This window comes from Eptesicus fuscus, chromosome 17, assembly GCF_027574615.1.
Source record: "Eptesicus fuscus isolate TK198812 chromosome 17, DD_ASM_mEF_20220401, whole genome shotgun sequence".
Lineage (NCBI taxonomy): Eukaryota > Metazoa > Chordata > Mammalia > Chiroptera > Vespertilionidae > Eptesicus > Eptesicus fuscus.
The window spans coordinates 39,231,125-39,355,905 of NC_072489.1; the positions used below are offsets into that span (position 1 = coordinate 39,231,125).

General features: G+C 41.0%; 1 protein-coding gene and 1 non-coding gene across 5 annotated transcripts; one reads left to right on the forward strand and one right to left on the reverse strand.

Annotated features, from left to right (window-relative positions):
* Window positions 1-16,133: 16,133 nt before the first annotated feature.
* Window positions 16,134-110,590, forward strand: ENTPD1 (ectonucleoside triphosphate diphosphohydrolase 1). 4 transcript variants are annotated; one of them, XM_054729383.1, is made up of 11 exons: window positions 16,496-16,643; window positions 53,622-53,737; window positions 71,896-72,023; window positions 85,134-85,251; window positions 86,874-87,024; window positions 89,195-89,354; window positions 90,034-90,273; window positions 91,620-91,883; window positions 103,246-103,362; window positions 107,208-107,345; window positions 109,976-110,590. In XM_054729383.1, exons 3-11 carry the CDS (start codon window positions 71,958-71,960, stop codon window positions 110,180-110,182), a joined length of 1,461 nt encoding a protein of 486 aa, XP_054585358.1. In that variant the 5' UTR covers window positions 16,496-16,643; window positions 53,622-53,737; window positions 71,896-71,957; the 3' UTR covers window positions 110,183-110,590. The 4 variants fall into 4 exon arrangements, with proteins under 4 accessions (XP_054585356.1, XP_054585358.1, XP_028004912.1 ...); XM_054729381.1 differs by lacking the exons at window positions 16,496-16,643; window positions 53,622-53,737 and adding an exon at window positions 16,134-16,187; XM_028149111.2 differs by lacking the exon at window positions 53,622-53,737 and having other exon boundaries at window positions 16,569-16,643.
* On the reverse strand, window positions 61,530-61,633 carry LOC114232558 (U6 spliceosomal RNA). The gene has a single exon (XR_003618631.1). It is a non-coding gene; the product is annotated as a U6 spliceosomal RNA (small nuclear RNA).
* Window positions 110,591-124,781: the final 14,191 nt, after the last annotated feature.

Here is a 124,781-nt window from a genome sequence, read left to right on the forward strand (position 1 = left end):
GTAGACTCGCTTTAAGGAAAAGGACAAAGCCTTTTCCTTCCTCACACTTATAAATCATCCTGCTCCCACCCACCGCAAACACTTGAGATAACAGAGTCAGCAGTAAGAATGTCTTTATGTCCTCTCATGAAGTGTCTTATTTTGTTTCCTTAATGACTCTGTCTTCACCTTGCTCTACCTTGTTGTTGTGTGGGTAAGAACTACACATGCTTGTTTTCCTAGTGATGGTACATTTAAAAACAAACAAATTCTTTTTGAAAACTTGGCCTGCCAAATGCGTGATTACACTGTTTGGGATCTTAAGGCAGTAACAGTGTGACAGCCATAAAGGAAATGTTGCCTTTGTTTCATAAATTTCTCTGGGTTAGTGATATCCTGATTCCTGATTTGTAACAAGGAAGAAATTCTGAAATTTCCATTTAGAAACAATAATTATAGTCCTGCCAGTGTGGCTCAGTTGGTTGGAATGTCGTCCTGTGTAACGAAGGGTCACGGGTTTGATTCCTGGTCAGGGCACATACCCAGGTTGCAGATTCGATCCTTGGTCAGGGTTTATACAGGAGGCAACCGATATTTCGCTCTCACATCCATGTTTCTCTCTCTTCCCCCCATCTCTCTCTCTCTCTCTCTCTCTCTCTCTCTCTCTCTCTCTCTCTCTCTCTCTCTCTCTTCCTTCCTGTCTCAAATCAATGAAAATATGCCCTTGGGTGAGGATTATAAAAAAGCAACAATAATTATAATTTTATTACTTCCTTGGATTTGGTGAATGTACATAAAGATGTCTGCCCAGTATTTCTTACTATAAACTAACGGTGCCTCCATCATTAAAATTCTACATTAAAGGGAAGTGAAAAGAGAATGAATTTAATCTTGGGCATAATTACTGGATCATCAGAAATGTTGAGGTACATGAAGATAAAAGAGGAAGTGGTTAAAGGAGTAAAAGCACACTGTCAAAAATAAATAACTAGTGAGGAATGAGTGAAGAAAACAAGATGGAGTCAGTACAGCCAAGTTGATTTAAAAGGGAGTCGGTATAGTCAAGCTGACAAAACTGGTTCAGACTAAATGGGCTGAAGCATGAGGAATAGATTTCATTTTACTTTAGCTAGAGGACTTAAACTTTTGAACTTTTCAGCTATGCAGTACCTGGAGATATATAAATCCTACAGATAACCTTCTGAAGAACTTAGGGAAGACTGTTCACATGTCTAGACAATCTGACATCCATTTTCCAGAACACGGGGCACCTGGAAGATCACTATCTCAGACCAGTCTAGAGGCTAAGAATGCAGGACTGAGTCTTCTCAAGAATGTGCTTTTCCTGTAAGAACTCTTAGCTTTTCTTTCCTTTTCAGAACACTCTGGGAATTGCCTAGTTGTGTTTCTGGTTTGCAAACCATAAGACCCCTGAATAAATCTTTGCCATTTATTTCTAGTCAAAGTCTCCTGACTCTTCGTGCTCAGTTGACACTAGAGAGAGAAAAAAAGACTATGACTATTTATTAGAAACTAATGTATAATTAATTGAATGTAGATCATTTGGGAGGAGGATTAGTGGTAAGAAAATGCCTGTATGTAAATACATGTTATTTCTTTATATTCTGTCTCATTTAATAAAAAAATTTGTGGTGAAAGATAACTATGTAAATGTTTTACTAATTGAGAAAAAACACAATGAAACAAAATAGTGCTATTTCCTTCCTTAATGTGGTTAACCATGGTATTGCTTCTCATCTGTCTGAAACAGGGAAGGTATACTACCCCTTCACATTGGTAATTATAAACACTTTTGTAATTACAGAGCATTTTTTCACAAAAGTTTTGTTAGGTCAACAGCACCTTGTCCTATCATAGGATGAAGAAACAGCATGAATTGCTAAGTGATTTACCCAAAGTGGCATCCTTCCTAGTTATTAGAGCCAGAACTAGAACTTAAGTCTCCTCTCACTTAGGTGGTGTTCGTTCTATTGCTGGACTCACAGAGTTTTCCAAGGTCTTTTCCAGTCACAAGTTTCTTTGGTTTTAGGGAACATATAAATGTATTGTAATACTTTTAGAATCAAACAGTGCTGCCTGAGATTTTAAACAAAGAAATTTAGAGACAGTGGAAGGCAGATGTACTGGGCACTCTGGTCCACAGATCCACGGTTTACCTCCTCCACCCTGCTCTGTGTCCTGGGAGGGAGCTCAGAGTGAACTGCATCAATGGGCTTCTGGTTTGGTTCAGCAGGAATTGGAGAGTGGGTGAAGAGAGAGGTTGGGTATTTAGTTCTCAGTTCCTTTCCGGATGGCAGTAGCTATACACCTTAACTGAAGGTGTAACAGCCTCTGTGGCCCCTGCCATATACCACCAGTGCTCACCACTCCTTATAAACACCTGCCACTCTCTGCATGAGGCCTTTTTCTGGTCATGAAAGTATGCCCAGCCCATGCCCAGGGCAGGCCAGAAATGCTGGACAGTTGATATCCCCAGGGTGCAGCCCTTAACCAGTAATACTGGGGAATTAGTGGATAAATAATCCCACTTCCTTTCCTCTAAGTTGGGACAACTCCAAACTTGACCATCTCCCAGAGGTCCCTATCAAGACTGAGCCCGATGGCACTCAGTGGAGATCTGTTGAGCAATGGCACCCTGCCCTGGCCTCCTTCCTGCCCCGTCTCATTTACCTACCCTCTTACAGGGCCTCCTGGGATTGCTTCCTAAATAAACTACTTGTGCTGAAATCTTAGTTTTAAGGTCTATTTCTGACCCCAACCCAATACAGAAGCCACAGTTCTTGTTAGGAGGCTGTCTCTGTGGGTTCCAGGAACCGCTTCCTTCCTCTCCTTGCCCCTTCGGGCCAGGCACCAGGCGTAGTCCTGGAAATCCATTGTTGCTAGTCCCAGAGTGATTCACCATCCCCTCTACGCACAGTTGCAAGGCAGGCTGGGCAGTGTACTCTATGCTGGGTGGCTAAACAATGGATATCTTTTGGCGAGGAAGAAAATGAGAACAAGAGGAGTGAACATCTAGCAGTCTCTGCCACAGAAGCACACTTCAAATTCTACGAATTTTTGGAGACATGTTGTGAGATAATCAAATGATTGAAAGCAACACTAATCAGGCCAGTGACAATGACAAGGCAATTGCCATCACCGGGTCAACGAAAGCATCAGGGCTATCTCCGGTCTGCTCTTCAGGACGGCTGCTGTTTGAGAAGAGCTGGTTCTGCCCTGGCTGTGCTCTCCTCGGAGGCAGAGCTCTTGCAGTTTCTCTGTAGTTAGCATGATGACATGCTAACCTCACACGTCTTAGTTACAGCAAAGCTGCTCCACACCCAGTATCTGATGTGCTTCATGTTACAGCTCAGGCATTGCTGTCACAATATTTATACCAATTTGTAGCAAAAATCAAATTTCTTTTTACATGTCAATAAAAATTTGGAAGGGCCGCTGGGAGCGATTTGATTCCATGAGTACAGTGGCTGAGAATCCCCATGTTGGGTATTTTAGAGGATGTAAAATGAGTAGTAAACAGTCCCTTCTTCCCAGAACTCCCAAGTCTCACGGTGATGGAGGGTGGGGTGAGGACTGAAGGGAAATTTGGGATGGGAAGGAATAACAACACCAGAGCGATTGGCTGGATACTTTTGTTAAGATGTTAATTATTATGAGTTCCCAATCCTACCCTGGCTTGTTGTTGAAATGATGGAAGGTTCCCTGGAGCAGTAGGGTGAATAGGGAAGGAATAAAAGGGGATGCTTTTGAGGGCCAGGGGAGAGCGTGGGAAATCTGGAGCACTGAGGAGGGGGTGGAAGGTGGTGAGCCACGGGCAGTGGGGACCCTCTCTTGCTCTGTGGTCCTGCCCTGGTTGGTAACATCTCAGAGAGGATGGCGGCATGGCGCCTCAGGGGGCTCCACTCCTGGCATCGTGCTTAGCTCCTCCCTACTGAACACCGGGACAGAAAGCCTGTCACGTTTCAAAGCTGGGCAGTGAAAATATCAGAAGGGATCAAGGTAGGTGAGAGCTTAGAAGTCCTTTCCCTATTTTATGACCTCGCACGTCTCCTGGATTCTGGTGTAAACCAGGGAGATGAGGGGACTCCAGTAATGACTGTGATGGACTTTCTTGCCAGCTCAGAGGAGCTGAGATGGAGTTAAGCTGATGTAAAGAATGGATCTGCTCTGTGCATCAGTAACAGAGAGAAAAAGAGAAATAGGACCCTACGGGAGGCTTCTATGGGAGGCTGTGATGAGGCACGGCGGTAATAAACCACGGCATATTACCTGCTGTTTGGGAGCCCCATAGTGTCTTTTTCACAAAGCCTTTCTACTAGGCAGAGGAAGGATCTAGAGGACAGTTAAACAGAGAAGGGGGGCATTATTTCCTCATCGGTTCTCTTCTAGCTTGCTCCTATTTCAGAACACAAAGTGCAGTGACAAGTAATTGTACACGTGGTGGATATTTACGTTAGTGGAGTGTTAGTGAAGTATTTTCAGATAACTCCTGTACCTTCCCCTGGGCGGATGGCACGCTCGTGCACATCCTGTCGTTCCATGTTGCGCATCCTCTGGGTCACGGACACAGAGCAAACCACGTGCAAGTCTGCGAGGCACAACAGCACGCGATGGCACACGGAGCCGATCCCTCTGCTCCCCGGCTCTCCCTCCCACAGACACATCTCCACCGGCGGCTCTCGCTGTTGTTCCGGAGGCTTCAGAGCACAGACCTCTGTGCAATTTCTGTTTTTCCTGGAAGAAATTATGGCGAACAGGCGAGGGGGTAGGCTTAGAGACATTTTCTACGTATAGTCTGTATATCCTTGATTCTAAAACACTTGGTAAAAACAGACTTGTAATGTTTTGAAATTCAGACTGTGCCTTGCAGTCAATGTCAAAAGAAATCTCTTTCCAAGCAGAACTGTAAGTGATGCTGTGTCTGTCATTGTGCGTGAGCATGCTTAGTGTTGCGTGGAAGATAATCTTTTTATCAGGTTGTCAACTCAGATGAGTTATTTGTAAAGGTTCTTAATGCAGATGAATTTTAATTTAATTTTAGACTCCTGGTTGGCTTTTAAAACCATTTAAATATTATAATTCAGCAAACCTAAACTTTTTTAAAAAATGAACGTTGCCTGTTATATGACAAGCGATTAATTTAAAAACAATAGGGTTTATCACATACTTTGAACTAGGTCAGAAAAACCTCAGAGTTGGGAGAGATTTGTGTGACTAATTCACGTTCTGAGAAAGAATTTTACTTGGGAATGATCCATCTATTGAGACATTCTAGCTAACTTTCCCCCCTATAGTTTTTATGACAATGTTTAATATTTAGTGGAAATAATATAAAAATGTATAGATAAAAATAAACAAAAATACCTTTGCCTCCCCTCATCCATTTCCACCCTCCATTCCTTGCGCATGTCCTTTTCCTGCACATGCGTGAGGTGCATAAGTAAGTTTTTGTTTAAAAATTGCCACGATCTATACTAATCCCAAGACCACTGGTAGCAGACTTGTCAGTGCTGCCCTCACAGGCCCCGAGACCTCTTCAGTCTCTCTGAGCACACCAGCTCCGGTGCAGGCCGCCCCACAGCCTTCCCTGTGTCTGTGAGTGAGCCCTCAGTTTGCTGGAACATGCTTTGCTTGTGCTCCAGAAGGCCTAGAGCAGTGGTTCTCAACCTTTCTAATGCCGCGACCCTTTAATACAGTTCCTCATGTTGTGGTGACCCCCAACCATAAAATTATTTTCGTTGCTACGTCATAACTGTAATTTTGCTACTGTTATGAATCGTAATGTAAATATCTGTGTTTTCCCATGGTCTTAGGCTCTACAGCAGTGGTTCTCAACCTCTGGGTCGCGACCACCAGCAGGGTCACCTAAGACTATTGGGAAACACAGATATTTACATTACGATTCATTAACAGTAGCAAAATTACAGTTATGAAGTAGCAACGAAAGTAATTTTATGGTTGGGGGGTCACCACAACATGAGGAACTGTATTAAAGGGTCTCGGCATTCGAAAGGTTGAGAACCACTGGCCTAGAGGCTCCTAAGCATTTATGCCCCACCCTCCAGCCCTGAGCCAGTGACTGATTAGGGCAAAGTATAAACTGTAGCTCTCTTACTCCCCAGATCAATATAATTTTGTTAACCATTCCAGGTATCTTCCTGACTTTGTTTTGTTTTTGACACTAAAAGCAATGCTATAATATCCAACTTTGTACAGACAGTCCCTGACTTACAATGGTGCAAAAGCGATACACACCTAGTAGAAATTATACTTCGAATTCTGAATTTTGATCTTTTTCCAGGCTGGCAATATGCAATAGGATACTCTCTCCGTGATGCTAGGCAGATGATTTTGCTACTGTCCGGAGGCTTGGGTACCATCATCTCCCTGCACCCAAACTGGATGTAGTGGTTAGTCAGCTGGGAACCAAGAAGTCCTGTGTGATTAGAATCCTGAAAGGCTAATTTGATCAAGGAAATGCATAACCACCTCAAACCAAGTCTTACCATAAGTAGGCTGGGCAGAACGATGACGATCTCTTGGCTATGTTGAATGGCTAGTTAGAAAGGTAAGATGTGAAAAATACCTGATTTACATTTAATTTTTCTTATGGATAGTTGAGAGGAATTAGTATAACGAATCAAGGTCAGCTATTTATTAAGCACTTATGCAAAATACTGGATTAGGTGCTCTGAAATATGGGAGGATGTAGGTGGGGAGAAGGGAAAAAGAATTTTAGTCAGACTCTAGAGTATGAAGTCAGACTCTAGATTGTATATATTAAACATTATGCATGAAAGGAAACAAGCCAGGCATGGCATTAAGCAAGGGCCACTTCACTCAGCACTTCAGAGAGGAGAGTTATGCTCTCAGAACTTGGAGGAGGGAGGATTAGCTGGAAGACTAAATATTTAAAGCTTGAACTAGACCTTGAAGGATGAGCTGGGAGAACCACCTAGGCTAAGTAATAATCTCAAAAGTCTGTAATACCTTAAACAAAACAAAAAAAGTCTGAGAATCACTCTTATCTTTTCCTGCTCTATTTCTTCAGGCTCTGCGGGCCTCAATGGAGGAAGGGTCTAATGTAAGGGAGAGCAGAGTGCCTGACCTTGGCATTGCCTCCAGGGTTGTGCACCCCTGCTGATCTCCACAGAGGCAGAGGCGTTAACAGTAACTCTCGAGCTTTTTGCTATAGACTGGCCTGGTATTGTGTGCTATTATTGTCTTAAAAACAGGCTGTGTGCCCTCATGTTGTTAAGGCCTTGAACATAAGATTCTGGAGGCCATGTGTTCTTTAAAAAATTTCCCCTGCCTCCTAGGACCAGCAATGTCTGGAGTTAGAAGACAGAAATTGACACCCTTTGGATGGTATTCTGGGCTTAGCAAGTACAGTCCTGGACACCGAGGGTCGGTTAAGTGTGGTAAACTTTTCTCAGCTCCAACTTTTCTCCTTCTCAGAGCTACTTCAAGTTCTCTGGCAATGTTCCCATGTTAGGGTGGCCCTCTGGAGAAGCGTAGGCATTTTCCTTCCTTTTATTATTTTTTTTCAAGTTCTGGAACCAGCAGTCACTAACTCCTTCCTGCCCAACCCTGGCCCCAGAGTTTCTGACTTCTCCCCAGAGACAGTTATTTGGAAACTTTTTGAGCCAGTGGAGAACCAACTTAGAGGTTTTCCCCCCCGGTTTAGACCAACGGGAATATTATGTGTCATGGACAGAAAGATTTGAATACCACCATTATCACGCTGGGTCTATATAACAAGGCTATTTCCCTGTCTTGGCACACAGCCCGAGTTAACTTTGCTTTGCTGGATGTAAATACAATGGATTCTGTTTAAACAAGAAATCATGTGTAACAAATGCTTTTGCAAAACCATGTCCATTTAGCAGTTACTTTAATAAAGATGTGCTTCAGCAAGGGCTTTTGGTACAACAGCTGCATTTAAACTCCTATACAATGTGTAACTTAACATTTAAAAATATAAACTTTTTATTTTAGAATAGATTTTAATTTACAGAACAGTTGTAAAGTAGTAAAGAAAGTTCCCATATGCTCCATACCCAATTACTCTTATTATTAGCAATTTAAATTACAGTGGTACATTTGTTATAATCTATGAATCAATATTGATACATTATTATTAACTAACACCCGCCCATACTTTATTCCAATTTCCCTAGTTTTTACCCAATGTCGCTTTTCTATTCCAGAATACCATCCAGGATTCCACATTACATTAAATCTTCATATCCTCTCTCTCTTTTGTAAAAAGCCTCATGTCCTCTTGGCTATGCCATTTTCTCAGAGTTTCCTTGGTTTTGATGACTTTGACAGTTTTGAGAAATACGGGTCAGGTATTTGTAGAATGACCCTCAGTTGGCATTTGTCTGATGTCTTTCTCATGATTATATTGGGGTTACAGGCATTTTTGGAGGAGGACTGCAGAGGTGAAGTGTTTCATTACATATACCGATGATATGTACTACAACATGACTTATCACTGTTAATGTTGATCTTGGTCACCTGGCTGAGATGGTGTTTGTCGGGTTTTGCCACTGTAAAATCACTCTTACTTTCATCCTTCCCATACTCCAGTCTTTGGAAGGTAGCCGATACATGCAGCCCACACTTAAGGAGAGTTAGGTTCCGCCTTCTAGAGGGCAGAGTATCTATGTAACATATTTGTAATTCTTTTTAAAAATATATATATTTTGTTGATTTTTTACAGAGAGGAAGGGAGAGGGATAGAGAGTTAGAAACATTGATGAGAGAGAAACATCGATCAGCTGCCTCCTGCACACCCAGCACTGGGGATGTGCCCGCAACCAAGATACATGCCCTTGACCGGAATCGAACCTGGGACCTTTCAGTCCTCAGGCTGAGGCTCTATCCACTGAGCCAAACCGGTTTCGGCCATATTTGTAATTCTTCTTAACAGGAGCTTTATTTATTCTCTCATTTATTTATATGTTCAACAATTTATATCAGCATATATTCATGTATATTTCTTTTATACTTTCGTTATAATTGAATATTATTTTGTCGTTCAAAGTGTTCTAGTTTTGGCTATTGGGAGTTCGTACAATTGGCTTCTTTGTCAACTTAATACACCTCATCGCTGTGGTGTTTTTTGATTACTTCCTCATTTTCTGGCACTACACGATGCTCCAGGCTCACCTTGCATATTTCCTGTCCCAATCCTAGAATCAGCCATTTCTCCAGGGAAATCTGGTTCCTTTTATTGGGGAGTGATTTTAGAACACAAAGTTCTGGTGGCTATGTATGCTCATTGCTGCTTGGGTTTCATTGTTTTTAAGGCGTAGAGCAAGGAAACAAATATACTAAACCTTGTATACACACAACTATAAATATTGCTATATTTATCCATCTGCATATTAAACTAGAGCTCATACTGATGCTTCCAGCTCTAATCCCTCACTACCTGGATCATTCTGGCCACCTCCCCTGACTTGTCTGAAACTTTTCACTCCAACAGTGAGAACCCTGACTCCTATGTCATCCATTTACTTAATTGTTAGATTCCAGCATGCATGCATAGTGCTCTCAGAATTACGAACCTTTATTCCCACGGGAAACAACTTTATCAAGTAAAGTAATGTGGTTTTTTTACAATTCCTTTTGCCTTTAGTCTTACAAACCTCGCCTTAGGTCATCACTTTCCCCCTACCAGCTTCAGTGCGGTTGTTTCATACATTTGTAACACAGTTGGATTCTTTTGTCATAATCTACATTCCATTCTGGGATCCCTTAACCCCCTGAATGGCTTTTTAAAAATTCTGTATACATTAAAGTTCATTCTTTGTCCTCTAGAGTTCTATAAATTTGACAAATGCTGTTATGCATTCACCATTACAGTATCATATTGAATAATGTCACCACCCTAAAAAACCCTCTGTGCTTCACCTATTCCACACTTCCCCCAACCCAGTGAATCTCTGACAACCACTGATGTGTTATTGTCTTTATTTAAATTGAAAAATATTTTAAGCCCTGGCCAGCATCTCAGTGGTTAGAGCATCAGCCCATGTACCAAAGGGTTGCGGGTTCTAGCCTTGGTTGAGGGCCCGTACCTGGGCTGCATGTTTGATCCCTGACCCCAGTTGGGGCACATGTGGGAGGCAATCAATCAATGGGTCTCTCACATCAATGTTTCTTTCCCCCCCCCTTCCCCCCCTTCCCTCCTCTCTTTCTTCCTCCCTTACACTTTTTCTGAAAAATCAATGGAAAAAATATCCTCAGGTAAAGATTAACATTAAAAAAAATTTTAAAAGTTTAGGAACTTTTATAAATTGATTGGACTTTTATAGATAGTGAGTAGTTTCTTTGGAAATGAACATCTTTGATCTTAAAGAAGTTACAGCTGTTATTAGTTATCATACCTGCAATTCATGGATTTGGGGCATGCCTCTTGAAGTAGCAATTACATTTTATCATTCTTAATGAAGTGACATTTCACTCATTATCTCTGCAGACTTTGAGGCCTTTAGAGGAATCAGAGCACTTGGGTGGAGTAGTAGGATGAAGAAGGTAAAGAGGATGCTTCAACAGAAAATGTAAGAGATTTCGTGCAGGGAAAGAGGCCGTAGTTGTAGCTCAAATAAGAGTGGTTATGTGTAAATTGTGAAATAGTGATGTAAACTAAAATAACGCCTACACAACACAGACTTCACTAAGTACTGGGATCAGGTTAGACATTTACCTGTAGTTTAGGGCCTTCATTTCAATCCTGCAAACTCGTTAAGTGTCTGCTCTTCTTGAAGTTGCTGTGTTATATGCTCTAGGCCTGCTTTCTTCTGGTGCCACTGCTTGGTCACACATTTCCCCTGTGGAAGAGGGGGCCATTCTGCAACATTCAATGCCCTGCCTTGGAGTTCAGGGCATTCCTCTCTGACTTCCAAGGCCACTGGCTTATCCTGGAAAGACAAAGACATGGGGGACCCCAGGTCATTCTTCACTCCCCATTCCCCTCTCAACATGGCTCCAGTTCCACTTTAAATTTAGGGAAGGGGTGGTGAGGTCCTTTGTGCTATGGTAGAGAAGGGACTTCCGCTCATTTCCCTCAGGTGCACTGGGTTACTTCTGAAAAATAAATATAAGATGCGGGGGGGGGGGGGGCGGGATAAGAGACACAAGAAGAGAAGACAATGTATTGTTTAATCTGAACACAGATCTAGCATATGTATGTGTGAAGAGGAAAGGAACTCACACCTGTTGAGTGCCAGCTATGTGCAAGGCTGTCTGTTGAAAGTGTGGACCCTGAGAAAGAAGATACCTATTAAGAAGGACTCCTGGTGGCTAACTGGGCTCAATTTAAAAAACAAAAGAGTTTAGCAGCCTTTTCTTCACAGGGCCCTCTTATGCAAACTGCAGCGCAGGCAGACGCCTGCCCAGAACAGCCTGCCTCTGCACTGAGCTGCCTCCCTGCTCTGTATTTCTATCATCTGATCCAGCCTCTATAAATGAGTTCCTGGAATCCTATTTCAACCAATAGGACTGAGACGTTCCCCATTAGAGCTGCACAGCTATATCCATCAGCTTTTTCACTGACCAATCAGAGTCGCTCCACTTGGACCAATCAGGATCAGGGGCTGGCACTTTTGTCTATATGTCAGCTCCCATGTGGCTTTGGGAGCACACTTTCCCTTTTCACTGAAAATCAAATTTTCCCAGGTGGAGCTGAACCGCCAGTTATCTCTTGTGAGCAGAGCAGTGCCAGTCTAGAGCCGACTGGCACAGAACAGACCAGAGCAGAGACTAGCAGTCATTGATTATCGCTTAGCTTCATTACTTGGTTAGGTGCTTGTACAATGGTGATACCCTAATGCTATTAATTTTATTCGTTCATTATTTGGAATATTTTAAGGAAACTTACCACCTTCATCAATGATTTGGTTGTCTTCTGGTACAGTTTGTGCGGCAAAGGCATGTTGGGTGTTGATATTTCCCCCTTTTATTTACTTGTTTTCAGAGTAATAAATTGGTTTCAAAGGTGAACAATGATTTATTTATAGCATTTTTATGAACACTTGGTATCAGCCTGTCTGATATGTTTCAATCCATTTCAGTTGTTATTTCTAATTGCTGCTCAACTTTTTGCTATTTTGGCTAGTTGTCTCTGAGTCCTTTGACACAACAACCCTGGGGGTTTTAGACAGTGTCCTTGCTTCTGGCAAGACAACACATTCTAGTCTCATCTTTCACACTTCCTGCGCCAGACTTGAAACCGGCCATTTTCCCAAAGAGTGTTGGTTTGTTTCAGTGGAAAATAGCATTGAGAGATCACAATCTTGAGCTGGGATAGAAGGTAAAGACAAGACCGATATAGGTAATGATAAAATGAGCCGTGTGGACATTAGGGAGAACAGCATTCCAGGCAGAAGGAACGGCGGGTACAAAGACTCTGAAGCTGGAACAGAGGGAGCAAGGAGAGGAGAGTAGTAGGAAAGAAAGTCCGAGAATGAAGGGGAACAGGGTAGTTGGAAGGACTGTAGTTTTGCTTGGAGCGAGATGGAAGCCATTGGAGGGTTTTGAGCAGAGAAATGAGATGATCTTTTGTTTTGTTTTAACTGAATCACTATGGGTTCCGGGTTGAGAACAGACTGAACAGGGCTATGAGCAGAGTCTGGAAGAAGGGTATCACAATAAACCAGATGAGAGATGGTGTGGCTTGGGAGCAATGGAGGAAATGAGAACAGGTCAGGTTCTGCATATATTTTGAAGACAGAAACCAAGGAATTTGCTAAAAAGAATTGTACTTGGATTGTGAGGATAGAGAATTCAAATGTGACTCTATGTTTTACGGTCTGAGGCATAAATGAAATTGTAACATATCATGGTAATATGACTGGCATCTCTTCTGTGTGTCGGTGCCATGTTTGTGGAGAGGGGGAGGAAGGACTGAAGAGGGGTCAGGCAGAGCTTCACAGAGGATTAGATAAACTGACTCATGAAGGATATGTAGGAGGATCAAAGGAACAAGAGGGGAAAGAGCATTCTGAACAGAAGAAAAACATGTATAAATGCAGAGTCATGAAAGGAGTATGGTTTGGGAATTATAATTTGTTTTTAGGCTGCAGGGACCTAAAGCAGGAAATGAGGCTAGAGAGGCAGAGAGAGACCTTACGTATTACATGATAAGAATCTGACTTTTATTTTATGGATGATAAGGAGACTAGAATTGTTTAAGCCTGGGAATGACATTATCAGGTATGCACTTTAGAAAGATCATCTAGGCAGCAGAGTCAGAAAGAATGAAGGTACAGAAAAAATAAAGGTTTAAACATTCTAAGAATTATCAAAGACCATTTCATCGTTAAAACAGGATGAATATCTTCACCCCTTTATCTCTGTGAGTGTAGTTTTTTTTATATTCTACTTCCTATTACAAATGATTATAATTTTTTGTTTAAATTTAGAGTTTGTCTTTTAAGATAAAAGTCTCGGGCCTTTAAAAAGATGCACAAAAACCCTATCACTTTTGTAATTATTCTTGGATAAATGAAAAGTAATATTACTTAACTATCATGTTTTCATGATGCTGAGGAGGGTGTGAAGACCAGACACTGTGATTAAATTGTAGCACAAAGCATGCTACTATAAGAGCATTAAATGTCAGAAGGGTCACATAAGATGAGTTGGGGGCTAAAACTATGCTTTCATTACTGTATATTCAACTCTGATGACTTCTTCCTTTTTAGTTAGTGCTAGTTATTATAATGAGATTTTATCTCCCCCGGCGGAACCAGAAGTTGAGCACTTTACTTGATAGTTTCTCTACGATGAAATTGAAAGAGATTGAGTCAATTGTCAAAGTAACCTTTACTCAATGATGCAATGTCCAAGTGGAAGATGAGAGCGTCTTGGAATTTTAATTTTGTTTGAAATAGAGAACTGTTGCCCCAGACTTGGTGTGCTCTGTCTTTCTTTCACCTACCCTCTCACTCACTCTGGATCTTCCCCTTGATCATTCTCTTCTCCTTTTAGCTTTGATGGTCTGTTCTCCATTCTGTAGTTCCCAAGATGTGGACTACTATGCTCTTTTTCAAGATTGTCTCCAAAACAATGATGCCAAGACAGTTATAAACCCACTAGAGGCCCAATGCATGAAGATTCGTGCAAGAATGGGCCTTCCTTCACCAGTTTGCCAGCACTGCCTTCGCTCTCACCAGAGCTGCCTTTCGCTCTGGCCTGGAGCCACCTTTCTGCCTTTCCATGCTGCCCAGAGGCCCAGGGCAGCTGGGGTGGTGCGGAATGCCTGCGCCATCGCCATGGCGACAACCAAGCATCCCACCCCACCCCCGGCCGCTCGGTGCCTGCTTATGCAAATTAACCCACCATCTTTGTTGGGTTAATTTGCATACTCACTCCTGATTGGCTGGTGGGCGTCATGAAGGTAAGGTCAATTCGCATCTTACTCTTTTATTAGTGTAGAATATAAAAATTGCTGGTTTTCCCATATACCCCATTATATTACTAAAAAACAATTTTACCACAATACAACAAATATGAAATGTTCTTTATTAGAGATGGAGTCTAATTGGCTTTGGAAGAGGCATTCCTTTTTTCCCCCCCAATTACTATAATTATTTGTTATTATGAATGCAAAATCCTGTAACTATGAACCATTTAGTAAGATAAAGAGTCTTGTTGTACAGGCCCAGATAAAGGCATCAAACATTTATTGAGCATATACAATAGGACAGGTGTGGTGCAAGGTAACAACAGAGATGCCTAAACTAAAAAATCAGCCCAGCCCTTATTAAAAAATTAAAGTGATTGAAAGTACAGTCATGCACCAAATAACAATGCTTTGGGTCAATAATAGACCACATATACTAGTACAAAGGTAAAAAAAATTCCTATCGCCTAGTGATGTCATAACCATGGAAACATCATAACACAATACATTACTTAAGTGTTTGTGGTGATACTTGTATAAACAAACCTACTGCACTGCCAAGTATACAAGCATAGCATGTGCAATTTTGTACAGTGCATAATACTTGATAATGACAATAAACTATGCTATTGATTTATGTGTTCACTATACTATACTTTTTGTTATTTTACAGTGTAGTCTTTCTACTTGAATAAAAAAAGTTTGCTGTAAACAGCAGCCTCATACATCTTGTGTTTACAGTGTCTCTTGATTGCATTATTTTCTCCTGTGCTTGATTTCATCTTTGTTGCTTAGTACAGTAACATGCTGTACAGGCTTGTGCCTAGCTAGAAGCAGCAGGCTATACCATATAGCCTAGGTGTGTAGTAGGCTACCCCATCTAGGCGTGTGTACCTGCACTCTACGTTTGCACAAGGACGAAATCGCCTAACCTTGCATTTCTCAGAACGTATCTCTATCATTAAGCGGTGGGTGACTGTATAGCTAAGAATATATGTTTTGTATAGAGTCAAATACAATCTTCAATAGTCACAAATTTACTGGTTTACGTAACGAAAACACCTTATGGTATCATTGGCTTCAGACGCTAGGGAAGTAATGTAGAAAAAGCATGAACTAGGAATCAGGAACCAGATCTACATTCCTGCTTCGCTGCTATTCATTCACCCATCAAATATTTAATGACAGCCTACTCTTTGGGAGAAACTGTATTAGATGCTGGGAGCACCTACCTGCTCGTTATCTTTGTGAACACGTGTGGCTTAATTTTCTTTCAAACCTAAAATGCTAAGGTTTCTGACAGCCTCTTGGAGGGAGAAGCTGCCCAGGCAACCTTGGGACTTGAGGACTTACCTTTCTCTTGGAGGATTAGCTCTTGTCTTGATTTCAAAATAACTTCGTACACACAGTTTTTAAACCGTTGGCCAGCCTCTTATCTGTATTTGGGTCATCTTGACAAAGCCCAAGTGTAGCAATTTCTGCCCAGAAGACGTTAAGAGGCGGAAGTCATGGTCTGGAGAAAAGGTGTACAACTTGCGTCAGTACAGCTAGAGAGCTGTTCCCAGCGAGCAGCCTCCCGTGCCCTCGCACGGGCCTTCCGTCCAATAACACTTCTCCTGCCACTGGCTGGCCCGACGCGTGCAGGATCCTTTGCGCTTCTGGTCTCATAAGCCTCGTAAAAGGATTGCTCATCGGGAACCGGGAGTGATCAGCTTCATGGGGCGGGAAGAACTGTCTTTGCAGCCCAGTTTTCCCAGTGGGTACCAAGGTAACAAGTTTCTTGTTATCTGGCTTCAAAATTGCAATAAGTAAATAGCATTTTTGCTTGCAGCCAAGGTACTTTCCCCCCCCCCCCCCCCCCAAGGGGGAGAGTGAGTTTCTGTAACAACGAGAGAGGAAAGAGCGGGAGAGAAGTATTTGAACACGAATACAGAAAGTTACAACCCTGGGAAGCCTTCTGGTAACTTTACGGAAATGAGCAGCTGGACTCCTCCGCCAAGGCCAATCTGTTGTTTCCAGTCAATGAAACAGAGTTAGAGGTTCCTTCCTAAACGGGCCGGCTAATTTAGCCCCTCCCACGAGCCCGAGGGTCTGTTATATCTCTGTTCCTTGAGAGTACCTCTCTCACTGAGACCGACCACAGCAAGCAGAGGCTGAAAAAAAAAAAAAAAAAAAGAGCAAAGAGGAAGAACACAAAAGCTGCCAGTTATGGAAGATGTAAAGGGTAAGAGCAAAATTGATTTGATCCGAATCCTTAAGGACAAAAAAAAAGGAGAAAACCAAACAAACCCAAAGCCCAGACCAAAAGCAAGTACTTGAAAGAGCAAGAGGCACAGAGCCCTAAATGAACTTTCCCACCCTCTCCTTCTGAGAGGAGGCAGAAAAAGAACTTGGGAAACTTTAAGAAGCAAGCCCGCTGTTTGTAGTCAAGGGTGGCTCTTGAGGCAGCTGAAGGAGCTCATGAATATTCATTACCATTTGTATTCAGATCTGTGTGTATTTTTTTTTTAAAGAGGTAAATGACTTCTTCCGTCCCCTTGCAGTTAAGAGGCAGCCGCCTCATTTATAGTCCAGAGTCATCTTGCTTCGGTCCGGACCTCGGCGTATTTGCTTGAAGATGCTGGGCTCAGGGTGCAGATTTGTTTTGTTCTCTAATTTCCTGCGTGCTTTCCTGTTGTGAAATTAGCAAAGGCTTCTCGGCAGGGAGTTAGAGAAGTTAATGTGGCTAGAAGCTGTCACAACAGGACCCCAGAGTAAGCCTCTTGCAAAAGACTGAAAGCTTCTTGGAAGGAGTGTGGGAGTGTGTGTGGGGGAGTGTGTGTGTGCATGGAGGGAGGCAGCGCAGAGACGGGATGGAGGGCTGAAGAAGAACAGTTTTATCTTAAAAAAGCAAGGCGTATTTAACGGACTATATTTAGATCTTGTCTAAAAACTAGAAGAGCAGCCGGCTTTGCACAAATGGTGTGCAGTCTCTTGTCTTTTACCTCTTTTGGGCATTTTCTGCCAGGACGGAAAGCTAGCTGCTTGCCAGTCCGTGGGAGCCAGGAGGAATCTCTACCGCCGTGTGGGTGTGTAGGGTTGCAAACCGTCTTCATTACCTCTAGTTTCTAATAACTCCACCCGTTTTTATCACATAGAATGCGGAGAAATGAAATGAGCAACAGATTTCTTAATAAGGGTAATAATGATAGCCGTTAACATTTACTAAGTCTGTGCTGGGAGCTGTGCTAAGCATGTTACATGTGTTACTTATTACATCAATTTATGGAATGAGCGCTACGTGACCATCCCCATTTTATGGATGATGGAGTTGAGGTAGTAGGAGAGGAGCTTGCCGTGGGATCGCACGGGAAGTGGTGAGTGTGGATGCCGGCAGCGGGACACAGCAGCCGCGGGCCTTTCTATTGCCTGTGCTGTTGCTCTACTCCCACCGCTCTAACTGCCCTAACACTTGATTCCAGGTTTGCAAACCCTTGAAGCTACTGGGGTAATGCTACTGATGAAATTGCAAGGCTGGGGAGGAATTTGTGCTTTCCTGTCAAGTTCACATTTTTTTTTTTTCTCACTCGGTACTCATGGCCCTTCTCTATGGTAGAGCCCAGCCATTGTCATACTGCCTTTCACAGAAGGGAGAGACTGAGGCCAGGACGGGTTAGGTGACAGGAATCATACAACTAGACTAGACCAGAAATCCCCCGCCTCTGGTTTCTAAGCTGCAGAGCAAGCCCAGTCACCGCTGAACTTCTCTCCCACCCCCAGCTGCTTTCGGTTCCCCCAAAGACCTTGCTTCGTTCCTCCCTCCCAGGCTGTGTTGCAAGGAGCTTAACTCTGCTTCTAAGGCCTATCTGCCTCTCTTCCCGTTTAGTGTGGAGCCATGCTGCCTGGGTTTGAACCCCAGCGCCATCATTTACTGACTGCGTGTCTCATCTATAAAATGAAGATAATATAATATCTACCTAGTAGAGTTGTTGTAAGGACTAAATGAGGGATTCAGACAAGGTTCTCAGAATAGGGCCTTATGCATATAGTACATGCTCAATAAATGTTAGCTGTCGCAATCCCTCCTTCAGGCCTCATCTTGGTTGTTAGACTCGGCTCTTTCTTGAACGTTTCTACACCACCTCACCACTTAATGCCTAAGGTGGCTTGTCATACTTGTCCACATTCCTGCCCTCTGAATTGCCTTCCCTGTCCCCCAACTATAATTTATTTATTTACCATTGGATCTTCAGTGTCTGGAGCAATGTTTAGCACACAATGGGCACTCAATAAATATTTATAAACGTAGTATTCTTTTAGTTGATGTTCATCCAAGAGTCAGGAGGCTGGTTTAAAAAGGAACCTTGGAGTTTGCTGTAGAGCTCCCGCTGGTACATATAGCTCTTGTGCAATCTGTAAAGACATTTCTGAATACACTGAAAAACAAAATGCATCCCTACCGGGTGGGTGATACTCCAAGCTGATACAGCCCCATGCCAGTGTGCCCAGTTTGGCCAGTCTAGCTCTGGCTGAACTGCAGCCCTCATTACCCCTCAGCCAGGGGACAAATGGAGATTTCAGATGCCTCATAGCACAACCTCGATCTCTCTGAACAGAACATCTGGTTCCAGAAATAATGTCTCCTCAGACCCATTTTATTATTTTTATTTTTTATTTTTCCCCAAGCCCCATTTTATAGCACAGTCTGAGACAATGGACTCCGGTATTAGAAGGAAACAAACACTATAAAGGTTGGGCACTGGGTAAAATCATGAAGTACATTACAATTGCTTCCAGCACCCTCGCTTTCCTCTCCCTGGCATACCTTCAAACCAATTTGACAAATATTATTGTGTCTACCATTTGTAAGTCCCTGTGCCAGATGTGTGGGATATAAACAGTTTGCTTACAATCTAGTGGGAAAGACAGACATATATACAACCAACTCTAATTAAATCCAGACTTTGTGAAGTGCTAGTAATAATGGCTGACATTGATTCAGTATTTACTATATGCCAGGCACTGTAATTATGTCATGCATTGTTTCATGTAACCTTCAGAACATACCTATGATTATAGGTTTCTGCATCTCACAGCTGTGGAGGGAAGTTATGTGGCCAAGGCCACACAGCTAATAATAGGCAGAGGGGGCATTCAGACCGATATAGTTAGGCTGCAAAGCCTGGGTTCCTAATGCATTAAGGTCTCCGACCTCCCTAAGCGCTGTGATACAAGTCTAAAGAAAATGCCACGAGAAGCACAATAGGGAGTGATGATTTCTGAGAAAACTTCTCAAAGGATGGGACACTTCAGTGGTTCTAGAAAGATGAGTAGAGTCTGGTGCTGACAGCAAGCCCTTCCTAGTCTAAGCAATGCTTACAGATCTTTTCTCTCTCCTTTCCTGAAACCACAGCCCAGATTTAAGAGTAAAAAGCTCTTTCACCTTTTCCAAGTTCTGAGCACGGAACCTATTTACATGTCCATCCTGGAGTTTTGAAGGCAGAAGTCCCAAGTGTAGTCCCGGCTATAAAGGGTTAGTGGGTTACCAGACATGTAATCCACTACTACCCTTTACAAAGCCATCAGCTGCTGCATATTAAATGATTTCCTTATGATTATCTTGCATGGTCATTAGACACATTTGATAAATAGATTTCACAAATGCCAGCGGTGGGTCTTGCTTTTACTTGGCTACACTGCATTTGAAGAGTATCTTCTCGGGAGCAAGGGCAAAATTGAGGGCAGGCCTAGTGGTGAGGAATCCTCAAGCCTCTTGACGGTTTGGTGGAAGTGCCGAAGACAGAGGCACTAGCTCCGTCTTGGTGAATGTGTGTGAATGCTCCGAGGCAGTGTTTCTCAAACTTTAACACGTATGTGTATCATTGGGGATCTTGTCAAAATGCAGATTCTGATCCAGTAGCTCTGGGGTGGGGCCGGAGATTCTGCATTTCTAACCAACTCAAGTGATGGTCATGCTGCCCTTCCATAGGCCACACTTTGACTAGCCATGTTATAGGGTCTTTGCCTGCCTTAACCTCAGGGCTTATTTTGGTACCAAATGACCAATCCCTCCCCTAGCCATCACTTGGAGTCTCTGATCTGCTATGTCCTTGCAGGGTAACGGGAAGCCTAATTCATTCGTTTGTTCATTTGATTGTTCAGTCAATATATGCCCAGAACGGGAAGTTGAGGCCCCCAATTTGCCATACAGGAAACAAGTCTGAATCTTTTTCGCACAAATTATTCCACAAAGAAGGCCCTGTGTTGGTTTCCCCAAACATCTCCCCTCTTTCTCCAAGGCTCTGGAGTTTCCTAAGTTGCTTTCATTCCCTCCTCGGACCTGAACAGCGCTGGAGCCCTTTGCTGGGTGCGTGGAGGGCCAGGGACCTGGGGCAGCAGGGACCCAGGGCTCTGAGACCGGGAGCAGCGTGCCTGGGCGTCGTCTCCACGCTGCACAAGTGACGTGGGGAATGTCCCAGGCACAAAGGCGGGGAGAGAGGACTGAATTTTTTTAGGTTTGGAAAATTGAAGGAATTATGAGGAAAAAATAAGTTGGAGAAAGGAAGACGGGAGAATTTGCCTAACATGTTTTCATCCTGCAGTTTTTGTGTCAGAATATAAAAATGACGTTGGAGACCCAGGAACAATGGCAGCACACACCCTACATAAAGAGGCATTTCCTTTTGATTCACAGGAAGAATGTAGACAATTCCTTCATGTCTCTGAGGGTGTTGTTTCCTTTTGATTCATAGGACTAATGTAGACAATTCCTTCATGTCTGTGAGGATGTACGTAATATGGCACATGTCCACTAAAGAAAATATGAAAATATAAATTAGGGGAGAGGAGAAAAAAATCACTCGTGATAATACTTTAGTGTATTTCCTTGCAAGTCCTTTTACTATGCTGGGTTTTTCTCGATTATAGCATTTACTTGACTAGGACCTTGAAAATTTATGAGGTGGCATTGTGATCATTAGGCTGCATATATGTACAATTTAAAAGCCTGGCTTTTAGTGTAGCAGTGAAAGTCAGGCTTTTTAAATTGTACATATATGCAGCAATCGTACAGCATAGTCTTTATTAGCATGATTTTTATAGCTACATCGTTCATTTAAATGTTCCCCTGTTGCCCTAGCCAGTTTGCTCAGTGGCTAGAGCTTTGGCCCGTGGATTGAAGAGTCCTGGGTTCGATTTTGATGAAGGGCACGTACCTCGGTTGCAGGCGCCAGCACAGCCCTAACCAGGGGCTGTGCTGGAGGCAACCAAGCAATGTGTCTCTGTCACATCGATGTTTCTCTTTGTCTCTCCCCGCTCCCTTCTATTCTCTCTGAGAAAAAAAAAAAATCAATGGAAAAATATCCTCTGGTGAGGATTAACAAAAATAATAAAAAGAAAATATTCCCCTGTTGTTGAACGTTTAGGTTGTTGCCATTCCAGTAAACATCTTTGCGCATGGCGTTGTTCCATATACAGGCTTGCATGCTGAGGATGGAGTCCCAAAAGTACAATTACTGGATTAAAATTTGTAAATGTTTTTTAAAGTTCTTGATTACTATTGCCAAGTTACTGTCCCTAAGAGTAGATCCTTCATGTTCCCACAAGCAAGACCTGTTTTGCTGAGCTTCTGACAGTTTTGGTGTTTTTGTTCTTGTTTTTAAAATAATCTTACCTACTTGGATGTTGTTTTAGTTTGTATTTCTTTAATTACCAGTAAATTTGACATTTTCCACATAATGTGCTGCTTCTTTTATATTATGTCAGTTTGCATCCCTTGCCTGTTTATTATTTATTTGGATTTTGTGTTTTTAAATTAATTTATGTGAGCTCTTCATAAAATAAAGATATTCAAGTTTTTCGGCCATAATTGCTTTTCTGAATCTTCTCTGAGTGTTTTTATACAGAGACATATAGCTAAGAATAGAGCCAATACATTTTTATATGTGGTGTGGTAGTTTTAAAAGTAGTTTAATATTGCATTAAAAAATATATATGTTTTTATTGATTTCAGAGAGGAAGGGAGAGGGAAAAAGAGATAGAAACATCAATGAAGAGAAAGAATCATGGATCAGCTGCCTCTTGCACGCCCCACACTGGGGACCTCCTGGTTCATAGGTCGACACTCAACCACTGAGCCACATCGGCCTGGCTAATAGTGCATTTTTATTGTCTCTTTAATCCAGGATAATACTTTATAAAGTTCCAAGTGATTGTTATTTTGCTTAAACCATTAATTTTAATTAATTTTATTTCATAATAGATAATATAGCTTTATAATTTCTGAGGCTTCTTTGTATCTAAGCATGTAGTGAATTTTTAGAAATCTATGAACACTTGTGAAAAAGATATATTCTGTTTTTAAGATACAAAATTAGATATTGGTAAATCTATTCAGTCATTTCGATTATGTGGCAGTCTCTCCTCAATCATAATTTTCTCCTATGTAAAATTATAGTATATATGCATTTACTTTTGTGTACTTTTATTGATACCTATGAGAATTTAAGTTTCAGGATAAAAGCAGATGTGAATTATTTTTATAATGGCTTATTGGAAAAGGGAGGGGTAATGAGATTGGGAGTATAAAAGGAATGTAAAGTAGATGCAGAGAAAGAGTTTTGGGAAAGATAAAAGATAGGAATTCGTGCGTGGGTATGGTCCCTAGTCCTGGTCTGTGATCAGGGACATATTCCCCGGCTGTCTGCAGCAGGCTCTGCCCGCCCCCCCCCACCCAGCCACCCACCTTCGGTTCCCTGTTCGCCATTGGGTGATTGGAGCCTGGCCTTGATGACTCGGAGAAGGGACTGAGAGGTTGGCTGTTCTGCCCACTCGCCGGCCCTGCCCCCCCCCTCCTCCATTGCCACCCACTCTGGTTCCATTCGCCATCCCGCAATCAGAGCCTGACAGCCCGGGGATGAAACCGAGAGGTGGTCAGTGTGCCTCATAGTGATTGGTTGAGCGGTCGTTCTGGCCGTTCCACTGTTAGGCTCAATTTGCATATTAGTCTTTTATTATATAGGATTCTAGATAGAATCCTTTATTAGATATATGATTTGCAAAAAATCTTATCCCATTTCATGGGTTTTATTTTCATTTTTTCAGGGGTGTTGTTTGCAGCACAACCATTTTAAATTTTGATGATGTCCAGTTTATCTATATTTTGCTTGGTTGATTGTGTTTTTGGTGTCCTATCTAAAAAATCCATTGCCCAATCCAAGTCATGAAGATTTCATTGGTGTTTTCTTCAAAGAATTGTGCAGTTTTAGCCATTATGTTTAGGTCTTTGATCTATTTTTGAGTAATTTTTGTGTATGGTATGAGGTAGGGGCCCAATTTTATGTGAATATCCAGTTGTCCCAGCACAATTTGTTGAAATGACTATTCTTTTCCCCAGTGAATTGTCTTGGCATGCTTGTTGAAAATCAATGGACTGTAAATGTGAGGGTCTATTTCTGGACTCTCAGTTCTCTTCCATAATCTGTCTGTCCTTGTGTCAGTTCCACACTACCTTGGTTACTATAGTTTTTGAAATCAAGAAATATGAGATTTCCAACTTTGTTTTCTTTTTTCAAGATTGTTTTGGCTATTATGGGTCCCTTGAATTCCATATGAATTTGAGGATCAGTTTGTCAATTTCTACCAACAAGTCAGGTGGGATTTTCATTTTATTTTTGATGTATCCTTTGTAAAACATTGGCTTTGAAAATCCAATTTGAGTCTATCTTCATGGAGGAATTTAGTTCACATTTACTTTACTCACCATTCTTCTTTTATTCTCCCTTTGTATATATATTTCTACAAAGCTGTGGATAACAGGCATCTTATTTTTATTCTTATCTATGGATAACTTAAATAGTAAAAGAAAAATATTCCTGAGCTTCAGTTTATCTTAATAGCAAAGTAAAGAACAATAGTTACTTTTGACGCTGTTATGAAAGGCAATAATTCAAGAGTTTTTGTTCCCTGTGTCTTCCTTTCTTATTTTATTTAATCTGATATTATACAATCCTATATTGAAAATTCTATTAGTCATTTATTTCACAGGGTTTCTACTTTTTATTTAGATATTAATAATCAAATTCAACACTCCATGAATATAATTCTTCAAAAAAGTTCTTTTCTCACTATGCCTTTCTTCATTCTTGAAGTCTTTTTAAAACATATATATTGTTAATTTGCTTACATATTTATTTTATCTCTTCTTTTATTTTTTTTTAATATATTTTATTGATTTTCCACAGAGAGGAAGAGAGAGGGATAGAGAGCCAGAAACCTCGATGAGAGATAAACATCGATCAGCTGCCTCCTGCACACCCCACACTGGGGCTGTGCCCGCAACCAAGGCACATGCCCCCGACCGGAATCGAACCTGGGACCCCTGAGTCCGCAGGCCGACGCTCTATCCACTGAGCCAAACCGGTTTTGGCAATTTTATCTCTTCTTTAAAAAAAGATTTTAAATTGATTTTTAGAGGAGTGAGAAAGGGAGAAGGAGAGAGAGAAACATCAATGGGCTGCCTCCTGCATGCCCCTTACCAGGGATCCAGCCCACAACCTGGGCTTGTGCCCTGACCAGGAATCAAACCTGAAACTTTTCAGTGCATGGGACGATGCCCAACCAACTGAGCCACACTGGCCAGGGCCATTCTTGAGGTCTTAATTTTGGTTTCTTTCATAGAGAGTGACAACTTATATAAATATAGATAAGAAATCTTATCTCCCTAAAGTAATTGGAGATAGTCCTCCATTGTCTTGAGAAACTTGATGCTAGAAAGAAGTTTGAGGACAATTAGCTTTCAACCTGAATGTCTTTTTCTGTTCTCTATTCCTGATGTTTATACTCTTCACAGTAGCATAGCTTAGCATAGACTTCTTTTCATAAATTTTGCCTCGAATATGGTAAACCTGCTTGATTTCTAAATTCAGGACTTTTTAGGAGCAAGAAAGATTTCTCTTGTCATAACTTTGATCAATGTTTCTGTTTTGTTTGTTTTTCCTTTTTAGGAACCAATTATTTGGATTTCTTATCTTTAAAATTCTTTCTTTTCTTTCTCTTCTCTTCTCCTTCTCTTCTCTTCTCTTCCTTCCTTCCTTCTCTTCTCTTCTCTTCTCTTCTCTTCTCTTCTCTTCTCTTCTCTTCTCTTTCCTCCTTCCTTCCTTTCCTTCATTTACTTTTCTTTGTATTCAGAGAATATTTTCCCAAGATTGTACTCTACATCACTGATTCAATTTTCCTTAATTATCTCCAATATAAACTTTCATTCAGTTACAATGTTTTTGGTTTCCATGAAATCTTTTTATCTTAGTTTGCTCTGTTCTCACAGCAACATCCTCTTGTGTCTAACTAAAAAATAAACAAAGAAAGATTTCCCATTCTTTCCTACATCATATCTATTTTGGAGGAAAGCTTTTCCTCTTGTTCTTTCTACTTTATTGCAAAATTTATGTAATCTAACCCCTTATCCTGGAAAAAAAAAGAAATTCCTTTTGTGTGTGTGCAAATGAATATATGAATTTTCATCTTATTCTAACAAGACTTAAGGAAGCATTTGGGGAAATTCATTACTATCCAGTATTAGAGAGGGTGGGAATGCATATTCTAACCTTGGCTCCCTCAGATTCTGTTTGCATCCTGGAAGAATGCAATCACCAAATGCTAGATTCCCCTTCTATGTGTGAGAAGATAGTTTTCTAGCCAAAAATGCTCATTCAGATCCAAGAAAGAAAACAAAAGTCCTGTCGCCATATAGCCATATTTCAATGCTTCAGAGGATAGAGAGGCTAGGACTGTCAGAATTCTGTCAATATTGTTGTGCAGAGACATAAAGACATTCAGAAAGGAACCTTCTCTGGGCCCATTTTCTTGCTTTTGCCCCTTTCCCACTGAAAGCCAACCTCTGTTGAACTGGGAAGTGAACTCTTGTTTCATTTAGTGTCTTGCCCAAGTAATGCCTTTTGTTGGAGATCACTTGTCAAAGTCTCTTTATACTTATGGTGGACACATGGCTGTCAGTTTACAAAGACAACAACCAATACCCAAACAAACAAAACAAGCCCAGGGTTTCCCAAAGAGTTCCCATCCTGCTCTGCTGCTCTTCTCTCATAGAGCATTTTTTTTGTTCCCAAGCTGATGGGTGCTGGGAGGGCCAACTAAGTCCTCTACTTACTTGGCCCTGGTCATGCCACTGTGTCTCAGAAGAGGTGATACTGGCCATTAATACCATTTTTTAATTCTAATGCCTGGGCATTTTATTTGGAGGGAAAAAAACCATTTCTTTTAAGATACAGATGTAAATTTTCACAAGAATGTGGGAGGGTTTGGCAAAGTATTTTCTTTTATGTTATCATTATACTCAGTGGTCATAAGATTTGGCTTTATGAGTCTGGTATTAGTCTAGGACAGTGATGGCGAACCTATGACACGCGTGTCAGCACTGACACGCGTAGCCATTTCTGATGACACGCGGCTGCATGCCGAGGATGAAACATTTGCTGCTCCTGAGGATGAAACATTTGCCACTAGAGTCTTGGAGTTAGTTTTTTCCTCAAAGTGACATACTACCCGAGTTATGCTCAGTTTTTTGGCGAAGTTTGACACACCAAGCTCAAAAGGTTGCCCATCACTGGTCTAGGGAATGAACCAAGAAGTTAATGAGCAATGGGGGCGGGGGGAGACAAGTATTGGGCTCCTGAAATGGTCCAGTAGGTTAGAGATGATGGGGACCTGCACCTAAGGCATTAAATGGGAGGGACTAGATTTAGACAATATTCCCGAGGTAGAGTGTTAGGTGGTATGTTGGGAGGGAAAGAGAGAAAGATGTCAAGACATTTTCAAGTTCAGATTTGGATGACTGGGTCAATAAATGTTTATATATAAGGCTGGGAATCGGGGAGGGGTGTCGATTTGGCAGGGGAAGAGAGATATAAGTTCATCCTAGCACATGCTCAATCTGAATATTTAAAAGAAGACATCAAGGAAGAGATATTCTGTTGGTTGCTAGAAATTTGGGTCTAGAGCTTGGAGAGGTCTGGTGGAAATTGAGAGATAATGGGAGCTGGAGTTGGAGCATGGAGTCAGTGGTTAAAAGTATGGGCATGGATAAGTCACCCTGGGAAGTATAGAAAATGAAAACAAAGAGGATGAAGAATGAGACCTAAGGAAATACCAATATTAATAAAAGGATGGGAAGAGAAAGAACTTAAGAGATTCAGAAAGAATGCTAGAAAGGCAGTTTCTCGAGAAAGCCAAGGAGAGAGTCTGAACCTTGTAGCCAAAGGAAAGGGTGTTTTGAGAAAAGTATCAAGAAGAAGTTCCAGAGTTGCAGAATAGGCAAGAAAGAAAATGAGAATTTTCTCCTCCTCTTCGAGCATACTTCCTCCTGCCGTCTACCCCTACCCCACAGTGTAATTAATGTATTTGGGAATTGAGATGCATTTTATAATGTTTCCTACCCACAGTTTCTTTATCCCTCCACTCTCCAAAGAACTCCCCAAAACTCTAATGGTACATTTTAAAATGAGATGAATATGGTGATTGTGTTTGAAAATTTGGAGCTTATAGTGTCCTTGGTGAAAACAGATTTATTTAACCATATTAAGAGGTTAAAGAGCAGAACCTAAGAAAGTAGGAGCAGTGAGCTGGTGGAGGGAAGGAGAGAGCTGACTTGTGGGATGAGTCAGATCAAGGGAAGAATGTTAAGGCTAGAGTGAACTTACTTATGTTTGATAGATAAGAGCCAGCAAAAAGGAGATGTACTCATCATTCAACAAATATTTGTTTAGCAAAGAGTATGTGTCAAGCCCTTTTCTAGGCACTGAGGATACAGCAGGAAACAAAACAAAATCCGTAACCTCATAGGGCTTATATTCTGGGTGGAGGGGATACAGACAATAAGCAAAAAAAAAAAAAAGTAAAATGTATGGTATATTATGTGATGATAAGTACTAAGGAGAAAATTAAAGCAGGGAAGGGGGAGTAAGAAATGTTGGGAGATTACAATTTTAGAAAGTATGTTAAAATAGAAGGTGATTTAAAAAAAATATTTGTATTGATTTCAGAGAGGAAGGGAGAGGGAGAGATAGATAGAAACATCAGTGATGAGAGAGAATCATTGATTAGCTGTCTCCAGCACGTCCCCTACTGCAGATCAAGCCCGCAACCTGGGCATGTGCCCTTGACAGGAATCAACCTAGGATCCTTCAGTCCGAAGGCTGACACTCTATTCACTGAGCCAAACCAGCTAGGGCTAGAAGGTGATTTTGAAGAAAGACCTCGAAGAGGTGAAGATGTGTCTGTCTCCAGGAAGTACATTTCAAGCAAGCAAGTCAAAAGTTCTGAAGAGAAATTAGATGTTTAAGAAACAGCAAGGAAGCCATGTTGCTGGGTTGGAGAGAGCAAGGAGGCGAGAGCTGAGAGGTGGGTTTGGTCTAAACAGATCTGGTGCCTTGCAGACCACTGCTTAGCCTTTGCATTTCTAGATGGTGGAATAGGAAACCACTGTGAGTTTTGAGAACAGGAGTGACTTGATCAATTTGCATTTCAATAGGATCATGCTGGCTGCTATATAAAGGATAAACTGAAAGGGGGCAAGGGCAGAAGGGGAGAGACCAGTTGGGAGAGAACTTCAGTTATGCAGGTGAGACACGTTTCTAGTTCTAGGTGGTAGCAGTAGAAGCAGTGAGAAGTGATTGGATTTTGGATCTATTCTGAAGACAGAGCCGATGGTATTTTCTGATGGAATCTGGCTGGGACACAAAGGAAAAGGAAACTAACTGCAAAGTTTTGGGCCTTACAAGAAACTGGAACAGTAGAGTTGCATTGAGCTGAGATGGAAAGACTGTAAGAGGAACAGGTTTGAATGGGAAGATTAGGATCTCAGTTGGGATGTTTTAAGTTTGAGATGTCTAGTTGATAAGAAATGCCTATTTGACATGGAGATTTTGAATTGAGCAAATGAATATATAAGTCTGGAGTTAAATTTGGGTCCTCAGGTGGTGCTTAAACTCAGTGAGACTGGATTTCAATATAATGAAACTGGATGAGATCACCAAGGGAATGAGTGTACATAGAAAAGAAGTTTCAAGTCCTGAGCCTTGAAGTCTGGGGACAAGAGGAGAAACCATCCAAGATGACAGAGAGAGGGGGGTGGGGAGTTGGGCTGGTGGGGTGGAGAGTAGAGGGGGGGTAAACCAGGAGAGCATGGTGTAAACTGGGAACCAACTAAAGAGAATTTCATGAAGAGGATGTGGTCAGCTGAGTCTAATGCTGCTCATGGGTCAAATCAGGTGAAACTGCGAACTGACCAGCGAATTTAGCAGTGGAGGTTGATGGTGATCTTGATAGGCGCACTTTTGGTGGCATGCTGGGAGCAAAATTCTCACTGGAGTTAATCCTATTGCTTTCTCCCCCCACCCCCCACCCGCCCCTTCTCCGTCCCCCTCCTGTCTCCCGGAACCAAGGAGAAATAAGTGACATCTGAAGAACATGATTTAGTGTGCGGGTGGCATGGTTCCTCAAAGGAAATTCAGAGTTGTGGTACCAGAAGGGGAAATGGATTCTTGGCAGACAATACAGCAATGTTCACTTCAGCTAGAAATAGCCTATTTCTGTCCTGTGTATCCTTTTTACAGCCTCTACCATAAGCTATCTGTGAAATGTCTTAGGAATGGAAACTTTTATGGGAAGGTGTGTAGCCTGCTGCTGAAAGACCATCTACATTGCAAACATTTTCTGCGAAAGAAAAGCAGAGGCTCTAGGGCCAGGAAGTGCATCTTTCACAAATGTGTCTTTCCCAGTGAGCTCGATCCAGGACTTAAGAGTGTGAAGACAGCCCAAATTCCAGGCGCCAACCTACTGTTGCATTCCCCAGACTTGCCTTATGGCTTCAGAGGGTATATCTGTTTGCAAAACCCAATGATTTGGAAGACTTTACCCTTTAAGGGAATCTAGAGTCCAGCAGGAGTAGGAAATCACTATTTAAATGTGGTCCAGGTATCTCTGCATTTGGCATTTCAAAAAGAATGTTAATGCTGGAAGAAACTTGAGCTTCTCAAACCGCTTCACTAAAATAAAATTAATTATGATTGCTATCTTTTAAAATCACATAAATAATACAATTTTATTATAGAAAATTTGGAGTATATAAAGAGCAATTAAGAAAATAAAACTTCTCTGTAAGTTCACTATTCATAACCCTTTGTCATGGAACTTCCCAGTCATTCCCTTATCCTCCTCTCTCCTACTTTTTATTGTTTATTATTATTTGTTTTCTAAAAATTTTGGGCCACGTTATGCATACTGATTGTAATCTTCTATTTTACTTTATAATTTGTCATGACAAGCGGATGGCTTTTACCACATAAATTTTAATTGCTGCGGGTAGTATTGTATCATTTGAACATATACCAATATTTAACTATTTCCTTTTGTAGAACATATAGGAAATTTCTAAATATTTTTCTGTTATAAATAATTGCTTGTGGATTGATCTCAGTGCATGTCTTTGAAGATTTCTTTAGGACAAGTTCCTAAAAGTAGAATTTCCAAATTGCTTTCCAAATTACAGTAGCATGTGAGTGACAGAAACACTGAAGTCTCGAGTTGGGAAGGAGTGTGCCCAACTTGCCCAGCTGGTTGGTGGCTGAGTGAGTTTTGGAGGACAACTCCTCTGCCTTTTAAAAGACCCTTTTTCTTGATAACGTGCTTCCTGTTACATTTAACTCTCCTGCTATTGATGTCTTGTAGGACTCCTTGGACCTTGATGACATATAATTTTTCCTGCAAACTCTGTAGCTCCCACTCATGCTGGGCTAGTTCTCCAATTCATCCGTGGGCATAATCTGAACAATTAGAGATAGACTTTTTTTTTTCATGAGAGGAGATGGTGTTCCTTAGATACTTTTCCCCTTTTGGGCTATAAATGTTGCCAGTGTTAGTCAAGCGCATTGGACATAGCCTCACACACCTGAAGCATTTCTGAGGTTTCCTTAACCTCTTTTTAACCTTTCTGGTTATATATTTTCGCTCCAAAAACCCTACCTCACAATAGGACTTCTCTATAGGAAGGCCATCTCTCAGTGGACTCGAGTGATTGAATCCCCATCATACCCTAGCTGTAGTTCACGTTGATTCACCCCAACCCATCCAACCAGGCTGTGTGAGGTGGTGGGGAATGAAGGAACTTTTCTCTACCCTTCTAGTTGGTCTTATAACTAAATCAACATTAGACAGATTAACAAGAGAAAATAATCAAATTAAATTACATACAAACATATGGGAACCCCACATACATGAGAGAATCAGAGACCTCACATACATGAGAGGTGCAGAGACAGAAAGTTAAAATGAGGTATATATGGCATTCTGAGCTAAGGATGAGATAAGGCATGTCAGGCTTCAAAGAGGAGGAAGATCATTTTCAGGATAAGAAGAGCAGATATTCAGTAATTATATGTCTGCCTTGCACTATAGGTAGGTCACAAAAAGTTACTTCTGGTAATAACTCTTATTATGGGAAAGGCCCCTAATTTAAATTCTTTAAAAAAATACACTTCATTGATTTTTTACAGAGAGGAAGGGAGAGGGATAGAGAGTTAGAAACATCGATGAGAAAGAAACATCGATCAGCTGCCACTGGGGATGTGCCCGCAACCAAGGTACATGCCCTTGACTGGAATTGAACCTGGGACCCTTCAGTCCACAGGCTGACGCTCTCTATCCACTGAGCCAAACCGGTTAGGGCCCTAATTTAAATTCTTTCAGGGAGAGGTAAAAATTTCCCATGAGCCTGTAGGGAAATTGCCTTCAGCTCAAAATAATCCACATGCCAAAACGGCAATCTTACCCAGCTGGTGTTGTGCAGTGGTTGAGCATTGACCTGTGAAACAGGAGGTCACAGTTCGATTTCTGATCAGGGCATATGCCCAGGATGTGAGCTTGATCCCCATTGGGGAGTGTGCAGGAGGCAGTTGGTCAATAATTCTCTCTTATCATTGATGTTTCTATCTCCCTCTTTCTTCCTCTCTGAAATCAATAAATATATATTTAAAAACAAACAAACAAAAAATCCCGGCACAATCTTAAGGAGGCCTGCTCTGAGCTCCTTCAGCAGAAGCACAGCAGGGCCGTCCTGTTAGAGCAGGTTGTCCTGATAGCTCTTCCATACGGGAAACTTTTAAAAGGCAATAGCATTTGGCCAATTCTTAACCTATAACTTCCCCAATTTTTCAAATATATTTCTTAGTCTTAACCATTTGAAATGGACAGTTTTGTAGGTCAAAAACTGTCAAGTATTGGCAATATCTTAAGATTCATCCTAATATGTAAAATGATCCCTGATGTCAAGAATATGCTATAGAAAATATCCCACTTTATCTTCAAGATAAATTTTGGAAGGCCTGCCATGATTCCCAAGCACCCAATCAGGGCTATATTTCTCACATAACAAAAAGCAAAGTTGTTTTTTAATCTTCAACTGAGGATACTTTTTCCATTGCTTTGTAGAGAGAGTGGAAGAGAGGGAGTGAAGTTGAGAGAGGGAGGGAGAGAGAAACATAGATGTGAAAGAGTCACATTGATTGGTTGCCTCTCGCATACACCCAGACCCAGCTGGGGATCGAATCTGCAACCCAGGTACGTGCCCCTTGACTGAGAATAGACCCTATGACTCTTCAGTGGGCAGGTCGACACTGTAACTACTGAGCCACCCAAGCCAGGGCAAATGTCAAAATTTTTTTATTTAAAAATGTCCTTTGTTGTTGAAAAGATGGAGGAAATTAATATTCCCAAATTATTGGTGAGAGTGCAATAAGTAAACTTTCCTAGAGGGAAATTTGACTTATTATTATTAAAAAAAAGTCCACATTCTGACCCAGCACATCTTTGAGAACCTAGGTGAAGCAGCCTGGATGCATGTATAGATGTACCCACAGGATATTTATTAGAGCATTGTTTATAATAGTGAACAACTGGAAATAACCTAAAGCAATATATATCCATACATGAAACAATGATTAAGTGATGTAAAAGAGTTTCCAATAATAAGAGAAATAATCATTGTTAAGAGAAAAACAAATTATGAAGTTAAACAACCAAGACACATTTTATTAAAAAAAAAGTTAATAAATGTAGATATTAAAAATGCACAGGAGGAAGACTAGCAAGATATACAGTGAAATACTAAAAATACTTTATGGGTAATTAAATGAGAGTACATTTTATTTTTCCTCTTTTATGCTTCATTGTATTTTCCAAATTTTTAATAGTGAGCATATAATAGTTTTGCAATCATAAAAACACAATTAGTTTTATTTAGAAAACTTTGTCATGGAAATATTTTTTAAAATATATTTTTTTATTGATTTTAGAGAGAAAGAGGAAGAGAGAGGGAGAGAGAGAAACATCAATGTGAGAGAAAAACATTGAGTGGTTGCCTCTTGTACGTAACCTGAATGCTCTCTCCCTCCCATATGCTCTGGGAATTGAACTGGTGACTTTTGAATACATGAGAAGACCTCATCAACCAGGGCTGTCATGGAAATATTTTAATGTTAAATGGAAAAAACCTCCTTTCAACAATACTAATTGACTAGTAAAAATTAAGCATGTTTAGAATAAATATGTGAAACACAGTAAATTACCTGTTAGCTTTATTTTAAATTTTCAAATAAAATTTGGGTGTTAATTCTCACAAGTCTAGAAATATAAGACATCTCCTTGCTTTCTGAGAGCCAATGCTGTAACAGAATATCTGAAAATGAGATATGAATAGCCTAGAAAAAAATTAATTCCTCACAAAAGGAAATTTGAAATAACAGAAGTCAGTAAAAATAAGAATGAAACTGGAATGAGGAAATTATCTTGGATTAAAAAAAGAATGTGTTTACAACCCTGAAAACCATTAAACTCTTGGAATATCAACTTATTAAGATTGGCAGCGATTTTCCTCTGTCTGCCTTGTAAATGAAGTTTTCCAGCAATGACAACAGCTCCATTAGGGGACATGAAATCAAACAACAGTCTCAAAGCAGAAGAGACCTTGATAATTACTTAGTTCAGTGGCTCCTGGATTTTTTAAATTGATATACTGGCAGAATTTTTTTAAAAAAAGATATCAATATTAATTTTTACCAAAGTGATACATGCATATACAGGGTGGGGCAAAAGTAGGTTTATAGTTGTGAGTAAGCGAGTTTATTCTTATATTATTTATTAATTATTGTCTTATTTTCCATACAAGCAACTGTAAACCTAATTTTGCCCTGCCCTGTAATTAAAAGTCAAGTTTAATAAGTCATAATAAAGAAACTGCCTTCACCTGTCCCATTACTTTCTACCTTATGTCTACCCTTAAGTCCTATTCTCTGGAATAGCCACTTTTATTCTTTTTAGGATTTCTTCTGGTATTTGTGCTTACACTGCTAATTCAGATGTTACTTGTTGCTTTCATGTTGTGGTAGCTGAGTACTTTGCTTTCTGACATTATTTCCGCAGGGGTTGCCCTCTCCACACCATCTCTATATAGTGATATCACAATTTTCAGTTAAATCAATATCTAGTTTTTATCTTACTAGTATCATGTCTAGGTCAGTATTATTTGTACCTTAGATTTCCTTTCCTGTATGACTTTTTATTTTTACTTGCATTATTAATAAGGCCTCATTTCTTCATCTGCTTAGTTTTCCATGTTTCTATTAGTAATTCTTTTTATAAATACTTCAATATAATTTCTTGCATAGTCAGCAATCTTTTCTTTATTATCCTTCTTCTTTTCTATTATTTTTTTGTTTGTTAATCCTCACCTGAGGATATTTTTTCCATTGACTTTTAGAGAGAGTGGAAGGGACGGAGGGAGGGGAAAGGGATGAGAGGCAGAGAGGGAAAGAGAGAGGGGGGAAAGAGAGAGAAAGAGCGAAACATTGATGTGAGAGAGACACATTGATTGGCTGCCTCCCACACAAACTGCCGCCAGGGCTGGATATCTAACCTGCAACCCAGATATGTACCCTTGTCCGGAAATTGAACCCACAACCCTTTAGTGTGCTGACCAACACCCTAACCATTGAGCAACACCGGGCAGTGTTTACCTTATTTTTTAAAACCTCCTTTCTAAAACTGTTGTCCTGTTCTGGCTGCTTTTCTGGTTTGTTGCATAGTTGTCTTCCTGAGTTTCCTTTTATCTTTCTTGTATGCTGATTCTCAGTTTGTATAACATCTCTTCCTCTTTCTAGGTTCACTACCTCATTTGGGTGGAACACATCCTGTAGTAACTTCCTGAGAAAAGGTGTACTAGAGTAAAAATGAAGAGGCCTTTATGTCTTTTTTTTTTTTTTTTGAGGCCTTTATGTCTTTTAGAATTTTAAAGTCCAATGTTATTCCTACTTTAATTACTTTTTTTTTCCATCTGTTTCTCCCACCGTAAATGTTTCTAGGAAGCATTTAGGATTTTTTTCTTTATCCATTATGCACTAAAAATTAATGTACTTTGGTGTGTGTTTATTTTCATCTGTTGTGTTGAGTATTCAGTTCCTTCCATCTGGCAACCTAGATCTTACATTTCTGAGAAATTTTCTCATATGGTTTCTTTGATAATTTCCTCTCCCCGTCTTCTCTGTCTTCTCTTTCTGGAAGGCCTATTAGTCAGATGTTGTCCCTCTTGTATTAAAATTCTAATTAAAAATCGTTTTCTCTCCATAGTCTTGGACAGTTGGCTCTACCTTCTAGGAGCCAACTTTTTCAACTCATTTGTTAAAATTTATTTCACATATTATAATTTAAATATCTAAACACTTGTTTCTATTTTCTGATGGTTTCTTTAAACAAAACTGTAGACTCTCTTGGTCTCATAGATGCAATATTTTCTCATCTTTCTGAGAATAGTAATGGAAGTCTCCTCTGTTTCATTGTTGTTGCTGTTGTTTTCATGTGAAAGACTTTTTCACATATTATGATCTTCACACAAGTCAGTATTATTATTTTCCTCATTTTATAGTTAATGGGTTTTATCATGTTTTATTTTTCTTACCATGAATGCCTGAAAATGTATCATGTACCAGCCAAATCCACAGTCCAGCTTCTTGACCAAGTTGGATTCTCTGTTGAGCCCTTACAGTCTCTTGCCCTCCTATACTTTACCTCCCCTAACTCTCAGAGACCAATGTCTTACTACATTAGACAGTTCTGTTAAAAAGACCTAATCTTTTTAATGTTTAATTGAGTTATATCTCTTTCCGTACATCTTCCCTCTGCCATTAGCACAACTAGTTCTGCCCTCTGGGCCATAGAGATGGACCAAATCTAAATCCCCTTCATAAGCTAGTCCCACAGATGCTCAAAAAGATATTGTCATGACTCTTCCATATTTGCCATTCCCCAGCCTAAAGAGGCCTAGGCTCTCCTGCAGCAGTTCATGCTTTTGTCAGGCTCTACTTACTTAACATTTTGGAATGCTTAGACTCAATTCCTGGCTGTCAAGGTTTCACTTTAAGTGTGGTGTCTATAACTTAATACAGAGACCAGATGTACTCTGAAGACTGAGCCTGAATGGAATGCTGTCATTTTATTAATGTGTCCTGTGATTAGTTTAGTTTTAACCCGGGAAGTTTCATGAGCTCTAACATCTTTCCTAATAGGTGGTAGTTTTACTAAGTTTCTCACACAATTTCGATTTCCAGGACTGGGGGCTACTTACTTCTACTTATTTCCGTTTTAATTAGGGTTACGGGTATGTTGTCTTTGTTGGTTACTACTTTTACTTAAAAAAATACTTTTATTGATTTCAGAGAGAGGAAGGGAGAGAGAGAGAGAGATAGAAACATTAATGATGAGAGAGAATCATTGATCAACTGCCTCCTGCACGTTCCCACTGGGGCTTGAGCCTGCAACCTGGGAATGTGCCTTGGACCTGGAATCTGACCCTGACCTCCTGGTTCATAGGTTGACAGTCAACCACTAAGCAACACTGGCTGGCTGCTTTTACTTTTAATCTCCTTTTCAAGTCCAATTACAATTGTATTAACCCCAGACACAGGCATGATATTGAAAAATGGAATAATCTTGTTAATATAATGTGCATAAAAAAACATATATGAATATTTAAAAAGAAAAACAGAATGTAAACAGGAGTTTTCCAGGCACCACATTAAGTACTTTGTATACATTACCTCATTTAACCTTTACAACAATCTTATGAGCTGGGAAATACTGATAGTCCCATTAGAGGTGAGGAAGTGCGGCCAAGGCCATATAATCGGAGGGCCAAAGGTTGATGGCAGACCTAGAAATGCCAGACTCAAGGCTTATAGAAATGAAGCTCATACATTACATTCTGTGCTAATTGTAGCTGATAGTGTTGATTGTAATTATCTTATACAGCTGACCCTTGAGCAATACAGGGGGTAGGGGCACTGATTGCCCACGAAGTAAAAAATCCACGTATAACTTTTGACTCCTTCAGAACTTAACTAGTTCCTTGATATCTGCAAGGGATTGGTTCCAGGACCGCTCCCCGCCCCTCCCCCCGTGGATATGAAAATCCAATGATGCTCAAGTCCCTTATATGAAATGGCATAGAACAATGTATACATATGATCTACTATATGTGCTGCATCTTTCTCTTTTCTTTAACAGAGCAAAGCAGACATAAAAACTTTCACTTGCTAGGTCAAGGTGATAACATTGACATTCTGAGTAAGTCTTATTCATATTTACATATCCAGTACCAAGCACACTCCAGGCAATCTGTGATCCATATCAGTACAGGTATGAATATATAATGAGTACATAATGAATGAATGAAATTATAAGACAGCAATGACTTTTAAAGTTTTTGTCTGTTAGGGCCTACACTAAATCCTCAATAGACTGCTTTGTTTTCTGAGCTCATATGTCTGCTCTTTGTAATTTTTTCCTTCCCCACTGTCAGTGTTCTAAATGGAACATCTGTAGACATGAGATGTGCCTGAAGCTCTCTGCAGATGGGAGAGAGTAAAAGGAAGTTGTCCTGGGTAGATAATTGCGGCCAAAGGAGAGGAATAAACTTGTATTTGATCTAGGCCATGGCTGTATTCAAGGGCTTTGATCTAAGGTGTGTGTCCAGCTGCAGGGGCATCTGGGGAGTATATTCTTGGTCTCTGACCAAATTATTGGACAGGGAGGTTTGTCTGAATGAGCACCAGGAAGATACCGGAAACAGACCAGATCCTATGTGAAAGGAGTGGACTCAAACCAGTAGAGGGAGTCAGCCCCCTACCAATTTGCTCAACATTTTTCATCAGGCTCTAGTACTAGGGTGGAAATGAATAGAGGACCAGGACCTGGGTAGCCAGACAGACTGTTACACATTCTGGGATGGATTTAGCTAAGGAGGTTTGCCCAGATTCTCCCAAAGGGTGGGTTAAATTCCTTCCAGGACCAGCCAGAGTGGCTCAGTTGGTTAAACATCATCCCATGAATGGAAGGGTTACAGGTTCCATTCCTGGTCAGGGCACATGCCTGGGTTTCAGGCTATATTCCCAGTAGGGGGTGTAAAGGAGGCAGCTGATCAATGTTTCACTCTCACATTGATGTTTCCCTCTCTCACACTCTTCCTTTCTCTCTCTCTCTCTAAAATGAAAATAAATCTTAAAAAAAAATTCCTTCTAGAACACTTGCCCCCCACATGGGAGCAATCCCGGGTTTTCTGATGCTCTCCTACCAGGATGAAGAGATTCTAATATACCCCAGAAATTAAGTGACGTTGTTACTCCAGAGACAAATATATATGTCCTCACCAGGGCAGGGCAAAGCTGGACAGGGGCTAAAAGAGAAGGACAAATTTGCTGATGGAAGTTCTGTGAGTAGGAGCTTCCTTCTCTTCTTTAGACCTTCCGCCCTCCAGTTTGTTATTGTCTCTCTCAAAATACACTGCTCTGAACTGAAGATAATACTGTAGAGGTAGTGCTATGAAGGCACTGATGTGCAGGGATCCGTAAAGGACTTATATTGTGCCAGGCCCTGTGCTGAGTGCTAGGCACAATATACCGTATTTTCCGGCGTATAAGACGACTTTTTAACCCAGGAAAATCTTCTATACGCCTAGTCGTCTTATACGCCGGAAAATATGGTAAGTCCTAAAACAACCCTTTGCCCCCATCAAGATACAGAGCATTTTCATTACCCCAAAAAGGTACTTCATGATTCAGTACATAATTATTTTTTGGTTAATTTATTGAATGAAAAACTGAAAATCATCTGATGTGTGGTACATTTTCCTTCTGCATTTCATTGGAAGTGAGGTTTTGACAAATTGGGTGGGTCTGTCCAGAATGGGGAAAGATCCAGAGAACATGTCAAATAAGAAACATGTGTCAAAGGAGGTAGTGACATGAATTGTGACTGGTACTAATATGATACTTGCAAGAAAAAATGCGAAACTTGCTCCTAATCAATCAGGAAGTTTAGCCAAAGAATTTGAAAGCCTGTCCAATATTGGAGGAGGGGTTATTATAGGGCCATTTGAGGAAGTACAGTCATGAGCAGGAAAGATATGAAGGAGGAAGAGAGAGAATATTCTGTTTTCTTTGTTGCCTTAGTGACTCTATCTTGCATTAATTCATCTTAGTTCTTCCTGTGGCTTTTTTTGTTGTTGCCAGTCTTGCCATTATATTTATTTTTTCTTTATTGATTAAGGTATTACATATATGTCCTTATCCTCCCATTGTTCCCACCCCCCACCCCCCATGCCCTCACCTCCTGGCCATTATATTTTTTAAGATTTTTATTGATTGATTCCAGAGAGAGAGGGGGGGATGGGGGGGGGGGGGGAGAAACATCAATTTGTTGCTCTACTTATTTATGCATTCATTGGTTGATTCTTGTATGTGCCCTGATTAGGGATAGAACCTGAAACCTTGGCGTATTGGATGATACTCTAACCAACTGAGCTACCCGACCTGGCCAGTCTTGCCATTATTTTATCTGTTTCTGAATTGATTCTCTAAAAGCTCTAAGGCTTCCTTTTAAACTCCGGGTCCTCTGTGTCACAAATCCTATTGGTTTCAGGATTCTTGGATGATAGTGGGGATGGTAAGGTGGAGACACAGAGAACATCTAAGATAAAAAGACTCAGAGCTGGAAGTGGAAGCCTTGGTTGAATTGTACACTCAGCCACATACAGGTTGGGCAAGTTCCCTTGCTCTTTAAGCTTAGCTTTCACATACCTGCAAAATGGGATTGTGTATATGTGTGCATGTGTATAAATGTATCCTTATGGTCCTAGGGAGTTTCTCTAAGAATAAAAAAAGAGAGTGGACATAAATGTGCTTGCAAACTACTTTGGAAACTATCAAAATGTAAAGTTTTATGAGCATCACTACTGTTATTGTAACTCTGCCATTTGCTAGCCCCTGTTTAGTTTGGAAGCTCCATAATTCACATTGATTTGTGTAGTGGGGTCAGTACAGTGTTGGAGCCTTAAATGGAGATTTATCCAGGATTTCTGAAAGGTCGTCCAACCCAGAGTCACATGAGAACAGAAAGCAAATCTTGTTTGTTAATTGGTTTCAAGTACTGTCAGCTTCAAACGGAGGTCTCTCGGGGTCCTTGGCTGGCACATCAAGGGGGCATTTCAAAGGAAAAAGTCTAATCTTGACTAGACCTCAGAGCAAATTTTACTCTTCTCTTTGCTACCCTCTTTCTTAAAAAAGAAAACAAATTCTACTGTTAGAGTGCATGTGAGCCTAAGTGTATCAGCTTGTTTCAATCCGTTTTCCCAAAGCCTTCCTTTGCTTGTTCCATTTTAAAGATATAGTAATCTAACACCACGATTTTTATATTATTTTTTATTTTAGGACTTTCACAGTATTCCTAGAATTTTTTTTCAAGTAGCGTTTCACTTTCTCTATTTCACAAGTATGCATAAAAAAATCCATTTATATTCTTCTTGGAATTTTGATGGTAGCAAAAATATCTGAGCTTACTTTTAGGGTAAGTCACATGGCAGAAAGAATAACAAATATTTGTGGTTGCCTTGGGAACTTAGCTTCTAGATATTACTGATTGTGGAAATGAAGAAAAAATTTGGAGAGAAACAATTTGGTGACTCAGTAATAGAACAGTAGGAGTCCTGCAAAGAAGGGTGGAGAGAGGTAGAAGATCTATGTAAACTACAAGTTCCTAATAAAATGTTTTCTTTTTGTTTTTTATTTCTGTATCCTGTCCTTCTGAGGGAGGAATATGGTGAGATGCTTTATATAACCATGCGATTTTCTTGTCCAGCTTCTTCTGTTGTTGTAGTAAAGATCAGGGTAGCAATTTGACCATTTGCTAGATTAGCCATAAGATAAAAGGTATCAAAGGGAGGAGGCACTGAAGACAGGAAATCCAGCTTTTTGTATTCCTGGATCTTTCTTGGGATAGCCCATCCTGTGTGACATCTAAAAATAAAGCACCAGCTCTCAAGAATACAAGTTCCTTAGAAAACACAGACTTTATGGGAGCACTAAAAATGTCTGTGGCTTGTTGCTAGCATTTTGGCAGACTCTCACCAGCAGCTCTTTGCTCTGGTCAGCCTCACAGAAGTGTGGCCTCCTATGAGCTCTGATGTTTTATGTAGAGACTGTTGTTAACTGCAGGGTTTAGAAGCCTGGAGGAGATTCTAGCTTTGTTCCCCAGCCACCCTAAGTCCTTGGTGGACCTGGAAAGTGGAAGTTCTGGAGGTCAATACTTGTATGGCCTTCTGAGTTGCACACTGCATCTGACATGCTGTTACCCCAGGAAAAATAGATGTACACCCTTGAACACTCAGGGCCTGCTGGAAAGCACCCCTAGTTCTCTGTGTTCCTTCCAGGGCTGGCAGACAATGAAGAAGGAGGGGAGAGAGTTACTTGTTGGAGGAGGAAGTAAAGCTGGAGGCTGGGGTTGGGAGTAGGATTCAAGCATCAGGATTTGTAAGGCTTCAAGGTTCTTGCCACTCCATTCCGTGAGGCCAAGATCGTGATGGGGTGTGTTGCAGGGAGTTTAAGCCTAAGGGAGTGTATATGTGTGAGGCACAGAGGACAAGGACTGGGGTTGGCTACCTGAGATGATCAGGGTTAACAGGCCCACATGGAAAAGGCAGGAAACACAGGTAACAGGCTCTACTGCTGCATATCAGCTGGAGAGGGAGCTCCTTTGATGAGGGCATGGTGTCAGGTCAATGCCTGGACAGCCACTGTGGAAGTCACCTGTCTGATCACTGTTCCATTGTAAAAACTCAGCTCTTCTCTGACTTTGTACTCTGCAACTCCTGCTCCAGTGGCAGGACAATTCCCCTCTGCCATTCAAGAGGGCCTCTTGACTTCCTCCCAAAAGAGGTAGAGCAAAGTGTTTAAGCGTTTGGATGAACCAACCTTCCAATCTGGTTCTGCCTCTTACTAGTTGTACAACCTCAGGCAGGTAACTTCTCTGAGTGTCAGTTTTCCTACCTCTATAATGGGATTAATATTAGTACTTAGTTTTCAGCTTTGTTGTTGTGAGGATTAAATGAGATAAAGCAGGTCCAGCCCAAGCTTTGGTTCAAGCAGCAGTTGCTGGAACAGTCTATTGTGGCCAAGATCATAAGGTTACAGGACAGGAAGGTCAGCCACAAAACCCAACCGAGCAACTTATGAGGCAGAAACCACCTACAGCAACTTTTCTCAGAAGATGGCTATGTAAACTGGCCACACTTGGCTGAAGGAAGTGGGCAGGGGACTAGGTTGGGGGTGGAAGAGATAGAAGAGAGAAGAGTTAAATGGGTGTCATTTAATTAAGAGTATAGAATTCCCAGGTTCAGACAGGTTTGCGTTCAAATCCCACTCTGCATTTTCTGTTTGACCATGAGCACATTAGTCAACTTTTTGACCCATGGTTTCTTCAAGTGCAGATGGATTAATGATGTCTACAGTGTTGTGAGGGTTTCATGAATAATTCAACAGAGGATGAGGAGGAGGAGGATTTGTGAGGATAACAGGAGTTTTTCTTCTCTGGGGTCCTGCAATGCTGCTCTTTTCATCTGAGGAGGCAGGAAGGAGATAGGGAGGGTAGTTGGTAAACTGGGTGCTGGTGAAGTACATGTGTTGTCTAAGGCCTCATTTCTGAGCGTCTCTTCTGCCTCCTGACTCTATGTCCTCCTGCCCTGTTGCCCTAAAGCCCTTTGCATCCCAAGCATCCCAAGGAGTGGTTTGCCCCTTCCCTTCCTATACTGCCCCCAAACTCCTCTGTTTAGCTTTGTCACAGCCAGGCTTTGGGAAACAGTCCATGTCAACAATTCACTCTAAGGTGTGAAGGACCACACAGCTCCTTTTCACTTTTAAGGCCACCAGCGGTATTTCTTCTTTAACTCCCTCAAATTGGAAATCAGTAGAGTGAGAAGCAATGGAGGATAGAAGGTACTTTGAGCCCAAGGATTTCTATATTGCCTTGAAAGGATCATGCAAGGCAAGCCTGAGGAAGGGGCAGGACCAGCAGGGGAGGGAGAAGGTGTGGGTTTCCCCTGTTTCCTGACTGCATTCCACTTCTTTGCCTGAGAAAGTGAACCCTGGTGCTAGAATTTGAGGCTGATGTTGCTCTCCAAGGAAGAGGGCAACTCAGGACCAGTACCCATCAAGCCAGGCTTAGTCCTAGATTCTGGCTCCCCAGTACCCACTGTCAGCAGCAAAAGCTGGCAAATGCCAAAGTGACAGGAATCTTCTCATCCACCCTAGAATTTCCTTTTAAAAAAAAAAACATATTTTTTTTTATTGATTTCAGAGAGGAAGGAAGAGGGAGAGATAGAAACATCAATGATGAGAGAGAACCACTGATCAGCTGCCTCCTGCATGGCCCCTGCTGGGGATTAATGTGTTAAGCCCACAATCTGGGCATTTGCCCTGACTGGGAATTGAACTGTGACCTCTTGGTTGATAAGTGGACACTTAACCACTGAACCATGCTGGCTGGGCCACTCTAGACTTTCTTATGAGGAAAAAAGGAATCCTGGAAATTTGGGAAATTTAACACTTTTCAAGACCATTTACAGATATAAAAAGCTTCTGGTTACTTGGTTATTGCACATTTACATATTTGGTTTTATATATTGGTTACAAATGAAGTCATGGCCTTGTGAACTATAATCATTTGTATCATAAGCATCATAATCAAATGAATTTATAGTTCACATGGCAGCTTCTGATATATTATTCAATTAAATTTAATCCTCTTAACAACCCTGTCAAGTAGGTATTACCATTAATCCTCATTTTACAGTTGAGGAAACAAAGGCTGAGACTATGACTTACTCAAGATCCCAGATCTAGTAACCTCTAGCTTTTTTTTTCATTTATTTCACATCCCATGTGAAGTATAACAAACTATTATTAATTTCCAGGAAAAGAACTGAGAGAGAAAAAAGGAGAATACATATGTGATTCATTGATACAACCTTTGGGGAAATTTTATCAGTTTAGTATTTTAAGCTTTATTTGGACTATCTGCATTTTTTTTTTTCAAATCAAAGTTGAACGTATCAAAATTGATATGCTACTTCTACTCTACATACTAAACTGGAGGCTCCACATGTCACAAAAGGCTTAGAATGATGGGCCTCCAAACTGATCAAGGGCAATGAAGTCATTCTTATTCAAAGACATGGATGTTTTAGGACAGGGAGGGAATGTTAAAGATATTGCTTGTCTGTATAAATATACAGAAACCTAAGATTGGCAGCTCCATGCAGGGCTTTGGGTAATAATACAAAGAAGGGAGAGTGAAAAGGACATTGTTGTATGAGTATAGGATAAACTACCCCACTGTTTCTATTACAAATTACAAAGCAAGGACAGAAGCCAAATAGACTATCAATGGAATACTGCAACTAATGGAGGGTTTTGCACACTGGATTTGCAAATTATATTAGTATTTTTAAGAAATTCTACCACCTTGTTCTTGGTGAACTTGCTTAACCTATCTCATGTGCATTTTCCTTATCTGTAAAACAGGGATTAAAACAGTACTTAACTTACAGGACCTTTAAGAATATTAAATGCAAAGAAGGCCTCAATAGATGTTGGCAATACTTTCCTCCATTATCCCCTACCCCAGCCCCATTCAGTTATGAGATTCTGAAATACTGTTCTTTAGATATATAATGGAAACCTAATTTTCCAAAAATAGAGCATGTACAAAATTTCTGATTTTCCTTGAAGATACTTTTCTTTTTTAAATCCTCACCTAAGGATATGTTTATTTTAAAATTGGTATTAGAGAGAGAAGGGAGAGAGAGAGAGAGAAACACCAATGTGAGAGAGAAACATCAATCAGCTGCCTCCTGTACATGCCCGACTGGGGATGGAACTTGCAACCTTTTAGTGTACAGGACGACACTCCAACTGAGCCACCTGACCAGGCCCTTGCAGATAGTTTACACAAATTAGACAAAGATATTAGTACCCTTCTTCCTTGATTTAATTCTGATTCAAAAGAAAGTTGTGGTTAAGAAGGTAGTTCATTTAGGCATTAATAGTCCTGAAGGAGGAAAATGTAAGGAAACCAGACATATGGCCTCATTTTCTAAGCAGGCAGATTAAAAAAAAAAAAACCAGAAAGATGATAGGTGAGATCTCATATTCAGATTTGCTAAAGAATATGGCTCAAAAAGATAAGAGCCTGAAAATGAAATATCAACGAAATGAGAAATATGATTATGTAATCATAAGTATCTTAATTGGTAAGAAAAGTGAAAGGCATTTAAAACAATTATTTGATCAGAGGGACTTTGATAAGAAGCTCAGAAATCATGGTTAAGTTTAATTTTCTTTCATATACAGTATTTCTTTATTTTCTAAAAATTTCTATGATGACCATGTCTTTTATGAAATAAAAAGCTTTCCCTAAGGATTTGTATAATAGAGAAAAAAGATGGCAAGTAACTGAGAAGAATGTTTAGACACTTGGAGATGAAGCATGCAGGAAAAAATGCTAAAGATAACAAAAAATGTTATTTTAGTGACGGTTCAGTGCTAAAACATGAACAGGAAGAGGGAGACACAATGTAATGGATTATGCAAAGAAACTGGAACCTCTGAACTTCTATTTGCTTCATTCTAGAAAAATGTAGCTCGATCAATTCAAAGTAAAATATGCATCAGTAAGAGGTCGTTGAAACAGGTGGGAAGTTATTGAGAGACCCTAACTTTTCTAAATGACTTTAAAGAACTTTACAAAGATGATGTTCTGTAAACTCTCAGAGTTATTCACCTAAATCATAAAATATGGAAAGGACAGATTCAGGAAACTCCACATGAAGTTGGTTCTCGGCAAAATCTTGAAGTAAGCATGGAAAATTGTTAGCATCACTTGAAACTGGCTTGGATTTGCTAAATCAGGGCATATCAAGTTATCCCAATTTAAAAGATGTGTAGGAGGGTGCTAGAGTTAATAAATTATGCCAGTTTCTCAAAGTGCATTTTATTTTATAGCAAGAGGTTCTCAAATTTTTTTTAGTTACAGAAAATTTCAAAGAAAAAGAATAGTATAATACACTTTTATATACCCACTACCCATCTTCAGTAATTAGCAATATCCTGAGATTTTTGTTTCCTCTATTACTTTCCCCTCCACCAAGTGTTTTTGTTGTTGGTATTGGAATATTTTAAAGCAAACCACAGATATTTTATCATCTTACTTATAAGTACTTCAACATGGGAAAATGTATTACAAAGTCTTTCATGATATGCTTAAAGATGACTTGGAGAAATATGGACGGGATAAGAATCAATCAAGAGAATTGGTATTGTCATGAATCATGGCTATATCATGTTGACAAATGGTTTGAAATTCACCTTGAAGACAGGTTTTTAGGGGAAGATACCATAAGGTTCTGTCCTTTTCCCAGTCTTATAAGGCACATTTTATCAGTGATTTGGATGAAGACATACAAAGCATGTTTAGCAAATCTGCCAACCATATATAGTTTTTTAGTGAGCATACAATGTATTACATAAAAGAATCAAGTATCATCAAGCTGGAAAGATGGGCTGGGGCCATGAGGTTGACATTTAAATGATACACACAGGGTGAGAATACTGATTTGGAGGTAGTTCATGTGAAAAATATCTCTAGATCTTACCTGACCACAAAATCTCAATATGAGTACCTAAAATAACTAGATATATTAGGTGGTGCCAATTAAAGTTAAGTTTCCAGATCAAGGATGTAATAACTGCACTATGTCTGTATTATCCTTAGTTTAGAGCAGTGTGTTTGAGAGGGATATTAACAAACAGGGCGTGAAGTAGAGGGTAATTAGGGAGATGAGATCTGGCAATCTTGTTATGTAAAGAATGGTAATGGAGCTGGGTTACTTAGCCTCAAGACAAGGAAACTTGAGGATGGGATTTATATACTGGCTATCTTTGAGAATTTGAAAACAAAATTTTTATTGAAGAAGTAAATATACTGTTTTGCTTCATAGCTTAGAGCTGGGATCAATGAGTGGAAGTTGGAATGAAATAAAATCTTGGGCCAAGATAAGAGCTTCTTAGCAATTACAGATGTTTGGCAATGGCCCCTACTACATGGGACATGCTCTTTTGTCCCCATTAGAACAGTTTACTGCAGAAGTTAAATACCTAAGAATTTTGTAGAACTGGATTGGCAACTTAGAAGTTCGAAAGTTTGGCTATACATTAGAATCATCTGACTGCTTTAAAAATGACCAGTGCCTGGGCCCTGTCCCCAGAGATTTTAATGCAATTGCTCTGGATAGGGCTGGAAAAAGTCTCAAGTGACTGTCCTGTGCAGTCAGGACTAGGAACCTTGGAGTGTGTGAATCTAAGAATCCTTTCAACTTTGAGATTTTTTTTTTCATCTGAAAAAGCTATATCCAGACTGGATCTTGGTTCAGCAACCTTAGTACGTGAGTTCTGGTGAGGAAAGAGCCAAGACTAAAACGTTAGAAAGTCACAGAGGTAGAAGTAAGCAGTAGAAGAAATGGGCCCAGGAAACAAGTTACAGAGGCAAAAGAAGGGGCCCTTGGAGCTTAGGAGAGAGGAAGGTAAAGGTACCGCGCCAGGGGTGGGGAGAGGGGGTTGGGGAGAAAGTGAGGTCAGGAGCGAGAGCACCCAGGGTCCTTGTCCCAAGGGCTTTTAAGAGTGAAGATGTTAGGGGAAGTCCCAGGGGAGGATCTCAATAGAAGGTTCATCAGATTTCCAGGTATGTCCTTTCAGGGTCCTTCTCTGCCGATTGGTTGGCACCAGATCAGTGGGTCATCAATGTATCTAATCCTGGCATTACCTGCCGGGTTTTGCTGCTTTTCTGGGCCTGGAACTGAAATACAACTGAGGCCTAGATGTTAACTCTAGGAAGGGGTCAAGGGGTCTAAACTGCAAGACCAGTGATATGCTAGAGGAGGAAAGGTCACCCTGGGGGGAGGTCCTTGTTTTCCCAGGTTTGCCCGTTGCTAGGCACCCATAGCTTTCTGCCCTGCCTGGTGACCTGTCTCTGGCCTATCTCTTTGCTCTGCTCATGTCTGTCTATCTGCCTACCACACCAGGAGAGAGTGCAACTTGGAGGAGAGGCTGCCTGTATACCTGGTAGTTGCAAAGAAGGTAGCAATGAAGTTGAGTGGGAATGGTACAGGAGAGAGGGTAATTGGAGAAGATGGGGATCTGAAGAAAATGCTAAAAGCAGGATGGTCCTGGACAAACTGGGAGTGTTGGTCACCCTAAGAGTGCCCCACAAGCTCCTAAAAGGCAGCACAGGAAACCTTTGTTATCGAAGTTGCTCCCCTTGGAGAGTGAGGATGTGTTGTGTATGTATTTGAATGCATCACATTGGCATAGTGAGCAACTGCAAAGGTTAAATTCTCTTCACTTTCTGTTTATTCCAGGGATAGTGGCTTGCTTGCCTGCCTGGCAACTTGCCAGGGTGCTGGCGTTGGGCTCAGTAGCTTCCTTTGGGGTGACTTGGAATTCCTTATCCTACCCTTTCCTCCCAATCCTGCTGAAACCTCCAAAGTGATTTTGAAGCTTGTTTCTTTGAAGAACTTAGAAATTCCATGGCTGCTATTTCAGTCTTCCTCCCACCCTTGTGTTCAACAATCCTGAAGGTGAATTCACAAAGCTGGCTGACTTCAGGGTCCTGAACAAAGGCGGCTGAGGGAATTGCCCATTAGGAACTGATGGGAGGTGTGCTGGCCCCACATACCTTCATAATCTCTTTCTCATAAAAAGAGAGTTATGGGTGGGATATGTTGACTTGTTTACAAAAATTGCACATAGAAAATCCCTCTGAAATCCTGTGAGAAAGGCTGATGGTCGTGCTTTAAATGTAAAGAATAAACTGGGAAGTCTTCACCCATTGTACCCCTAAAAGGCCTCACAACTGCTCTTCTCTATTTTTAAAAAAATTATCAGTCATTAACTAGTGTGTAGATAGTGAATTATGAGTTAAAACAGTGGTTTTCAAAGTGTCTGTGGACCAGCAGCAGCAGCATTGCCTGGCAACTTGGGTAGAAATGCAAATTCTCTGGCCTCACCCCAGACAGACTGAATCAGAAACTCTAGGTTGGGGCCCAGCAGTTTCTATTTTTACAAGCCTTCCAGGTGATTCTGAGCAAGTTTATGGTTGAAAACTGTATTACAGAAACTACATTTTTAGAAGGTTCTCTGAACAAGAAAACTACTAACCAAAGAAATTTCCATCTTAACCACTAAGCCAGAATGGGGAGTAGGGTTGACCTTTGCTTAGTAAAATAGGTCCAGTTATAGGAGAGAAAATCTATAATAGAGAAGAGTAAAGTCAAATAGAATCCAAATGAGCAGTCAGTGGTCAATCTAATTAACTCATGTCATTATAAAATTAGAAAGGCACTATGATTACTAACACATAACTACATAAAAAGAAATTGCATGATAAGAACTGAATTTCTTAATATGCTGTATTTTGTTCCACCTTGGAGATGTGGCTTGTGAAAACATTATGTCTAGTGGATTCTGGCAAAGTCCTTAATTGAAGCTCTATGTGGACAGAAAAATAGAAAAACTTGCTGAATTTTAAGAAGATGATTTGGTTGTTATTTTATTTTCTTAGAATAACAGATGCTAGAAATGTGAAAAAGTTATGATTTTAATCATAGCAAATTGACCATAACAATAACAACAACAATAGTCGTAACTACAGTTACCATTTATTGAGTGACTACTGATAAGAGACATGGTCCTTCCCGCTGAACCAGTGGTTCTCAACCTTGGCTGCACATTAGATGCACCAGGAAACCATTAAAAAATAGCAAGGAGGAGGCTCCACCTCAGTGATTCAGATTTAATTAGTCTGGGGTGGGACTCTGGAATTGGTATTTTCCACGAAGTTCTCCAGTGAATCTATGTGCAGCCAGAATTGAGAATGACTGGTGTGGTGGCACACTTAAACATGTAGATAATTAATTATAATGACCTTAGTGGTATGAAGAATGAGTGATATAAAGAATGAGTTTAGAGTGATAGGAGGAGTAATATGAAGTATGAATTTAGAGTGATATGAGGAATGCAGCTAGTATGGGATTCATGGGACGGGGTCTCTCAGGCATCCTTGAGGAAGTGACATTTTAGCTGAAATCTGAAGGCTGAGTAGAAAATAGCTAAGCAAAGGGAGTTGGAGAAGAATATTCCAGGGAGAGTGAAAAACTGCTCTAGGACCCTTTGGCAGGGGAGAAAGGGTGAAGGGGGATTGAAAAGAGGCTCCCGTACAATTTTATTCTCTTGGAGTTATATGGTAAAGAATCACAGATACCAAAAAAGTGAAAAAAGTTGTGAAATGTGAAAAGAGTGAGGGAATGGTGAATAAGAGGCTAGAAACCCAGGAGGGACAGAACATGTAGAGCCTGTGGTTTACACGAAGAACTTTGGTCTTTATTCTAAAGTAACAGGGGGCTATGAAGTATTTTAAGAAACTAGTGGGTGATGTGATCATGTAGACACTTTAAAAAGATCGCTCTGGCTGCATTGTGGAAAGCAAATTGTCAAGAGGCAAGAATGGATGCAAGGAGACCAGTTAGGGCCATGCTGTGGGAGGTGGTGGTGGTTGGACTAAGAAGGGGGCGGTGTGCTGGGGGAGGGGTGGGCATCAGAATCTTTGGGAGATAGACTCAGGACTGGATGCAAGGTCTCAGTAACATTTGCTGACTGAGTGGGTTGCCTGGATGTGAAGGGCCAGGGTGAGGAGGGAATGGAGGAAGATGACATTGTTTTTGGTGTTACAACCAGATGACTAGTAGAGATGTTCATTGAGCTCTAGATACTGAGATATGGAAAGCTATAGGAGGAACAGGTGTGGGGAGGAGGGGGAAAGCATGAATTCTATTTGGGCAGAATAGGTTTGAGGTGCCTATGAATTATCCAAGCTAAAAGGTTAAGGGGGCAACTGAAAGGTCAAGAACACATAAGTCTGTACTAAATATAAATTAGAGTATTTTCCACATAAGGACAGTAGTCACTGAGGCTATGGGGCTGGTTGGGATCTCTCTAATCACTCCTTTCATACAGAGCTCACTATGTCCTCACATCAGTTTCCCAAAGTAAGTGATGGAATTTGTCTAGAAAATGAAGATTTAGAAAGGTTAAGTAACTTGCCCAAGTCACACAGCTAGTAAAAGGCAGAGTTGCAATGCCATCCTATTAGGTCATTATAGTCATAAATAAGGAGATGCATTATTACCCAATGTATTGCCTCTATTTAATCAGAGTGACTTATTTTTTGAAACAATTGCAGAGTTAACCATGGTTGCTTAGAAAGAACTAAATGTGTGGTTCCTTCTATTGTAAAATATAATTTGAGTCTATTATTTTTCGTAATCAGTGAGAAAATATTCCATGGAGTTTATGACTAAGCTCTGGGATCCAGGTTTGGGATTTACTGCCCAAACATCTGTCCTCTTTGCTTCCTACAACACATGCAAACTGAAGTTGAGGTTGCCTGGCAGCTCACTAAAAATAGAACCATGGAGTTGAGAAGTTAAAACACATTTGTAACAATCAAATAAATCCACCCCCTTTTTCTTGATGGAAACCATTGTGTATAAAAATTCAAATCAATCTTATCCATTCATTTATTCAACTGACATATGGAATACTGACATAGGACAGACCCTTTGATGGTTTCTGGAGATCTAAAAGGTACACTCTGTTCTCAAGGCGTTCTGCTCTAAGAGACTGACACTGGTGAAAGGCTATTGTAGTATTGTGGGAGGGGTGCTGAGACAGATGCATAGATTATTTAATTCATCATTAGAAGAGGGGCAAGAGACTTTCAGGAAGACTTCCTGGAAGTGGTGACACATAAATTGATGACTCTCAGCCTCAATTTCCTCAAGTTGGAGTTAGCTAGATAAAGAATAGAGAAGAGTGTTTTAAGCAGAAGAAACAAGAACATTGTACAAGGCATAAGGATGTGAAAAAGAAGGACCAATTTAGAGAGTAATACCTTGAACTTACCTGAATTGTGTGGGGACATAGCCTTAAAATTGTTGTTGAAGAGTTTGACTTTTATTTTGAGACACATGGAATCAACTGAAGAAGTTGACACTGGTAGGTTGCATAATCAGGTCTTCGTTGTTATATTGGTCATGTTAGCTTCAGAATTGAGGATGGATTGGAAGGGGGCAGGCCTCTACAGAAGTTGTTGTAGGAGTCCAGCCAAGAAATAAAGAGTGAACAAATGGATTTGAGAGATACTTAGTGGGTAGAATCAACAAACTTGGAGTTTGTTTGGAGGAAGAGGAGTTTAGGGAAATGGGGGCATGGTAGTGACCTTCACTGAGAAGATTATGCAGAAAAACTGGAGAAAGAACATTAAGTTTTAGACATGCTGAGTTTGGCTGTAGACACAAAAAACAGATGTCCAGGGGGTGACTTGAATTATAGTCAAGAGGAAGTCTTAGACTGGAGGTACACATCAGGGGGTCATTGCTATAGCAGATTAGGGAATCGTCCTCATAAGGATTAGGGAGTCATTACCATTCAGTTGGGTGTACATATATGAAGTGAGATGAGCCAAGTTTCCAAGATGAAGCTCTGTGGTACATCCCTATTTACAGGGTATGAGGAGACAGAGGAGTCAGCAAAGCAGAGGTCAGAGAAGTAGGAGGACTACTAGAAGAGCCCAGTGTCATGGGAGCCAGGGAAGGAGAGAGTTTTTATGTTTTTATTATTTTGGTTAATTTCACCTGAGGATTTTTTTTCCCATTGCTTTTCAGAGCGAGTGGAAGGAAGAAAGGGAGGGAGAGAGAGAGAGTTAATGAAAGAGAGAAACATCAATGTGAGGGAGACTCATCCACTGGTTGTCTCCTGCATGTGCCCGACTGCAACCCAGGTACGTGCCCCTGACCAGGAATCGAACCTGGGACCCTTCAGTGTGCAGGCCGACACTCTAACCACTGCGCAACACTGGCAGGGGCAGGAGAGAGTTTTTATAGTAAGAAGTTAACAGTGTCAAATTCTATAGGAAGTGTAAATACTGAAAAGTGTCCATTGGATATTTGTGTAAGTGGCGTAGTGAAATGGTGGGGCAGAAGCCAGGTGTGGTGGACCAAAGAGTGAGTGGGCTGTGGGGAGGTGGAGTTTAGGGATGCACGGAGTGTAAGGGGAAAAAAAACAAGTTAAAGGAAATCAAATCATAAGAACTTATACAGCTCACTGGGGATGCTGAGGGAGAGAGCCGAAGGTAAGAAAAGTGGAATAAACATATCAGCACCATATAAAGCTCTAAGAAGAGAGGAAGTAGCCTTTTTCCCTGCTCTGACCTGAGAGAATAGGTGGTGGGTAGGCCCAATAGTATCTTTGTAATTCAAGTTACCTTGCCATGTCCCTAAAGATGGGTCTACCAATGTGTCATTCTCCTAGGTCAGTGGTCGGCAAACTCATTAGTCAACAGAGCCAAATATCAACAGTACAATGATTGAAATTTCTTTTGAGAGCCAAATTTTTTAAACTTAAACTTCTTCTAACGCCACTTCTTCAAAATAGACTCGCCCAGGCCGTGGTATTTTGTGGAGGAGCCACACTCAAGGGGCCAAAGAGCCGCCCGCATGTGGCTCGCGAGCCGCAGTTTGCTGACCTGGTCCTGGGTCAATTGTAGGCAATTGAAGACTTTCCCAGAAGATGGAGTAAAATTTTCCTCTTCAAATCATGTGCTCCCCAGAGTCTTAGGGTTTGCAGGAATTTCTAGGAAGAATTTTAAATATTTTAGCCATCATTTCCAAGTACCATAATATATGCTTCCTTTCGTTGGGTATCCTGGGCGTTTGCTGAGGTGAATAAATACACTTTTCCTTCCATTAAGAACATTATTGTAATTTCAAAGATGAAAAAGCATATGGAATCACTCTTATCTGCTTTGGTCCTCCAAGTCAGCTTTTTTGTCTCGCTGTACCTCGCCTACCTTAGTGAATCTGAGCCAATGAGAAAGCAGGCCACCTGCCTGTGAACAACAAGTGCACAGACTGTGCTGTACATGTGGCTCCTGTGGTCTCTGCATTGCATCTGTATTTTATAAGCAGCCTGTGTCTTACAGGGAAAGAATCTATTTTACCTTGTGGAATAAAAAGAATGAGAATCTTGTGAAACCAAACATGCAAAGATGGGTACAGAAGGCACAATCCCCACTTGCTGTTTAACAATGATCAGCTCATTTTTTTTACTCTAGAAAAATCATGGCAAGATAGGTTGGCGAACAATAAGTAATAGTGGGGGCAGTTAGTCTGATTATTTTAGGAGGGTCATCTTTCATCACTATGGAGAAAGAACTTGCTGGTTAAGGATATACTTGAGTCATGGGCACCAGACCTTGCTGGAAACACACCACATTGACCAATTCTAGTTGCCTTTTCACTCCATGCAGACGACCCCATTCACCATATGTACACATTGTTTCCTCATTCAGGATACAAAATTGAGGACACCATTTTCTTTCTTTCTTTCTTCTTTCTTTCTTTCTTTCTTTCTTTCTTTCTTTCTTTCTTTCTTTCTTTCTTTCTTTCTTTCTTTTTTTAATAAATCTTTATTGTTCAGATTATTACAATTACTTCTCCTTTTTTCCCCCCATATCTCCCCACCACCCGGTTTCCACCCCCCTCTGCTCTTACTCCCCCCCCCCGCCCGTTGTCCTTATCCATAGGTGTATGATTTTTGTCCAGTCTCTTCCCGTACCCCCCACACAGACACCCCTTTCCCCCTGAGAATTATCAATCCACTCCCATTCTATGCCTCTGATTCTATTATGTTCACCAGTTTCTTCTGTTCCTCAGATTTTTAATTCACTTGATTTTTAGATTCACTTGTTGATAGATATGTATTTGTTGTTCATAATTTTTATCTTTTTTTTCTTCTTTTTCCTCTTTTTAAAGAATACCTTTCAGCATTTCATATAATACTGGTTTGGTGGTGATGAACTCCTTTAGCTTTTTCTTATCTGTGAAGCTCTTTATCTGACCTTCAATTCTGAATGATAACTTTGCTGGGTAGAGTAGTCTTGGTTGTAGGTTCTTGCTATTCATCACTTTGAATATTTCTTGCCATTCCCGTCTGGCCTGCATAGTTTCTGTTGAGAAATCAGCTGACAGTCGTATGAGTGCTCCCTTGTAGGTAACTAACTGTTTTTCTCTTGCTGCTTGTAAGATTCTCTCTTTGTCTTTTGCCCTTGGCATTTTAATTATGATGTGTCTTGGTGTGGTCCTCTTTGGATTCCTCTTGTTTGGGGTTCTGTGCGCTTCCTGAACTTGTAAGTCCATTTCTTTCACCTGGGGGAAGTTTTCTGTCATTATTTCTTCAAATAGGTTTTCAGTATCTTGCTCTCTCTCTTCTTCTGGCACCCCAAAAATTCGGATATTGGTACGCTTAAAGCCATCCCAGAGGCTCCTTATGCTATCCTCACATTTTGGATTCTTCTTTCTTTCCACCTCTCTGGTTGGGTGTTTTTTTCTTCCTCATATTCCATATCTTTGGTTTGACTCTTCGGGTACAGTGGTCTACAGTTGGGTGTCTGTATATTCTTTATTTCAGACAGTGTATGCATAATTTCTGACTGGTCCTTTTCCATCTTTTTGATATTCTCATTAAGGTCCTTGAAGGTCTCTTCAAGTTTCTCAGTGGTTTTTAAAAGATTCTTGAGTAACCTTATAAATGTGGTTCTGAACACTGTGTTGTCCATTAGTTTGCTTTCCTCCATCTCTCCTACTCGTGACATACTTCGGTGTCTCCGCATTTTGGCTGCCTCTCTGTGTTGATAGAGTGGCTTTGTGTGGATAGTGACCTATAGGGGCTGGTTGCTCAGCTTCCTCAATCACTCTAGGTGGTCGCTCTTGGTACACCCCTTTGTGGGCTGAGTGGAAAGTCTTGGTGTAGTTAAAAGCCTTGATTGCTGTTGGTACACTGGGAGGAATTGACCTCCAGGCCAATTGGCTGTGAGGACCTGCTGTGTCTATAACGGAAGAATTGCTGTGCTTGAGACACAGTAGGGCTTTGCTCACTGAGTCTGCCTCTTGAATGTGTCCCTTATGAGAGTGGTTGAAATCTGGTGTCACCCACACCGACCTCTAGATACCCTAGCGTCTGGATCTCCAATGGGGTGCAGGTCTGAGGCCTCCCAGCAGGAGCTACAGCAAGTGCTACAGTTTTCTCCTCTTTGCTTGGGCAGTTTTGGAGCAGTCTGACTGGAGCTGCAGTTAATTTGGTTGAGCTGCCACAGAACAGGCCATTTATACGTAAAAGCCGCTGTGTGGAGCCTGGGCGGGTTTGTAGAATGTGCGGGGTGGGGTCTCAGAGCGGGGCGGGATCTCAGGGCGTCACTAGGCTGGGGCGTGGCCAACGGCCATGGCTGCCTTCAGCCGTCTCTGCGTTTTCGCGTTTCCAAGTCCCCGTGACCCGTGCTCCAGCGCAGCAAACCCTGATTGCTGGGCGCACCTCTGCAGAAAAGTCACTCTCACACTCCGACTGATGGCCGAGAGTCCAGCTTCTCCCCGTAGGCGTCTGGGTCCCCCACATGTCCCCAGAAACTGGAGTTCAGAGTGATCGGGAGTTTGTCTCCCTTCGGTTTGAAGAAAAGCCGTGCGCCCAGTTGCCCGCCGCCAGCCTGCTTCGCGCGCGCCTCTGTACCTCAGCTCTCCAGTGTTTGCACTCCCTTCTCTTCTTAGTTGTAAATCTACCACTCAGCCATCTTTCCCGTGGTTCTGGGTGGTAGATGTTTTGTTTTTTCGTTGTATTTTTGAAATTGTGCGAGGTGGCAGTTTAGTTGTTTAACTTTGCCGCCATCTTGGTTCCTCAGGACACCATTTTCTTAGTTGTATTCTGGATTTGAGGAAATATTCAGGTCAAAAGATTGAACATACTTTAAAGTGTGGGCAATTTTGGTAGGAGCTGCTTTCATCTGTCATGTGTTGGTCTTACTAGTTTTGCTCAAGGAGGACACTCCTTTCTCCAAGGTCCAGGGTTCTTTCTCTAACCCCTCCTGCCTTCCACCTTACTAAATGAGTTCAGAAAATATGCTTTAAAAAAACTAGGGGACTCTTGGATTGCCCCTTCCAAATATCAGTTCTATCTGTCACACCATTGATAGGAACTAGGTATTAATCAATTTAAGATGGAGTTTTCACATTAGTATCTAAAGTGCTAACTTGATTATATTTTATCCAGAGAGTGTTCCCTCTTGTCCTATCTAATAAAAGAGAAACATGCAAATTGAGCGTACCTCTGCTATGCCCACAAGCCACGCCCACCAGCCAATCAGGAGCGAGTATGCAAATTAACCCAACAAATATGGCAGCAGCCACAGAGCTGGAGCAAGCAGGAGGCTTGGGTTACCCCCAGCGATGGAGGAAGTCAAGCTTCCTGCCTGCTCTGGCTGGCCCTGGCCTCCGCTCAAGGCTACAAAGATTCAATTATAGAAGATAAATAGATCCCAGATACCAGGGCCTCCGTTTGGGTCACCGGGGGGGAATGGCCAGCCTGCAAACCACCACAGGCCCCTCGCCCAGGCCACCCCACGCTCCAAGGGAACCCCCACCCTGATGCAGGACACCCTTCAGGGCAAACCAGCCAGCCCCCACCTGTGCACCAGGCCGCTATCCTATCTAATAAAAGAGTAATATGCAAATTAACCATCACTCCAACACACAAGATGGCTGCCCCCATGTGGTCAAAGATGGCTGCCCTCATGTGGACACAAGATGGCCACCACAAGATGGCCAACAGGGGAGGGCAGTTGTGGGTGATCAGGCCAGCAGGGGAGGGCAGTTTTGAGGGACCAGGCCTGCAAGGGAGGGCAGTTGGGGGCGATCAAGCCTGCAAGGGAGGGCAGTTAGGGGTGACCAGGCCGGCAGAGGAGGGAAGTTGGGGGTGACCAGGTCTGCAGGGAAGGGCAGTTAGGGGCAATCAGGTTGGCAGGGGAGCAGTTAGGCATCAATCAGGCTGGCAGGGGAGTGGTTAGGGGCACTCAGGAGGGCAGGCAGGCGAGCAGTTGGGAGCCAGCAGTCCTGGATTGTGAGAGGGATGTTTGACTGCCCATTTAGGCCCGATCCCAGTAGGATCACATCCCTTGAGGGGCCCCAGATTGGAGAGGGTGCAGGCTGGGTTGAGGGACACCCCCTCACCCCATGCATGAATTTCGTGCACTGGGCCTCTAGTATTGATATATAACAGCAGAGGTGCCTAAGAGGAGGTGCCAAAACTCCCTCAAGATAGAGCTTTAAATCTCCTCAAAGCCTGACCAAGTGAGACCTGATCATTCTACCTCAAAGTATACAAAAGAGATGACATTGATCTGGAAAGAATGAATGAATGGGGACCCAGAGATGGCTGCCTGGACTAATCAGGTTGCTGAGTGACTAGTAGGGTAATAAAGTGGGCAGAAAATCGGCAAAGTCAACATCAAAACACCAACGCACAAACTTCCCATTCACCCAATGCCCATCTTCCAGGCTCCTACCATCTTTGGCATTTACTCCAAACTTGAAACCTTTTTCAACTCAAAGTCTTTGGATTATCAGGAATTTCTTTAAGAATTTCAAATTGCTTAGAGAATTAAGGAAGGAAGGAAGATAGGGGAGGGCCAGAAGAAGAAGAGAGAATGGAGGGGAAAGGAGGAGTGAGGAAGTAAGAAAGGGCGTGTGGTAACATATATTAAGAATTGTTCAGTGCGGAAGGGAATTAACATACAGGCTTGGGACTGCTATCCTTGGGGGACCTGCTTGCTGGGTTGGCCCATGGCTAGTGTTGGGAGCTGGGATATCAGAAGGGTTCTGACCATTCTGGAGAACTGAAGAGGTTGGCTTGCTGTGCCTGGACTATTTGTGCTGGGCACCTACTTTCCTCTTGGGAGTTTGGAATATTGATGTATGCTGGATGGAAGTGCCTATGTGACTGGCTCCCAAAGAAAGCCCTGGCAACTGGGTCTCTGTGTGCTTCCCTAATAGACCACATTTCAAATGTGTTATCACAATTTATTGCTGGGGGAATTAAGTGTGTCCTATATTCTCTACTGGGGGGGGCGGGGGAGACCATTGGAAGCTTGCATCTATCTGGTTTTCCCCAGACTCTGTCCTATACATTTTTTTCCTCTTTGCTGATTTCACTTAATATTCTTTCACTATAATGAATCTTAGCCACAAGTATGACCACATGCTGAGTCCTGTGAGTCCTCCTAGTGAATCTATAACCTTCCAGACATGTCTATGCCTTTACCCAATGAGAACACACTGCACAAATTATTCTGTATATTGTTCTTAACAAAATGTTTGAAGACAGTTTGTATCAGCATTAATGGATCTTAATCTTTTCCTTGCCTGCATAGTATTATGTATAGCTGTACTAGAATTTATACAGTCAAACCTCAATTAATGGACCATTAGTAATTTTTAGTCTTGCTATTATAAATAGTCCTACCAACATGTAAGATGTGCCTGTTTCCCCACATCCTTGTTGATATATACAATTTCTTTATTGAATTTTCAGTATACAGTTATATGAATTTTAATAAATGTATATAGTCATTTAACCACCACTGCAATCAAGAGTATTCTATCATCTCAAAAAGTTCCCTTGGACCTTTGTAGTTGATTCTCTGTCTCTGCACCTTTGCACACTGTTTTAATTTTTTGTCCTTAGTTTTGCCTTTTCCAGGATATCATATAAATGCAGTCATGCAGTACATAGTATTGTGAGTCTGATTTCTTTAACTTAGCATAATGCTTTTTAGATTCATCCATGTTGTTGCATTTATTAGTAGTTTATGCCCTTTTCATTGTTGGGTAGGATTCCATTGTATGGCTCTGTTACAATTTCAGTACATTGACTAGTTGATGGGCATTTGGGTTGAGTTTTCTGGTGGTGAATAAAGTCATTAGAAATATTTAGATACAGGTTTTTGTATAGACATATGTCCTTACTCTTCTTGGGTAAATACCTAAAAGTGGGATTGCCATGTCATAGAGTAAGTATATGTTTAACTTTATAAGAAACTGCCAAACTCTTTTAAAAGTGTCTGTGCCATTTTGCATTCTTAGCAGCAAGTTACAAGAGTTCCAGTTGCTCTGAATACTTGTCAACATGTGGTAGTGTCATTATTTTTATTTTTGCCATTTTCAATAAGTGTATAACATTATTATATATTTATCAAACTTTTAAAATTTGCTATTCTGTTAAATGATAAAGGTATCTCGTTATTTTTTCATTTACATTTCTTTAAGGGTGATTAGAATATATTTACTATATTGAAAATACATATTTATTTTTTTGAATTGTCTTTGCCCATTTTTCTATTTAGATGGGTTGATCATTTTCTTAATGATTTTAAATGACTGTATACATTAAGAAAACCAATTATTTCATGGTGTTATGAACATTTTCACATTATGTCATTTTTTACTTTGTTTATGGCATATTTTGTTGCAGAAATATTTTTTTCCATTTTTTTATTAAGGTATTACATATGTACATATCTTCCCATTGCTCCCCCACCCCACTCCCATACATGCCCTCACCCCCCAGTGTCTTGCGTCCATTGGTTACGCTTATATGTATGCATACAAGTCCTTAGGTTGATCTCTTATCTCCCCCACCTCTCCCTAACCTTCCCGCTGTAATTTGACAGTCTGTTTGATGCTTTACTGCCTCTGTATCTGTAATGCTTCACGAATTTGCATGTCATCCTTGTGCAGGGATGCTATTCTTCTCTGTATCGTTCCAATTTTAGTATATGTGCTGCCGAAGTGAGCACTGCAGAAATATTTTTATGTTGCTTCTGACTTTTGTACCTCATGGGTAGAAATGAGAGAATTTATTAATGTAAGAAGGTATAGAACACAGGGGACTGTAAGTCTAGGCCACCTGGGTGGGTTAGTTCACCCCACCCCCACCATGACCCCCACACTAGTGATGTATGGCCAGTACAGATTTTCTCAGTCTTTTTCATTGGTTACAACCAAGGATTGCTGAGAAATGCAGCTGCTTTGAGAAAGTGTAGAGTCCCCAGGGCATAATTCTTCAGTTTCAGATGTGGAAGAGGATTCATTTAGTGGAAGCAATGTGCTTACTGCAGAGACCATCAATACATGAGATTGTTGTGCTTGTTGGCTGGGACCCAGGGAATTCCTGTCTGCAGTCTCAGTGATATCACTTAGAGGGAAACAGCCTTCCTCCTATATTTGAATATGGGATTCCCCAATGTCCACAAAGACCTATTGTGCTCCATGCAATCTATGGGCAAAAGAATTTAGGAGAGGCCAGAGGGGTGTGGGTGAGGAGGTAGACAGTATGGTAGGAGGAAGTGAGGAGGCTAGCGGGGGAAGGGGACTCTTTTGCTTCCTTATTTCCCCGCATACAGAGCCCATGTTGGCATTTGATTTTTGCAGTCATTAACATTTTTAGAGTCAGGCACACCAAGTGCAAAGTCACTTACTTACTGCTAATCTGAGAAGAGCACAACCCACAGCAAGGAGAACTGTGGCGTGGGGAGCATGGGGCGGCAGAATCCGATTGGCAGGAAGAGCTTTTCCTCCACCTCCTAATTCAGGTCTCCACTGCCAGTGTGTCACTACATGGCTCTTCCCAACCAAAGCTGAACCTCTGAGGCATCCACCCAGGATCAGTCAGGCTTGTTTAAGATAAATATACCCGCTTTCTTGGGAACTGAGAATAGCCAGCTAATTAACATTCTAAAGAGTAGAACTAAGAGATCATAAATAAACAACTTCCTCTGAAGTCTGTGGTTCAAAATATTCAGTGGAGGAGGACATGAGTTATTTACTCAATTACCTGTCTCTCTACCTCTCTTTTCATTCCCCTCAATACACATCTTTCTTCTGCTCTTATTCTCTGACTGTCTTTCCTGCCTGTCCATCTTGTTTTCCCTGTCTCCTTTGCCTTTTGCCACTTTAACCAACTGGTCATCATCAAATGAAGTACATTTTTAGCAATTGTGTATTTATTGACAGTGTACTAACTTTCTTGATTTGAACAAGGCAGGAAAAAATCCAACCAAATTAAACTTTTATCTTCAAACTTGACTCTCAATTTGTTAATTGGGAAAAAATGGGGTGGGGAGAGTGTGAGTGAAGCAGACTAAGATCTTTCCATTTCCATTTGGGTGAGTTCTTTTGCATTGGGTCAACTGAGACACATTCCTGAACCTCATTCCTGATCCTCATTCCTGACCCTCAATTGAGTCTCCCTACCCCAACTCTACTGCAAGGAATGAACCCGAGTTATTTCTACATGTCTCCAATGCAGGACTTTGAACCAGTGGAATGGAGTGGAGAGACTAGGACCAAATCCTTATACTCCCCTTTGCAAGAGTTATGACTGAGCAAGTCAACCTCCCCCTGAGAACCACAATCTCAGCATCTGGCATTTAGCTGTAAGCTTCTTACTATCAGAGACCAAAGACTCTTTAATTAATTAATTAGTTAATTAATTAATTAATTTAGGAGGTTTAGAGGTGGTGTATTTTAAAAGGTACAACATTATCTGGTGTCATCAGTAACAACAGTCCATATAGCCCCTCCAGTCCAGTCATTCAAGTCAGTCCCTTTTCATTTCTGGATGATAAGATTGGCTCCCACATACAGCACTGGTACTAAATACCAGACACTGTACTAAGCTCCAGTCATATGGAATAGGGTAGGGCAGTGGTGAAAAGCCTAGCCTCTGGGCCAGGATGCCTGTGTATAATTCTTGATCCCAACATTTACATAATTGTAATGTTGGACAAGTTACTTAACTTTTCTGTGACTCAGTTTCCTCATTTGTAAAGTGACAATAATGATGATGACAACAGTAACTATAATTATGACCTTATTTAGAAGCAATGTGTTTGCAGATATAATTAAGGATCTTAAGATGAGATCATTCTGGATTTAAGGTGGCCCCTAAATCCACTAAATGACTGATGTCCTGCTAAGTCAAAGGGGAGGGTAAAGGCCATATATAAACAGAGGCAGAGTTTGAAGTGTTGTAACCACAAGTCAAAAAACCCCAGGAGCCAGCAGAAGCTGGAACAGGCAAGAAAGAATTCTTCTCCAGAACTTTTGGCCCTGTTGACACCTTGATTCTGGACCTGTGGCCTCCACATAGTGAGAGAATAAATTTCTGTTATTTTAAGTCACTAAGTTTGTGGTAATTTGTTGTGATAGTCCTAGGAAACTGATATGAATGATGTAACACATTTACTTCATAGGAGTGTAGTGAGGGTTAAATCAGTTGCTATATTTCAAGTGTTAAGAGCAGAATCTGGAATACAGTGAAGGCTCTAAGTGTAGGCTGTTAAGTATTGTTAGCTCATTGAATCTTACCTAGCAACAGGTACTACTGTAGGTACTATACTGACTCCCATTTTTCACAGGAGAAAATGGAGGCTTAGAGAGACTGAATGAAGGTGAGCTGGTCTGGATTTTGCTTTCACTTGAGCCACCTCTCAAAAGTCTGTGGAGTTTGGCTTTCTGCTAAGGGATCCTGGTGACTATTGGCTTGGCAATCCCTCATGATGATGCTCTCTCAGCCAACATTCTTTAGTCCTGAGCTACAAAGACCAGAAGGAATAGAGAAGACCTCTCATGTGATGGTGTTTACTCCTCTTTGATGAGTCTTCCCAGCCCTGATCTTGGCACAAACTTCACTCCTACAGAGCCAGGCCCTCTTCTGGCTGTGTGGTTGTCCCAGGACCTGACCTCATTGGGGTAGCCTCAGTACTTCCTCACAAGAGGTGTGCTGTCTAAAAGGCCACACCCTCCCTCTTCAAGGACTTCAAAGGCCCCCATGGTAGTGCTGAGTGTAGAATATACAAATGACTAGAAATAAGATCACGTTAGGTAAGGGAAAGCCCTCACCGGAACCTACAAGGCCCTACAAAGCAAGGCAACCTGTTAATACCCCCTCCCCTCCGACCATATCTTATTATTCTTCCTTTTATCACTCTCTCAGCCATATTGGCCTCCTGGTCAGGCACTGTCCCATCTCAGGGCCTTTGCACATGCATTTTTGGTTGTCTTAAATACCTTTAGTTGCCTAGAGGTATGCATACATTCTCCTTATACTCAATACTCAATATCACCATTTCAGAGGGGCCTTTTCTAATCACCCTAACCTTCCTCTTTACTCTTCTTTTTCTTTCCTTCCTTAACAGTTATAATTATGTAACACTATAGATCCGATGCAAGAAAATTCATGCAAGAGTAGGCCTTCCTTCCCCCGGGCTGCCGGCACCGGCTTTCCTCCGGCACCGGCTTTCCTCCGGCACTTGGGACCGGGGCTTATCCCCTCTGGCCTCCTACAGGCACCCAGGACCCTGGCCAGCTTCCCCCGGGCCGGCCGCAGGCACCCAGGACCCTGGCTGGCTTATTCTGGGCCGGCCGCAGTCCCGGGTGCCAGGCCCTGGCTTTGTCAGGAAGGACATCCAGAAAATGTCTGGTTTAATTAGCATATTGCCCTTTTATTATTATTATTATTATTATGAATACTATAAATTTTATTTCTTTATCTTGTTCATTGTCTTTTCCTCCAAACTAGAATATACTACCATGAGGATAGGGTCATTTGTTTTGTTCACTGCTGTAGCTCATAGTCAAGGGCAGGTCTAGTGCATAGTATTAAACATTCAATAAAAAATTGTTGAATGACTAGTTTAAAGAATGAGTGAAGCACAGCCCCCCCCAACAACAGTACTCCCAAACTGAAATGGGTCAGTCCATTAAATATTTAGAGGAAGCACATGAAGAGAGGCCTGTCAGAACAACCGAGCTCTGAAGCATATGGAGGGAAACACAGCCTCCTACTGAGCTTGAATTTGAAGAAGACAAGGAAAAAGACTTGGTAGAGAAAGAGGGGAATTGAATTCCAAGGGAAGGAAATCTCACAAATTTCTCAAGAAAAGTCAGAATCCAAAATTCATTTATTTATTCAACTGGGAATACAGCAATAAATAAGCCAGAAAAAAAAAGTCCCTGCACTCAGAGAACTTACATTCTAGTGGTCATAATGTTAAGCATTATGATCTTGGGCACAAAAATCTGTTTATTGGAATGCTGAGATGGGAAGAGCTTAAATTTCACAAGGGCTGAAAGGTCCAGGTAGACCAGTGTGGCTTTCACCTGGCAGTAGGAATCTACCGTAGATTCTTGATCAGGAAGTACTCTGACAATGTCAGTTACAGGAAGGATGGATTTTGAAATGCAAGGTAATTATAAAGGGTGGGAGATACCAGAAAGGGCTGTTGTAGAAGAGATGGGGTGACTGGAACAGGGAGGTAGATAGCACCTAAAAGAGGGTGGGTCTAAGGCAGCTAGAATGAAGCACCTGAGAAAGGACCTTAAAGCCTGAGTGTGAGAACAATTTGCCACCGAGAAGAGCTCTCTGATGGAGAGGAAGGGAGATGGCAAGGATGGTAAGGAAACTGACTCTGGGAATTGAGGGAATGACAAGGCCAGATTAGGACCAGTTCTCTGAGGTTCAGTGTCTGTTCCATCCCTGGGCTGTGTAAACACAGGAAGGACCACTGCACCACACTGTTTATTTGCCAGTGCTTGTCCATATTTGCTGTTTCGTTCTCTATACAACAAGCCAAACTTAGTCCGGATGTGACCTGTTAGAAATTGGAAACTATTTCAATTGAGTGAGTCACATTAGATCTGCTGAGCAAAATTTTGTTTTAACCTGAAACCTACATCTGCTAACACTTCAAATATTTTCATTAATCGAGTAAAATTGTAAGATATTACATCTTTGATATCATGAAATTAGTATTTCTCTGAACAGCCAAATTTTGATTAAGGACAAAATTAAATAATTCTGAGCTTCACTTTTTTTGTTGTTGTTAATCCTCACCTGAGGATATTTTTTCCATTGATTTTTTTTTTTTTTTTTTTTTAGAAGGAGTGGAAGGGAGGGGTGAGGGGGAGAGAGAAACATCAATGTGAAAGAGACACATTCATTGGGTACATGCCTCAGGGTTGGGGATCGAATTTGCAACGGAGGTACATGCCCTGGACTGGGAATCGAACCTGAGACCCTTTGGTGCTCGGCCAACTCTCTAACCATTGAAAATGCCGGCCAGGGCCAAGCTTTATTTTAATAGGATGTCATGATGACTGTTTCTGTAAGAATCAATAACTTTTGTGTGTGTGTGCCTCTGACATAACTAATTAGCTTGAAATCAGTCTGTCTCTTCTTAAAAAACTTGGGTTTCCTTCCATTTTGTTTCTCTGTTAAATGAAGAGGAAATTTCTACCAGCTCTCTCACCTTAAACAGAAAAGCCTTCTCACTAATCACATGAAAGGGAGGGAAGTGATAGTCTTAAGTTCTCCAGTATAATGATACAATTCAAAGAAAACACAACACTTTGCCATTAGATATTTTTGGTAAAAATGGTTCTTGAAATTGTTGCCCATTGTACTAGTATGATAGAAAACACATTTCTGGGATCATGGCAAAGGAAGGGATTTTCAGGGGAAGACAGTCATTGTGAATTTTCCGTAACAGAACGTGACTGTAGCGGTCATGGGCATCTGAAAAGAGCTCTGAGGGTCTAAGAAGAGGGGACAGTCACCTACGTGGTTCCATTTTCATGAGCACATCCTGGATGAGTCCACCTGGACCCCCATGTCTAGGACCACTTCCTAAGAATAGTTTGGCTTCCTGCTTGTGATAAGGGTCTTTGAAAACTACCTGCCGTAGGCCATAGAAAACAGTATTTTAATTACTCTTCTCTGGGTAATTATCTAGTCAGTTATAAGAAAAACAAACTTAGCCATTACTTTTTTGTTGTTAAAACTTTTGAAAATTGTGTATGGAAAATTCTAAATTTCTCTCTGATCAAAGTTCTTTTTCTTATCATTTCTTTAATAAGAAGAATATGATGAAAGACTTAAATATATTCTAACAATTTGGATATCATTGCAAAAGCTGGGCAAATTTGGAAAACTACACTTTCAACTGCTCAGGGATAAATAATGAGTTAGTAAGTATGCTCAGGAGGAAAAGGAAGAAACCATTCGTCACACCTGGCTGCTTCCCTCAGGACATTTACAGTTGCTACTCTATCTTCCTGAAAGTTCTTACTGCTCATAGCTTGTGTTGAGTCATCATCCAGGTCTCAGAGCAAATGTCACCTTCTCAGAGAGGCATTCCTGAACCTCATTCCTGATCCTCATTCCTGACCCTCAAATTGAGTCTCCCCACCCCAACCCTACTGCAAGTCACTGTATAACATTTGTTGGTTTTAATTTCTTCTAAGCACTTACCAAGATCTGAAGTCACTTATTTATATATTACTATCCTGGTTTATCTATCTCCCCAACTAGATTGTGAACTCCAAAGAGTTGTGATCTTCTTGGCCTTTTTTCACTGGATTCTAAGACTAGTGTCCTGATAGATGTGGAAGGAAAATGAGATAGCACAATTGTCAGACTTATGAAAACAAAAGAACTATATAGGTAGACCATTTTGAACAGCTTGAGGGAGAGTAAAGCCTTCAAAATTCCACTACAGTAGAAACACTGTTGCAATGTGCTGCCATTAGGTATTAGATATGTAATTGTTCATCCATAGCAATGAGCTGTGTTTGTCAATACCACAACTTTGGGAATCCTGAGGTAGGCAGTACATAAGGGGCTCTTTTCCAGATTCCAGAGCACTGGCATCAAACAGGACATTTCGGTCACACCAGTTGTATCAGGATGTTTTGGCTTCAAGATATTAAAATCCTGATTCTGCCTGGCCACAGTGGCTCAGTGGTTGAATGTCGGCCTATGAACCAGGAGGTCACCGTTCGATTCCCCATCAGGGTACCTGCCCGGGTTGCAGGCTCGATCCCCAGTAGGGGGCATACAGGAGGCAGCCGATCAATGATTCTCTCTCATCATTGATGTTTCTATCTCTCTCTCCTCCTTTTCTCTCTGAAATCAATAAAAATCTCTATATATATAAAAGGCTAAGCGACCCTCCGACTGGCTAACTGGCCAGTAGCTATGGCACGCACTGACCACCAGGGGAAGACGCTCAACACAGGAGCTGCTAAGCTGCAGTGACTTGGCAGCGTGGTTTCTTGGGTGATGCACCGCAAAACCAGAGAGGAGAACCACCCTCTCACAATCCGGGACCCCTCGGGGGGATGTCGGAGAGCCGGTTTCTACCTGATCCCCGCAGGCCAGGCCGAGGGACCCCACCTGCCAGAGGGACCCTGTTCACTCTGCAGATGCCCTTCAAGTGGCAGTGCATAGCCCCGGGTGCGGCTGGCCGGGGAGGGACGGTGGAAGGTTGGTGCCAGGGTATGTCTGGCATGTCTTACCCAGTGCCGCCCTGCCATCCACCTTCTATTTAATTTCCTTTTAATGTGCACGAATCTGTGCACCGGGGCACTATTATTTAAACAAACAAACAAACAAATAAATATCCTGATTCTAACTGAGTCCAAGCATGAGTTTTATGGAAGGACTGGATCAAGGTTGGTTGTTTTAGCAGCTCAATATGCCATCAAGGATGCAGTCTCTCCATCTCTGTTCTGCCATCATTCAATGTCATCCCATCCAGGCAGGACAATGTTTGAGAATGAAGAGAGAATGCTTCCTTTCTTTTCCTAGACTTGCCCCAGATGACTTCCTCTAGGGTCTCATGGGCCATTTTGGGGTTATATATCCATTGTTGAAATAGTCACTGGTGAGGGAATGAGATTATGAAGAACAGTCAGGGTTGTTCCTGAACTGGGGGTTGTCTCCCTTTCTTTCTTTAAAAAAAAAAAATCTTCATTTTATTCATCTATAATCTAGTTAGCATTATTGTTTTTCTTTTCTTTTTTATTTATATTTTATTTTTAAAAATACTTTTTATTGATTTCAGAGGAGAGGGGAGAGAGAGATAGAAACATCAATGATGAGAGAAAATAGTTGATCAGCTGCCTCCTGAATGCCCCCTACGGGGAATGGAGCCCGCAACCTGGGCATGTGCCCTTGACCAGAATCGAACCCGGGACCCTTCAGTCCTCAGGCCTATGCTCTATCCATGAGCCAAACTGGCTAGGGCTGTATCCCTTTCCCATGATGTGTGGGCGTTACTTGAAATAGCAAGCATCTGCACAATATTGAGGTTCTTTAGGGAGTGGAGAAGGTGAGAAGTGCTGTATAATTCATCTATTGTTCCTTTGTTTGGAAGCAGTAGAAAATGGTGTTAGTAAAACTTTCCCCCTAAATTTTATACTGTTTTATCTGATGAGTAAGAGCTGCTTCAAGATTCTAGAGGTTTACCTTGTGCACTATTTGGTGGGATTGCAAATTGGTGTGGCCACTCTGGAAAATAGTATGGAGGTTCCTCAAACAATTGAAAATAAAACTACCTTATGACCCAGAAATTCCACTTCTGCGTTATTTGAAGAAATCCAAAACATTAATTTGAGAAGATATGTGCACTCCCATGTTCACTGTAGCATTAGTTAAATAGCCAAGATATGGAAGCAACCTAAGTGCCCATCAATAAATGATTAGATAAAGAAGAGATGGTACAAAACAACAATGGCCATAAAATGAATGAAATTTTACCATTTGCCACAACATGGATGGATCTAAAGGATATTATGCTAAGTGAATAAGTCAGACAGAGACAGACAAATACCGTATGATTTCACTTATATGAGAAATCTAAAGAACAAAATAAATGAACAAACAAAAACAGAAAGAGACTCATAGATACAAAGAACAAACTGACAGGTGCCAGATGGGAGAGGATTGAGGGGCTGGGTGAAAAAGGTGAAGGAATTAAGAAGTACAAATAGGTACTTAGTTATAAAATAGTCATGGGATGAAAGGACAGTATAGGGAATATAGTCAATAATATTGTAATGACTATGTATGGTGCCAGATGGGTTCTTGAAACACTGGGGGAATCACTTTGTAAATTATATAGATGTCTGACCACTATCTGTACACTTGAAACTAATGTAAAATAGTATTTAATGTCAACTGTAATTAAAAATAAATATCCTAGAAGTTGATGCAGACTGGAGACCCATACAATTACAATCCTTTGGATTAAGTCCAAGCTTCTGCTCAAGAGCTTGAGGAGGAACACCAGATTTAGTGTACCCATGCTGCTGATCAAGAGGGGAAGTGGAGGAGGCTTGGGGTCCGTTTTTAGCTGTTTTAATCCCATGGCCTGTCCTTAGAGAAGTGCAGTCTATTCTGGAGAACCCATCTCATTTCCACTTGGGTCTTTATTACTTGATCCTAGCCTTCTTCCTCAAAGCCAAAGAAAAAAATTTGGAGATAGTTTGGGGATTTGAGGGAGTGAGTTGTCAGAGTGGAGGGAATGGGGCAACCATTCCATTTCCTGTTCACCTGAGCTATATGCTGTTTATTCTGATCAAAGTAACTTTTGCCTTTTATATAATTCTCCTGGAGTTTTTTCAGGCCTCTCAACAAGGTGAGACTAAGAGCAGAATAGATAATAAGATAATGTGAATGATGAAATAATCAAAACCCCACAGCCTCTACACTATCACCAGTTAATACATAAATATGGTTGAAATGCAAGGGGTGTGTCAAGCCAGGAAATATCATGGAGTGTGAGACTTTGATGATGCATTCTGAATACTTTTTTACATCTTAAACACTTGGTGGTAGATTTTAAAAGTGAGGAGGGCTATCCTTGCTTTTTGTTATTTGTTACTTGTACCTTGATAGACTTACATTATCTACTAAACAAACTGCCAACTTGGGATTCTTCCCTCTCCTCATTCCATATCTTATTAGAGACCTAACTGCCCTTTTTCCTTATGACACCCACTAACTTAGTCTTGGCCCTCATCACATTACAAAAAAAGCCTTTTGTTCTTGAATTATTACCCAAATACTTTACAAGTGCCTCATAAATAAAGATCCTTTTATCTATCTTTGATGTCTCAGGATAGCTAGCACTAGACCATACAGAAAGGGGAGAAAAATCGATGTATGTTTTTGTTGATTTCTTTTTGATACTTTCTGTTCTGCTTTTGGTTTTAGATTCTAGACTGAAGAGATTTTGTACCAGAAATATAGTTATCATCCTTGGCTTCTCCTGTCTCATGGCTGTGATTGCTTTGATCGCTGTGGGGCTGACCCAGAACCAATCATTGCCACAAAATGTTAAGGTAACTCAAATCTGTGTGTGTGTGTGTGTGTGTGTGTGTGTGTGTGTGTTTATGAGGGGGCCTGGGCAGAGTGAAAAAGGAGGTCATAACAAATGAGAACATACAGGAGTTGAAGTTCTGGCAGCCCCAGGAGTAAGTTACTATCTGTTAGATTAGGGAAGTAAAATGGAAATGGATGCTCATTCTGGAAGAGAGAATGACTCAAAACAATTAACCATGGGAAGATAACTGTCTTTATGATTGTTCAGCAAATTAAATAATAGAAACAAAGGCTTTATCACCACATCCACATCTGTGTTATACTGTGCTGATATTCTACTATCTAGTGCTATGTCTACTTCTTACTCATTGTTTCATTGTGGATGTGTCACAACACTGTACTCGTTCTTCTTACTCCATTATCATTTCTGTCACCAAAATAATTGGAAAGCTCTGTATGAAACACTTTGGAAGTCAAAGATTGTCGGGAACACTTGGTCTTCATCTTCAAAATATCAAAGAACACAGCAAAATCAGTTTTAAAAACCCCAGAGAAACAAGTATCAGTTAGAGTAATTGTAAATGAATTCTTGGATAGATAGATTTCTTGTGAAAATGTATCCACATTTGAAGAGCTAGTTAATATCATTAAAAATAATTAGGGTCATTAACCCTGCTGTAATTTATTTCTCCTTCCTTTCAAACTCATCAAAGTAAAATTTCAAAGACATGACTATCTCACAAGTAACTTGTAATATGGCCAATATTTTATTTAATCCATTAATTAGAAAGCATGTGGTAAATTTAAATTTATGTTGTAAATACACCATTTTAATCTTTCATTGAAATTACAGTAAATAATCGACAAGGATATACCCAGACTATCCCGATATGCTAATGAGCACATATGTGCATGTGGGTGGTAACATATTCAGAAGTTAACTTAATCATAGAGGCCCTGGACTACATGTGCAGAAGTATGTTTTCTTGTATTTGAAGATATTAAATTGTGAGCCTGGCATGTGGATGCATATGCCAGGCTGCTGAAACTTTTGCCACACACCCAAATCACTTGCTGTACAGCAGAGGCCTGCATGTTAAATTGGCATCTGTTTGCCATACAAATTCAACTCAACTGGGACTGTGCACAGCAGCTCCTTTGTCAGCACGGAAAGCTGATACTATCTTATTGGCAATGATCTCTTGCCTTTTAATGTTGTGTGATGTCGGTTCTTTTGGCAAAACTTCACTCACAGTTGAAGCCTCATGACATCTCAGTTCTGTTATTTGTTTACCAGTTCCAAAAGTACATGATTGCCTGCTTGGTTTGACCTTTTTACATATTCTTTATTGCATCATTGGAGAGGGGGACCGCCAAGGAGGCAAAGTCCATGACAGACTTGAGCTCTGTGTTCCTAATGAATACTTGTCTTGGATGACCTTCTCTCCTTCTCAGTGGTCATCTTAAAGTCTGTTGTGATTCATGTTGTTGTGTTGGCCTGACAAAATGGAATAAGGTCTTTGGCATTCTTTAAATAAAAGGTGTAAGTATTGGACAAGCTGACACTGGCATCTGAAGTGGATCTTTATAGCAATATCACTGGTTTATTTTGCTCAAAGATCATTTTATATATGCAAACTAGCCATTTGTTGAGGTTATACAGTAATTCTAATAAGGTTCCTGGCATATATTGAGGGCAAATATATTTTAGGAACTTGTCTTTGGTGATCACTTTAAGTTATGTATGCTGTTGAATTTAATAGTCATAAGCCACATGCAGCTCTTTCAATCCAAGTTAATGAAAATCAAACCAAATAAAAAATTTTGTTCTTCATTTGCATTAGCCACATTTCTAGTGCTCAACAGCCTCATGTGGCTGGTGGCTAATGAATGGACAACTCAGACACAGAACATTTCCATTACTGCAGAAAGTTCCATTGGACATTGCTGCTTTAGAACACACTCTCTGATAGTATCTCTGAAATCACTCAAAGCTAAGTTTGATGAAGAAGGTGAATGATAAAACATGTTTAAAATCTGAAATTAGGAATAATTAATGAGACTTTTTCTGTGTTGTTTGTAAATTAATACCAAATATCATGAGCTACTAAATTGTTTTGAGTAGTTTTTTTTATAAATATATTTCCTTCCAAAAATGATGAATTAAAAATAACACATTTAGATATTCATATCTGGTACATTTAAAAACACATCATCTCTTTATGACCATACCTCATTTAGCATCTCTTTATTCATAAATTTATATATCAATAATCATTATTTATTTATTTCATTTTATTTTTTTAAAATATATTTTATTGATTTTTTACAGAGAGGAAGGGAGAGGGATAGAGAGTTAGAAACATTGATCAGCTGCCTCTTACACCCCCCCCCCCCCACTGGGGATGTGCCCACAACCAAGGTACATGCCCTTGACTGGAATCGAACCTGGGACCCTTCAGTCCACAGGTCGATGCTCTATCTACTGAGCAATACCAGCCAGGGCAATAATCATTATTTAAATATTTAAATATCTATGTCAGGCACTGGGCTACAGAATTGGGAAGCCAATATAGCTATGACTGAGTTTATCATCTGGGGAAGGAAACACATTCAATAGATGACACAAGTTATTAGTTACTATTGTGATGAGTGCCACCAAATGAAAGTTTTGGGGACCAGGGAAGTCTTCCTTGAAAAAAAAAATGACATTAACAATAATATCTGAAGTACGATTAGAATTAGCTGGGAAAGAAATGGGTAAAGAGCATTCTAGGCAGAAGGAAAGCAAGTGCAAGAATCCCACAGCAGGAAATAGCTGGATATATTCGGGAAGTTGGTTGGAGAGCAAGGAGGGTCATGTATTAGATAAAGATGGTGAGGGAGGTGGTGGTGGCAGAGCCTTGCAAGTCAGGTTAAGGTTTTTAGTTTTAATACTAAGCCAATGGGAAGTCAGTAACCTGTTCAGATTTGTGTTTTGAAAAGACCACTCTGGCTGCAGTGAATTAGGGGGAGGAGGGATAAGAGCAGATGCAGGAGATTAGGGAAAAGGCTATTATAGTAGTTTGGGAAAAGGCGAAGGTTTTGAGTTACATTTTTGAAGAAATGTTTTTGAGGTATTGAATATGCAAGTAGAAATGTCAAAGAAGCAGTTGAATATTCAGCTCTGGATCTTAGAGAAGAGACCCGCCTGTTCAATAGAAATATTATAAGCCACATTTTAATTTTTCTAGGAGCCACATTTTTAAAAAGTAGAGGAGGTGAAACTTTAGTACTGTGATAACTGGAACAGTGAGCTGAGGTTTTTTCCCCAGGGTTGTGTCTCAGAACGCCAAGTGTGGAAAATTTATTACAAGCAGATTCAGACTCCCCGAAAGGGGAGGGCCCAGTAACGGGCTGCCTGTTAAGCCTGGTAGTCCAGGGGTGTATGTTTGCCACCTGCCTGCTCTATGTCTACCCGTGGCGTCACGGGCCTGACTCCCTCATTGTTCTTGCCCAGCACGGACCTGAACGTCCCCTGTTTCTAAGCATCAGTTCATCTTATTGCAAACCCTACCTAATTTCACATGCCTCCTGCTTTGAATCCAAAAACATTTTGTTATTCCTGCTTGGTGGGTTTCTGTGATTAGGCTGCTCAAACTGTGTGTCTGCCCCTGCCTATGCTCCACCTGCCTTTGTTTTCCACTGGACCCCTGCCTTGCCTGCGTGTCAAGCTAATTCCTTTCAACTGTATTTTATGTAACTCCATATATCCAAAATACAGGGGTGGGAAAAGTAGGTAAGAACTGTGCCGAAGTGTGCTTGAGAATAGCAAGTAGATTAGAGCAATGTGTAAATAATGAAGGCTGGCAATTTGAGCACTTAAACGAGATTGTACCTAAGCGCACTCTGCCGTTGTGAAATTCTTTTGAGTTAATAAAACTATTGTAACAATCATAGCCTGCATGTCTTTTTCCATACGAACAACTGTAAACCTACTTTTGCCCACCCTGGTATTATTTCAACATTTCATCCCAGTAGAGAATTAATGAGATATTTTACACTCTTTTTTTCCATACTCTCTTAAATTCCACTGTGATTTTTCACTTAGAGCACATCTCACTTCAGACGAGTCACACTTCAGGTGCTCAACAGCCACATGTGGCAAGTGGCTACCTTATTGGACAGCACAGGTCTAGACAAAAGCTATGTCTCTGAGATCATTGATGTATTGAAGCCTTAGAAATGGATGAGATCATAGGAAGTGGGTAAAAAGGGAGAAAAAGAAGAGGGCAAGGACCTAGTCCTGAGGAATTCTCTCATTTAGAGGTTGAATAGTAAAGGAATACCTCCTAAACCACAGTGATAACATTGCTTTATGTAGCGCTTTGCAGTTTGTGAATCATTTCCACACTCTGTTCAATTTCTTCTTCCGAGAAGCGCTGTGAAGAATGAAATATTATCCTCATTTTATATATATGAAATAAATAAAAATAAATAAAAAATATTTTTTTTAAAATAAAGAAATAAAAAAGGAAAGAAAAACAATAATGCTAAATAGATTAAAGATTATCCTCATTATATATATCCTCTTGCCTAACCTAGTTTTGGTTCAGCCTTGCTGGGCAGGTGTAGTCTCATGCCTGGGCTACTTCTGGCAAAACACAAGAACTCTTTAATGTAGTGATGTGTTTAAATGTCCAACTACTAAGCATACTGAGGACAAGGACTGTGTTTCATTTGTCTTTGCATATATTTTATTATTCATTTCATTCATTCATTCATTCATTCAGTCAACAAATAGTCATTGACTATCTACTCTATCTTAGGCCCTGGGATTTGGCAGTGAGCAAGACTGGCAAAGCCCTACCCTCATGGAACTTACAGTCTGATGGAAGAGATAATCATTAACCAAATAATCACAAAATAAATGTTAAATTGCAACCAGTACAGCATCTGACTTGGGTGGTTGCCTCATAAAAGTTTGCTGGCTCTGTGAATAGAGTGAACAGGTAAACCTGCTCCCTGCTTGGATGGGAAGAATCTGTGAAGGGCCAATCTGGTAGCAGGGTTTGTCAGTGTGGGAGGGAGGCCCCTGCCTCGGATCCCCTAAAGATCCTAGTTCCCCATTCTCACCCCCAGAGCCTCCTTAGTTCCGACCTCCAGGTTGCAGGGTCTGGGAACTGACACTTTTAACAGGCATCTTGGGGCATTCTCATGCCATTCAAGTCTGGGAACCACTATCCTGTAGCTAGCAGTGACCACTTTAAAAAACATAGGCCTTAAAGAAGAATCATTATCTGTACCAAAGTGTCCCCTGAGGGAGTGCTTTTGTCCTGGTGAACCTGGGTAGGGAGGCAGCTTTGAGGTCTGCTTGGCTCACCACTTCCTTAAGTGCCTGCTCATCACTGAACCCTGGCAGTTAGCGAGTGCCAGGCATTCCTTTTAGCACTAATAGTCCGTACTCTGGCAACACAGAGCCCCACAGGGTTCTCTCAAGGGCATCAGGCTGACCCAATACCAAACCACAGGCCTTCACTAAAAGCTGCTCACTTCTCTGGAATGCTGGCTCAGGGAACAGAGGGCTTTGATCTCAGTCCCAGATCTGCTGCTTTCTAGCTATGAGACTTTGGGCAAGTACATTCCTCTCGCTATACCTCAGTTTCCTGTGTATAAAACAGAGACAGCACCCACTTTGAGAAGGGCTGTGAGGAATGGTACCAGTGACTCACTTATCAGAGTGCCCAGCACTTCAGAAGCCTTTAGTGGAGAGCAGCTATAACACTGCTCGGAGGGAGATGAGTTCTAGGCAAGGCCCTTAACTCTGAGTATGTTATGGTCACTGAGCCAGCCTCTCCAGAATGATCAACTGCTGCTACCGTGTAGGGGCCTGACCCCACGCATCCATCTCTCTCTTTTTTTTTAAACAAGGAATTAAAGTACTGTTCTTTTTGTTGTTGTTGTTAATGCTCACCCAAGGATATTTTTCCATTGAGAGTAGAAGGGGAGGAAGGAAGGAAGGAAGGAAGGAAGGAAGGAAGGAAGGGAGGAAGGGAGGAGAGGAAGGGAGGGAGGGAGGGAGGGAGGGAGGAGAGAGGAGGAGGAGAGAGGAGGAGGGAGAGAGAGAGAGAGAGAGAGAGAGAGAGAGAGAGAGAGAGAGAGAGAGAGACATCAATGTGAGAGACATTGCAACTGAGTGCCCTTGACCGGATTTGAACCCATGAACCTTCAATCTGAGGGCCAATGCTCTATCCACTGAGCCAAACCAGCTAGGGCTAAAGTACTATTCTTAATGAACATTTGTGATTTTTATCTTTTTTGGAAATTTTGGAAGGATTTGCTCTAATTTTCAATCTCAAATACTCTTGAAGAATATCTATATTATTTTTGCTCCCCTGGATTTAAAAAAAATTGATTTTTTTACAGAGAGGAAGGGAGAGGGAGAGTTAGAAACATCGATGAGAGAGAAACATCAACCAGCTGCCTCCTGCACACTCCCTACTAGGTATGTGCTCGCAACCAAGGTGCATGCCTTTGACCAGAATCGAACCTGGGACCATTGAGTCCGCAGGCCAACACTCTATCCACTGAGCCAAACTGGTTAGGGCAACTCCCCTGGATTTTAATGTCTCATTTGAAAAACAACACTTGGAGATGGGTGGTGGTTTTCCAACAATATGAATGTACTTAATACCACAGAAGTACATATTTGTACACTTAACATGGTAAATTTTATGGTCTGTATATTTTACTACAATTTAAAAACATTTAAAAAGCCCTGGGTGAGTGGCTCAATTGATTGGAGCATCATTCTGTGTACACTTAACATGGTAAATTTTATGGTCTGTGTATTTTATTACAATTAAAAAATAATTAAAAAGCCCTGGCTGGGTGGTTCAATTGATTGGAGTATCATTCCGTACTCCAAAAGGTTGTGGGTTGGATTCCCAGTCCGAGCACTGTCTATGTTGTGGAGGCAATCGATCTATGTTTCTCTCATCAATGTTTCTCTCTCTCTCCCCCTCTCTCTCATATATAGAAAACATATTCTCGAGTGAAGATAAAAAAATAAAAATAAAGAAAACTAAAAACAATAAAATTGTGATTTGTATAGAAGATCTAGTAGTTCCAGTTAAAGAAAAAAGAAAGGAAGGAAATGGTTTGCAATTGTTTATAGGCCCTGCCAACATTGCTGTAGCTAATGGAGACCTGCTTTGTTTATAGAGTACTAGAGTCACATTCAAAAGGATAAGCTGTTTATTCAAAAAGACTCACTGAGACAGACTGATGAGGTTTCCGAAATAACTGTTATAGCTACAGAAACTTTTCAGAAGAACCAATTATGTCTGAAGGGACCAAGACAAGTTATCACATTGTTGTCTGTGTTACCTGGCTTATGTTTTTCTTTTCTTTTTTTAGTCCTCACCAGAGGATATCTTTAAATGACGAGAGAGAGAGAGAGAGAGAGAGAGAGAGAGAGAGAGAAAGAGAGAGAGAGAGAGAGAGCGCGAGAGCGCAACATCTAGATGAAAGAGAAACATGGACTGGTTGCTTCTCTTATGCACCCCAATTGGGGATCGAACCCTCAACCTAAGTACATACCCTGACCGAGAATTGAGTCCAAAACCTTTCTGATGAATGGGTCATTGCTTCAACCAACTGTGCCATCTGGCAGGGGTTGGCTTATGGGTTTTTTTGTGAGAGTGGTGATGGTGGTGATGGTGAAACTCAACCCTAATGGCACTATTTTTTGTTAGACTGTGAATTAACTTCTTTTAGGACTGAAGAAGTTTAGGAGCCATATAGTTATAACCCCTCTCAATCATTCATTTAATTCAACAATTGTTTATTGAATTCCTTCTTTGTGCCCAACATATAGTAGAATATACTATGGTAGATGCTGTATATGCCATGGTAAGTAAAACAGACCTGCCTTAATGTAGCTTTCAGTCTGGCAGGGAAGACAACATGAATCTAATAGCCACATAAATATGTGAGTACACATTGTGGTAAGTTCTGTCTTTAGAGGAAAACTACAGGCACTCTGAGACATGGACAAGGAGGGTAGAATCTAATCTGAGAGGGTCTGGCTTTCTGGGCGAAGGCTCTGGAAGAGAAGCCACATGGCCCATGTGGAACTGAGAGCAGGCCAGTGATAGGAAGGGTGTTTTGTGAATGAGCAGACTCAGAGGAGAGGGTTAGCTATTCCACTTCTGAAAAGCCAGGAATAGAAGTAGGTCCTCTGATGCTTCAGTTTTCTCTTTTTTTTCTTCCCACATCTAGGGCAGTGGTCGGCAAACTCATTAGTCAACAGAGCCAAATATCAACAGTACAACGATTGAAATTTCTTTTGAGAGCCAAATTTTTTAACTTAAAACTATATAGGTAGGTACATTGTTATTAACTTAATTAGGGTACTCCTAAGCTGGCCTTTGCTAAAATCTCAAGGGGCCAAAGAGCCGCATGTGGCTCGCGAGCCGCAGTCTGCCGACCACTGATCTAGGGAGACGTACCCAGAAGCCTGTGCCTATGACATTTGCACAGGTAGGGTTATTTCCATCCTGAGGAGGGGTCTGCCCCACCGCCACTTGGCCTCCAGTCTCTGTGAGCTCAGGGTCTGCTGCCACCCACCTCTCCAGGTCTTCCCCAAGACCCTCCATTGGTATCTCCATGAACCAAACAAGGCCATTTAGACTCCCCCCACGCGCCCCCGCCAGACCACTGCTTCTATTCACTCAGCAGGGCTTGTGAAGATCAGTGATGATGGCTAAAATTACGTGCCTGATCAAAACCTAGTTTAGGATAAAGTCATCTGCATAGTAAGACTGCAACACTAAAAAAATCACCATGCATTTTCAAAAGCCTGGAAGGAAATAAATAAAAATAACAATGATGTCTAGTTGATGGAACCTTAAATGTCTTTTTCCTTTTCACTTCATTTTCTAGATGCTATTTGATATACTTTTGTATCTTAAAATAGAAATGATATTGAAGTAATAATATTAAGGAAATGTCAGATCTCTTCCTTACTACTTAAAGTGTTGATTTTTCTTTAATTGAAGGAAATATGAGCTATAAAGAAACCCTGGGCAAGGCACAGCATTTCTCAAAGCATTTCTGTAGGGGAGAGATTATATTGGAGACAGAATTCTGTGTCACTGAGTCTGGGCGATGATGGGTAAACAAGGTTAAGCAGGTTTCTCCATTGTCAGACTTCTTTGAAGTATCACTACCTCTCCACTTCGTGAGCCCAGGAAGGGGAGAGAGCAGGCAGCATTTCCTAAATTTCTGGGGAGGTTATTTGTCCAGATCCTTGCAGGCTCAGTGTTCCCTGGGATATGTACTGGAAAATGCTGTAGTGGTGAAAGGACAAAATATGGTGGCTACCTGGGTCTGTGAAGGCATTAATGATCAGTATCTGTTAGGCAAGTCCTTGAATAGCTCTGGACAGTTTCTCGTCTATAAAATAAGATTAGGTGGAATGAACATATAGCTCTTAAATGGGCCAAGTGTGAAAAATGAGTGGCTATGCTGATAGTTTTGTAACAATGAGAGGCAAACTTCTGAAATGTTTAAACTGAGAACTGTCAATCAAGCTTTATCAACCCCACAAGCAGCAAACAATGTCAGTTTTTCATTCTGCAAACCATTTTGGAAAACAAAAATATTTGGCACAGTTCAGCAGGTTAGCATTCCAGTCTGTTGTAGACGCAAGGTAAAATGTCCTTAATTCCTGCGTTGAAAAGTATGCTCTACCCTCTTCTCAAACACTTGCCCAACGAAAAGGAGTAAAAGCTTTCATTTCTCAACCACTGTGTAAGGCCTTGGAGAAACAACCCGATAGAAGCAGTCTGGTTCCTTTGTTCTACTGTAAGAGTGACTTTCATGCCAACAAAGTCAGACAGAATGTCCTGATTCCAGATAAAGGCTGCTTGCTGCTGCTGCCTCGCTAACTTTTATCATATGCTGTTGTGGTCGGAACATTTTCTGGCAGGAAGAACTCAGGGACCCTGTTGCGGAATAACATAATTTTGTCCTGAGTAACCCCTGGTCCTCTTTCTCCACCCCAGGAGGTTTCTCATGGATCTGAAGGCCCCGGGCAGCTCTGTCAGACCCCTCTCAGCCCACAAAGGCCAATTCTTGGTTTCCTCTCACTGCAAGCCTACCTGCAGAGAAGCCTATCCAGCTTGCTTCCTTGCCATGCCCCAAGCAAGTACTACACAGGCCCTTTCTTTATAAGGGCATAATGCTAATTACCACAAGGAATAAGGCAGAGAGCACTATGGAGGTCATGGTGGTCAAGGATCCTCACACTCATAGAGATAATACCCCTGGGTCTGGGGTTAAATAGAGTACAACTTGACACCTCAATAGACTCTACTATTAGCTATTCCCAATGGTCTAGGGAGGTCTCTTGAGTCCTCATTATTGTCTTTTTTCCCTGTAAGTTCTTAGGTTCTTAGCATGTGAGATATTTATATATATGTGTGTGTGTGTGTGTGTGTGTGTGTATAATATACTAGAGGCCCGGTGTATGAAATTCGTGCACTGGGCGGGGGAGGGGGGGCATCCCTCAGCCCAGCCTGCACCCTCTCCAATCTGGGACCCCTCGGGGGATGTTGACTGCTGGTTTAGGCCCGATCCCGCAAACCGGCAGTCAAACATCCCTCTCAAAATCCAGGACTGCTGGCTCCTAACCACTTGCCTGCCTGGCTGCCTGGTTGCCCCTAACTTCTCCCCTGCCGGCCTGATTGACACCTAACTGCTCCCCTGCTGGCCCGATCACCCCCAACTGCCCTCCCCTGCCAGTCTGATCACCCCAACTGCCCTCCCCTGCAGGCCTGGTCCCCCCAACTGCCCTCCCCTGTAGGCCTGTCCCTCCCAACTGCCCTCCCCTGCAGGCCTAGTCACCCTCAACTGCCCTCACCTGCCAGCCATCTTGTGACAATGTGGGGTGGCCATCTTGTGGTGGCCATCTTGTGATGTGAGGGTGTGAGGGTCAATTTGCATATTACCTATTATATAGGATATACATATATAAACTACTGAATTAAGCTTCCTTTTTTTTTTTTGTCACCTGGATACCTCAGAGATTTGGGGTTAATTGGCAAGCACAAGGAAATATGCACTTATATAGAACAAAAATTGCCAACCTTAATATTTAAAGAACTTCCTATGAAAGCCATTTATATATTTATAACCTTGAAAGAATGACATCAAGCACATGGAATTTGAAAGAGAAAGGGAAATTGAGATACTACAAGGTAGTTTGCAACTGTCATAATCCCATTCTCAGCATCACTTTTACTTAGGACTCCACAGAATTAATGTTACCAGAAGAAAAGGGACCAGAGAGGGTTTGCTTCGGGCCGGCCAGTAGTGTGTGGATTCTTGACTTCATGCAGGAAAGATTTCACAACACAAGTCCAGGTGAATTTTAGAGGACGTTTAGTAAAGTTGGGGACTGTGAGACAAGGAAAGGCTTAGGAGAGAAGAAGCAATAGGGGAGCCTAGGCGGGGCTGCTTTGGCTCCTAAAAAGAATATGGGAAAGAAGTGAGCCAAGGCGGGGCTGCTGTCAGCTCACTGGAGAGTCAGAGAAAAGGGGGCCTTGTAGACAGTTAGGGAGTTAGCCCCGGGTGAGCTGCCGATGCCCCATTGTTCCCCTGGTTGTAAGTTTTGTGGGAACGCTTAGAGTTTAGGAGATGCAAGCTTTCTTCCCCTTGAGAGGGAGGAAAGGCGTGGGTATATTCCTGGGAGGGGACACTGAGTGGGACCACCACACTTGGAGGTCCACCACTTAAAGGAGCAGCGTGTGATGAGAGTAGTTGGCTCACACTTCAGAAATATGTCCTGTTTCCCTCCCCATTTATTTTCCTCTCCAGTATAGAGATAAGTGAAAAGTACACGTGCCCCTCACAAGCCTATAGCAGACATTATTATTTAGTGATGGCATTTTTTTCCCCCTGACTAAACCCAGGGATGTAACCAAAGGTGAATATTAATTGATCAAAATGGGCATTCTTCAGTCTCCTCCTGGGTAAACACCTCAGAGAAATGAGAGCTCATGTCCACAAAATGAAATGTACAAGAATGTTCCTGGCAGCTTTATTCTAAAGAGTCCCAACCTGGAAACAACCCAAATGTCCATGAACAGTAGAGTGCGGAAAAATACAGTATATAAAATACTCTGCAGAAATGAAAAGGGACAAACTACTGTACAGTTTGAATGCATCTTAGAGAGACAGTGTAGCGTGAACAGTGAGACAGAAAGGAGGCACACTATGTCCTCCATTTACTGCAGCTCAGAAAACAGGCAGAACTCATCCATGGTGACAGAAGTCAAGACAGTGGTCACCCATGGGGGAAACTGACTGAGAGGGGCACCTCGGTGCTGATTTACATAGATGTGCACATACAAACATTCATTGGGATGCTCAGCTAAGATTTGCATACTTTGCTATAAAAGTTCTCTTTCATAAAAGTTCTTAAAAGGGGGCACCAATCTGAAAACTACTGTCTAGCCCTTATTCCTATATTTCTCTGAAAAAGGAGCATAAGTTTTTTACTGTGATTCCAATCCAATTCCAATTTCTGGATATATTTGTAATAAAAAGTAAGCAAATGTAGTATTTTCCATGTCTCTCTTCCAAAGCCCAGACCATGTACCAAACCAATTAAATTCCATATTTGGGCAGTGGAATGCAGGCAGCAGTAGTCTTTGAAGCTCTCTAGGTGATTCTAATAATTTTGCTATGCATACAAGTTTGAGAACTATTAAACCAATGGCTTTCTATTTCCTGCATACTGTCTCACCACTTCAGCATATGGTTCGGAATCTTGGCTGTTCATGAGAACCGCCCCAGAAGCTTCTAAACAATACTGATGCTCAGGCCCCGCCCTGGGTAAGGCCTGGGCATTCTAATGTGCAGCCAGTCGTGACGGCCACTGTGCTGGAGTGATTGGAGTTCTGGTAGATCTTGTGACCAGGACAATTCAAGCAACACCCCCCACTCCGTGTTCCTCTTGAATTAAAATACTTTCTCCTCATGTTTTTGAAAATTCCTGTCTTTGTCTTTTTTTTTCTGTTGCAAGCTGAATGTGGAGAAGAACAATGTAATGCTGATAAGTTCTTGGTTTGTTTTGCCCTCAGTATGGGATTGTGCTGGATGCAGGCTCTTCTCATACGACTTTGTACATCTATATGTGGCCGGCAGAAAAGGAGAATGACACAGGGGTGGTGACTCAGATAGGAGAGTGCATGGTACAAGGTAAGATGAAGAAAAAGGGGAGGGGGGACTGTGGGACACAAGATGCATGTGGCAAGTGGAACACTTGAAGAAAAGCAAGTCCAGTGAAGAGTACAGCGGAGCTACTGCTGTTATTCCATTGTCATTAACATAATACAGAAATCAGTCCTTAATGACTGAGCCCTTGATGCATAAACAGACTTAATAAATAACTGAGTAAAGACAAGTACCACATGATCTCACTCATATGTGGAATAAAATAAACTGATGAACAAAATAGATCCAGAGACATAGAAGCATAGAACTGCGGATCTCAGAGGGAAGGGGGAGGGAAGGTGAGTGGGTGGGAAGAGATCAACTAAAGAACTTTGTATGCATATATGCATAAACTGTAGATACAGACAGTAGGGTGGTGAAGGCCTGGGCAGAGCTGGGGGGTAGGGGCGGCTAGAAGGGTTCAATGGAGAAGGGGCGGGGGGGAAGACACATGTAATACTTTCAACAAAAAAGATTTAATTAAAAAAAAAAAACTGCGCAATAGTCCCTTCCATCAATAAGACACTTCTGTGTGCCACGCACCAATATAAGTACTAAAAGTATTATTTCATCTTCATGATCTCCCTGTGAGGCATGTATTTTTATTCCCATTTTTTTAAACAAGGGCACTGAGGTTGCACAATACTGTGCCACGTGTTTAAGGTTGCTTGAGCTAGTAAGTAATGGAACTGGGATTCAAATGGAGATTCTACCAACTTCAAACCCATGTTTTAACCAGTGGTTCTCAAATTTGAACCACCTGTAGGGTTTGTTAAAGCACAGAAGCTGGGTCCTACCCATTCTTGAAGGCCAGATTTTTTGAATTAAAACAATAGATGATAATTTAGAGCTGATTTTCTGATGATGGCTAAGTAACCAGTCTTTTTATAAACCTGCGAATTAGATGTGGATAACATATCTGGATACTTATCTTTAAACCAAATCCTGTAATCATTATAAAGCACTGACAGTATGGATGTTATCTTAAAGTGAACTGAAATTGCTCACTTCAAAAAGCTTACGGAATCTTGGCTCTCATCCTCTCCATAGCAACAATTAGTTTTGCTCTACAACTGAAAAAACAGTATTTCTAGGGAGGCATGGAATCAGAGTGGAAAAATCACTAAGGAAACATGGATGCTATTCCTGTTTATTCTAATTAGATTCTGTAGCTAATTAGTAGCAGTTCCTATCTTTTCAGTGAAAGCCAATGTGCCTGGTGCTTATTTTAATTTTTGTTTTAAATGTCATCATTATCCCTTTAGATCTTATAGAATTAGTGTTGTTAATTACAATTTTGTGGAAGAAACTTGAAAAAATGGCTACATAAAGCTGTCTGTAAGATTCCCATTAAAATCTGAACCTGTTAGAAAGGTTATGTAATTGAATGTGAAAGTTGCGCCATCCAGTGGCAAAATTATTGAACAGCAGACAGACCCAGCCCGAGGTTGGTTCAGTGAGTTACCCTCTAAGTAGAGCAATATTACATCAAGAAATTGTCTTATTGAATTTAATCAGAAAACACCAGTATTTTGCTCTAATACTGTCAAGGTATGTTCTATACTTTAAAAAAATATATTGTCATCTACTTCTACATCTTTTCCTAGGTCCTGGAATCTCAAAATTTGCTCATAAAATACATGAGTTAAACTCTTATCTGTCTGACTGCATGCAAAAAGCCAAGGAATTAATTCCACTCGCCCAGCACAGACAGACACCTGTTTACCTGGGAGCTACGGCAGGCATGAGGTTGCTCAGGTATGGCAATACGTAGGGACCAAGAGCAGCTGGGAGTTAGGTTTGGCAGTGCAAGGAGCCTCTGAAGTTATGGGAGAGTGCCACACTTCCCTAATGTCCAAAATTCTAAATATTCTGAATCTCGGTGAGTGGGTAAAACTCCCAAACTCTTAGTATGTGTAACTTTGGGAGTTTAAGTACATTTTTAAAAAAATCCCTCTTGCCCTTCTCCCCCCAGGAAATTCAAGGGGATAAAGGCACAGAGAGAAAGATTGAACCTATATACTCTGGGATTTGGGGCTACAGATTTAGCCATTCAATCTCTGGGAGGGAGAAGACCAAGAGAGTTGCAGGTGTCCCAAGACACAAATAATCACAACTAGCACATCTTGATGGTAATCACTCAGTATTGGTGTGCATTATTTGTTCGTTTATTCATTAATGCAGCATATATTGACTGCCTACTATGTCCCAGGATATGGAGGTAGGGGTCTTCCGCCCTCAAGGAGATCAGAGTTTCAATACAGGGTGATCAGTTTTTTAACAGAAGGCACCTCAAAGCTGCTACAGGAGCACACTTTACCCTGCCCAGAATGGGAGTGGGGCAGGAGGATTTATCAGAGGAGGGGACATGTGAGCTGAATCTTGAAGGATGAGTTGGAGGGTGGGGTAACGGCACCACAGGCAGAGCAGACATCATGTATTCCATGACCTATGCTCATTTGGCACCTATTATGTGTCAGGCACTGTTCTGGGGATTCAGTGAAGAGGACAGAGTCCCTGCCTTCCTAGAGCTTGTATACTAATAGATGTGCAAAGGCAGGCATATATGAGAGACCAGGACATGTTCAAAAGACTATAAATAGATGGAAAATACGGTGCAGACAGTAAAATAGTAGTAATAGTAATGACAATATTAGCAGCTTGTGTTTGTTGTGCCCATGTTCTTATTACTGTGCTTTAATGATAATAACTCCATGAAGTAAGAGGTATTACTAACTACTAGAGGCCTGGCGCACGACATTTGTGCACTGGGGGCAGGTCCCTCAGCCTGGCCTGCGCCCTCTCGCAGTCTGGAACCCCTTCGGGGATGTCCGACTGCCACAGAGGCGGGAGAGGCTTCCACCTCCAAGGCAGCGCTAAGGAGCAGAGAGCCTGGCTTCTGGCTGAGTGGTGCTCCCCCTGTGGGAGTGCACTGACCACCAGGGGGAAGCTCCTGCGTTGAATGTGCGTGTCATAGCCATCCATCATTTCGTCGTTAACCAGATAAGGAAGCTGTGACTTACAAATGTTAAGTAAGTTACCCAGAGTCATACCTGGTAAATGGTAGTCAGGATTCTGAGTGGGATTCTGAGAAGGTAGGGTCCAGATCACATAGTGCCTTGTAAGGCAGACTAGGGAGTTTGGAGTTTATTTGAGAGATAATGGGAAGCCATTAAGTGATGTTCCAAAACTGGCGCCACTGGCAGAGAAGGTGGGCTGGAGGGAAGAAAACTAGGGATAAGGGAGCCAGTTAGTAGAGTATGGAAGTCACACAGGTGAGAGATGACAGGAGTCTAATGCCAGCTGGAAGGCAGCATCCTCTGACCCAGAGGCTCTCAATGTTGAGTAGTCTACATCTGGAAGATTCCTCCTTTAGGTCTCAAGGTCTCAAACAGACCCAAGAACTGAGACACAATATGAGGAAGATTCTCCCCCTTCCCTCCAGTCTGGCACCAATGGGGGTTGGGTGTCTGTCCCAGGACATTTGCCACCTGGTGTCTACTACAGTCCTAATTAAGAACCTCAAGCAGGACCTGGTATGTGACCAGCTAGGAGCTACCAGCGATGGCTAACATGGCACACTTTAGCTCTATGAGTGGTGATCAAACAATACCCAGCTACCACCACCACAATAATTAAAATTACTTTGATAAGTTTTTGGAGCCAGGAAACAACAAAAGTGGTATTTTAAGAAGACGAACCTATGCAGTGATTGGAAGGATTTGGATTTGGAGAGAGGGGCTAAAAGATAGTTCTGCTTCCCCCAAAGGAGGCCCCTCAGGCAGCCATGTGTTGGTATTTCCATCTCTCTGTTTATTCCAGTAAGTGATCCTTCACTTCCTGGGAGAACTGACTAGAAGCTGTGGCTGAGATGGGTAGTTGCAATTATTAAAACAAAACATGTAACCTCAGCTCTTCCTTTGCATAGACTTGAAAATGAATACTTGGCAGATGAAGTCCTGGACGAGTTGACAGAGATCCTCAGAGGCTTCCCCTTTGACTTCCAGGGGGCCAGAATCATCTCTGGCAAAGAGGAAGGTGCCTATGGCTGGATTACTATCAACTACCTGCTGGGGAAATTCACTAAGGTGACTATCTTATAGCACCCATGGAGTGGCTCCCTGGGGGCCAATGCCATTGCTATCTCGGGCTGTCCTTGGATTGCCTGCCAGAATAAATGATGGATGAACTAGACAAATTAATTTACCCCCATATTTACAAGGGTCACCAGAGATAGAATTCTCTTAGAAGAACTTTTACTATTGGAGAATAAGGAAGCCGTAACTTCAGAGAGAGACATAAAAGTCTATCATTGAAAAGAATAGCTAATATTTGCCTAGTGCTATGTGTCTTATGCTATGCTAATCACTTATACGTACTATATGATTTAATCTTCAGAACAACCGTATGAGGTATTCTCTCATTTTAGAGCCCCAAATAGAGGCCTAGAGAAGGATAATTATTCTGCTCAAGGTTACATGGCTAATGAGCAAATACGTTTGAATTTTAATTTGAGTCTTTCTAGCCTCAAATCCCTCGTTCCTAAATACTGACTGTACTGCTCCGATACTACTGCAGTCTGAGCAATGTCTTTGAAGCCCCTCTTTTCTTGCTGTTGATCTGATGTGGACTCAGGAACCTCCATGGAGCTTTGTGTCAACCTTAGGCCCCTGCTCCTTTACATTAGGAAGTTCTTGAGTCTGAGAAATAATGTGAAAAAGTGGGTGTCCAGAGATTTCTACCACTGGTAACTGTACTCTCCTTCAGAAACTGAGATGGCTCTACCCGTTGGGAAATGAAAGCAATAGTGAGGAAACATATGGAGCTTTGGACCTTGGGGGAGCCTCTACACAAATCACTTTTGTGCTCAGAAACCAGACAATTGAGTCTCCAGATAATGCTCTGTACTTTCGTCTGTATGGCAAGGACTACAATGTGTACACCAACAGCTTCTTGTGCTACGGGAAGGATCAAGCGCTCTTGAAGAAACTAATCAAGGACAGTCAGGCAAGTATAACTGAATCCAGACCTGACTTTTCCACATCTGGGCTGCCAGCCCCCACATCCTGTTGTTTTCTCTTCTACTTCAGTGATTGATCTGAAGTTGGTTACTGTACTTTCCAAACCTTTCTAAGTACATCTGGTAGACCCGTAAGAATCATTCCCTCCAGACATCACCCTCCTATATTTGTTTACTGCACAATCTCCAAGGACACGACTCAGATCCTTTCTTGGGAAATAATTTCTCAGCCCTGTGGGGTTGACAAGAAAAATTTCACACTAGGGCATTGTAGTAGGGGAGGGTGTGAGCAGTTTATAACCTCTTTCTCACTTTTTAATCTCTATTTCCTACAAATTGCAGAAAACAGGGCTGTTAGAAACAACCTGGAGAGGGGGAGAAAAAATGCTCAGGGAAAACACAAAGTTAATGGATCAACACTTCATATCTTGTCCCCAGACGCTTTTTGCATTTTGAAGACAAGAAAGTTAAACATACTTGCAATTATGCGAGTACCAGGCACACCCTGATAAACAAACACAGAACAAGGATGTCACATCCAGCTGTTCCCTGTCTCCACTAAAAGGACAACAGTTCTCTGTTCTCCTCCAAAGCATGCTCTCTGGTTCTCAGAAGCACTATCCATCAGATGACTTCCACAGGAGTGGGGGCTGAGAGATGCCTACTGAGCACCAAGGCTCCATAAGCCTCTGATCCACAGCAGTCCCCTTTCTTCTCTTGAACATATTGGATTGTGGGCTAAAGACCATTTTTATTCTACTGACAAATAATTTGAGGCACTTCCAGGTCTTAGAGCTTCTGATTTTTTAAAAAAAATTATATTTTTTTTGCTTGGAGGTGGGGGCGGGGACATAGGCCAACTCCTGGAGAAAACTACCCAGGCTCAGAATTTTGAGAGTCTCTGTGGTTTCCCCTTGTTCCTAAACACTGACTGTACTGCTTCGATACTGCTGCAGTCTGAGCTATGTCTTTGAAGCCCCTCTTTTCTTGCTGTTGATCTGATGTGGACCCAGGAACCTCCAGAGAGTAAATCTGTTTCTGACCTATGTGATTAGAACTGAGGAACATTCCAAACCAATGGCATTTCTGGGCCCAGCTTGAATTATATTTGCTTTCTATGAATAGAGAAAGTTTATTTACATCTGATGCTACTTCTGGTGCCTGTGATACAAATCTGCCTATTCCCAAGACTGAAAAAGCCAGACAGAGGCATACTGAAGCCAATGCCGAGTGCTGAGATATTGTACAATTTTTACACATTAATGAAGTCAGACTGGTGTTTTTGTACCCAAAGCTTTGCACATGACCCCTTCAAGTGATTTTTTCCATTCAGGTTTCAAATGGAACCATCAGTGACCCGTGTTTCAACCGTGGATACAGCAGGATAATGAACATAAGTGATCTTACCAGCAGCCCCTGCACCAAGAAAGATAAGCCGACTCTTCCATTCCCCAAGTTGCAAATCCACGGCACTGGAAACTATCAGCAATGCCAGAAACTTGTCCTTAAACTCTTCGACAACAGTGACTGCCCTTACTCCCACTGTGCCTTCGATAAAATTTTCTTGCCCTTGCCACAACCTGATGAACATTTTGGGGTAAGTTTGTGAAATGATAAGGTATATTGGTTAGGATGATTTTGGCTGCAAGTTATAGAATATGTAACTACAAAGAATTTAAATAATAGGATTTATTTTTCTCTCACATGATATAAGCCTTGAGGTAGAAAATTCAGGATTAGTTCTTTGGCTTGATAATATGACGACTTGGGATCAGCTTTTCTGGGATCTTCTAGTGATGTTAAGATGGCAGCTATTGCTCTCAGCATTATGTCTTCACAAGCAAAGCCAAAGAAGGAAAAAAGGAAGTTTCTCTTGCATACATCTTCAGTTTTGCAGAAATGCCAACAAACATCTTTACAGATGCCACTGGCCAGACTTTAGTGAAATTCACCCCTCTAAACCAACCTATGATAAAGGGGAATGGGTTACCATGGTTTGTTTAGACTAGGGTGGGGAGCATCATTTGGTCTGGCCCTGTTAAGGCATTAGGGGTAAGTTAATTAACACGTTAAGCGCCATGTCAGTCACCGGTGACTGAAATGGAAAGGAAGACAAAACAGGCTTGGCGCTTAACATGTTAAATATTTAACCAAATATAGCAGGCTAATTTTTAAGTTGATAATTTTGTATGTCCCATGAATGATATTATAAATATCCAAATGGCCCTTGGCAGAAAAAAGGTTCACAACCCATGCTCTATAAAGACGTTTAGGAAGTAGAAACTAAAAAACCCCAAGGAAATACTGAAGATACTAATTTTCATTACATTTTGAAGACTTGGGGGTCTATTTGAATTCCCAACTCCAAATTCCTTCTTTTCTTAATCACTTCAAAATAAGATAATATATTTGAGCAGAGGTAGGAGAGGTGCCCCTTGATCTATGAATTACTCAAATTTCATATTTTATTCCTGGAGCCCAAGAATTACTGTAATCATAGTAGAGTAGTACAGTATATTGCAAAATTAGCTGCCATCAATGGAGTGCCAATTACTGACTAAGCACTATATACACATTATCTCACTCATACTTAAGATATCATTCAAAGAAGAGCTTTTGTCTGCTTTTACACCTTTTCTCCCTTTTTCAGAAAACAGATCAGCATGTGAAAAGGGAGGTTTAACTCTCCTCTAGGACCCCAGTGGGACAATTTCTCCCAAGGTCTCTTGGCCCAGCCCAATGTCACAGAAAGAGCTCCTTGGAAAGAGCATAGGCCCTATAATAATCACACCTGGGGTTAATTCTGGCTTTGCCACTTGTGAACTATGTGAATTCTGGGAAAATGACAATGGGCAAGGTAATCTGCGCTTACCTTAACCATGGCCCAGACCACAGCTTCCCCTCTCCTCAAGTTTCCTGAGGGAAATACATGACAGGACAATGACTGACAGAGTTAAACTTGGTTATGAGCTGGTCCAAACCCAAATTTAAAACAAACCAGAACCTCACCTGGATGCCCTATAGCTGAGCTGGCACTGGCTGCTCATGTTGGGCTTTTTTTTAGGCCAAGGCCTCTGCCTTGGATCCAACTACTAGAAGAGAAAGGAAGGTACCACAAAAGGGAAGAAGGTGGCCAGGAATGCTGGGGACAGCCAAGGGCCCTTTCCATTCCAGTTATTGCTAGAAAGCACATCTGAAGGGAAAGGAATATACTCTTGTGAGTTGATCTTTAAACTTTCCTGAAAACTTTGCCTCCTGGGAAACATGGCCCAATTCTTGCCTTCAAGACTGAGCAAATGCTTCCTACAGGGGTGGGGTGGGGGAGAGGTGAGGGTGGGTAGATGGGATGGTGGTAGTGGAATTTCCTGTCTTTAAATGTGATGCCTCCAACCAAGGTAGGAGACTTGGAGTTGGAAAAGGGTGGAAGAGCCTTGAATTCCCCATGGAGGCTTTTTTGTTTTGTCCCTTTGACCCTCATTGGCACTGTCCTCCTCACAGTCTTCTGTACCTCAATTTGGCAATCTCCTCGGAATAGGGTCTTGCTTCTCTGAATATAGCCCTTAGGGTCAGTACTGTACCTGTACCTATTCCTGTCTTGGCAGTTTCTTTCTGTATTTGGATTTTTAAAATTGATTTCAGCTAGAGGAAAGGAGAAGGAGAGAGGGATAGAAACATCAATGCTGAGAGAGAATCATCCATCCACTGCCTCCTGCATCTCCCCTTCTAAGGGTTGAGCTCACAACCCGGGCATGTGCCCTGACTGAGAATCGAACTGTGACCTTCTGGTTCATGGGTTGATGCTCAACCACTGAACCATACTGGCCAGGCTGGATTTTTTTAAATCCTCACCCGAGGATAAGTTTTTCATTGATTCTAGAGATAGAGGAAGGTAGAGGACAAGAGAGAGAGAAATATCTATGTAAGTCAGAAATATTGATTGGTTGCCTCATGCACGCACCCTGACCGGGGAGGAAACCACAACCCAGGCATGTGCCCTGACTTGGAATTGAACCCAGACCCTTTCAGTGCATGGGACAATGCTCTAACCACTGAGATACACTGGTCAGAGCACTGTTTTTGGATATTTTTTGTGCCCTCTGTAAATTCTTCCTAAATCTGAAAGATTTAAAAAATATGTTGCCTTGTTTATAAAATGAGGACAGGAATACCTATCTCATTGCTAATTGTAAGTGACAAGTGAGGTGGACTGATGAATGTTTTACCACCAGCTCTCTGGGGATAGAGGGACTGATTTGTAGCATTTCCAATTTGTATGGTATAAATACTCCCACCATGGCCTATTTAAAAAAAATTTTTTTAATTGACTTCAGAGAGGAAGGTAGAGGGAGAGAGGGTTAGAAACATCAATGATGAGAGAGAATCATTGATCAGTTACCTCCTGCACACCCTCCTCCTCTGGGGATCGAGCTTGAAACCTGGGCATGTTCCCTGACCAGGAATCGAACTGCAACCTCCTGGTTCATGGGTGGATGCTCAACTACTGAGACACACTGGCTGGGTGACCATGGCCTATTTTAAACTATCAACATGACATCAACTAGCTCACAAAACTCCTGAAATTTTAACAACTAGCTCTCATTAGTAGGTAAGAGCCAGCTCTACCTTATCACTGCAAATAGTGAAAACCTAACATACTATATAGCACTAGGTGGGCCCTTAAAAAGTTATTTCTCCTAACAGACTTCATTCTAGGCCTTCATTCCTGCAGGAAGTTACCATTGCAAAGTCCTGCATCTTGAAGCATAATTATTTGTACATGAAAATTTAGTTGTCTTTTAATTATTTCCAAAACCAGTTAGCCTGGGTATTCTCTAGCCACAGAGAATTTTCAGAGGAGGTAATTTCTGCCACAATTGCATTTAGCAATGATGATCTAATTTTTAGTTTGTAAACTGAGTATTAAGAATGGTCAGTATTCTTTTCAGTTTGGCTACACTGTCACCTTGGTTGCTAGACAGAATCCAATTTGTAGGCAAATAAGAAATACCAAAAAGGAAGAGGAAACATCTGTGAGGAATTACTTATGTAATTTAGGAATTTTCAAAAAGATCACATTATATCATTTATGTAAACAAGAAAGGGTATAAACAAATTCAATAGGGAACAGAAACTGAAGAACATTAAATGTTGTTTGTTTACATATGTACACATACCAGGTGTGTATTTGCATGTATTTGTGTATATTTAGATCTGAGCTTCCTAGTAGCCAAGGGGAAAAATAAGACATAATCAGATAGATAATTTTCATTATACCCAGCAAACCCAGTCCTAGGCCAAAGCACAGCTTTATAGCAACTTTAACCCAGAGACATAGTACTAAAAAGCTGACTCAGTGATAGCAATTCTGTGATGGACTGAGGCAATATAGGTTTTTGATACTCATCTTGATAGAAGAAAAGAATTTATAGTAGCTGGAAGAGGGCACAGACATATATTCTTCAAATCACCTTCCACAAATACTGACTATCTAAGCTAGCAAATAGCCTTTTGAGGCTGTTCTCTGAAGACGTCCTATGGTGCTCCTATTCTGAGTTGTTGCTTAAATACAAACCCACAGGTTATAGACACCAATCAAGTAAAGGTTTACAAAGTAAAGTTGATTCCTAATATGGAAATCAGGGAGCTGATCACAGAGTTTGACCTCAATGGGAGGGCATCCCACCTGCACTTAAAAGCGAAGTCGGGAATTCCTAGACCCATGTCAGCATTTTCTGCCCCAATTACCCTTGGGTCCATTCTGGGAAAAGAACATCTGATGGATTGAATCTCCAAAGTCCTACCCCAAGAGTAGGATAAGGATGGTTTTTTTCTTAAAGACGTTTGAAGAATCACCTACCAGAGTCACAGGAAGAAACTTGAACTATCTGATGTGTCCTTGAGCCATCTGATTTCAAGCAGTGTATCTTCCTGAGGTATAAAAAGAAGAAGGTGGTTTTTGTCATTCAATATAATTCTGGGGATTAAAAATGGAAGCATTATGAATAAGGTTAAGGTTTCTTTTGTATTATATAATATAAATCCAGGGGAAAAAAACTCATCCTATACCCTATCACTCCATTCCATTAACATTTTATTTTTCTGGGTTCAATTCCAGTGCATGTTGTTATAAGCAACATTCCACTTTAGAAGAGACTTTTCCAAGGGATTTAAGAGGAGGACATCTTAGATAGTAAACCAATAAAATGGATTTCTGAAGAACATATATGAACAAGAAAACTACAATGTAGGCCCTGAAATATGGAAGACTTTCAAAAAAGATAAGACAGATGGAATGGAAAAAAAAAAAAAGAATATGCATGAACTGGTCCTGGGGCAGGGGAGGAGAAATAGATGACCTTATTCTGGAGCACAACTGTCTAAGAAAGAAAGATGAATAGATGCATTCCCAGTTCACACAGCAGGTTTTGCACTTGATTCTAATTCTAAGACTTGGTTTCTGCTGTGCTACAGAGAAATATGTACATGTGCATGTGTGTGTGTATGTGTGTGTGTGTGTAAAAGTAACATGATTATCTTAGACATTTTAAAAAATATATAAAGGATTTAAAACATTACTTCAATTTTGATTCAGGTGTTTATGAAAGAAGACCATATTTATTTTATATTCTATTCTTTACATAATAGCATTATTCCATGATTGTATATTGCTTAGTTGATTCTATTTTGAGAGAGGACTCTAAATCATAACCTGCAAAGTCAAGACAGCACCTAAAAGCAAAATATCCAGGCTGTCTAAACCAGTCATTCTTTGTGTGCCTATGGCAAAATATACAGCATAGAAAATTTACTACTTTAATTAATTTTAGGTGTATAGTTCTGTGCAATTAAGTACACTTACATTATTGTATAGCCATCACCATCATCCATCTCCAGAACTTTTTCATCTTCCAAAAAACAGAAACGTCACCCATTAAACCACACATTAACTTCCTGACCCTCTTTTCTCCTCCTTCCCCTCAGCCCCTGGCATCCACCATTCTACTTTCTGTTGCTATGAATTTGACTATTCCAGGTACCTCATATAAGTGGGATCATACAATTTTTGTCCCCTTGTGACTGGCTTTTTTTCAGTTAGCATAATGTCTTCAATAGAGCAGTTATTCTTAACTCTTTAAGGCTAGCATGTCAAACTCATAGGCTAACACGGGCCAAATAAACACGGGCCAAAAAGGTTTAAGTTTATGTGGGCCGTAAAAAAAACCCCAAAAGCTTCACTTTTCATAGAAATGTAGGTTTATTTCAATAGAGATATGCTGAATACAAAGGGCTGAAACAAATGAGTAATCGTTAATGAATATTTGTTGTGGGCCACATGTGGCCCACAGGCTGCAAATCTGACATGCTTGCTTTAAGGGATCACAAGACTCTTTGAAGAATGTGATGAAAGTTAAGGGTCTTCTAAGTAGAAATGCTGAAATCTTTGCATTCAATTTAAAAGACATCATGATCCCTTGAGGTGGACCTATGAATTCCACATTAGAACCTTTAACCTAAAACAAAAAGTATATAAAACTAGAGATTAAAGTAGAACCATGAGCCCAAGCAGAGCAACGTCTGGGAGTGAATGCCACACAAGTGTCAGAGGTCAAGTTTATTTGGAAGTATGGAAAGCAAACACAGATACATATGCTAGAGATAAAAGACCCTGCAATTGATGCCACTTCATCCTCTAAAATGCGTCCTGCCAGGCTGATACAACCTAATATCTGTTAATACAAGTTAGAGAAGCAAGTTAGAATAGGGTAGGAGAATATGTCAATTGGTTAGTTTGGGGTAGAATCTTGAGACTAGACTGTAATGCCTGTTCCTTCTGTATCTACAATGCTTCATTTAATCTTTTCCCCCAATATATTTTTATTTGACCTTTGGAAAATGGTTTGAGAAACCCCTTTTCTTCCTTTATGGACCAATTTGGCTTTAGGTTAACTTTCTGGATTTGTTTCCCTGGAAACCTGATAAAGGTGGAATGTTGGTTGCATTACCAGGCAACAGTTCTCATGATAAAAATGACTGAAACAGATTGCATCAGGTCTGGAAGAAATTATAAATGACCTATGCCTACTCTGTGGGCTTCTCTAATCTGCCCACAGAGGCTCTATATATGTGGGGCATGTAACAAAAGGCTTTATTTTTATAGCACTTGTCACCACCATCCATCATATACCATGTTATTTGTTGGAGTTCTGCTGTTTTCCACTAGAGGGCAGGATTTTCATCTGTTTTGATTACTGCTTAGAACAGGATACTCAGTAAATAGTTGTTGAATGAAAGAACGAAAAATGAATGAATGAATGATATGCAGCCAAAAGTCAAGGAAGAGGTAGAATTAAAAAAATGATAATTGTTTTTGGCAGTTAAGAGGTTACTGGTGATTTTGATGAGCAGAGTTTCAGAAGCCATGTCATAGTGGACAAAGGGCTCCTTGGGAGATTCTCCAAAGTTGGGGGAGCAGGGAGGAGGGTGAGTAATTGATAGCACAAAAACAAGAAATAGAATTGAGAGAGGATAGACTGCTGTACTGAAACTAATTGGAATCTACATTCTTCTCAAGTGCACATGGAGCATTCTCTAAGATATCATATTAGGTCACAAAACAAGTCAACAAATTTAAGAGGACAGAAGTCATACCAGGCATCTTTTCTTACCACAGTGGGATGAAACTTGGAACTAACAGCAGAAGGAAACTGAAAAACTCACAAATATGTGAAAATTAAACTACATATTTTTGACTAACTAAAATTCTCAACAAAAAAAAAACTAGCAAACTGAATTCAACAGCACATTAAAAGGACCATATAACTGACTAAGTGGGATTTATCCATGGGGTGCAACAACGGTTCAACATACAAAATGAATTAATGTGATATGCCATATCACATCATCTTAAAGAAGCAGAAAAAAGCACTTGGTGAAATTTATTATTCTTTTATGATAAAAACTCTCAATAAACTAGGAATGGAAAGAAATGATCTCAACACAATAAAAACCATATATGAAAAAATGCACAGCTAACATTATACTCAGTGGTGAAGATGGAAAGATTTTCCTTTAAGATCAGAAACAAGGCAAGGATGCCCACTCTTACCACTTCTATTTAATGTATTACTGGAAGTCCTCCCTAGAGCAATTAGATAAGAAGAAGAAATAAAAGGCATCCATGTCAGAACGGAAGAAGTAAAACTGTCTCTGTTTGCAGACGACCTGATCTTATATAAAGAAAACCCTAAAGACTTCACACACAAAAAATCTAATAAATGAATTCACTGAAATTGCAGGACATAAAAATCACCATACAAAAATCAGTTGCACTCCTATGCATTAACAATGAACTATTTGAAGAGGAAATTAGCAAATCCATTTACAATAACATAAAAAAGAATAAAATCCTTAATAATACATTTAATGTAGACTTCTGTTGGAACTAGAAATGGAGGAGAATGTTTTCTCTATTCGGATGGCAGGTGGCATTTACCAGTAAATTTTGGGGAAATGTCATCCCCTGGGCCAGACAGATTGAGCTGGGCGTGTTGGAGTTGTCCTCTTCCTTGTATGTGTGTGTGTGTGTGTGTGTGTGTGTGTGTGTGTGTGTGTGTGTGTGTGTTTTAATTCAGTGACTAAACCAGAAACCTGGTATTTGATCCATCTATCCAGTAGGTGGTTCGCTTTTTGTTTGAGGGATGTCTGGTCTCCCCATAGCTGCACAGATTAGAGCATGCGCAGGGCTGGCTGCATTAGAAAAGGTGGGGAAGAACTTTGTTACAGGGGGTTTGACTGTTCTTTCTTAATCGTATGTATTTGAAATGCTTTCTGGGTGCGGCTGCCTGATCCCTTCTGTGTGGCAGAAAAATGCGTTATCCAAGTAGTTTTTACTACTATAGAGAGCCTGTAAATAAGGGCTTTGAAAAAATAACTTTAACAAACCAGTAAGATTCTGTGTCTCATACATAAACATTCTGGGTACTTAGCACTTGAAAATAAACAAATCCAGACTTTTTAAAATGCCACAGACTGTTAAAAGCCTGACTCTACTTTTTTGAGAATTTGTCAACACCTGTTAAAATGCCTTATTCTTCAATGGGTGTTTTTTTAGATTCTGGATTTTAAAAAAAGTTTTTAGAAATGTAATCACTTGTTCAGTTTAAATACAAGAAGTCTAACCTAGTCAGTCCTCTTAAATAAACAAATAAGAAAGTAGGGTTCATAATTAGGGCTGCCTTTTGGGAGGAGAAATCTAAGTATTGCTATTGCCAAATAATGTTTTTGATAATGTAAGGAAACACAGGGACCACAAGACCTTTTTGTTTTAGAGTGTGAAAGACTAACTTAGTACCTTTTGGCACACTTTTGATTGTAGAGGATAAATGGCATCAGTATCGACAAATCACATAGATACAAAGAAATCTCCAGATTATGACACTATTAAAGGTTTACCCTTATTCTACAGAGCAGCTTTTTAAGAGATACTGTGGGGGCCCCAGACCAGCACATTTCAGGAAAAAATTCTCCACAGGTTGAAATGCCAAAAACAGAAAACATATTGTGTTGACTCACATAATTTAGTCAATTTTACTAGGGCTTTTTCGATGAAAACCAGTGACTGAGTATTGTACGTGCTATGCTCTCACTGGGGGATTCAAGCTCCCTGCAGGCCAGGTGAGAGCAGGCAACAGCTGTCAACACCCCTGTTTGATAGGCTGGTTCACCGTCCCAGGCCAGCCCTCCAGCCACACACTGGAAATAAGAAGGGAGGAAGCTTCTCCCTGGGTGTGGAAATGGAGCGATGAAAGTAGATTGTAAACAGAAACGTGACTCAGTATGTTGAAATGTTGCTCGTGTCAGCTGGGCCTTCACTGAATAATAAGCCAGCAGCTCTGAAGAGTCCACCCCATTCACCTGCTAACCCTGATGTCGGGTCCAGCCAGCAAATGCCCTGTCCCCTGTACTTCCATGTGCCTGCTCCCTCGAGGTCTATGAGTTGGGAATGCATGGGGAAACGATGTACACTGATAGTATTCCCTTGACATAAACTGCCAGCAGACTTTCTAACTTGTATTTTAACTGTTGAAAAAGACAAAACAAAAACAACCTTTTGCTTAGGTCATGTCCAAATTATGGGACCGTATTTCTTATGTTTAGGAATCATTCTTTACATTGCAACTTCTTAAAGGAAAAAAACCACCTTCTGAGGTGGTGCTCAAATCCTCTGTATAAATGTGTTATCTCTCCATACTGCCATTAAGCCAAATCAAAAGCTGTGAATAAAAAAAAAAATGTGTTCGAGAATGTGTGTTGATGAGAAAGTGATTTATTTACAGATCAAAGTCTTTGTGTCATGAAGCCACCAAATTTTAAAAAGAATGTCACCTTTTTTTTCTTGTTATGGAACCCAGAGATTGTAAAAAGAAAAAAAGGCCTTTTGTTGCATTTTTTATGTTGGCATGAGATTTTTGTCCACTTTTTTTTCATATGTCTGTGTATAAAAAAATTCTGTCCATTGTTTACTATGGGATTATTATTACATTTTGAGGTAAACAAAAGAATTTATATTGCTTGATAAACTGTTAGCCTGTAAATTTCCAAGGTTTCTTCACCTCAATTAAAGTAATGGACCAATAAAAAAGAAAAGAAATGGAGGTGAAAATCAAAAATATCAATGAAAAAGAAAATTTATTAAGGACAAATACATTTACATTCATGTTTTAAAATTATATATATATATATATATATATATATATATATATATATAAATATTTATTAAAAAAAAACAACACACAATGCAATTGTGAAAAAGCTGGCATGGACCTATCCAATAGAGGACAATTTTCCTATTCTCTGAGTCAGAATTTAGCCCCCGTGGGGGTCCCTGCTAACTCCTGTTCTTTGCCCACCTGTATCTCTGCCCATGAAAATCACATAGGAATACACTTGGCTTGTTTGGGAATCACATTTCCTTTCAATAGTCACTTCTACTGTAGTAATTTTACAGAAGGCAAAATATAATCTCTAATCCAAATACTACTAGCACAGGGAAACCTTTTTACTCCTCTCCAATCTGCACAAGTGGACTCTGTGACTCGGCCCAGGGCCTGGCATACATAAGCAAATGACATGCTCTTACGACCTCCAAAATGATTTTTCCTAAAAACTGGCATCCTTCAGGGAAAGAGAAAAAAAACCAGAGTTGGGGTTTCAGATGTCTCATCCAGAAAGCTATGCTTAATTAGTTTTTCCTCTTTAAATACATTCTATATTAAAAGGGTACAAAGGGAAGTTATAGGGTGGTATAAAGTATGATAAAAATTAGATGTATGTATTAGGATGGAGGTAAGATATTTTTTCCTATATCACATTTAATACTAGTTGTCTCTAAGTGATAAAATTTAGGTTATTTTAATCAAATGTCTCCTTTTTCACTCATTTCAACTTTTAACTTTTTCTATAGTTCTCATTTATGATGATAATGATTTGTAAAAACTTTTCAGTTGTGTCTAACTCATGATAAATCTGCAAGAAATATTTGTTAAAGTTGACTATTTAAAGAAAGCAATACTAAAACACCTTATAATTGCCATTCAGAGATGACTTAATACCCTTATATAGAATTTTCCAGTTTTTACTTATTTAAAAAATCATATAAAATATCCTGAAGATGGGATTTTTGTAACCTCTTCCTCTCTTTTTTCTTATTTCCTCTTTCCCCCATATTTCTTTCTCCCTGATTTTCCCATTAAAATTATAGAGAAAATTAGCTACCAGCTGGCTCAGAAACGCATGCCAGCAGCAAAGTGACCCCTTTGCTAGGGTCTGAAATATCCAAAACCCTGTGAATTGACTCAGCAAAGATTTCTAGGCACCTTCATTAAAGGTATGGCCTTCTGGAAAGGGACTCAGCGTCCCTCTGTCCTTGGACATTGCAAAACTACATTTTTCTCTTGCAGGCATTTTCAGCTTATTACTATGTGATGAATTTTTTAAATCTCACATCAGATGAATCCCTCACCCAGGAAGAGATAACTGACGCGATGGAAAAGTTCTGCTCTCAGCCTTGGAAAGATGTAAGTAACTAGAAATAGCATTTGTTACCATTGTTCTGTGTCCTCAACAACAAGGAAGATGTGAGTCTGCCTTTTAAGTCGTGCTAATTTGACCACAATACAGAAGTGAGTTCATCAGCATTTCTTGATAACTTGGCATTCAGTGGCTTAAACAAAGGTCTTATTTTTCTCACCTAAAGTGAGGTCTGGCAGTAGGCAGCAGCTGGCATGGGGTCAGCAGTTTGACTCTATCTCAGCCATTCTTCAGTTCTGTTGTTATGTCTTCTTTTCTCTTTTCTTTTCTTTCCTTTTCTTTTCTTTTCTTTTCTTTTCTTTTCTTTTCTTTTCTTTTCTTTCTTTTCTTTTCTTTTCCTTTCTTTCTTCCTTTCCTTTCTTCCTTCTCTCTCTCTCTCCCTCTCTCTCTCTCTCTCTCTCTCTCTCTCTCTCTCTCTCTCTCTCTCTCTCTCTCTCTCATATATTCCTTACCTGAGGATATGTTTTCAATTGATTTTTAGAGAAAGAGTGGAAGGGAGGGGGGAGGTGGAGAGAGAGAAACATCAATGTGAGAGAGACACATGGACTGGTTGCCTCCCGCACATGCCCCGATGGGGGTGGGCTTGAACCTGCAATCCTTGATGTGCCCTTGACCATCAATCGAACCTGAGACCCTTTGGTGCTCGGGCTGATACTCTAACCACAAAACACACTGGCCAGGGCTATGTCTATTTTCTGATGGACACAAGATCTAGCTTCAGGGATTGCAGCTATGTTCAAGGTCAGAAGAAGGGTAGAGCCAGATATGTCTATTCCTTTTCATAGGAAGCAAAATCTATTCCAGAGGCTCCTTAACAGTTTCTCTTATATCTCTCATTGGCCAAGACTGGTTGGGAAAGCAGGATTTTATGACTGGTTTAGAGTCTTAGATCCATCATGAGTTGCTTCCTGGAGCTAGGCATGTTGTCACCCACTCCCCTATCCAAACACCCAAATAAGAGTTTTATTAGCAAGAAAGATGTGCAATTCACAGAACCTGCCACAGACACCACTGCCTAGGTCCAGATATCTCCTACTTACTCATAAATTTGAAAGCACAAACTTTTTCTTGTTGGAGGCACTGTTATTCAAGATTTGGCACTATTTGATGCAAGTTCCCAGGAAGAAGAGAGCTATGGGGTCTACTCTGATTTTAAAAAAGACATCATCTAGGGGTGGTGCAAAACAGCGGCTGTTTTAAGCTAACAAAGTTGCAAAAGTGAATGGTGATTTCATTCTGAAAAAATGTAATTAACTAAAAACGGATGCTGCTCCCATCTGCACTGACAAAGGGGGAAGGAAGGTTGTGCAAGAGCCTGGAGGTTTGGAATCCTCCTTAAGTATTTTTTCTGAGTTAAAGAAAGGGTAATCAGAGCTTTTCAAAAGACCTGCTCAATTATGCCCCAGCACCTTACAAAACACTTAGGGGAGGCATTTTGCAGTTGGTGATGATCTGTGGAGGAAGACCTTGAAGTCGTGGAAATTTGACATCAGGCTGCCAAGAAAGTAGATTTAGACTGCACTTTGAAGAAAAAAATTACTTCATGTTCCAAGGGAAAGTGCTGTCAGACTTTCTCTCCTTACTTTCATCCACTTTATTTTTTTTATTTTTAAAAAATATGTTATTAATTTCAGAGAGGAAGGGAGAGAGAGATAGAAACTTAAATGATGAGAGAAAATTATTGATTGGCTGCCTCCTGCACACACACTGGGGGATTGAGCCCACAACCAGGACATGTGCCATGACCCGAAATTAGACTGTGACCTCCTGGTTCATAGGTTGATGCTCAACCACTGAGCCATGACGGCCAGGCTCATCCACTTTTTATTTCCTCAGATTACATTTACATTTGGTTGGGAATCTTACAGTAAGCAGACCTGCAGGTCTACTCAATTAAGTCACATGAGGAATTGCTCAGAGGCCGAGGCCCTGGAAGTAAGGTCAAAAAACCTGCATTTGGGAGAAATTCTGAAACATTTGGTGGGGAGGGATATGGGAATATAGGGTGGATGGGGGTGGAGTTGTGAGTGAGACCCAGACTCTCACCCAGAGCCTAGAATGTTGAGATGGGTGTTATGATGCAGTGTTTTTTCTAATTGCATTGTCCATCTGTGTAGAAAGCATTGTGTGTGTGTGTGTGTGTGTGTGTGTGTGTGTGTGTGTGAAATATTGTTATAGGGTAACTCTTTTCTTCTTTTTTATGTCAACTGTAACTGAAAAAAAAACAAACCCACAATAACATCAATTCTGGATTGATGAACTAGGTAGATGACTTTGGCTTCTATATTGTTAGCTTGTATCGTAATTAGTCCTCAGCAAGTTAGACTGGGTAGCCAATGTACAGTTTCCCAGAAGGAAGAAGGGGATAGAAATGTTGAAGAATTCAGAGAAATTAGGCCAAAATAGCATCCCCCCAAGGGACAAGCAAGCCTTTAGAGCCTCTGAGGTTGCAACAGTGGATTTGTGGAATTCTGTATCCCATAGCGGTTTTTTGTTTGACAGGCCTGCCAAGACTACATCAAGTGGGAGAAGAGGTCTTTTGACAAAGGAAAAGCAAAGTGCAGACAGCAAGGGGCAGGGACCTAGAAAGGCAAAGTCAACTGATATCACACCAAGGTCTCAGGAGAACATCATATGCAGAGGAGTTGATCAAAGAGTAATTTCAAGGACTGTAATAAAAAGGTTCCAAGCTGGGTCATTTGAAGAATTCCATCAGAGCAGCACAAAGCAGGAGTGGAATTAGGTGTGGAATTAATTTTCCAGGGATTGAGGGCTGGCAGGAGCCAATTGAGAAACAGACTCCAGCTCCCAGTTACGGTTTAGAGATAGGATGTTCCTTGTAAGGGGAGAGAGATCTGAGCAAAAGCGGGACAGGCAGGCAGCCAAGAGGTTCCACATATAAAATATCTGGTATAATTCCTAGTATGTGCTTAACAAATGTTAGTTCTCTCTCTTCCTAGGGCAGTGGTGATGTACATGGGAGGGAATGCCTATCTCAAGGGCAGAGAAGAAATAACGAGCTGAGCTAGCGATGTCCTCGCCTGTTGACTTTAATTGAGGGGAGAAGAGGGGCATCAGGGCACCTATTCACAACTAGGCAAAGGCAAGGGTTGGCAGGTAGCTGTTAATAGCTTCTTTCAGGAGTAGGGTAATTAAACACATGCATGACTTAGATGCAAAAAAAAAAAGAAAAGGTTAGGTAAGGAAAGAGGGACAGAAGGTGAGATGTTAGCACTTTTAGTAATCCTGAGCAAAATGCTTCCTACTGTATTCCATAGCTGTTTCTCAAACATTACTATGTACATGATCACATTCTGTGTTGGCTGTTCTGGGCGAGGACTAAGTTCCTAGGAGATGCTGATGCTACTAGTTCAGAGATTAAACTGAGTGGCTTTTTATGACACTATTTCCGTAAGATGCTTATAGAGGCTCTGAATCAAAGACTGGTCAAGAGCATATAGAAAACTCTGATTAAACAAAGATTAATGGATTTCTTTTATGCAAGAATTTTCACACCTCTAACATGCTAATCTGATTGTGCACGGAAAGTTTTACAAGGGATGAAAGTGTTTCTGGCCTATTAAACAGACACGACTTCTTTCCTGGAGTTCTTATTACTATCTCATAGAATCTTAGAGGAAAAGTCCCGTAAACAGACTTAAACTATAAACCCCTGCACCCACTAAAGGAGTGCAGCACCATTCCCAAAGCCCTGTGGAGAGGCCAACTTTCAGGTCTGCATGAGCTGGGGCTCTCCTTTCTCTTGATCAACGAAAAGAAGTGGAGAAGTGCCTGTTGTACAAGTATAATATCTTTTTCACTTCACTTACAGCTGAAGATACATTTTGGTAATGTGAAGGAGAAGTACCTGAGTGAATACTGCTTTTCCGGAACCTACATTATCACTCTCCTTCAGGGGGGCTATCATTTCACACCTGATTTCTGGAAGAATATTCATTTCATGGAGGAGGTAATTTGGGTACTTGGTGGGGTGGGGTGGGGTGGGGGTGGGGTGATGAGATTGGGTTGTTGTGACTGAAGCAGCTTTGGGCTTGAAAGAGGTAGGAGTCAACCTGATTTAAGTTTTGGCCTGATGTCCTGTTCTACCACTTCACCTCTAACCCAAGCTGGCATTTTGTGCCAAACCCTCTGGGGCTTTGTTGAGTGTAGCTTCAAAGTTGAACAATCTGAAAACTCACTGATGAGAAGGGGATGAGTGGCTGTGAATGGGAGGTCTTTGTTTAGAAGCCAAGCTCAGCATGAGCTTTAAAGAAAAAAAGAAAAGGAAAAAGAAAGCAACCTCATTGCTGTGCTTTACCACAGCACCACCTGCAGGTATCCAGGCAGAGAATCATTTACATCTGCTGCATGATTCATGGGCAAATCACGCTTGAAAAAAATATCAAGAACAGTATTTCTCTACATTTTATGTCCATACCCAATAATGGCAAAAACAATCTACCCCCTTATTAAATACTAGAGGCCCAGTGCATGAAATTCATGCACGGGGTGTGTGTGTGTGTGTGTGTGTGTGTGTGTGTGTGTGTGTGTGTCCGTTCCTCAGCCCGGCCTGCACCCTGTCCAATCTGGGACCCCTTGGGGGATGTCCGACTGCCAGTTTAAGCCCAGTCCCTCTCACAATCCAGGACTGTTGGCTCCTAACTGCTTGCTGGCCTGCCTGCCTGATCGCCCCTAACCGCTCCCCTGCCAGCCTGATTGATGCCTAACTGCTCCCCTGCCGGCCCGATTGCCCCCAACTGCCCTCCCCTTGCTGGCCATCTTGTGGTGGCTATCCTGTGGCGACCATCTTGTGACAACGTGGGGGCAGCCATCATGTGGTGGCCATCTTGTGACAACGTCACATGACGCCATCTAGGCTTTTATTATATAGGATGATGATTTCAAGTAAAACAAAACATTGAAGCAGAGGACCGTAGCCTTGAGGCTACTCCACTCTTGCCAAGATTGACCTTGCTTATTCGAACACAAACCTTTCCCTGTTTTAATATCCCAGTCTTCCTTTCATTCCATCAGTTTATTTTGTCTGTTTGAGGGGCATGTCTATGTCAAATTTACAAGTGATTTATATTCTCTGAACTCCAGTGAATAAGCCAATACTCCTAAACCCCAGGTGATAACTAACTCTGGAACCTTCCTTGACATACACAGTCAGATAAGGTTCCTGTGCTCATAAAGGGAAGTGGGCTTTTTACAAATTAATTCCCAGTATTGATAAGAACTTAGGAGACAGAAACATTTCCACACGGTATTGACTGGAATGTAAATTGGCACAACCTTTGGGGAGACTGTATCAGCAGGATGTACTAAGAGCCCTAAATACGCACCTAAATTTATCCAATTACTCCATTTTTAGGATTTATAAGTAATGGATAAAGTAAGTAAAAATGAACATATAAGGCAATTCATGCCAGTGATAATGTTATAGACATTCCTTGAGACATAGGATAATTTTACAAGGTATTGTTAAGTGAATAATTCTACATACAATTTAATTCCATTTTTGGGGGGGATAAGAAAAAACCTCACAGAGAGGACTAGAAAGATATGTCACAAAATGATAATTAGCAGCAACTTCTGAAGTATAGTGGTTTTTCTTTTCTTTTTAGGATTATATATACTTTCTAATTTTTCTACTATGACCATGCACAACTCATGTAATAAAAACATTTCCAAAATTATTTATTATTCATAGATTACCTATATTTCAGTAAGTTTTTAAAAAATATATATTTTTATTGATTTCAGAGAGGAAGGGAGAGGGAGAGCTGGAAACATCAATGATAGAGTATCATTGATTGGCTGCCTACTGCATGCTCCACACTGGGGATCGAGCCTGCAAACCAGGCATGTGCCCCGACCCAGAATCAAACTGTGACCTCCTGGTTCATAGATCGACGCTCAACCACTGAGTCATGCTGGCTGGGTTATTCCAATAAGTTTTGAGGCAACTGGAAATTATTCTCAGGAAGATGGCAGGATCAGAGCATATTTTATCATTTAAAAAGAATCCTTTCTCATGTATATGCAGTCTTCCAACTTCCATAACGTAATATTGACTTGCTGGGATTATTCCCCAAATTCTCCTAGTTGAATCATAAAGAAGTCCTGGTTTATATGAATGAGATTCCTGGTCCTGACACAGATGTAAAAGGCCAGGGATCAGCATTATTCTCTTACCCTTTGTCTGATTTCTGTCACCTCCTACCTCCCTTCCTTCCTCACCCTTGACCCCTGACATTCACACAAATAACAAAAAAAGAATGCAGATCTCCAAAGACCTATTTATGTTCTTCTATTTAAGTTCTACAGGAGAAATGGGCAGTCTGTCACCAAGATCCTCTCTAAATTTTGGGAATATAGTAGTGAGGCTCCAAACTCTCTTCTTAATCGCTTGCCCCTGCTCCATTTGCCCCACAACCAAATTCTCAGTTTAGAACATAGAATCCCTGTAAAGAGCTGAATGTGGTGCTTCTCCACATTCTGGTTGTTCAGTGTTATGGATGGGGGGTGAGGGAGGTGTGTGTGAAAGCTCATTTAATCCTCAGACCAGAAACAACAGATTTTCCTCATTGTTTGCAGATCCGGCACACTGACGTGGGATGGACTTTGGGCTACATGCTGAACCTGACCAACATGATCCCAGCTGAGCAGCCGGTGTCCTCACCTCTCCCCCATTCCACTTATGTCTCCCTCATGGTCCTCTTCTCCCTGATCCTGGTCGCAGTGATTTTCATAGGCTTGCTCATCTTTCACAAGCCTTCATATTTCCAGAAAGACAGGGTATAGCAGGAGCAGCTGAAATCTGCTGGCTGGAGTGAGGAAAAAAAACTTGTCCAGGAAGCACTTTCCTCTGCAGTGGTGTCCAAGGTCACCCTTCCTTGCTCACCAAGGCCAGTTTTGACCTGTATGAAGCTTTTCTGGCTTTGCTGAAGTCTTTCCTTGGAAAGTATTCGCCACCTTCTGCCTCAAGAACTTCCCGACGGATATTGTCTGTTTTGTGAGTCTTTCCCAAACCTTCTCCTCCCTTTTCTTTTTTGTGCTCTGTGTTCGTGTAGGTCTTAAAAACCTGCCATCTTTCGTGATCATTGCTTTAGAAAAGAATAATATTGGTTTTATCCAGAAGAAGAGAGTCCTGAATCCTGTGCTGAAAACTTGTGCTGGCTAAAAAAACTATTTCACTGTAATCTTACAGAATCCTTTTACTCTCATTTTGCATTTATTAAGAAAGCCATACAATGCCTTTGGAGAGGGCAGACACACATCCCATTCCCAGTTTGCCCTTTGCATGGGAGAATTTTCTAGACTAGGCAAATATGTCTTAGGACCAAAGAGTGTAAGGGAATTTATATGCTTGTGCAGTTAATATTCAATCCAATCCAAAACAGGGGTGTGGATGAATCACATATTCCTGGATGATGCCAAAATGCTACAGAATGGAACATCCAGACCAGAGATTTTTAAAAAGCTGATGTACATATAGGCATTCAGATACCAGGACATATACTACATAGTAGATGTATACATGTCAGGAAGGAAAATATAGTTACAATTGAGGGTTGAGAAATGCACCCTGGGGTTCTGTTTTTACTATAGTAAAATACATATAACATAAAATTCACCATTTTAACAGGTACAATTCAGCGGCACTGCATTTACAATGTTGTGCAATCATCTCCACTATCTAATTCCAGAATATTTTCATCACCAAAAAATCGGCTGGAGACAAGACCATTCCTGGGTAGGCTCAAATCACCAACCTTTTAGTTAATAGGCAAGTATACTAGCCAACTGCACCACAAAGATGCTATTGAGTTTCAAAGCCATGCCATATCTTATTGTCCCAGTGTTTACTTTAGTGAAAGAGCTGTATTAGTGCAGTGTGACATGTCTTTTTGCTGTCACGGTATTTACACATCAAAATGTGCCAGGAACCAGAGCTGAAAAGTGTCGATGCCATTTCTGTCATACGTAGGAGTTGCATTTACTTATTCCATGGTATATTTTGTGGAAGAAGCAGCAGCTATGGACCTTGTCACGGAAATATGAAGAGAGCCTGTGCCTCTTTTCTTTAGGAATTGGTGAGAGTTACTTTTTGAGCAGGATGTTGTGCTGAAGTGCTACTCTGAACGTGCCCCAGGAATGACTATTGAGCTGATGTGGGGTAGGCTTGGCGGGGGGAGCGGGGAGGAAAAGCTCTCCCACAAACTAGAAGCCAAATATCCCTACATCTCTTGAGTAATCAAGTCTTTTTTTTTTTTTTTTACAGTATCCAGCTGAATTTAAGTATTGTACCTTGATCAGGAATAAGAAGTCAAATTAGGGCATGTTTAACCTCTTTCTAGTAGTAGTAACTATATTGTTATAGTTAGTATTTATTGAGCATTTGCTATGTACTATGCTCTGTGTCCAGGTGCATTAATTTTCTCATTTAATCTTCACAATAATCTGAAGGTAGGTACTATCATTCCACTTCATAGAAGCAGCAAGTGAGGCTCAGAGATGCTAAGTCACTTGCTCAAATGATTGAGGCAAAGCCTGGCATGCACTTCACCATTATTTTCTCTCCCATATATACTACTAGACAGTCTCATAACTTCAAAGCATGTACTTAACTCTCTGAATGAGTACAGGGCTTATAGGCATGGTAGAAAGGGAAGTAGACAGAACACCTGTTTCCTGATGGATTTGGGATTTAATATTGCTTTAAGCCCACAAAAGCTATCCTGGCAACACTAATACTCTGTTCATGTACTTTTCACGTACTTTGCATGGTAACATATGTGACGTATGATGCTTATCAATGATTCCCATACTCCTGGCTTCTTAATTATACTGCTTGCTCACTGCACAGCAGTTCAGAATCAAATAAATAGTAAATGATGATAATAATGAAAATAAAAGGTCATAAAAATAGAGCCAACAGCAGCTCCTTTCTTCCTTATGTCTACATATACAAAGCACTGTCAGGCACGTTACCTATCCTGGTCCTAAAACCCCCCATGAGGTGTGAAGTATTATTTCTATTTTACAAACAATGGACATATAAACTAGTATATGGCAGAGCCAACTCATGTCTCTGCCCCAAGTTTATTGCCTTTTCTTTTCTAAACCTTGCCCCTCAGCAAGTCGGAATTAGAACTCACAAGTTTCCTTCTGTACACACTGAAATCTTTTCTTATTCCACTTCTGTCTTATTGCCTGGATCCCCTCCCCCACACCCCCGCAAAAAAAAAAAAAAAGATCTTAAAGGTATTTGGGAGCCAAATTCCACTTATAAGTATCAAATCATGATTAGCAGGCACAACCTCATCTGTAGTAGAGACATAGGGTTTTGAGGCAGATCTAGGAATCTGCTTCTGGCCATTTTGAATGAGGAAGGCCAAGTAAAATAGATTATATAAAAATTTTAATATTGGATTACCCACTGGTTATAAATGATTGCCATTCCTTCTTAGACTTTCACCCATTCCTTTAGAATGTGGGAAACTTTATTTTTATGTACCCACTGGGGGAAAAATCTGAAGTGGTTACTTCTGTAGACAAAAGAATTGAAGCTAATTAGGGTGTGTGTGTGTGTGTGTGTGTGTGTGTGAGAGAGAGAGAGAGAGAGAGAGAGAGAGAGAGAATCAAAAGTTTTACCTTAATAAGGTATACTTCATTTTAATGTTGTATCAGTCAAGACCTCTATAAGAAAAATATGGTACAATCAAACTGAGTGACTATGGATGGTTTAATGAAGTGACTACTATATCCAAAATATTAGCATTTCGACATGTAGTTAATATAAAAATTATTAATGAGATGTTTATTTTTTCATATAAGCTTTTGAAGTCTGCTGTGTATAACGATACTTATTATAAGTCTTAATTAAGATTTACTATATTTCAAGTGCTCAGTAGTCACATGTGACTCATGGCTACCATATTGGACAGCACAGGTATAAAAATACATTCAAAGCCAAAAGGACCCATATAATAATCCTTCTTCTTTCTCTTGGGGAGGAGCGTTTTGAGGGGGGATTTTTTAAAGAAACAGCTATAGATGCTATAACCTTCTTGCTATTATTTATTATATATGAAGTTTAACATTATTCTTAAACAAGCTTTTAAGATTCTAGCCCCGCATTTCACTTTATTCCTCAGGTTTCGCTGCCTTTTTTGTGAAGGGAGAGATGTCTGTTATTCAGGCCAACATGCCTGACCTTTGGAAAATTCAATCTGGATTCAAAGATAATATAAGTAATTCTGATGCTCATATTTTACAGTCATGTGTACATTTGAATATTAAAATAGAGATAATAGCTCAGAAAGCAAAGTTTACCATAAAATAGTAAAATCACTAATAAAATATATTCTCCTTTATTGTCAGTTTAAAAGATGAGCTGAATTTCATCCAAATGATCAGATTCTAATCATTGCTATCTTGTTAGAACATGACAGTTGCTCCTAGTTAGCTGTGCTCATTAACCATATGTTTCAGTTTGTTAGTTTTAAAATTAGTAATAACAGCTCAGCCAATGTTGCTCAGTGGTTGAGCATCGACCTATGAACCAGGAAGGAGGTCATAATTCGATTCTCGATCAGGGCATAAGCCTGGGTTGTGGGCTCGACTGTCCCCCCTCCTCACCAGCCCCCCCCCCCCGTGTGGGGTGTGCAAGAGGCAGCAATCAATGATTCTCTCTTATCACTGATGTTTCTATCTTTCTCTCCCTTCGTCTCTGAAATCAATAAAAAAAGTATTTATTAAAATGACAACAAACTCAAAGTGTCAGTGGCTTACCATGGTAAATGTTGATTTTCTTGTTCATGGGTCTGCAAGTCAGCTGGGTAGCTCTGCTTCAGGCCTGTGGCATGTGCCTCACAGTCTCCTTGCCTGGTGTCTTCCTGAATCATGTTCTCATGCTGAATGGCAGAGGTACAAGAGAGTGAGAGGAAACCTAGAATATCTCTTAAAGCCTTGGCCAGGACGGCCCATCACTTCCATCCACATTCGATTGACCTGAATAAGTCATATGACCAATAACAACATTAGCAAGTTGAAAAAACACTGGGAAGAATGGCCAAGTTATATGGCAAAGGATATGGATGACTGATTCTAACACAGAGAAGGAGTGAAGCATTGGGCCCAGGTTTCCGATCTCCGAAAGTGTCTCATTAACTAAAACATAAAGTGTGTTTTCTGTAAATTAATCTACTTACCTTTCTAAGGAATATTCTTTTAAAAACAAATCATTATTTCCAAGATGTCATCAAGCTGCAACTCCTTTCCACAGCCTTAATCAGGGTGCTCTGGAAGCTCCCCAATTAGCCTCATATTCTAAAATCGTCGATTTTCTGAGAGACCATGCATCTATTTATTGTCCTAATTTTATATGTTTAGGATCAAGTGTAGTTAAGTACCCAAGTTTTTATTTGCACATGAATCTACTATCACAGGTATAATGGATTTTTTAATAATGGGGGAAAGGGTATCTTCACAAGCCTTTTCTTTAGAAAAGTGGCATTTAAGACTACATGTGATAAAAGCATTGCTATACCTTTTGCATTCCTCTATTTTAAATAAATTTCTAAATTTAAATTGATGATACAATGATGGCATCATCAGCACTTGAGTTGACTTTTTGTTTTTATGCTCCTTTTGTGTGTATGTTGAACAGCAAAGCTCACCAGTGAACATGACAAGTGCTATACAATCACCTAAGAACAACATAACTCCTTATAATTTATGAAGGGAGGGGGCAAAGTCTTGGGAGCTAAGGAGGAAATACAGTGTATTTAGGATGAGCTAAACTGAACTCTATTTTTCCTCCTAAACCTGTCCCTCCTCCTGCATTTTATCATGATTAATACCACAACTACCTCAAGTAACCAAGATCAGGATCAACTTCATCAGTAATAACTGCCCACTTTGCCTTTGCAACATTTTTCATTTTTTTTTAAATAAATCTTTATTGTTCAGATTATTACAATTGTTTCTCCTTTTTTTCCCCCATATCTCCCCATCACCCAGTTCCCTCCCCACCGTTGTCCTTATCCATAGGTGTATGATTTTTCTCCAGTCTCTTCCCATACCCCCCACACAGACACCCCTTTCCCCCTGAGAATTATCAATACACTCCCATTCTATGCCTCTGATTCTATTATGTTCACCAGTTTATATTGTTCCTCAGATTTTTAATTCACTTGATTTTTAGAATCACTTGTTGATAGATATTTGTTGTTCATAATTTTTATCTTTACTTTTTTCTTCTTTTTCCTCTTTTTAAAGAATACCTTTCAGCATTTCATATAATACTGGTTTGGTGGTGATGAACTCCTTTAGCTTTTTCTTATCTGTGAAGCTCTTTATCTGACCTTCAATTCTGAATGATAACTTTGCTGGGTAGAGTAGTCTTGGTTGTAGGTTCTTGCTATTCTTCACTTTGAATATTTCTTGCCATTCCCGTCTGGCCTGCATAGTTTCTGTTGAGAAATCAGCTGACAGTCGTATGGGTGCTCCCTTGTAGGTAATTAACTGTTTTTCTCTTGCTGCTTGTAAGATTTTCTCTTTGTCTTTTGCCCTTGGCATTTTAATTATGATGTGTCTTGGTGTGGTCCTCTTTGGATTCCTCTTGTTTGGGGTTCTGTGCGCTTCCTGAACTTGTAAGTCCATTTCTTTCACCTGGGGGAAGTTTTCTGTCATTATTTCTTCAAATAGGTTTTCAGTATCTTGCTCTCTCTCTTCTGGCACCCCAAAAATTCGGATATTGGTATGCTTAAAGCCATCCCGGAGGCTCCTTATGCTATCCTCACACTTTTGGATTCTTCTTTCTTTCCGTCTCTCTGGTTGGGTGTTTTTTTCTTCCTCATATTCCAGATCTTTGGTTTGACTCTTCAGGTGCGGTGGTCTACTCTGTATATTCTTTATTTCAGACAGTGTATGCATAATTTCTGACTGGTCCTTTTCCATTTTTTTGGTATTCTCATTAAGGTCCTTGAAGGTCTCTTCAAGTTTCTCAGCGGTTTTTAGAAGATTCTTTAGTAACCTTATAAATATAGTTCTGAACACTGTGTCGTCCATTAGTTTGCTTTCATCTATTTCTCCTACTTGTGACATACTTCGATGTCTCCACATTTTGGCTGCCTCCCTGTGTTGATGGAGTGGCTTTGTGTGGTCGGTAACCTATAGGGGCCGGTAGCTCAGCTTCCCCAATTACCCTAGGTGGTCGCTCTTGGTACTCCCCTTTGTGGGCTGAGTGGAAAGTCTTGGTGTAGTTAAAAGCCCTGATTGCTGTTGGTACACTGGGAGGAATTGACCTCCAGTCCAATTGGTTGTGAGGGCCTGCTGTGTCTATAACGGAAGAATTGCTGTGCTGGAGACACAGTAGGGCTTTGGTGCTCACTGAGTCTGCCTCTTGAATGTGTCCCTTATGAGAGTGGTTGAAATCTGGTGTCGTCCACACCGACAGAAAAGTCACTCTCACTCTCCGACCGGCTGAGAGTCCCGTAGGCGTCTGGGTCCCCCGCGTGTCCCCAGAAACTGGAGTTCAGAGTGGTTGGGATTGTTGGTATCACTGGCGGGAATTGATCTCCAAGCCAGCTGGCTGTGAGGATCAGCAGTGTCTCTGCTGGGAGAGCTTCTGTGCTCAGCTTGGATGGGGCGGAGTCTCAGAATGGCGCAGACAAACTTGGTTTCCGTCCACGCCGCCCTAAGAGGGCCGGTTCCTCCGTGCCCGAACTAATGGCTGCGCACCTCTGAGAGAAGGCTGCTCTCAAGCCTCGCCTGCTGCCAAACAGCCCAGTTTCTCCCCAACTGCAGCTGGATTTCAGTGCAGTCGGGAGGTTTTGTTTTTCTCCCAAACGAGAAAGCTAGCGTTTGCTGCCCTCCCTCTCCACGCGCTGCGAGCAAGCCTGCCGCGTATTTAGCCGCCTGCCCTTTCCGCGCTCACGGATCTCCGCACCTCCGCAGCTCCTGAGGCTCAGCGTCCCCCTCTCTTTTTTCCTCTAGTTGTAGGTTTCCCACTCTGCCAGCTTTCCGGTGGTTCTGGACAGTGTGCTCTCTGTTTTCCAGTTGTAGTTTCAAAATTGTTGTGGTAGGCAACAGTTAGGTGTTTACCTTATGCCGCCATCTTGGTTTCTCCAACATTTTTCATTTTGACTCACCTTTCCAATCTTATTATTATCACCTCAGTAAAGACCCAGTACCAGGAATGGTGGTCTTGTTGCCAATCTATTACTGCCAATTTAATCTTTATAAAAAGCAGGCCTAATCACATTGCTCCCCAACTAAAACTGTGTTGGTGTTCCATTGCCTACAAAATAAGGTTAAATGCTCCAACAGACATTTGTGTCTTTTGATCCAAGCCTGATTCTTCATCTGACACTGTTCAGGTGTTATTTGTTCAACTTGGAGTACCTTTATCCCACTCTACCATCAAAGCACAGTTCAAACGCTCCTTCACTCAGTGAAGTCTTCTCTAAATCCCCAAGTCAGAATAAACTGCGTCTTCCCTTTGCTTCCACAATCCTTTATCTGGGTCTCCAGTAGAACACTGAGACCCTTCTACTCAGGATCTGGGTTATGCTCCTTGGGGCAAGATATGTGGCCCATTTCATTTCGAACAGTTGGGCTCAGGGGTATTTTAGGAGGAACCAGGTAACAGTCCTAGTTAATCTCCCTGTCCACTGCTAGGGGGGTGGTCCATATCACTATTTCTGTGTCAGTATCCTTATTTATGTTATCTCTTGATAGGTCTATCCTCTTCCTCCAGCTTTTAAAGACCAGATTCCTCAATGAAGCCTTCTTTGATTACCCACATTGCATCTTCCTTCTTGGACCATGCATTTAGTTTCTGTATAGCTAACCACTTAGCATTTGTGCCTCACAGTTTCCTTGCCTGGTGTCTTCCTGAGCCATGTTCTCATGCTGAATGGCAGTATGCATTTGATTATACATATTAAAGTAGAATTTTAAGGATTAGAATGCACATTAAAAGGTCACACATCAAAATTTAATGTGTATATGACTCACCCAGGGATCTTGTTGAAATAAAAACTATTTTATTTTAATTAATAAAAAATGGTTCAGTAGGTCTAGGGTGAGGCTGAGGTCTACATTTCTAACTGCCAGGTAATGCCAGTACTGCTGTCCAGGGATCTTCGGGTATCAAAGATTTTATCATTCCACGGCTCTCAGGTAAGTGGTAATATACTCTGACTGCTGTGCTGTTTTTGGCAGAACATTCCACAGTGGGCCAGCTCAAGTGCTAATCACAAACCTTACTCCTTCCCTTACACAACAAGCCTTAGTGCTGTTTTTGTCAGTTTTATGTACCTCCTGAGATTTCTGTCTCTCCTGTCCTCTGCCTTTGGGGAACCAACTGCCTCACAATCAGTGGAGGTGTGGTGTGCCTCAGAGGGTTTTCTCCCAGCTTTTCTGCCCTGCTCCTAGCCTTCTATGTACTACCCTGGTGTTCTTGTAGAAGCCTTTGGGAAAGAACTGGTAGGTGATCCATAATGCAAACTTATGTGCAACCTTTAAAAATTCTTTAAAACTTCAGCTGGTTTCTTATTATTTCTATGGATTTTTTCCCTTCTTCTGTCACTCTACCAGGGGTGAAAGGGCTAGTGACTTTCAGGAATTTAGTTCTGATAGATTTTAAAACACTATGATTTTGTAGTTTAACTAGCCAGGTGGAAGTTCAAACTCCTGCTTCTATGTACATAATTATGTGTAAAATAAAAATGAATCAAAGAAAATCACTTACTTTTATACAAAGTTTGCAATCAGAAATGCAACCATTAGCATATGTAACTAAAAACAGTCTTAATAAATCAAATAGATTTCCAGTTTTAAAAAGCAACAATTATATGTACTCCATATTGCCAGTTTCCTTATATTTATAAATACTCGTACTAAAAAAATGGAAGATATACATGACGGATTTGTAATAGCACAAGTTGCCTTGTGACATACAACTCTTTTTTTTTTTTAAATGAAACTAGAGGCCCAGTGCACAAATTTGTGTACAGGTGGGGTTCCTTGGCCTGGCCAGTGATCGGGGCAGGCCAGCCGGGGGGGCAGGGGGGGGGGAATGCGGGAGGTTGGCAGGCTGCAGGAGGTTGGCAGGCTGCGGGAGGTTGGCTGTGGGAGTGCACTGACCACTGGGGGGGCAGTTCCTGCATTGAGCATCTGCCCCCTGGTGGTCAGTGCACGTCATAGCGACTGGTCGTTCTGCCATTCGGTAGATGTGCATATTAGCCTTTTATTATATAGGATACTTTTTGGCAAGTAACAACGAAAAAGGGCAGATATAGATAAATGGTGAGCAGTTTTTAAAGTGAACTACTCAGCACCAATTGTAGTCTTTTCATAATGTTCTCCTCATCAGCTCTGCAACCTACAGGCATACCATAATTAGAATCAGTAGCTTAAAAATATGACATTTTGTGTTGTTCCATAGTTCTTGAATTTTTACCTCTATAGTAGTCAATTGAACCATCTTCTTGGAATACACATGTAGATTAAAGTCCCTGTGAAGAATTTGCTCTGTCTCCTGCAGTTAAATCCATCTGAAGGATGTATTCTTCAACTATTTTCTGGACAGACTAGTCTAATAATGTAACAGAAACAAGTTATTTTTAACTTTTTTATTATTAAAATTTTCAAATATAAACAAAAGTAGAAGAATAGAATACACACCTATTACAGAATTTCATCAATTGTCATCATTTTGCAAATCTTGCAGAAACAGTGTTTACAGTTATAATCACAGATAGAAAAGGATTTAAACTTTAGGGAGGGCACTGTGCAAAAATAAATCTACTCTTTTACCAATTGCCAAATGGCAAAGGTGGTAGAAATATTGCATTATGCAACATGCTGAAGTTAACAGGGGTAAGGTACTTAATTGTACAGAAGGAGGCACCTTGCATGAAAGGAGGTAGACTATATCTTATAGGGCCATCTCCCTCCTGCTGGCAGAATTAGGACCACAGCAGCTATATTTGCTTATTACTTTTTAGATTATGAAGTTAAAGAGAATAACAGAATAATTTTGGTGTAGCAGAAAATCAATGAGTTACGTTACTTGTAGACAATCTCTTAGAATACTTGATTTGACACTGAGAAGCTGAAGAAGGCTAATCAATCACCTAAATTGTAAGTTTTGCTTTTTATATGTTTAAATTGTAAGTTTTGCTTTTTATATGTTTAAACCCAAACCTCTCTTTTTTCAAGGCTGCTTTTTAAAAATATAGATATTTTTTATTGATCTCAGAGAGGAAGGGAGAAGGAGAGAAGGAGAGAAACATTAATGATGAGAGAGAACACTGATCGGCTGCCTCCTGCATAACCCCTGCTGGGGACTGAGCCCATAACCCAGGCATGTGTCTTAACTGGGAATTGTACTGTGACCTCCTGGTTCATGGGTTGATGCTCAATCACTGAGCCACATCGGCAGGGCTAAAACCTCTCTTTTAATAAATCTCTACTAAAATAAACATTTGTGAGATAATTCTAACAGGTTTTTAATGTAAATATTCACTAGTGTCTAGAAACAACTCTGTTTTTGTGTGCTACGGTCCCTTCTTATCCAAAGTGCTAATATGCCTGTTCTTAGGCCTGTCAGTAGTGGGTTAAGTTAAAAGGAAGAGGGCACTCCTCCAGGAGAAGAGAAAAATCATAACTATTCAGGTAGCAAAATGCTGCATATTTTGAGGTAAGAATTAAGACTGGAAGGACAACAGAGTGGAAGAACAGCCCAATTAATGTCTAACTTGTATTAAATTAGTGCATAGTAGATAATCTCATTTTATAGGAAACTAAAGGCCCAGTGCATGAAATTCGTGCACTAGTAGGGTCCCTAGCAGCTGCTGGCAGGGACCTCCCTCCCTTCCCCTGGCTGGCCCCGCCCCCTGGTCTAACTCCCAGACAACTCCTGGTTGAGGAGACAATTTGCATACTACACTTTTACTATATGGGAGGATAATAGTTACATATTTGAATTTTTAAGAAGAAAAAAAATGAATTATTCCTTGTGATTTTATACAGCATTGTGTATTCTGAGATTAGTTTACAGAGAAAAATGCTGAGAGAGTGCAAAACATTTTTAGTATAGAGAGAAAAGGTTTCAAGATAATTTTTAAATTGTTTCTATCAGTTTATAAATATACATATATACATACGTGTGTGTATTATAGAATAAATTCTAGTATTGTACATACATAAGTATATGTATATTTGTATAAATGTATATGCATTTGTATAGGTGTGTGCATATGTGTGTAAGTCATAGAAGAAATTCTAGTACCATCTGATAGCCTTGATTCAGTTTTAGATATATTGGCAGAATAAACACAAATTATTACTTAGAGTCATAGTATTTGAGATTTTGAAGGAATCATAGAGATTACTTAGCTCAAGATTTGCCAAATAGTTTGGAATTTGCCAAATAGTACCTTATATCATATTAATGCTCATTCTGTGGGGGAAACAGAGAATTCTGTGCTCAAGGTGAGGAAATGGTGGGTTAAATAAAACGGAATAAATTGCTACTTCAGGAATTCTAAGGGCTTTTAATAAGCTGATGTTCATGGTAGCAGCAGTTTGCATTTCCAAAACTTATTTGATTAAAAAGAACTCTTTCATCCTGTAAAACATCTAATAAAAATACTAGTTTCATTTGTCCTTAGAATACAGCATAGGAAAAGCTTACTGAAAAGAAAAACACATGTAAGCGGTTTTGTTTGTAAAGCGAAGATGTCATGACACGAGTGAGCAGGTCTGGCATTCCATTTTTTAAAGACGTTGAAAGTATGAAATTGGTTACACTAATAGCAAGCTCCAGAAAGAAAAAAGAACCCCTGGAATATCCAGGGCGCTCTTGGGGATGCCACACGCAAAGCACCTGAAATCACAAAGAGCTCCTGTGCTCCGGCAAGGCAGAGGCGCCGGGAGACAGACGGCAGGCTGCGTGGGTGCCCCGCGCCCTCACCCGCGCCGCCGGCCCCTCGGCGCACCCTCTCGCCACCCTCGCCCGCCCGAGGCTCCCCAGTGCACCTCGACGGCGCGAGCGACTGCTCTTCGACGGCGGGCTGGGGAGCATCCTCCCCCGGGAATGCCCGCTCCTCTGGAGGCTGCGGGCCCGCACCGGCCGGTACTCGCCCGTCGCTGAAGCTATCCTTCACCTCGACGCGAGAGGTGCGGGGCTCCCACGACCCAGGCCACCCCTTTCCCCCGGGACAGCTGCGGCCACTGGGGCACACATCCAGGTGGCGGGTGATCAAAGCTCCGCTCCCACCGTGCGCGTTACTGTGGAGGCGAGGACCGGAGTGACAGACGCTGGCGCTTCGAGTCGAGCTACACGTTCAGGGAGCGTGGGAACGGACGTAGCGCACAGATTCCCTGGGGCGCACGCTCCGTGCACCTCGGCGTGCCGTATCGCGCATGCTCCTTGTCCGCCGCGGGGGGTGAGCGCGAAACGGGCGGCCAGTCTGAAGCTGTGCGGGGCGGTTGGTGACTTCTAAGTGTGCGGTACATGGTCCGTTCTGCCGTCGCCACCCAGACAAAGCAAGAGTACACTGTCTGCCCAGGTGAATGTTGTACTGCCGCTTAAGGCCCCTCATCCCTTCTCTGTCGAGCTCCCCTGTCTTTTGCCAGGTTGGAGTCCTGTACTACGGACAAAACAGCAGGGGACCCAGGTAACCAGGGCCAGACCCGCACGGGCCTCTGGGACTTGTAGTCTCCAGAGCCTGCCCAGCCGATTGCCGTGCTTGAATAGTATCAAATCCTGGACCATTTTACCTACTGAGTGCCTACTGTATGTTGAGCACCTTGCTAGGATTGGTGGAGGGTTAGGTGAGGGCTCGCCCCAGCTCTCACTTTAGGGCAGTCAGCAAGATGAACTTGCAAAATGGGATGTAAGGAACAAAAATTACGAAATCAAAAATGCTATTGGTGGTCACAGAAGAGCATGATTTCAGAGACACTGCTAATTGTAAATTAGTATCCTTGAAGAGAAGATTGGGTTTACCTGTTGGAGCGACTTTTCTAACACAGAAAGTTGAATTGCTTGAAGAAGGTAAAAGTGTGAGTCATAATTTTTCCACATTAGGGCGTTCAGAAAGGATTCATCATGCTATGTGACAATAGATAAACTAAGATAAAGATAAAATTGGATTTTGGACTGAATTCAGTTCTACTAAGGAAGGAAAGTGGATTAATACACTTGTAAATATTTCCAACAGCAGCTGGGAGAAATCTAAAGGAAAAACAAATTTCTAGTTAGCTCATAATTAACCAAAGAAATACTACTCTATGCCAGAATATGCATGTTGTGACCATTTCATATGCTGGAGACTTTCCCACCATTTTATTCTACTAACACTCCTGAGACCAAATGGCATGTGACTGAAGTAATCAAAGTGATTGAATACCATACTAAATTTACACAAACATAAAATAGGTTTTAGGAATTTTCATTTGAGGCATCACCATAGTGAGTAAGGCACTGTTGGATTAATTTGCAGAACCCAGAGATTTCTAAATGCTAAGCAAGAAAAGGCTGAATGAACTACTTGACTTTAATTCTCAGGCTTTCACTATGGACCTTCAGGTCCTCTGATACAAAAATATCGAGTCTCAATTGCCTTGTCGTTTAGATTCTAAACTTTAGAAAAAGCTTTCACTGCAAGAATTGTAAATTAGCAGTATTCTTGGAGAGAATATTGGGTTTAACTGTTGGAGCAAGTTTTCTAACCCAGAAAGTTGATTTGCTGTAAGAAGGTAAAAGTGTGAGTCATAATTTTTCCTTTCTTCCACATGATATTTTCAATAGAACAAATGAAATTTTCATCTACATCTTCAATTTTATCCAATATTTTGTTTATAATCATTTACCTTTTATCATTTATGGAATGATAAATGAACCAGGTTAGAAACATCTCTAGGTATGTGAAAATATTTGATTAATAATTTCTTCTATAATAAGGTTTTCATTTGATAATTTAACTATTGATAGGATTATCACTGCTAATGTTTTTTGTAGATTAGCAGATAAAATTTGCAGATATAGGCATCAGTGAGCCAGCTATTGATTTTAAGTTCCTTTTAGAAGTCCTTGAAGAATGGAAAGTAAATTCAAAATTCTCTTTTCTGGACCTAATTGACATCTTCAGCACATTCCACTCCAAAGCTACAGAATAAAATTCTTCTCAAGTGCACATGGGACATTTTCAAAGATAGATCACATGTTAGGACACAAGCTAAATCTTTACAAATTTAAGAAGATTGAAATCATATCAAGCATATTCTCAGACCACAATGACATGAAATTAGAAATCAGCTACAATAAAAATGCTCAAAAATAAATACATGGAGGCTAAATAGCATGCTTTAAACAATGAAT

Coding starts and splice junctions, on each gene's coding strand:
- ENTPD1 (XM_054729381.1), top strand. CDS start 16,136: ATGGGGCGGGAAGAACTGTCTTTGCAGCCCAGTTTTCCCAGTGGGTAC. Junction 87,025..89,194: donor GCAGGCATGAGGTTGCTCAG/GTATGGCAATAC, acceptor TCCTTTGCATAG/ACTTGAAAATGAATACTTGG. Junction 89,355..90,033: donor TGCTGGGGAAATTCACTAAG/GTGACTATCTTA, acceptor ACTCTCCTTCAG/AAACTGAGATGGCTCTACCC.